Genomic DNA, 144,179 nt, shown 5'->3' on the forward strand with positions numbered 1-144,179 from the left:
GGGCGTCCTTGACCCACTCCTTGACCTTAGCTATAGCCTCGAGCTATCGTTTGGGATGGGGATATTCCCCTACCTTAGCACTCCCTAGCTCGGCTGTCTTAGGAGCTGAGGTCTTTGCCTCTACGTCTGTGACCCTCTTTCCCGTTACTAACGTAGTCGCTTCCTCAATTTTGAGAGTTATCTTTGCATCGGTTCTCTTTTTCTGCCTCCTCCGGCTTTTCTTTCCTATTGAGGTTGCGTCAAGGTTACTTGGCCCTAGCAAAGAGATGCCTACCTGTTTTTTTTGAGCTCGCATCATAACATGTAGTGGGATGGGTGTATCCTCACTGTCAAAGGTTTCCACTCCAAAAAGCCCCAAAGGCACCGATGGCATGTTGGCAGAGTTGGTTGATGGCTTCCACCTAGGACAGTCAGGAAACAAATGTGTGATTCCACACTTTGTGCATTGGAGATCCGCTTTGTCCTTGTTAGCTTGTTCTCGTTCTGGGTAGCGTGATGAAATGTGGCCTGGGTGGCCGCAAGTCTTGCATGTGATTGGAACTTGGCTTGGCCCTCCAAAGCCTCTGCCTCTTCCTCTTCCTAAAGCCATCACCGGCACTGGCCGATAGTCCATCAGGACTGGGTTGCCCTCCTCGTCATAGGATATGTATGGGTTGACATATGTTTCTTCCTCATTAGGCTCCTCCACAAAGTGAACAAGAGCATCACTAGATGGGTGGGTTACAAAAGGCCCTGGTAGTCTGGGTATACCAGTTGGGTTCATCTCCAGCCTAGGTACGGTAGGTCTTGAGTCATTCGGTGCTGGGAGAGCTAACTGGGCTTCCCTCCCAAAGAAATTGGGTGGCCTATTACCTAAGTATGGAGGGTTGTACTACTGCGCATATGGGAATCTCTTCGGCATTCTGCAATGCACTGCATCATGCCCGAATCTATCGCAATTTGAGCATGGCCGAGATCTAGGATCTTGGCACTCAACTCGGAGGTGATTGCCGCCGCAGTATATACATTGTACATGCGATCTCATAGGCTTCCTTACCAGCTCTTGCAACCGTGCAATCTCCATTCTCATTTCTGCCATCCCCTGGTCGTGGTCTACACTCTTTCCCTTATCCTGCACACTAGCAGTTGCTTTTCCCCCCAAAGTAGTTGATCTCTCAGGGTCCCTCTGGCTTGCACTCTCTTGGTTGGTAGTCCTCATGCTGCGTTCCCTGAGTTGATCATCTACGCGTATTGCCTCCTCGAAAACTCTAGCTAGGACGTCTCGTTGCAAGGTAGAGTTACTGGCCAAAGCCTTGTAGAGCTCCTCACTCCGAATCCCGTTCATGAATGTTAGATTTCATGGATGCAGGAAGGAGAGCAACCCAGAGTGAAGCAACATGCTTCCTCTCTCTTTCTTCTCATTATTCATTTAGCACACACATAGTGCATATACAACCTAAGGTCATAAAGACCATTCACACTAGAAGTAGAACCGACTTATTTAATATACCTAACTGATCTAGCCAGACTAGCTGTGTCCAGCTCATGTCGATCAAACACACATGTACAAGCTTGATATTCTAACACTCCCCCTCAAGCTCAAGACAGCATATGTACTCCAAGTAGCTGTCTAAAACCACAGAACTTATCTTTATCCAAGGACTTGGTAAAGATATCCGCTACCTGTTCATCAGTCCACATGCATAAGATCAACTCGTCCTGCAAGAGCCATCTCTCTAATGAAATGGTAGTGTACCTCTATGTGTTTCGTCCTGGCATGATAGACTGGATTCATAGCCAGGAGTACACTACTCAGATTATCACATAGTAACCTCACTGGAGCATCTACCTGTATGTCCAAATCAGCCATAAGCTTGAACAGCCATGAAATCTCGCATGCTGCCAATGCAGCATCCCTGTACTCTGCCTCAATACTCAATAAAGCAACCATAGGCTGCTTCTTGCTGTTCCAGCTAATCATGCCGCTACCAAATCCAAATGCATATCCACTCGTAGATCTACGATCATATGAGCAACCTACCCAATCTGCATCCGTGTATCCAGTCAATATCAAGGGCTTATCTCTGACATAGAACAACCTATACTCTACAGTGGACTTAACATATCTCATAATGCGTCTAACTGCATCCAAGTGTGGCTTTCTAGGCTTTTGCATAAACTGGCTTATGAGCCCTACAGCATAGCTCAAGTCAGGCCTAGTGATGGTCAAGTAAATCAAGCTGCCAACCATCTGCCTGTACATAGTCACATCCTCTACTTCAGCCCCAGTGTTCATGTCTAGCTTGACATTCTGATCAAGAGGTGTATCCAGCGGTTTGCATTCATCCATGCCATACTTCTTCAGCATCTCTATGGCATAGTGCTTCTGCATCAGCCATAACCCATTGTCAGCTGGAATTACCTCAATGCCTAAGAAATACTTCAGTTCTCCCAAATGTTTCATGTCAAATTCAGATTTCAGCATCTTCATTACATGTTGTATGCCCAAGTCATCATCACCAGTGATTATCAAATCATCAACATATATGACCAGCACTACTAAACCACTGTCAGTCTTCTTTGTAAATAGTCTATGATCAGCCTTGCCAACAGCAAAACCCAATCTCTGCAAGTAGTTACTGATCCTAGCATGCCAAGCTCTTGGAGCCTGTTTCAGCTCGTACAATGCCTTTTTCAGGCTGCATACATAATGCTGAAAATCAAGGTGAACATACCCTTCCGGTTGAACCATATAAACATCCTCTGCTAGGTCACCGTTAAGAAATGCATTCTTAACGTCCATCTGCTTTCCAGCCTTTAGCAGCAGCCAAGGCAATCACAGTGCGTATAGTTGCCATCTTGGCAATAGGGCTGAATGTTTCCTCATAATCAAGTCCATACTATTGGGCATACCCCTTTGCGACCAGCCTGGCTTTGTATCTCTCCACACTGCCATCGGACTTGCATTTGATTTTGTAGACCCATTTGCAGCCAATGGTCTTTTTCCCTTCAGGCAGTGGTACTAAATCCCATGTTTTATTTTCAGCCAAGGCATTCATTTCTTCATCCATGGCTGCACACCAATTCTCATCTTTCACTGCTTCAGCATATGTACTTGGTTCTTTGACCTCCATCACTTTTGTCATGTACGCATAATGCTTTGTAGAGTAGCCACTGTATGTCAACCTGTCAATAGGGTATTTGACCCTCTGCGAGAGTCTAAGCTGTGGTGCACTACTCGATTCCCCTCTCTCATGAGGCGGAATATACCTGCTGTGCCTTGTGCCAGGCGTATAGACAGTCGGAATACCAAGTTCGCTGTCTAAAGTATCACTAGACTCATAGCCAGAAGTCATTCTGCCAGGTGTCATCATACCAGATGCATCCTCAATAACTTTCTCTTTTCCTTTGTTGTCCAAGACATCATGTCTCCCCCTCACTGACATACTGGTGTCAGTGGACGGCGAGCTCCTCAATCTCCCTGTCCATGGGGATATTGTCTGACTACGAGGTCCTGTCACAACAGTGCTCTGCTGTAAATCAATTGTAGAGGCATGAGTGGAAGGCATATCCGCTGGCAGTGCAACTAGTGATACATACCAAGAACCCATCTCATCAAAGATAACATCCCTGCTTACCAAAGTCTCCCTGGTAGAGGGATCATAGCATTTGTATGCCTTCTTCTCCTGTGAATATCCAATGAAAACACACTTATGTGCTTTGGGATCCAACTTCTTCCTTTTCTCATCTGGAATATGCACATAAGCAAGACAGCCAAAGACTTTCATGTGACTTACATCCGGCTTATAGCCATACAACTTCTCAAACGGTGTCATCTCATGAATACCTGCAGTGGGAGTCCTGTTCAAAATGTATACGACTGTCATAACAGCCTCTGCCCAATAGTAAAGTGGCATATGCTTTTCATTCATCATAGCCCTAGCAGCTTCCATCAGAACCCTATTCTTCCTTTCAGTTACTCCGTTTTGCTGCGGAGTGTAGCTGCAGGTTAGCTACCTACGAATGCCATTTTCAGCCAAGAAATCATCAAATTCACTTGATACATACTCTCCACCACTATCAGATCTCAAGCAAGAGATGTAGCATTCACACTCCTTCTCAACCTGTGCTTTAAATTGCTGAAAAACAGCAAAGACCTCATCTTTTGTTTTCAATATGTAAAGCTAGGTATAGCGACTGTAGTCGTCAATGAAGGATACATAATATCTGGAACCTCCCATAGATACATTATGAGCTGGCCCCCAAACATCAGAGTGCACTAACTTCAATGGACGTGTATACACCTCTGTCGTACATGCCTGACAAATGGCAATCGTGACTGCTTACCGAACTGGCAAGCCTCGCATACATGACCAATATCTGAATATTGGAACTTCGGTAAACCTGTAACCAGCTGTTTCTTTTGCATAATTTGCAGCCTTTGCAAATTGACATGCCCCACTCTCTTGTGCCATATTTCCAAATCCCTAACAGTGCCAGAACCATGGGCAAACATAGCTGAATTCAGCTCTGGCAAAGAAGCATCAAGAGTAAACATTTTGCCATTCCTGTGACCACGAGCTATCAACTTGTAGCCACTACCAAACTCTTCAATAAAGCAGCCATGCTTATTGAATCTAACCTGTAAGTTCTGCTCCATCATCTGACCACAGATAATAAGTTCTTCGTAATTAAAGGGACATGCAATACATCATGCAAATTTTTCTTCCTGCCATTATGGACTACAAGAGGCACTTTGCCTTTATGCTGAATGCTATGCTGCGTGTCATCACCTGTGCATACATAGCCATGCTTGTCAGCCACCATATTCGTGAACCAATCACCGTGAGGGGTCATGTGATTCGACGCCCCCGAGTCAATGTACCACACTGCATCATTAGATGATTTTTCAGTAGCCTTATCTTTGACATACTGCATGGCAAACAATCTATCACCAGAGTCATCTGCCTGACTGGACGTAGCATAATGTCCATGCTGCTTGCCCTTTTGGTTTCCCTGCTTCTTCCAGCAGTCCTTTGCAATATGCCCATACTTTCCGCATTAGTGACAATCCTTATCTTTATTTGGATTGTCTGACTGACGTTGCTGCTGCCATGAGCCTCTACCACGGGAGTTAGATCTCCCCCTGCCTCGAAAGTTTCCACCACCTCTTGCATTTGATGACTGCTGATTGCTATTACTATAGGATGCATTCTACTGGCCTCCTCTGCCAGATCCATAGGCTCTACCACATCTACTACGACCACGCTGATTCGAGTAAAAAACTGCATCCTTATTCTTTGAGCTGCTTGACCCTGTAGTTAAGCCAAGCTTCACCTCTTCATGAATCAATAATGCAACCAGCTCATTAAAGTCAGGCATCTCAGCCCGCACAGATACTGAAGTGTCAAAAGACTTGTACTCCGGACCCAAGCCATTTAAGGTCACTACAACCATATCCTCATCTTCAACTTGTGAGCCAACAGATGCCAGCTGATCTGCTATGGTCTTAACCTCTGTGACATAATCTTATATGGATTTGTTCTTCCTCTCCATGTTATTGAATTTCTGCTTCAGTTGTATCTTCCTTGCACTTGTAGTTGTGCCATAGTATTTGACCAATATATTCCATGCATCTGCTGGGGATTTACAGTTCATGATCTGCATCACCATAGCATTCGAGATACATAATGACAACCAATGTAAAACCCTACGAGCTCTTTCCGTCCAAGCTCGATGCGCTCGTCTTTGATCAGCTGTAGGATTCCTATCTGGAACTTCAGATTCAGTCTCAACACCTATCACTAAGTCCCAATATCCTTTGCCTATCAGAAAGTTCTCCATGCGGAACTTCCATATTGCATAATTGTTGCTATCAAGCTTTTCTCCCACAATCTGGGTTACATTATCAGTTCTATCAGCATTTGCCATGTTGTAGACCTTGCCTGACTACCTGCAAACCAAGATCTTCTTAACAGTTCAGCTTCACCCTGGAACTGTTTATGACAGTTTTTTGCAATTAATTGCAGTAAAAAACTAGGGTATTTCAGCCCACTGACAGTCCAAAAAAGCTCACACCAAGTGGCTTAACCTGTGAGTAAAGTAGTCAGTGCAAATACTATGTATTCACTTCGGTTTGAACTCCTACAGCCTCATTGCCAGGGCACATATATGCAGTCTGAAAACTGTAATTCTGTGAGTGACCAGCAGTGATTTCAAGCCCAAAACTGAGTGATATACATGTCATACATGTCCCAAACCTTCATAGACATCTGCTAATACATGTAGCAATCCGAGCATAACCAATGGGGCACAAATCAGTGCATAGATAGGAGGTATAAGTATCGAGCCTTCTGCTTACAAATTGCAATTAGCAACTTCTCAGTAAACCACAGTCAATCTAGCTCCAAAACAGCCTCAAATCATGTCAGACATTCACTTTGAAGTGTTAGGTTCAATACATGAGCATTCAGGTAACTATAGGCATCCTGTCTTCATGAATCCAATTCATATATTGCATTTACTGCTTGCAACCACTGAGACAATGTCACTGCAGTAATCACCAGCCTTAGACTTCAACTTCCATGATCCCTTGATGCTCAACCCAATCCATAAATCTCTAGTATACATATCCCATGTCATACATATGATAAATCCCAGCCAAATGTCAAGTAATGCTTCAATGAAAGCTAATGCTTGCTGCCCATTGTTTTGAGACAAGTTTCCAGCCTGTTTATACTTCCAAATCTGAGTACTTCCTTCAAGAAACTTCAGCTCAAAGGCATGAGAACTGACACATATGTCTTCCAGAGTGCTCCTAGGCTCCAATGAGGTCCATAAAGCATGTCAGAGAGCTTCAAGGCCCTTCCAAAGTGTTGCATATGCTGTATATACTCTGTATACAGCAGTTCAGCCTTCTGTCCCAGGTCTGTGTACTCTGATTTTAGCTCATAACAGAGCTCCAACACAAGCAATGGCTTCTTGTAACCTTGAACTACCTTCCAATGTATGCTCACAAGCATTTGATGACTTCTTATATAGTGCTCATGTCAATTTTGCTTTAGCAGGAGTCATGCCTTCATCAGGTGCAAACACGCAGGTCTGTCAGGAGTGTACAACGGCACCATTTGATGATAATGATCATGATAGGGCCCACACTAATGCTCAATCAAGCCTTGGAAGACTCCTCAGCAAGCTTCAACTCCTCCTTCAAGCAATAGGAATCCAATGCTCAACAATGCATACCTCTGTGTGACCATTGATGGAAATGACAGTCAGTCCTCTTCTTTTTCCAGCCCTTCAAGTCAATCTTCAGGTCTTCTTCTTGAGTGCATTCCACCAGTGAGCCCATTCATGGCTCTGATACCATGTTAGATTTCATGGATGCAGGAAGGAGAGCAACCCAGAGTGAAGCAACATGCTTCCTCTCTCTTTCTTCTCATTATTCATTTAGCACACACATAGTGCATATACAACCTAAGGTCATAAAGACCATTCACACTAGAAGTAGAACCGACTTATTTAATATACCTAACTGATCTAGCCAGACTAGCTGTGTCCAGCTCATGTCGGTCAAACACACATGTACGAGCTTGATATTCTAACAATGAACATTGTAGACACTGACCTCTCGGTAGGTCGCTCATTGGCAAGGATTCTCTTATAGTGTCTATGCACCTGAGTGACGTAATCCCTAATGTCTTCCTTCTCCCTTTGACTGATATTCATCAACCTAACGATGAGGTTATTCGAATACCTTGCCTTCGAAAACCTCTTGATGAAGAGGCCTTTAAGGCAAACAAAGTTCGTACGTTCTGTGTCATCTAGACTAAAATACCAAGTCCTCCCCTTATCGCCTAAGCATAGGCCGAAAGCTTGAGCTTGCTGCACAGGGTCAGAAGACCGTTTGCCTCACATATTTGCTCGAACTGCTCCATGAAGCTGTACGGGTCACTGCTAGGTTTGTATCTAGCTAGTTGTTTTGCTACGATGGGGATTCTAGCCTGCCCTTTAGCCCCTTGTGTGACTCCCAATCCTGATAGTAGCGCGGTGGCTAGGGCAGTAGTGCTCTGTTCAATGGACGTATTGTCCAAGAGTCACTTTGCTACCAGTTCGCTCAATGTCATGTCAGCCTCTGCTGCCTGTTCCCTCTTTACATTCGGTCCAGATTTGGCCGCTCCAGCTAGGTCTAGCACTCGTCTAGCCTCGTACATATCTACGTCTTGCTGTAGCCTTCTAGCCCTTTGCTCATGGTTGTAGGCAATTATGCCTTCTAGCGCTCTCTTGATTGCTCTTCTCTCTTCTTCCAGGTTTTCTACCACTTCCTCTACAGGTCTGCCCTGGATCATGGTCCTAGTGAGTAGATCGTAGTTGTGGACTAGTTCCTGGACTGAGGTTGGAAATTCTCCTAAGTCTAATTGGTCCTCTCCTCGTTCGCCTCTTGATCCCGACATTGTTTCTGCTTCCAGCTCCACGAGGTTGTCAATAAATCCAAGCAGCTTCGATAGCCTCCAATCCTCTATATTGTTGCTTTCCGTGTCTTCGTGTCTTTTCTAGGTCCTACTAGTAGGGCACTCAGGCACCTGTCTAAGTCTTGGGGTCTTCTCCTACTAGTGGGTTTCTTAATGTTATTAGATATCCTGATGTGTTCCTTGTTATTTGAAAGCAGCTGCAATCCTTATTCACACGTTATGCTTAGTGCTTTCATGGTGCTTGGTGCGAAAACATGCTTTTCTCTTTTCTTGCAGTGCAAATTTAGTGGAACACAAGAGTGAAGTGCTGATGCAGAAAGCGTTTAATGCAAACTCCACTATGTTTCTCTCCACATTCTTAGCCTGATTTGAGTTCTAAGCTCTATTCTCGGCTATTCTATGGTCTTTCTGAAGGTCTGTGCTGCGTTTTCTATTCTGCTCTAAGTTCGATTGGTCTCTGAGGTTCTAATGGTCAAACTGGGTCTTGGGGGTGTTCGGGGTTGTGTCCTGCGGGTTAGGTTTGTGGCAGGGTCAACTAAAGATCCTTATTTTTCCTTCTGGCAGGACTGTCCGATTGTGGGAATCGGACTGTCCGATTCTGGAAATCGGGCAGGGCTGGTCCGACTCTAGTAGTCGGACGGTCCGATTCTTGCAGTCGGACAGGGCTGGTCCGACTCTAGCAGTAGGATAGGGCTAGTCTGACTCCCTTAGTCGGATGGTTCGACTATTGGAATTGGATGGTCCGACTCTAGGACTTGGGTGGTCCGACTAGCACGCAGTCCGACTCCCTCAGTCGGACGGTCCGATTCTTGGAATCGGACGGTTCGACTCCAGGACTCGGGTGGTCCGATTTTGGGAATCGAACCACTCAGACCTACTCCGACTGCGTTTGGCGGCAGGCGCGATTTCGACGCGTTTCGATCCCACTTGACGCCTGCTACACACAATCACAAGAGACTTTCCAGATATGATTAGGGCACTACTAAGAAGCACCAGACTCACCTGGAGTAGCACAAATCACTGGCACCCAGAATCGTGATAGCGCTCCCTCTTCCTGGCAACCAGAAGCTCTCTCTCTCTCTCTCTCTCTCACAAAGCTAACCAGTGAAATGAGGTTTGCCCTGGCCTCCCAAGCCTCTTAAGGTCCTTTCCTAGCACTGCAAAACCTTAAAGCCAATTCCCTTTTCCCTGTTTTACCCAGAAATTTAAATCTGGTTCCCTGTTTCCCTATTTCTAGCACCAACCAAAACCTTCTGTTTTTTCTTTTCTTAACCTAATCTAACCTTAATATAGTGCAGCCAAAATGCAAAACAGAGATGCAGAATGGTAGTCCTATACTAATGCTTCCAACAAACCAAAGCACTTACTTGTTTCACGGATTAAAACCTCCTAAATCTCCTAGCTATCTTGAGCACTGGTTCGGGCTGCAAACCCTACTTCTATGCTCGATTTGATGCACGCGGTGCTCAAGGCTCGATTCCGTCTGTCTTGACAACGGAACCAAAATGAAGGGGAGCTACAAGCTCTACCTCGAGACCTACGGACCACTTATTGCTCAAGTGTTTCGAACTGAGCCGCCATGGCTACCTCTCACATAGCCGATGCGTAATGCCTACCTTACGGGTGTAGTGAGCTTACCTTGATGCTCGATTGAGTACCCTCCTCTTTCTTGCACACCGGTAGCTCCACGATCCTTGAGGCAAGCTCAAGCAACCTCAATCCCTCTCCCATGAGCTTCATCCTCCATAGCCACGCGCGAGACAAGAGAAGAGAAGAGAGAAGGGGAAGATGAAGAGAGAAGATGGAGAGCTTCTTCTCCAAGATGCCTCACTCTTACTCAATCACTCCCTCACTCCCTCACACTCTCTCAAGCACAAGCAAGAAGGCAAGAAACAAGAGAAGAAGAAGAAGAAGCTTTGGCCACACACAAGAATGATCTTCTCATTCACTTTTTGAACTTTATATACATGCCCTACTTTTCATGGGCGGTCATCCCCTTTTTTACATGGCCGGCCATTAGCCTAGGCCCATTTCTCATTTCCCACCGTTCTAATCTATCCTATTCCCAACTAATGTATACAATTTGCACAGGAGTGAGCTTGGCGCTCTTTTACAAGGATTCGGGAGTGCTTTCACACTTAATGGTGCGCTTTTTACTCTTTTACTTTCCTTGGGTGACTCTAAGACTTCCTCAGGGTCGTGCCCGTGCGTTTAATTTTTTCAGGGTTTGGTTACCGGTTAAGGAGCCTTTTTCTTCCTTTTGTCCTGCACCTTTTGCTATTTCCTTTTTTCCATTTCCTGCTCCTCTGTGCTGCGGTAAACAATAGGTAAACACCTAGCAGCCCAAAATCAAAAGCCATAGCCTGATAGGCCAAAAAGCAAAAGCAAAAGCCTTATGTTATGGCTTATTGACTGTTTAATGATTGAAAAAAATTTGTTTAAATTTTAAGGAAAAATAAAAATTGAGCACTATTGCACATTTAATTTGCCCATTCAGTAGTCCGTGAGGATCATGGGTCAAGTAGACCCATACACAACAGATTTGGCCATTTGATAGGCCTTTAAAATAAATAAATAGATTTAAAAAATGGTTAGAAAGGCGTATGTAAGCCTTGCCGATAGCCTTCGACTACGAAGGCCTAAAAACATTGCAAAAATTTACTTTGGTGTCGTTTGCCATCAAATGCCCTCCTCCCAAGTGCCTTAATAGGCTTAATAAAGACCTATTGGTTATGTAAGGAATGAAGCATGAGTGGAAGCCTTATTAGGGTTATTGTGGCCTATTTAGCCTAAAAGACCCCTAAGGAAAAAAAAAAAGAGAAAATCTATATATGAGGCTTGAGGCTTTTCTTAAATCACCAAGTCCTATTCAACCCAAGATGGAAAAGAATTCAATGGCCTTTGGCCTTTTAACTTGACGGGATAGGTGTTTCTCAATGTGTTTTGGCCTTCACAGCATTGTTCCACAAACCAATTGCAAGCAAGAGATCTTAGGCAAAAACCAAAGGTGGCCAATTCTCCCCAAGAAAGAAAAGATTTTGATTAAGCGAGGAATTCAATTGTTCCACATCTTTAGAGAGCATACCTAATGGTTCATTGTTGAGGATGATGTAGTCAAGTCTCTTGTTGGGAGTGCTTTGCCCTTGTTGACTACTTTACTCTCCTTCATGATGCAAGACTTCAATTGTGATCTCTTCTTTTTCTTCCCCCTTGTGATGTGAGACTTCTCTTCGTCATGATGTGAGACTTCAACTATAATCTCTTCTTCTTCTTCTCCCTTGCGATTGTGTTTCTTCTACTATAATCCATTCAAATACCCCTTGCCCCCAAAACACAAAAGCAAGAGCCACCTACAAAAGTGAAGACCAAAAGCAAAAGTGCAAAGCAAGAATTAAAATACAAAAATATGAATCTACCTACAACTCCATAAAATTCAAACATACAATTAATGAGTTAATTGCCTCTTGACTCGCTTGCCCTATGCTAATCCGTGCAATGTTTCATTGTACAAGCTCCTATTCTATCACTTGATGTAGAGCATACCTGCCTTATTGCTCAATTCCATGTCCTAGAAAAAAAACCAAAATGTTGTTGCTTTCACAAGAGCTCCTCCACAATGGTCACACACACACACACACACACACACACACACACACACACACACACACACACACACACTCTCTCTCTCTCTCTCTCTCTCTCTCTCTCTCTCTCTCTCTCTCTCTCTCTCTCTCTCTCTCTCTCTCTCTCTCTCCCCCCCCACACACAAAAGCAAGAAGCAAGAAGAGAGCTCTCAAGATTGCACATCACAAGAATGGTGGCTTATCCATTCACTTTTTAGTTTTCATACATGGCCTCAATCTTTTGGGCACCCTCCCATTTCATTAGCTTAGACAAGCCTTCTCTCACCTTCCACACACTATTTTTTTACTTGCTCAGCTAAATACCTTTGGCCTCACATCTCACTTGGACTTATAACTTGCACAAGAGCGAGTCTCACTCTCTTTTGCAAAAATAATTTCAAATTATTTTCTTGTAAAAAAACTACATGCATTGAATAATTGCTCTATTTCTACTTCTTCATTTTTCTTTAAAGAATCCCTTCTTTTGTATGCTTCCTTTGTTGCACCTTCTAGGAAGAAGTTTAATGGTTGACACCATTATTGTCATCCGATTGTATCCTTGCTTTTGAAATATTAACTTGAGTTTGGCCTACAATATTTATGAATCTTCACATTTTACATTATCCAAAATTTCTTATTATTCTTCAAACCACCATTAGGGAGGCCTCCTAGATGTGCACGTGATTTAATTTTCTTTTGCAATGAGGCTTCAATGAAATACCTTTGTTATCTTCTTCCTTATTTTGATTTCCTTTTGTAATTGGTCTTGCATTCTTGTTGTTATTTCCTTGATCTTATCTTCAATATTCTTATTAGTTATACCCCTAGCTCTTTTCTCAACATTCCCCACATTTACTTTTGGCATATTAAGTTTAGGACATACCTAGAGAGTCTTAGCTTACCTTGGTTATACGTACATGTCTCCACGAGTCACTTACACTTTTTCTCCTCCCACTTCCTTCATCCCAGGGCTAATAACTCAACTTCGAAGCACAAAGAAAAAGGCACTTCAAGTAAAAAGGGACTAATTGCATCAACTACTATATATGTTTGATGTAGCAAAGAACCATATGCTTCAAGAGCTTATTGTGTTTATCTACATTTTTTATCCATCTCACCAAGAATGTCTCTCCAACATCTTCATCAACAACTTCCTTTCCCCTCAACAATGTTACTTCTTCCCATCTTCAGCAGTGTAAGGTTTCTTGCTTTACTAACTAGTATCAATATAAAAATCCTTGGGGTAGTCTTTTAGCCAAGTATTAACCTATTACGCACAAACTCACAATATATTTGTACCATACCCAATACATAGTTTTGGGTACTCAAGTGTGGGACAACACTTCAGGTTTTCCTAAAGTTTTGACCCAAACCTATGCACAAGTAGAAGACTAGCACTCTCCCCTAGGAAGTGAATGAATGTGAGGTTTTACTTTATAAATACAAAAGTTCATGGAGAATCTTGAGTCGTTGCTTCTACTCCAATTCCTAATCTCGCGTATTATGCAACCTCCCATTCATTTCTTTGTGCCCATTCAAGTTTGATCCATCGAAAGGATCTTTTACATGTTTTATTACCAACAATGCCCTCAGCTACCATCTACCACAATACCAACAACATCATTCATCCCATCAATACGCTAATCAACCTAAGTTCTTCATCAACAAGACTCTTTACTCCATCAAAACCATTACTTCTTCAAGACTAATACATCAACTATCCTAGTATGCAAAGCCTACTATTGACGTGAGTGCCATGGGACTGGCATTTGTCCTAGAGGGGGATAATATTAACCATATTTTGTGAAGGCTAAATTATAGAAGGGTCAAAGAAAAGTGAAAGCATAAGTGCCAAACTTATTTTATGGTGGACTATTATTTTTGGAGCACTTCAATATATTATTTTTGAGCATTTATATTACTTCATGGACATATTATCATGGGTATATTATTTTGTGAGATCAAGGCTCACTCGTGTACACATTGTGTTTATTATTCATATTGGTTATATTTGTTCTATTTGCAATTGTTGTGTGGATTTCACACATGAAAATTCAATTATATTAGTAGAGGCTAGGTTTATTTAGGTTAAGGTATAAGTTTGCTTTATGAAAGCACTAGCCTAGAGCCTACTAAGTCAGCATAGGATCCCTAAAAGAGGGTGCAAATCCTAATTCATAGTTGTGGAAATCCTAAAATACAAAAGGGGCACAAACCCTAAATTGCAAATGGGGTGCCGCCCTAGAGAAGTGACCTAACCCTAACCCTAATCTTGGTCTATATAAGGGTTGGAGATCTCAATTGCATTTATATTTTTGGTATATCCATGATGGGAATCTCTACCAGTGCAACTATTGAAACTTTCTATTCCCTTCTTCCATTCTATCATCCTATTTCCATTAGAGAGAGAGAGAGAGAGAGAGAGAGAGAGAGAGAGAGAGAGAGAGAGAGAGAGAGAGAGAGAGAGAGAGAGAGAGAGAGAGAGAGAGAGAGAGAGAGAGAGAGAGAGAGAGAGAGAGAGAGAGTGTGTGTGTGTGTGTTGAGTGAGGGACTGAGCATGGGTGAAAATCTACGTTATTTTCTTGCTTTTCTTCATCTTCTCTATTAGTTTATCAATTCATTGGCATGCTTGGTTGTGGATGCAAATAAGTAATAGCATCTGATCGTGTTTTTTGATCATGGAACATCTTCGAGTATCTGAGATGTTAGACTACAACTCAAATGTGAGAAGGTAGGATAGGTGAGTTCACTACAACTCAAAGCTAGTATTGTATTCTTGCTTTTTGAGGATAGAGTGAGGAATGTATGGTTAGTTAGAGTGGAGTATTGAGAAGATAAGGTGAGAGATTGTCACCAAAGTGAGTTGCACATTCTAAAATAATAGAAGTCCATCTAGTGTCCCGACTATTGCGTGTTTAGCCCAACATCTACAGAAGGCAAAATTTTTGTCAATGCTTGACCTTCATTATTGTCTCATCCCCTCCAAGTGAGTACTTCTTCTAGAAGATGTCCACATTAGTAGTAGTAAGGTTTTTGATATGCTCCTTCAGGGCTAAATCCTTGCACCAATCCTCATTCCTTGATCTTGTTTGATGTGATGCAACCCATCAATGTAGAGTAAGTCCTAGAGTACATTATCAAAACAAAAACATGATTACTAACTAAGCTAGAATTATCGGAATGTGATGAAACTTGATGGGGATATATTGAGTCTCAATGAAGTTACCAATCAAATCTTTGTAAAAATTGAATCCTACAAGGCTCTTATTTGAAGCCTAATGTCTAGGGCCTTGCTAGGAAAATGTTTCTAGATGTCAAACTTCAAACCAAGGCCTTTAAACATTCAACTTTTACTTAGATTTGGTTCAAAACGTCATTAGGACTCAAGGTATCCCTTATCAAGTTTTACCACATGAAACATATGGAACTTAAGAAGCTTAGTTTTTCTAGCTCATCATGCAACTTCAACTCCTTATTTGCTAATGAAATACCTTGTTGAGCAGAGGGATCGATGAATTCTCTCGTGGTTGAAACATTAGGTCTTGAATCAAATAGATCATGCTGCAAAGCTTAAAACTTAGCCTAAAGAATATTGTAATTTGCCTCAACTATGGTAATGTCCTCTTAGGTAATTGTTATTCTACACATTGTGCCCAAGCTTGTGCCATCATATCTTTTGGCCTCTACCACTATCAGATGCACATCCACATTATCATAATCAATAAAAATAACATCAAATCTCTAATGAGATTCAAGAAGAGCTCTTTCTCCTTCATCTCCAAGTAATCCAATACATTAGCTAATACCAGGTATTGTACACCCTCTATCTTTGTAGCATCAAGGAAAGAATACTAGGTTTGTCAAAGATTGGCTCTTCTAAAGATAATGGCATTATGAAAGCCAAATTTTGATTTATCACCATCCGCTACTCCTCTTCAAGGCCGATAGGCTCTTTGACAAGCTCTTCACCCCTATAAGTGACAACCAAAGTCATTAAAATTGCATCTTTATTGCTTTCCTCCTCAATGCAAGAAGTTAGATGGCAAGGAAGAGTCGCACTCCAAAGCTCAAAGGGTGGCATACTTGGTGCACTGCCCATAGCTATAGTTCATGCTTTGTGCCATGGAGCCACATGGGCCAAGCATGTATTGACCACTTTTTGATAGTTTTTCGCATCTTGAATACCCATTAGTTTGGTCCAAAGGCACCTAAGATATATCAAATTCATCAATGGACTACAACTGAGTAGCAAAGCTTCTCATAGAGTCCTCCATAACTTGGATATCAAGATCTAGTACTGAGAGACCATGTTCCACATCAAAGACCTTAAAGAACGCCTCAAAGATCTCATCACATTGACTAGCAAATTGCATGTCACAGATGCATTTATTGAAGTGTATGTGAATATCCATTGCAATAGGTAGGAGGGGTGTATTGGATGTGAAGAGATGAAGAGAGACTTTGTGAAATGAAAAAATGAAATAAAAAGTAAATGAGTTCTACTTCTAAAACCCTAACTTTTAAACCATTAAGAGATTGCTCACACAAAATATTAACTCATGTTTTAAACTAATGTCTTTATAAATTTCACATATGTGTATAATTGTATCAATGTCATGCACGCGCCCCGCGCGTGCACACACACATGCACACGCACGCGCGCGCGCACACACACACACACACACACACACACACACACACACACACACACACACACACACACACACACACACACACACACACACACACACACACACACACACACACACACACACACACACACACACACACACACACACACACACACACACACACACACACACACACACACACACACACACACACACACACACACACACACACACACACACACACACACACACACACACACACACACACATTCTCTCTCTCTCTCTCTAAATTTGGTTGAATTCGCATAAATTGGCTCACATTGGCACAAATTCGACAAAGCATGGAAGTAAGCAAAGAAAATTAACTTTCTTGCATCCATAGACTAGATTTGGGCAAGTTGCATATATAGATATCATGTTAATAGTGTAGGTACTCAACACTAAACATGGCATGAAGGTTTGTTGTACTAGTCTAATCTACGAGCTCATAGTTTATCCTTATCAAAGTAATTATTCTCACTAGTCCTAGCCCTATTATCATCATTGTCCCTATCTATGCCATGGCCACCAGCTCAATCATCATGATTACCACCCTAATTGTGCTTTCCTTGCTCAATAGTTCATGTATTATCCTTGGCATGCCCTCGAGTGATTGTCTCCAAATTTTGTGTGATGTGGTCCTCTTGTATGTACAAGAACATCAAATATTGCAACTAGGAAAACTTTATATTCATAGATTAATTAGTAAACCTAGAATATGTGCATGATAAGACAAGAGACTTACACAAAAGAGAGCACTAGAGGAAGCATCACTTGTAGGGCTTGATAACATTGAATGTAGTAATCTTGAACTTAGCTTGAGTGGGTGGATGACCATAAACTTTGGTCTCCTAGGTGAAGAAAAATTGTTAATCAATAATCACTCATATGCTATGGCAAGCAACACAATGATGTTCAAATATTGCACTAAAAAACGTGGTCATCAATTTGTTCCTACCCATTCGTTCATCTAAAATGCAACATGTGACCAGAGTGGGATTTTGTGCTTGAGTTGTCTCCTATGACATTTTATAATCTCCTATGAATTTTATAGAAATATATAAACATAACTCCAAATTTGATAAAAAGAAAAGCTCAAGACAAGAAAAAAACTCTAACAAAATTTGCACAAAGATAATAGATAAAGACCATACCTTTTGCCATGGGAATGTCATCTATAAATGTATCCCCGATTGGAAGTAACTCCAAGACTCCTTATTGAAGTCAATTGGTCTCTTATTTTCTTATATCATTGCACATTTTTTGTGCATTTATAAAATTTAACCAAATTATTAGAAATTTTAAGGAAATGTCAATTTGTACTTTGAATACTTAGTCCCTTTGCAAGCTAAATATGCTTTAATTTTATGGTTGGTACAATTGATTCGGATTCATCCTTTAGTACACGATCACCTCAATCTTGTCTAAGGACTTCTATGATAAGTTGTGTAGAAGATTCATTCTCAAGACTGGAGGCCTCCAATGTCTATGATGATATATACGATTGTGAGTGAGTTCCATGTTTGTGTGACAAATGTCAAGGCATATATCACAGACCACCATGTCAATATTACACCACGTGACAACATGGGGCTCATATATATCATACACCAACACCACAACAACAAGATCAACCCATGGTGAGTTGTGTATTTCTTCACTTTTTTATTCTCAGTAGTTTCACCTATATTTTTGCTTGCATTGAACAATATTGGTTACTATTAGCTACATGCATCCTACTTGCTAGATGATGATGATGATTATGCTTACAAAGTAAGAGAGGTTGCTCAATATCCTTACCTCCTTGTCTCATCTCCTTGACCATTATGCAACGAGATCAAACATGACATATCAATATTAGTTATGAGTTGCAAGAGTTTTCTATTAAGGGGATGATGAAGGTCAAATTGGGTGGATATTGGAGGTAACTTGCTAAATTTGCCATTATTGGCTCACCAAAGTCTAATAACGAATAAGCCACATTCTTCTTGAGTAAGTTACCACCTAAATACTTCCACCTCATACAACACATCATTTTGTCACCCCAATTGTCAAACTTCTAGGAGTTTGAATATCGGTTTTTATGTTACATAAGGTTTCACAATCAAATCCATAGAAAGATCTCTTATCCATTCTTAATTTTAGAACAGGCTCTAGTATTATTTTCTTTGAAAGGGAAATTTAAAATCTCAAAGAGGGGAAGTGTTCCCAAAACAAAATCAATCCCCCTTCTATCAATTGAATGAAAAGACACCAAAGAAACTAAACCTAGCAATCCTTAAAGAGAATCAATTTTGCACACATTGCAAACGTTCAAGCCATGTAGACAAGGAGTGTTGTATAAGGCCCAAGTTCAATCAAAAGATGCCAAGACAATTTCCATGGGTAGTACTCCCCTTGGGCAATTGAGTGGGGCTATGTGTCCAATTGTTGCACTGATTGCTCTTGCTACTTCTAATACATAGCCACCTCATTGGTAGACTGCTAGATATGTGACATATGGTATAAGACTTCTAAAAGTTTGGGTGACTGGTTTGCTAAACATAGTATGTTAGATTTTTCACCACAAGCACTTCTAGCCACCATTTTGGGGCTTCTTGATGCATCTCCACCTATAGGACCACTTTCATAGCTTGCCATGAGTTTCATTGTCTGAGACCTAGTGATAGATGTGCATGATGGTGGTCATATCCTTAGGTTAGCATCCTTGAGGTCACTTAGGGTAATTTATGCTAGTAGAGCATGACTTAGCACTCTTAGTTCCTTACACTAATGAGTTGACCCCATAGACTAATTTGACTTTAGGCTACTTTATTTTTAGGATTTTCCTTAATTTCTTTCACTACATTCACACATTCATAAATTTCTTTATTTATGTCATTCATTCATTTTAGCTTTACTTTTTATTTTTTGGTCAATGGAGCATCTCACTACTATGAAACTCATACCATTTGTTACAAAAGAGTTTCATTGCTACCACAAATTTTTGAGGACACAATGAGGTTGAGGTAGTGTGTTACCAAAAAAATGGGCTTAAGAGGATGAAGGTTCAATAGAGAAGACTATGCAGATTCTTCTCTTTTTCGCAAGTTTTGTATTTCAATGTATTGCTAACTTGGTCCTTCTTGGGTTGGATACATGGGTTGCTCGCCTTTCCTTTGTGGTTCCATCTTACTTTAAGTATTTCTCTTCTATTGCCATGGATTCTTACCCTCCCAAGGTGTATCTTCAAGCATATTTTAATGCTACCATAGCAATTGCTTCTTCTTGGCTCTTCTAGCTTGCGTGCTTCATCTTCATCTTTCTTCATGATTCTTAGAACCACTTGAAGACCAACATTAGGTTCCTCTTCCTCCTTCAACATTGACATCCATGATTGAGAAGGGTTTGCTACCCTTCACTTGGTACCTATGAGTTTCGACATTGTCTTCAACATCACCCACCATTCCTTGTGTACTTACCGCTTATGTTGCATGATCATTTTGTAAAAGGGTGCTTGGGCAAGCGAACAATTTTCTCTGTGATGGACATTGTCCAAATAGCACTTTGTTGCATGCACATTCTCATGATGTATCATTCTTTTATGCATCTCATTGTGCAACCCACTACACATACAATATACGTGGGCTTCACCCTAATAGCCCCTTTCGCCGAAGATGGCGATATCACTTTATGAGGACTACAACAAATGGTTTCATTGAGAGACTTGGATACCTTGATGTATACATGCCATAAGAGATGCAAGTAGCCATTGGCTAGCTTAGGATATCCTCTTATCAACTTGAGATTAAGATCAGGTGGGCAGTCCGCATTCCCAATTCTAAGTACATTTGCAGACTATGCTAAGAGGAGGTGGAGAGCAATGGGTACTACATCTACAAATGCAGAGCCTATAACATAGTTTGAGCTAGATATCCCATGCTACTTGGAGGAGAAGCCTCCCTCAGACTGGTCATGGAGTCCTCAAACCGACCTTGCTTGACCAATTGCTTGTCAAGATTCAAAGGCTCTACAAATCATTACTAATGATTTGGAGAGCCTTTGAATCTTGACAAGGGGTGTGCTTGCTTATAGTATAAGCAAGCACTATACAGAGTTGGGGGCATCAGTCATAACTTTATTGATTTCTTTCAAACAATGACCACATAGATAGCACACCTATACAAAGAGAGGTGACAGTCAAGAGATTTGAGGAGATTAGAGTAGCATGTTGACTGCAAATACAATAGTACCCATTAGGGAAATTATGGACTCAAAAAGGGTATTGTAAGAAATTGATTAGGAATCCTTAATCTTGGATTAGTCTTTCTTCCATGACCATCATTTCATACTTTTTTGTCCCTTGGTTCCCCAACATTTCTAAACTCTGCCTTTCTTTTTGTTGTAGGGCCCACCTAGAAAAGAGGGGGTCTCCTTTTCTTTTCACCTAGTAACTAGTCTTTTTCATCCTCCAACCACTCTTCCAAAAGTGCCACATCAGTAACTTGGATTTATTTTTGGCACAAAAAAGGACTTTTAAAAGATTTAAAAAAAAGAAAAAAAATTCTCTCAAAAGGTTTCCAATCATATTGCAAGTTGAAATATTCATTTTTAATACACCTTTTTGCATTAAATAGCTTCCAAATAAGTTTATACTTTTTTATACCATCATAAGTGGTTCCTGATACCTTGCAGAGGTAGTTACATACCGTGTTTATGTCTCACTATAGCTCTTAACTACCACATCAACAAGGTGGATTAATTATGACCCCAACAAAGTGGTATTTTTCACCTTTAATGGTGCTTGACCATATAATATGCACATCTAAGCATTTTTCATGCATTGTTTTGCTCTCTAATCATTTTAAATCATTATTATTGTGTGACAAACTTACTCTACTGCATTTTCTCACTTACCTTGCATTTCCTAATGGAATTGTTAACAGGGACATAAGTAATCGTAAGAGGAAAGTGGATTTGCATGTTCTTGTGGATGAAGAGTATGCTATTACAAAGACCCCTTATAGCAAGCATAGACTAAATGTAATAATCACTTCCCAATATTGTTCAGAGAGAAAGAAAAATATTCATATTTGGGTAAAAGGTTCCTTCTATTCTAATGACCCTAGCATTAGGCTAAATCCACCTTTTAATCTCACTTCTTCATTGCTCACTTTTGTTGGGGATGGTAAACATGGTCTATTAGGTTATTGCAAAGGCTTGGGTAACAATGTTTAGTTGCATCAATACTATCAATCAATGTTATATAACACTCACCAATCTTTGTTACAATCCCAAGGTTCTCTAAATGTGTTGCAAAAAGCCCTTCAAGATCAAGAAAATAAAGTGTAGAAACTTGAAGAGAAGTTGAAGCAATTCAAAGACAAGGGATAAGAGATGATAGAGGATACACAACAAACTTTGACCTTGGAGCAAGAGAATGCTTCATTGAAATCATGTTCGGAGCAAATGGTGAAGGATATAAACATTGAAAAAGTGAAGTTGCAAAGGTACAAGTAAATTCCCATGGGTTACAAGGAAAGAAAACATCAAATACTATCAATGTTGTCACTGTACATTAATGGTGGGGCGTGAAAAAGACATATACAAGCATTAACGTTCATGATCTCTCATTGAATTAAATTCAATTTAGAAATAACTACATTCCTTAATAATGTGTGCTTTTTTAAAAGGAAAAATTTTAATGATTCCAAAGGCGAAGGTGAGGGCTAGCAATTCGAGCTTCTAAAGGCATTCTTAAAACGTAAGTATTTGATTGCAATCTTGAGAGACCCTCGACATCGATCCCTCTACCTTGGTGTTTTGAATGAGGTTCTTAATGATGTTCTTAACAGCTTATCAATGGAAGAAGTTTAAATCACATGTGATATAGTTGGGGTTAGCTAACAAGGTTATGAGGCCATATACAACATGATAGCAAATGCACTAGCTCACAACAAGATAAAACATATGGTATTGCCTTGTTCATTTCAACTTAGATCCATGAGATGAAACACAAAATGCATCAATTAGAGAGTCAATCAGATGATACTTTGTTTAATGTGGAGTTGATGGAAGTAGAAGGCAGCAAGCTCAAAAAAATTATTTCCTTTGAGTATGATGAGCTCAATAATATTTTTGTTGATCTAATTAAGTTGGAGTGGACAATGGCTCATTTTTACAAGGTAAAATGCATTGAAGGTATTAACTTGTGATATAACATTAATTTTACAATCCAATGCACTTATATTGTAATATCATTATGATTTAGTATGTATATTATGCAATAGTTTGATTTCGAAGTTCATTGTTTTGTGAAGTTAGATAAATGCAAAATTGTAAAGGAATGTAAGGTGGAAAGAGTAAGCCTTATGCTATGAGTTAAGCAATGGCCTACACTAAAGATGAAACACTTGTTTCTCCATTTACTATGTAGTTGAAAAGTGAAATTTGGTAGCTGCTGAGGTGCCTTAGGAGTCATACAACATCCTATCATTGATTTTTCAACAAACCCCTTATCTTGACATAATTGCTAGGCAAACGAATGGTGAGAAGCTTTGTATGGAGGGCATTGGAGAATTTAATATCAACTGGCACTTAGGTGGTGATCTCAAAATACCCAAGTGTATGTTGAGTTGTGACAGTAAGGCAATGGCATCACTACCATGTCCATACCATAAAAACAAACAATTTTTCTAAGTCCTTGGAACATGTCATATGGAATGATGGAGCACTAGCATGTAATAGAAGGGCATCGCCCAATAGGTCATGCTTGGACAAGAATTGGGAACCCATATTCCCTATTAACATCAATAACATTCATTTATGCACTTTACATTGCCTCGTGTGCATATTTAACAAGGTCTTAAAGTTGCACATCAATTATGTGTACACAATGAAATCTCCACCCACGTGCTAAGTAGCTATGGAGAAAATTGAGGAGTTACTAAGCTCCATAGGTGTGTATGGAGGTAAGGTTAAGATCCAAAAGGATGAAAAGGCATCAAGGCTAACTCATGAGGTAGCCCAAAAGATATCGATGAGTAGGACAAAGGCTAAAAGATTCCTAAGTAAGATGATCGATAAGTCATCAACATTGAAGTGGGAGCTTTGGAAAGATCCATATTAATGTAGTATAGACTTAGAAAGAAATCCCAATATTAGGAATGCTTGTGGCATTTCTTTGATAAGCTTGTAGCCATCATGTTGAAACCCTCAACAAATCCTTCAACAACAATCAGACATTCCATCAAGTAGTTGATGATTTCACAAAATTTGTTGTCAATGTATGGGGAAAAACGAACATCACCCATTACATGGCACCAAATTGACTTGGCTCGTTGTACTTTATTTTGTGAGTATAATTTAGTGTTGTAAATCTAATGTTAATAGCCCATATTTTTGTAGCATATATTGTACACCCACGGATCATACTATTTAGACAAGTATGGGTCCTTGGAAATGTGGAGTACACAAGGAATGGAGAAGTCACATTATCGTGCTCCTGGAACCTATTTTGAGAATACTTGCCATGGAGGAGGTCACTAGAAAACTAGCTACCATGCTAAAATATTCGACTGGTTCTATAGATGCACATTTGGTCATTCAATCACATTAGAAAATGCAAGGGCCACTACTCTAGCAAAATCTATTTGAAATGAAATATGACCTCACAATAGTAAAAGATGGTGGACTAGTAATGCAATAAATACACATGGTGCACGACATAGTAGAAGATGATGCAATGGCTCTAGATGGGCTCCCCATGTCTCTCCCCTTCCCAACTGACTTCCCTTTAAATGATGTTCATTCTTATACTTCACTCTGGTTCACCTATAGGCCTTTGAACTTCCTTTCTTCATCGGAATTGCTTGTATAAAGCAAATTGTGCAATGCCGTTCACTTCCTAGGAAAAACTAAATGTGCCCACCATGGTATGTACAAGAATTTCCAAGCTTCTTGCACCATGGAGGCTTGTTCTTAGCCTTTAGGCCAAGTCACACATTAACCGCAAGGAGGATCATGCTTGATAAATACAAGGGGAAAAGGCCACTGGAGAACAACGACAATGTCATCTCTATTGAGGATGAAACGTACAAGTCATTCGATGAGAGTGGACATGAGAAATAGGGAGATCAACAAGAATAAGATGAGGAGCATGAAGATGGGCAGCAACAAATTAAGAGGAGGGTGCTGTGAGTGAGGAGACACATAGGAGGAAGGAGATGAATAGTCCCACAATGGTTGTGGTAAAGGTCTTATGGGAGGAATCCTTAGGGGTGAAGGCCTCAGTCCTGTGCAAGAATCAGTAGGACTTCTTGTACCATAACAACAACCCCCTTAGCAACAATTAGCCCTAGTGGTTGCACCAAGGCCACGATGTCCCAAAGGACAGTAAGGAAGACCTCTGAAAGCACGAGTGCTAGGGCAATGGAGGAGGAGGAGGAGGAACTACAACCTGAAGGTGGTTAAAGAGATAATGCAATATCAAAAGACCACAAACCTTCTAATATGCAAAGCACCATCATTTGCTCAAATTGTAAAGATGTCGTGCTTAGCTTGGAAAACAATCATGAAATTTTGTAGAGCTATGGAGATGACAAATAGATGCAAGGCATAGTGTTAGAGAACCTATAAGAGGCAACATAGAATTACTTAGTAAGCTTGTTTGAGGATGCATACCTATGCACGATACATGCAAAGCGTGTGACCCTTATACACATAAATATGCAATTAGCTAGGAGGATTAGAGGGAAACAGGACTAGAGTCCTTGTAATTGAAATTTTTTTGTGATGAACCCAGCTTGTAATCCATTTGCAAAGCCTTTTGTTTTAATTCAATGAAATGCAATTCTTTTTTATTGTACATATTCTTTTGCATCTAATGGTGAGTTTTTAGTAATGTATATTTTCACTTACACCAATTGAATGTACCTAATGCTTGTCATATTGCTATTGTGATAATCACTGTGAAGGTGTGTACGGATAAATATTTTTAATTTCCTAATTGAAGCAGTGCATTCACATCGAAAAGCTCGAATAGCACTATTAGGGGTTTCCCAAGTGTGCTGCACAAAAAACCCCCCCATGGTGCATGATTGGCCAAATGGCTAAATAGTAAGTTTGTCAATAAATTTGACTATATACCTTGGCCTAAATTCAATCATCGATTCAATGTTAGACATCCATTACTATGATCTAGCTGACAACATTACATAATTTTAGATATACACGATTGAATTACAACAAGAACATGACACCGCGTTTTCGATACAATTCATATGAAAAGGTAGTCCTTGAGGGGGCAACCACAGTGGCAAGCTCTTTGGCCATGGCATGTGCTATGGCAAGTGGCTGGGGTTTAGGGTCGAAATCTTTCAACAACCCACTGATTTTACCCACCTTGATTGGCATAGCAAGGGGATCATCTTGCTCATTTAACATAGGGAGAAAAGTGGCCATTTGGGAGAGAAATTTTTGACAAAATGGCACAATCCCAAGTGCCTTGGCCTCTTGGATAGAATCTTTCTGTAAAAGGTAGGGGTTAGGTTCATCACAAACCTAGCAAGGTGCTTTTTGAAGGCATCATTTGCATTGATGTACTCGAAAACATGAACGGGAACCCAATCCTCTTGAGATCCCTTCAATGATAACACAAACTCATAAAAGTGGGCATTCATGTATTTGGGGGGCCCTTTGAGACTAGACCCATGACAAAGTAGTATGTCACAAAGTAAGAGGTGGGAGGGTTGACAATTTGAAAAGAGATGTTTATGACTTTTATATTCTGACTTCTCCAAAAAGGCCATGAAGTTGCTTAGTTGGGATACGCAAAATGGATGGCAAGGGATTTAGGGCAGGAGTGCTTGGGTGAGAGGGATGCAAAAAGTAAGCTATGAAAAGTGAAGATGAGAGCCCAACAAACTCATATATATAGACTTGGAGATAAGACCATCAAAAAAATAAAATATTAAAACATGAGCTTTTAAATAAATTCTAGAGAAGAGCAAGATTGACAACCAAAGCAAAACCAATGTAACGAACAAGCATAATATATCAATTTTCATTTTTGTTTCCATAATCAAATTGTAAATGGATCTCAACTCCATTCAAAGCTTTAGATAACATGAAAGATTGTTCTATTGTCTTTCCTACCTGCAAAAAACTTAAAACTCTTATGCATGCATCAAAACATAGAAGATCATAGATAAATTTAAGCAAACATGCCTTCTTACGTCCAACTTGAAATCTAAAATGATCAGCATCCACACTTCCCATTAGATTTAAATGTTCATAGACATTAAATAAACTCCAATACTTGTTCATTGAGGCTTTCTCCATCAACTCGTTTGGCATACAAATTTCAATGTCAAAGGTTAGTCCATCATCTTCATTGAACTCTAACAGGATCCAATTGCCTACTTTTTTGATCCACTATCGATAATGGAAGCCCATATACAAGAAAGAAGAACATGCAATCAAATACTGAAATGCAATGCTATTGCCAAGCACATGACATGAGTATACATTACGTCTATGCACACCATCCACTTGATCACAACCTTCTCCAAAAATAGATACAAGTAATGTTTCACTTGTACCTTTGCAAATATACATAGAAAAACAACAATGCAAATTGGTAGCCTTGAAAATATCCACGAAAATATGAATTAGCATAGACTAAGAGAGTCCATGAATCTTGAAGATTTAGAGAACTTCATGGAGCTATGAATATCATTTAAATAATAACTTTAGCATCCCTACCTCATTCAACTTTTCCTTTGCCTTATCTTACCCTTTCAAAGATTAACAATCCAAACACTCTTCTTCACATACATAACTCAAGGCCATGTTTGGGTGTCCTACGTGAAGACTCCCTTACTTTTATAATAACTTTAGCATCCCTACCTCATTCAACTTTTCCTTTGCCAAAGTTGATAGAAATCAAAATTGTAGCTAGATCTTAGCAAAAAAATTTCAAGCGAGAGTTTTAGCTAATGTCATTTGGAAAAATGTGAATGATGGAATAAAACAAGCCTTTGAGACAACTCAAAAGGAGGTTGTAAGCCATGCGTATACATGACTCTTATCTCTTAATGTTGGAAAGACCATGATAAACATCTTAGGTGCAAAAATCCAAAAAGGACAAGGCCATGGGCATGATACATACAATGCAAGAAACCAAAGTGGAGAGAAATTTTGCTTTTTAAATGTCATAAAAGTCTTTTACAAGAAGTCATTCATCACTAATTCTCACGATTCAATTGTATCATTAAATTTTTTCACAATATGTAGTCTCTGAATTGCAATTGTTTACTCTTAATGACCATTAGCTCCCATTCAAGACACTATTTTCCTGACACGTGGCTAGCATCTCTCCTACATGCATGTAGAGAGCTAAACATGCTCTAGATGGACACACTAAGTAGGATTGATCTTTGAAGCAATAGAAGGCAAATGATTCCATGGAGATAGGCTACACTACTCCTATTACTTCTCTTGGTGAGTACACAATGCAGCTTGAACGAAGACTTGGAGAAGATCAGAAGGCATTCAACACCAAGAAAAAGGCTTGCATTGATGGGTCAAAGCGCTTATGGCCTTTTATTTGCCTTGTATTAGATAGCGATATGTTGAATATGCCCTCTGTGGCATCTACATGTTTTTCATGGGTAAAGCCCCCATGGAAAACGAGTAAGCTAGATGGTTATATGCCATCTATGGCACCAAAGCATGTCTAGTGCAGTACAGGTTTGTTGGGAAGGGGTTTTTCCTTGCCTTGATTGCTTCAAAGGCTGAACAAGATCTTATACTCAGCTCTTCAATTGGGTATAAGCGCAATCTCATCTACACTATATCCTAGCAAGCCAATTGCAACCTTAAGAAGTGTTGTAGATCGAATGCCCTGTGTGGGTTAGCTTCCCTAGGCTCCATGCATGGCTCAACGGAGAGGTGGTAGTCTTGGTTGAGGCTCTTGGAAAGACCCTATATATTTCATTAGTGGCAAGGATTAGGAGAACCACATACCAGAGGTTCTAAAGCTCATTGACCCAAATAGCATGGACCTACTGGTCAATCTACGATTTGGTTCCTTTCTAGATACTTGTTTTATTTGAAAGAAAGATGCGCATTATGTTCATTCAAGAGTGTCTTTGGAAGGAGAGTACGAACGCAAGTGAGCAACCCAAGCATCTGCAGTAGCAACAAAATCAAAGCCTTATTAAGGTACTAGTGGTGAGGTGGGGGAGAAGTAGCCTAGCCCAACTCAAGTGATTCAAACAAAGGGAACGATTTAGGCAAACGGAAGGAGAAGAAAGGAGAGCCAAGAAGCAACTTGCATGATGTGTTGAAATATCAAAGTGGCAACATGGAAGTCTGTGCATAAGAGGGAGAAGAAAGCTCAAGTAAAAGAAAAAGATCTTGCTTAGTAAGTTGCTCGAGTACCAACTAGAGTACACTCTCTCATCTACTTGAGAGTGACCTTTGGGCTGTTTATATAGCCATTGGAAGCTAGGATTAGCTTTCCCTTGTCCTCTAGTCCAATCACATCTCACCTTCCCTCATATACCCTTGCTTACACAGGGTTTCCATTCTATACTTCTAATATGATGCATCTCGCAAGAAGCCAAGCAAGGCACCTATGGACAGGAAGGAACCCTCCATCTCAAAAGTAAAAAGGTGCAAAGGCTAAGAAGAAAAGGTCATCTCTCAAGCAGCTTGTGCGCAAATAACTAGTGGACAAAAACATCTTCACCATCTTGGATGAAGAAGAAGAGAATGAGGACATGAAAATAATCGTCTATGAATAACCCAATGCAAAGATTCATAGCGATTACTTGGAACATTAGAGGCATGGGGAGTGATGCCAAAAAGGACGTTGTCCAACATATGCTCAAGGAAAGGACACTTGATGCACTTGCTTTTTCAAGAGGTCAACAAGTTGAGGGAGGATGAGGCAAAAAAACTTATTTTCAATGGATACTATGTTTTGGGGGATTATTACAAGCTAGGTTGAAGAGGCACCTTAGTGATGTTCGAAGAGACTCTAATGCCCAAGATCGTCCTTGCAGGAGGTGATGAAAGCAAGCTTGATGTTATGGTCAAATGAGGGGGGGGGGGGGGGGGGGGTAAAATTATGTCGTTATCCATTTATGGCCCCAATGCCTCTCTTGAGAGGGCTATCTTATGGAAGCTCTTGGCTAGTGTTGGGGGAGATGAGAATGTGATGTTTGTAGGTGCCTACAGTATGGCCTTGCGTGAAGCTGACTGGTCTCATGGCAAAGGCATGATGATGGCACAAGAAAGAGAGATCTAGAATGACTTAGAGATAGAGCAAGAATTAGTTAACATGGACACAATTTTCAATAGGGACATCCATGATGGAGATGCACCTAACATAGCATGCTTTAGAACACTTAAAATCAAGAAGCAAAGGGAGATTATCACCATGATTGCTAAAGGCAATGGAAACATCTTGAAGGATAACATAGAGTTGCCCAAGCTTTCACTAAACACCTTTTCTCTATGGTAGGCATGGAGTCTAATGTGCCCCATGACTACAATGCCAAGTTGGCAACGTTCCCATAGTTGAATAGGGACTTGGTCTCCCAAGGAAAGGTTGCTATGCTTGGTTAGTCCTTTTTAAAAGAAGAGTTGAAGTTTGTGGTTGACAAAATGGCCAAGAAGAAGTCACCATGAATCAATGGCATTGCAATGGAAGTGGTTTCGTCATTGTGGAGTGTATGTGCTTTATATCTTTGTAGTTTGATGAACAAAATTATGAAAGAAGGGAAGTTCCTAGTATCCATGAATTGAGGCTTAATTAAGCTCATCCCAAAGTCAATTTACATGGTCAAACTTGGTAGAGTTGGAGGCCACTCACGATGCTAGGAGTGGGGTTCAAGTTCTATGCCAAAGCCTTGGCATACAAGATAAAGTTTATGATGGGTAGAATCCTTCACCCACATTAACATGGATTTCTAAGTGTTGACAAATCCATGATGTGATTTTAAACTTGATTCTATCAATCAATCATGCACTAAGCTTGGGGTTTGACTTTGTACTCATTAATATGGATTATGACAAAGCATATGATTAGATAGGATGGCGATATCAGAGGTTCTCAAAGCTATGAGCTTCGAGAAGATGTTTCAACAAATGGTGTGTGCCTTATTAGCTAGTATCATTGTTATTGTATAGGTCATGGGAATTTTGCCTCTTTTCAACATCAAGAGGCTTGACAGATAGGGATGCCCAATTGCCCCATTGCTCTTCACTTTCATTACAAATCCATTGCTAAGAAACCTAGAGCTAAAGGTCCAACAAGGCGAAATCAATCCTCTTCCAATCCTTGAGGATAAGCACTTTATGGCACAATTTTTTGCAAACGATAATTTAAATAAGGTTAAGGAAAAGCAACAATCAATTAGTAGATTGTTACAGGTATATGACAAAATTTTAGAACTATCAAGCTGTCTTATCATTTAAACAAATTGTTGCCTATTGGCTACAACTCCTTCCCCCCTTGGCTACTAGACTAGTGATTGTCCACAACCAATTTTCTAGCTATGGTCCTTCACTTGAGCAAAGTTACAAAAGAGCCTCTGTGGGATAAGGAGACTAGTCAATGTCATTGGAGGGCTATTGCTTGGCCATTGATCATAGTGAGAGATGCTAAAGGTGGACTACGCATTCCAAACTTCGCCCTTAAAGTGCAATCCCTTCTATTTGATCTCATCGAGAGGATGGAAGGAAGCCAACCATGGACATCGGCTAGTGCTCACTAGAAGCAAAAACCTTGGGCTTCACAAGCTATGCATGACAAACACCCAATTAGCAAGAAAGAGGGTCACTATCCCTCAATCATAGGCTATGCAAGGTTTAGCACTAGCTTGATAAGAGGTGCTTAATACATCCAACTGGATAGGGGCATAACATCAAAGGCGAGATTCATCTCTTAAGCAAATAATTTGGACATTCAAGAAGGCATTCGATCCTCCACATAGGCCTATCAAAGAGGCCCCAATTAGCCCAACAACTTGCCCACAGATATATGATCATATGAGAGGATCTCTAGGATCCAAGTAGAATGGAATTCATGAGCATTGATGTTGTGGCAATAAAGTTCAAAGAGGGGTTGGATCAAGCATGATGGGCAAGCTAAGATTGGCTTGGCCTATCTCTAAGGCAACATTAGAGGGTAACAATACCAAGAATATGGCCACTCCAATGAGAAAATACTATAGAATTGAAGAGCAACAAGGACTTCATCAAGAAGCATCTTGCTTCTATACTCCATGCTACAAAGTATTGGAAGAAATAGCATCCGCATGCCAAGAAAAAGACATCCGCCACATCCAAAGAACAAGGAGGGCCACGCCTTTGAATAGGCTAAATTTTCTTATGTGTAAGGTTGTAATGAACAAGCTCCCCATGAGGGAGATGTTGCGCAAGACTATGGCTGTTTCACCCCTTTGTGGGCTATGCAAACATGAGAAAGTAACAATAAGACATGCTTTTTGAGAATGGAGGGATGTGCAAAGAGTTAGGAGACAAGTGTAGAAGTGGGTTAGAACTGCAAGGTCTGCTGAACAAATTGATGCCAAGACAATGCTTTTCAAGGACCAAGGAAATGAACAAATGTGAAATATAGTCAAAGCAGTGACTCTCCAAGAGCTGGAGAATCAGGAATGATAAAGTTTTTGGTAGTAGGAATAGGAATACTCCAATGCCCAATCACTTCTAGGCTAGAAGACTCAAGGAAGAAGTTTTGATAGCTTAAAGGTTGCAATACTGCAGCTAAGGCCTTTGGGGTTATTCCATATAGCCTTGTCAAAGACATAAACCATTGACTTGAAACTGGTATGATCACTCAATTCTAAATGACTTGAAAGTGCTTTCCTTGAAAGATCCTGTAGTTAATTCTTTTCATGATGCAAACTATGAAATTGCAGAAAATAATTATTTCTCACTCATGTTCTTTAGGAGAGAGGGGTTTTTCAAGTGTTTATAAGATTTTATGATCTTCCTCCAGCTCACCACCTTCATAAAAGTCTGTTGCCAGGTTCTAAAATTGGTAATGGTGACGTCAACATGGGACTGAACCCTTGTTTATGACAGACCTCGTTGCTTTTGATTGTTTACGTCAATCATTAAAAGAAGAGTGCGGGCAGTTCAACTGCTTAAATCTCACAATCAAAGTACAGCTATTTCAAGTAAACATATGTCGTATGACTGGCTTATATATTAAGAACACAAAATTATCTGCAGTATTCTTAGTAGTCTTGTGACTGCGCCCAAAGTACATTAACATCTACAGAACTTCTCCAGACTGCTGACACATCTTATTTATGTACACTGATATGAAGGAGACCCCCTTCACCATGATAGCCATTGCACCCCTTTCACCTCATCAGCACTTTTCAGAAACTGAAAATGAAGTTGCAGGAAAGAACATTCCTCTTCACATCTTGATAAACTGCAGCCAAAATACCTGCTCAAAGGATATGCTGCTCATGCTGACTTCATGTATGAAGCATCCTCAGGGTTGCTGCTAGAGAACATAAGAGGGTCATACACAGCATGGATATTAACACCACTGCAGTTATCAGGGCTTCACTCAATATCAATATCAATAATTGAAGGATCAGATTTATCTTTCGAAAAGTCCTGCCGTGGCTGCCAAACAACAGCTCTGCAGTAGTTGCACAAAACCATCTGGTTGCGATTGCCGATAAACCGCCTTTTGCAAGATGGGCAGGCACCCTGCCACCAGAATGAAATAGACCTCAGTCAGTTAATGAAGCAAAGCATTCTTAGAAACAATCTATACAACACAATTAAGAACCCACCTACTTGTTTGGAGGTAAGGGGGTTATATCAAAAAAAGCTTTCTTTCTGACAATAACTTAAATCCTTCATATGCTTAGGTTGTTCCAAGGCCATTCACAGCAGTGTTATGTGCTCAGCATACCATAATAGGTTAACAACTAAGGTCTAATCTTGGCTGTGAGATACAAATGTAATTTTGATATGGCTGGAAGTCTTAAAACACAGCCCCATATGTTAGCAGTGCGAGCACACACCACCGCCCCTCCCCCCCACAAAAAAGAACAAAAAACAGACAACCAGGGAGAATGCTTTGTAAGAAGCTTCAATGTTTCCCTTGTAAGCAAATTTTAGACACAAATAAGAACAAATTTACTAGACACATAAACAAGGCCGTGGCCTGTGTGACATAATGGCGCTTGCCTCAATGTGCTTACTATGCAAATTTCCCATGCTGCATATCTTTGAAAAATGAAACGTGAAAATGTCCAACAGTAAAAGTTCAATTATTGATAGACACCTAGGGCTGACAACTAGAGCTTGAATGTTATTCTATATGTTAGAAAGAGTGAGTTCTCCTATATGGCATCTCCAATTGTGAACTGACCCAGAGTCTCCACAGACAGTGTGTCATAGCCTCTCTTTGATTCAGCTTGAGGACCATCTCAATTACTATCTTTGAATTTTGGCAAAGACAGCTGCTTCTTTTAGAGACAACTGGCTAAGATCCAGACACCTTTTAGTATTTGGTTGAGCATTATGCCTGTACATTGAGAGGTGCCCTCTTCTACTTTAATCTTATCTATTGGGAACACCAGCATGGGTCAATCTGTGAGTGCACCTGCAGAAGCAACAGTGCACTGTGAGAGAAAGAGGGCACAAACAGAAAATCAATGCGTAAGAATACAAAACCTGAATACTGATGCTGAAATCAAGACTGTATGCAAAGCTGGAGATGATGGACCAGGCCCCTAAACAAGTGCCGATCTGAGGGTAGGATAAGTAAGGGTGCTGAACAGAGAAGAGAAGCTCCGATTGAGGCGAGAGGATTGAAGACTGCAGAAAATGCAGATATAGGCTGGTGAGAGGAGATGCTGCAAACAGCAGGATGTGACCATGCCCAATGCTAAAGAAGAGAAGATATGTGATAGTTAGCACAAAAGAAGGAAAATCCTGTAGATAGGAACAGGAATAAAATTGGCCGATCTGTCTAAAAAGCAGGTTAGACCTGCTCCTAACCAGCCAACAGCCTCAAAAAAGTGTGCCTTTCTGAAAATAGGCCCAGCTGCCAACAATAAGTGACCTACTGTCATAAATGCTACTGATCAGCTGATGAATGTCCACCCTGCCTGGAAAAGGCATGCATACCTCCCATCCCTTTCAAGGGGGGCAATATTGGTGATGCGGTTGTGGATTTCCTGGCCCTTTGTATTTTAGACGGGGATTCCCAAGATCATGAGGAGTTACTTCAAGGTTTCTAGTCTACTTTGGGCCTTTCTTTTATGCAGCTACCCCTTTTCTTTGTCATCAAGCCACCATTCCCAGCTGCTTGGCCCTTGGTCCCTGTTGTTTCTATGCAATTTATGGCACCTTTTATAGTTTCTCACTATCGTCTCATAGTTGGGTTAAAACCTTGGCTCACCCATTCTCGACCAGAGTTTTCTAGAGTGATCCATTCGAGGCCTCTCCATTTCCATTGCCCTTTGGTGACTTTTCATTTGATTCGCTTTTTATATGAAGAGGGGATCTTGCTCCTTGGCTAGCTTTCTTCATCGACGGACTACATTGGCATTGGCACTCTTCCTGCCACCCTTGGATCCACATCTCCTTTGGCCTTCCACCACATCCAAGATCTAAGAGGAGGTGTGTCTTGTGTGGGCATCTCCTATCTGTGAGCCTCTTCAATCTGAGTCAGACGATGACATGAGCTCTAACATTGCCTTTGTCTGTCATTTTATGTGTTGTAGACACTTTAGATGAAGGGCACGTTAGTGCATTTCTTTTTGTGCACTTTTGACCATTTCTTAGGGGTTTAACCACATATAGGGTTTTCTCTCTTTTTCACCTATATATAGGCGGCATGCCCTCCCACTTTCATTATCCATTATCTATCATTGATCCTTCGTGATCAACCAACCCTCCTCATTCTCTCATCCCCCTACTACCGAGCGACACCCACACTGACGTGTAGAGCTACATGTTGGGGCTGACTATTGCCGCCTTGTACCTTCAATCATTGCAATTACATTGTTCCTTCTCTCTCTTGCGTTCTCTCTCTGTCTCCTCTCCGTATTCACTTTCCTCTTTTAGTTGTGCACTCTCATAGATTTGTAGGCACTTTCTTTGATGACATGATTGTCTATTCAAAGAATGAGATAGCGCATAGAAGACACTTGGACATTGTGTTCAATGATTTGCGTAAGTATAGGCTAGTTATTAATGACAAGAAAAGTGAAAATTTTAAAATATGAAATCCACTTTTTGGGACATATTGTATCAATTGATGGTATTCACATGGACCTTGCAAAGGTTAAGCAATACGATCATGGCCATCTTTAAAAAATGTACATGGGATTTGCAGCTTCTTGGGTTTATGTTCATACTACAAGAAGTATGTATGCAGACTGTTCTTATGTAGGATGGCCATGTTGTGCAGAGAAGAATTTGCAAGTCTATAAGATAGAGCTCTTGGCTGTATTTCATGTTTTATCTATGTGGAAACATTATTTACTGGGGACTAATTTTACAATGCAAACAAATCACTAGACTTTTGAGGTACTTTTTGACACAAAAGAAAGTTGTCAGTGATACACATAAGATGGCCGAATTTTCTCTCTATATTTCATTTTCATATTGTACATATTGATGGTAAAAAGAATGTGGTGGCTGATGGATTGTCATGTAAGCCAAAAATTTCAACCATCAACACAGTTTATTACACTAAGTTGGGTGTCATGAAATATTAATATGCTACTAATTCGGACTCTAGATGATTGTTGTTACATTTATGGTGTAATACTTTGGGGAACAAGTGCGAGAGAAGACCGTCCGGGGGTCTTAACGAGACGGCTGGTGGGAGACGCACAAGGAGTGAGAAGTCAAGCCAGCACTTCCTAGACGTGGCTAGGAGGAGAAACAGAGAACAGTCTCTCGTGCTTTTATGACGGATAACAGTGGGGGCACTAAGCAAAAATCTCCCACATCAAACATTGACGGGCACCTAATACTGGTATCAAAGCCGTTGAGCTACGTTTTCTTGGAAAGTGTCGAAAGGGCTTTCGTCCTCGTCTGCAGCCGAAGCGTGAACGGGTCACGTCAGTGGTCGTCTTTTCAAAAAGAGCCGTCGAGTCCAGTCTTAGACGTTTCCGTGTTGGCGGACGCTTTCGTATTGGTGACGACTGCAAAGTTGGCATGGCGACAGCTGTAGGATTGGCGTGGACGGCAAGATTCGAACTTGCGTGGGCGTCGCCTGACAGATTACGCCCGTGTTGGCGTCGCGGGCAGAGTTCGTGTACTTGGCGTGGACGGAAGGATGGTGCAAGTCAAACGAAGTCTCGTTTTAAATTACAATTGTGGTCATAGCTTGTTCACACGTGACCTTTGGGGGGGGGGGGGAGGATGGGATGTGTCTAATCCCCTCCTTATCCTGTGTTCCTACCTGACAGGCCTTATTTCCACGTGACCTGCAAGATTGGAGAAAAGTCGAACTGTTCCTCACGCTTTTTGCTATCACTAAGCTGTAAAGGCCATCGACATTTGCCCTATTACTGTAATCAGGGAAGTACCTCATCTTGTACACAAATTTCTTATATTTGCTTTCTAATTCCAGTGTATTAATGGAGGGGAAAGAGAAAGAGGGGATAACCGAAGGCTCTAGTTCCGAGGACCATCCTATGGTGGATCCCCATGAAACGGAAGTTCAAGAAGAACAATGGGAAGAAATTTTTGCTACGCGAGAACAATTTGATAATCTAATTGCTCGTGTGCAAGCATAGGGGGTTCAAATGGAGTTGCTAACTCAAGCACTCACCAAAATAAAATCCCAATTAGCCTTATTACTAGAAAGGGATAAAGGTAAGGTAGAAACCTCAGATATTCCATCTTCATCAAAAGATCTAGATGTGACTATGCAAGACCTTAGAAAACCCCACCAAGTGTTAAAAGATATGAAACCCCCTCAGTTTCACGGGGAGAAAAAAGACAGAAATAAAGACACTATCTTTAATTTTCTTTAAAAATGGGAGGATTTGCATAAACTTAAGAATACTCCACCACATCTCCAAGCGCTGGAGACCAGTTTAACCTTGGGACCAAAGGCATATAAATGGTGGAGAAATTTAAAGGAGGCAAATAAAATACCTCAAACTTAGGATCAATTTGAATCGGTCTTTTTGAAAGAATTCCTTTCTGAAAATGAAATGGAAAGAAATTGGGAAAATTGGGATTTTGTCAGACAAAAGGGAAGACCTTTACTAACATATCTCAAGGAATATCGCGAGATAATCCCCAAATTGCAAGGAATAGATGAATTCCAAAAGACAAGAGGATCCATAAGGAGATTAGATAAGGCCTGTAAAAAGAAAGTGAAAAGGAGTTCATCCAAGATGCTTAAAGAGGCAATTAAATTTGCATTAATCAATGAAGATAATACGCGTCTAGGTGCACTCACTAGTCTCACTGATACGGAGCCCAAGGCTAAGGAATTTGAGACCTCAAAATTTGTAGGCAAATCCAAAAGGAAAATGTCATTCCTTAAGGGTAAGAAACAACCCTTTGAAAAGAAACAATACGTACGGCCGAAGCTAAGTCAAGATGACTTTAATAAGGCCAAAAAAAAAAAAGGATGTGTTTCAATTGTCTATCCCCTAACCATGCTGCTTGGAATTGCCCTCAAAGAAAGAGGGGGGAAGATAAAGGAAAGGATTAGGATAAGGGCAAGGGAAAAGAAAAACAAATCCATATAGTGCAGACCCTAGAATTAAAGGGGCATGAAAAGTATAAATCTTTAGAGGTCTTGCACAAGGATGTACAACATAGGTGTTGTATGTCAACTTCTATGTGGCAGCCTACTTTTGGGCCACATGATTTAGTTAGAGTGCATGGATTGATAGCGGGAAAGAGGGTTAGAGTCATGATTGATGACTCCACCACCCATAACTTCATAAATTATGCACTTGTCAAAAAATTGAAACTTCCCCAACAAAAGAGTGGGCATCAATATGTTGTCCGTATGATGCAACATCAGAATGATAAAATATGGGATACAATGGTATCCAATTTAGAAGTCGAGATCCAAGGATATAAAGATAAATTTGATTTCCAAATTATGAATATGGAAAGAGCCGATATTGCTTTAGGAAGGGAGTGGCTATGGGGATTGGAACCATCCTCAAAGCGTAGTTATCATCATAATACACTAGAATTTGAAAGGGATGGTAAGACTTTTGTGATTCAAGGTGAACATGAAGTATCTGATAACCCTTTGATGTGTTCCCTTGAAGTTCAGAAGCTGATAAAGAAGGAAGCTTGTGAGGTATATATGTCATGGTTCTTTTACTTTTTGTAATATAAAGCAACAATTTTCTTATGTTTGTGAGTTGAATGTAAACAATGAATTAAGTGGTTTGTTAGATGAATTTAAAGATGTGTTTCCTTCTGATTTACCAAGTGCCCTTGCACCAGATAGGGGTGATGTAAATCACCCAATTGACATAGATAGGGATACACACCCTATTTTCCTAAGACAGCATTTCGTACTAGATATGGGCATTATGATTTTTTGGTGATGCCTTTTGGCCTCACTAATGCACCAACTACTTTTATGAAGTTGATGAATAGTGTGTTACGGGCCCTATCTAGGATACTTTGTAGTAGTCTTCTTGGATGATATCTCGATCTTTAGTAAATCAAGAGAAGAACATTTGGAACACTTACGATTAGTATTCCAATTGTTAAGAGCACATTTCCTTTATGCGAATAAAACTAAATGTGAATTCTTCGCACAAGAGGTCAAATATTTGGGACATATTATCTGGAAAGAGGAAATCAAGATGGATCCAGACAAAGTAAGGGCAATTATTGAATGGCCATCTCCAAGGAGCCTAGAAGAGCTGCATATATTCCTAGGTTTATCTGGATTTTAACGTAGATTCATTCGAGATTATGCCAAGGTAGTTGTTTCAATGACAGACCAACTTAAAGGAAAAGAAAAGAGCTTTAATTGGAAAACAAACCAAAACGAAAGTTTTCAAAAACTTAAGGTAGCTATTGCTACAACCCCAGTACTATTAATAGTGGATCCCAATAAACCATTCGTGATTGAAGCTAATGCCAGTGATAGAGTAGTAGGTGCGGTCTTATTACAAGAAGGTCGACCAGTTGCTTTTGAAAGCAAGAAATTAGACCGTGCAAAACGGAATTATTCTGTTTATGAGAGAGAGCTGTATGCAATAGTACATGCAATGAAGAAATGGAGACACTATCTATACGGTGCCAAACTTTTGATCTTGTCGGATCATGAGAGCATTAAGTGGCTTAATGACCAACCGGATCTACAAGGGCATAAAGCTAGATGGGCTGAACTCCTCCAAGAGTTCGACTATGAGATAAGGTATAGAAAAGGAAAGCATAATATAGTGGCTGATGCACTCAGCAAAATGCCCATCATAAATGAATTGAGTTTTACTCAGTTTACTTCCGATTTGCTTGAATCCTTAAAAGGGAAATGCCAAGTTGATCCGGCATAATCCAACATATGGAAAGCAATAGAAAATGGGGATCCAAATGGAAGGACCTTCACAGAGAAAGGAACATCTGAGGATGTTCAACAAGGAAATGGAGCATCAAGGGTTACTCAAATGGAATTCAAGTGGAAGAATTTTACCATTGATAATGGTTATTTACTCTACAAGGGTGGGGTATGTGTCCCGAAAGATGAAGAAATAAGGTGCCAGATACTCTGTGAGTGTCATAATACCCCTAGTGCGGGACATCCAGGAGTTAATAAGACTTATAGTCTTATTAAAAGGCAGTTCTATTGGCCTGGAATGAATAAGGACGTCCCTAACTATGTGGTCAAATGTAATAAATGCCAAGTTAATAAAGCCGAATGATTAAAAATGGGAGGACTTCTCCACCCATTAGAGATTCCTTCGGGAAAATGGAAAAGTATCTCCATGGACTTTATTGTCGCGTTACCCAGAACACAGAGGGGGCACGACTCTGTGTGGGTGATTGTGGATAGGTTAACCAAAATGGCTAGGTTTATTTCAACTTCAATTGATGTTAAAACACCAAAATTGGCTAGACTGTTCATAGAGAACATATACTGATTGTATGGCCTTCCGGCAAATATAGTTTCTAATCGAGATAGAAAATTTGATAGTCAATTCTGACGTGCTATATTTAGGAAGTTGGATACTAAACTTAGCATGAGTACGGCGGAGCACCTGCAAACTAATAGGCAAACTGAAGGGTTAACCTAATCCTTGGAGATATGTTGAGAGCATATGTAAGTACAAGGCAAACTAATTGGGAAGAGTATTTACCGATAGCAAAGTTTGCATATAATAGTGCCAAGCACTCTTCCACTGGATATAGTCCATTTATGCTAATGTATGGGTTTCAATCCAGAGCTCCTTATGTAGTAGGACTGCATAAGGAAAAGGTTCATACAGCCAAGGATTTTTTGGAGGATATGAATAATATGTTAAAATTTGCTCAAGAAAAAATTAAGAAAGCTCAAAATCGAGCTAGAACTTATGCAGATTCTCACCGAAGAGACATCTCCTTTGAGGAAGGGAAATTTGTCTATCTTAAGGTGCATGAACAAACTAAAACCATGAAAACGGGACGATGTCCAAAGCTGTCACCCAGGTATTGTGGTCCTTTCACAATACTTAAAAGGGTGGGAGAACAGGCTTACAAGCTCCAACTACCTGCTGGTAGTAAAACACAACCAGTTTTTCATGTAAGAAAGCTAAGAAAGAAGCTGGATGATATGGACAATCTAATCTTAAATGATAATATTGAGCAGCTACTAGATGACCAACCTAATCCACATTAACCAGAAAGAATTTTAAATGTTCGTAACAAACGAACAAGGAATACTATTTATCAAGAATATCTGGTCAAATGGAAAGATTGTTCGAAAGAAAGCTCAACATGGGAGCGAGTAAATACTTTAAGAAAAAGGTTTCCCAATTTATAGTTGGACCTTCCATGTATCATTTTCGAGGACGAAACCGATTCTTAAGGGAAAGGAAATGTTACATTTATGGTGTAATACTTTGGGGAACAAGTGCAAGAGAAGACCATCCGGGGGCCTTGGACACCCAAATGGGATCAAGGGGAGCCTAGGAAGTGAGTGAGTGCAAAAATAGTATAACTCACCTTAAGGAGACGGCTGGTAAGAGACACGGGAGGAGTGAGGAGTCGAGCCAGCACTTCCTAGATGTGGCTGGGAGGAGAAATAGAGAATAGTCTCTCGTGCTTTTATGACGGATAACAGAGGGGGCACTAAGCAGAAATCTCCCGCATCAAACATTGACGGGCACCTAATAATTGTGTATCACAAAGTAGTTGAGACCTAGAGTTATCATTGAAAGTCATACTTCTCTGTATGCAAGACATAGAGGTATTAATGCCACAATCAAGGTAGTGGAGCATTTCTTTTATTGGCAACCTTTGAGACATGATGTAGAGCAGCTTGTCAGGACATACATCATATGTCAAAAGATAAAGAATACTAGGCAAAAGATGTTGGACTTGTTGCAGCCCTTGCCTATTCCAAATAGGCCATGGCAGAGCATTGCAATAGATTTTATTTTTGAGCTTCCTAGGACACCTACAGCGAAGGATGGGATATAGACTATCATTTGCAAATTCAATAAACAAGCCCATTTCATTATGATGAGAAAGAAAATAAACACTAATCATATGGCATGATTATTTTTGCAGCATATCTTTAATTATCATGGTATACCAAAGTCGACAATCAATGATCAAAACCCTCAGATAACCAATTTATTTTGGAAGGGATTGTTTGAGAATATGGGTACCATGCTGAAATTCTCATACTCTCCTCATGTGCAGACAGACAGTTAGTTTGTGAAAGCCAATTCCATAGTGTTGGATATTTTGAGGTGCTATGTTTCAAACCACAAGACACAGTGGGAGCACTATTTGCCATTAATTGAGTTTGCATATAACAATACAATGCATAGTTCCACTAGCAAAGCTCCATTTGAGGTGGTTGAGGATGGCAAGAATGTACCACCTATCTTGCAAACTAGGGATAAGATCTTTGAGGCTGATCGTTATATGGAAAACTTAAATACAACATATGAAAATATAAAGTATGCACTTTAAAAATCATAAGAAAAGCAAAATAAGATAGCTAATTACCATAGACGTGCTTTGCAATTTGAAGAGGGCAATTATGTATTGTTGCATTTTGGAAAGGCAAGGTTGAAAAAGATGAAAGCAAGAGAGAGATTGAAACCAGTCTTCCTTCTCGAATAGGGTGGTTTGACCTGATTAAGCACTTAATTACAGCAATTAGCAAATGAACATAAACTGAAATGCTCACTTTACCTTCATAAACTTGGACAGTGTACACCCTGTTGGCCCCAAAACTAGCGCCCCTTTCGGTATTTCTTTAATTTCAATTGCTGATGGAAAAATTACAAGCCGAGATTTCACGATCTCCTTGGCTGATTCAAAAGCCCCTTGCTGTTCAAAGCATTCGGGCAAATTGCCCCTTGATTTTCACCCCATGTTGATGATAAGGCTTGTAGAGCTTGATTCTTGAGGTTATTTGCCTCTGCTAGACAAGCACCATATCTTGTGCCTTTGGTGCCGCGTGCACAATAGTACAACCAGTGTAGATTGCATCATTTTTTCCATCTTGCTTTGCTACTATTCTCTGCCTATTTCTTCTGCAATATATGATTCACCACAAGGCTCCAAATGAAGACTTCCATACGGTGGTGGAAGTTGAATTGCAGCCATTCTGAGCTTGGTGGAGGGAGAGGAGGTGATCAGATTTGACTCTGAGAGGCGATGACGACTGATCGCGCGCCGCGATAGGACCAGGGGCAACAGGTTTTCTCTTCTATCTCAAGAGAGGCAGCGGTAAAAGAGCAGGGCTCGCAAGCGAAGCTGGTGTTTTACCCCCCTTTTGAAGCTGTTGGTGCCATCAGATTTGTCATCAGAGCTACGAATCAAAAGATACATTTTAGCTGATTTTCTCTCTTTCTACAGCATTCTCTCATCTCCTCCAGTCTATGATCAAGCATTCTCAGCAATTCTCAGCCATTGGTAGCAGAGTACAGCCAAATTTGGTGGACAACAAAGAGTTTACTGCTGTAAACCCTAAATTACAGCAGTAATCAGGGTTTAGCAGCCACCTTGGGACCCGTGCCATCAGTCAAAGGCAACGAATCAAAAAGATACATTTTAGCTGATTTTCTCTCTTTCTACAGCATTCTCTCATCTCCTCTAGTCTATGATCAAGCATTCTCAGCAATTCTCAACCATTGGTAGTAGAGTACAGCCAAATTTGGTGGACAACAGAGAGTTTACCGCTGTAAACCCTAAATTACAGCAGTAATTTCCCTAGTTGCATGGGAAATGTTTGCCAAGTGACAGCCTTCCTAATGCATTTTCAGCCATTAAATTAATTTTTCAGAATTAATTAATTCTAAAAATTAATTCAGCCCTTTCAACCCTGCCCAAAATTAAACATGCCCATCTCTAATGAAATTGGCTAGGCCATTTGCAACTTGGAGTGGTTCACAACCTCTATTGACCCTTAGACTAGCATTAATCAATTTAATTAATGCTAGTCCCTAGTGTCACCACTGACACTTAATGGCCAAACAATTGTCCTAGGGTCCAACATGGCACCAACTGACCACCAAAACCCAGTTGGCATAACTTAACACAACTTTTGCCTTTACCGCCCACTACATCCTCAGGATCCTTGGCCCGTTCCCATAAAATAACTGCCATGTGCATCACATGTGCTAAACAACTTTGCACATTTGATTAGTAACTTAATCAAATGTTACTAGCAAGATTAAAGCATCTAGAAATTTCACGTCCCCGTGACAGAGATTGTATCCAAAGTTAAGCATGAGATACTATGGGCCCTTCCAAGTGTTAGAGAAAATCAGTGATGTGGCATGTTAACTAAAATTTCCTCCACATTCGCGGATACACAATGCCTTTCATGTTAATTTGTTGAGGTCTTTTCGTGGTGATGTGCTAGAGGATATACCTACTAAAATTCAACTTGAGATTGAGGAGTTGGATGAGATTTTGGTACCTAAGCAAATCTTGGCACATAAGAAAAAAAAGCTAACAAGTAAAGTTTCCAAGGGATATTTGGTAAAGTTTCAGAATTATTCACCAATGGATGAAAAATGGATGGAAAAGGATGACTTGGCAAACCATCCTCAATTATTGTAGCTTTACCTAGATGCCTTTCAATTAGAGACAATTTTAGTTCGAATGCACTTAGGTTCAATAAAGCAAGGGTCCGAAGTATTGCTTGATGTTCAAGGGAGAGGTAGCATTTACACACCTCCAGTTGTAGACAAATCTCATATGTAGTGGATCTCGGATATATTCAGTATGCATCCAAGGTATTGTGCTTACAATATGTCTGCTATGGAATAACTACTCAGTGTACTAATCATTGTGAGATGTATGCAAATGAGCATGGTTGTTACTATGGCTTTGAGACTCTAATTTTGCATCAATTTGGGATCAGTTCATGATTAGTTGGGCATGAGCTCTTGCCTCAGTTTTGAGATCAAATTCTAATCAATTTCAGCTCTGTTTTTTATGAGTTTGAGAACCATTTATGGTCACTTTTAAGATCGATTTTGCATCAGTTTTTGCGTAGATTGCTTATTAGTTTTTGCGACCAATTTGGGGTCACATTTGCAACAGTTTGTGATCAGTTCTCAAATCAGCAAAATGATTAGTTTATGATCAGATTATCCTTAGTTTTCGATGGTTTACAACTGGTTTCATGAAAGCAAAAATGTTACTGAATGCCATTGACAATTTCAGCCATGGTTTATGTTGAGATATGCTTTACTATGGTTGTGAAGTCAAAACACTTGAGAAACATGAGTTATGGATGCATCCAATGAGTTTCTTGCAATAGTTCTAGGCTAGTTCTCAGTATTATCTCATGTTTGTGCTAGCTAGAAATTTTCAACAAGGTTTGGGAAACATGGCATGGTTGGACAATAGTGGCCAATGTTGTGACTGTGATGGCTTATGGAAATTCCAATAGAGTATGCTTTTCCTTTGGCACAATGCAATGCAATCGAGGACAATTGCACGGATTTCAAGGGGGAGATCTATCACAAGGACATGAAATTTTGAGAGCTATAATCTTGCCGATAACATTTGATTAAGGTATTCATCAAATGTGCAAGGTTGTTTAGCACATTTAATGCACATGGCAGTTATTTCATGGTAGCAAGCCAATGACCATGAGGATGCAGCCAATAATTGTCAATGGCAATACTAGGTACTAGCATTAGTCTAAGGGTCAACAGAGATTGGAAACAATTCCAAGTTGCAAATGGCCTAGCCAATTTGATTATGGATGGGCACATTCAATTTTGGGCAAGGTCAAAAGGGCTGAAATTAATTTTCAGAATTATTTAATTCTAAGAATTATTAAATTAGCTAGATAATGCTGAAAAATGGGTTTAGAAAGCTGCCAATTGGCAAAAATACCCATGCAAACTTAGAAAACGTTTTTGGGAACACGGTCTCACCCATTTGATTAGTTTACTGTCTAGGGGGGGGAGAGAGAGAGAGAGAGAGAGGGAGCTGTTGATCCATTTTCTGATCAACAAATAGCAATTTGCTGCAGAAGGCAACCATCTAGAGACCTCACGAAGCAAGGAACAACAGAGAAAGACACCTTCCAAGGGCTAGCAACAGCATTGCTGATCAGCTAACAGCATTTTGGAGGTATCTGGCAGTGGGTGACTACATTAAATGCAGGTTGGAGCAAACAACAAGTAGATTTTAGAATTTTCTTGTGAAGAAAATTGGCTCTCTCTCTCATATTGGCTTTCTCTCACATTCTCTAATCAATTCTCAAAAGATCTCAACATTTCTCAGCCATTCTCAGCAGATCTCAGCCAAATTTGGTCAACAACAAGAGGACTTCTATTGTGAACCCTAAATTTTTGTAAAAATTAGGGTTTAGCAACAACCTTAGGACCCGTGCCAACAGGATAAGGCATCATACACTAAAATCAACACTTGCAATTTGTTGTACTGATAGGAATTTCAAATGCTAGGCCATTCATTGTGAATTAGGGCAGCATTTGGCCAATTGATGGTTCCATTGTACAAGTCTTGGATAAAGTCAAGGGGCAATTGGCCTAGTTTGTTTGCTGATTGTTTGTACACCAAGGGACTTTTGGATTAGCTAAGGAGATCAAAGAATCTCGGCTTGAAATTAATCCATTGGCAATTGAAGTTAAAGACGTACCGAAAGGGGCACCAATTTTAGGGTCAACAGGATGTCTATTGTCCAAGATTGTTAAGATAATGTGTGCATTTCAATTTAAGCTCAATTATTAATTATTGTAATTAAGTGTTTGATCAAGTTTTACCACTCCATCCAAGGAAGGTTGGTTTAAATTTTGTCCTTAGATTTTCATTCTTAAGGCTTCTGATGCTTTTCCTCACTCGCACATACACATTTGTATCATTGCATTGTTCATTCAATTAGCTTTTTATTTATGTTTTGTTTTATTTTTTGGAGCATCTCACTACTAACCTCTGTACTTACAAAACTTCATCTCTTTTACAAGTTTTTTTAAAAAAGTATAGGGCTAGCATGCAAGTTTGCACTCGTCTTGCCTAAGCTATAGATTTGAGATGTGCGCCGTTCCATTCATGGTTTCATCATCCTAGGCTTCTCCTCCCGAGATGAATCATGCAATATCTATCTTGATGCTATCATGGTGGTGACTTCTATCTTGTTCTTCCAGTTGGGATGCTTTCTCACATCATGGTTCTCGACACCACACCAAGATTGACATTCAGCTCTTCTACCTCCTTTGGAATCGACATCCATAGTTGAGCGGGGGTTGCTACTCTTCTTGGTATTCTCTAGGTTTCGGCATGTGTCTTCGACATCGGCCTTTTTCCTCCCTATTGTATCTTCTCCTTTGCATTGCATGATTTTATCGTCTTTGTAAAGAGTGCTTGGGCAAGTGAACAATTTTCCCACAAGGGGCACTATCTGAGTGACACTTATTGCATGAGCATTCTCAACATGTAGCATATTATGCATCTCATTGTGCATACACCCCTAGATTGATCTTGAGCTGTCTCCATTGGAGGTTCTTACACTACACCACTGCTCCTTCATCACCCCTTCCCTTGTCATCAATACTCTCGAGTGAATAGGTAGCTTGTCTATTTTGTGATGGGTTGGACCTTAACATCCCTTCCCATTCTCCTGTATCGTACAGTTACTTAATCGCTTGTCAACCCTCTCTCCAAACACCTTTGCAAGACTTGGCAGGCCACTGGTGTTGGGCAGCCAATGAGTATCCTTTGTTTGATGCCCTAATCTCGCAGGGGTGACTACCCGGACTCCCTTAGTAAGATATCCATCGCCTCTGTTGTCTTGGAAGGCCACTAGGTAGCCATTGTGCACCCTTTGTTCAATGGCTTGGCTACTTTGGGGTAGGACACCTTGGGTAAAACTAGGTTGGCCTTCTTTTCTAGCCCTATTTTGGAGCTAAGAGGGGGTATTTAACTAAGAAATGTGTTCGATACTGATTACTCTTTTAAACACCCCCAAAACATACTTATTTAATGAAAAATGCAAAACCACTGCACAGTTCGAGAGAGTTTCTGTGAAACCCTATTTTGGGAGGGTCCATCTGTCACGGGGACGTGAAATTTTGAGATGCTTTAACCTTGCTAGTAACATTTGATTAAGTTATTAATCAAATGTGCAAGGTTGTTTAGCACATGTGATGCACATGCAGTTATTTCATGGGAACGGGCCAAGGACCCCGAGGATGCAGTGGTGTTAAAGGCAAAAGTTGTGTTAAGTTATGCTAACTAGGTTTTGGTGGTCAGTTGTTGCAAGGATGGACCCTAGGACAATTGTTTGGCCATTAAGTGTCAGTGGTGACACTAGGGACTAGCATTAATTAATTAATTAATTAATGCTAGTCTAAGGGTCAACAGAGGTTGGGAACCACTCCAAGTTGCAAATGGCCTAGCCAATTTCATTACAGTTTGACATGTTTAATTTTGGGCAAGGTCAAAAGGGCTGAAATTAATTTTTAGAATTAATTAATTCTGAAAATTTAATTTAATGGCTGAAAATGCATTAGGAAGGCTGCCACTTGGCAAAACATTCCCATGCAACTAGGGAGAAGGCTGTCGGAGGGTGGTGAAAGCTGAATTGCAGCCATTCTGAGCTTGGTGGAGGGAGAGGAGGTGATCAGATTTGGCTCTGAGAGGCGACGACAACTGATCGCGCGCCGCGATAGGACTAGGGGCAACAGGTTTTCTCTTCTGCCTCAAGAGAGGCAGCGGTAAAAGAGCAGGGCTCGCCAGCCAAGCTCCTATTTTACCCCCCTTTTGAAGCTGTTGGTGCCATTAGATTTGCCATCAGAGCTACGAATCAAAAGATACATTTTAGCTGATTTTCTCTCTTTCTATAGCATTCTCTCATCTCCTCCAGTCTATGATCAAGCATTCTCAGCAATTCTCAGCCATTGGTAGCAGAGTACAACCAAATTTGGTAGACAACAGAGAGTTTACTGCTGTAAACCCTAGATTACAGCAGTAATTAGGGTTTAGCAACCACCTTGGGACCCGTGCCATCAATCAAAGGCATTGTACACTGAAATCAGCACCGAAAATTTGTGGAATTGTGAGGATTTCAGATGCCAGCCCATCTATTGTGAATTTGGGGCAGCATTTGACCAGTTGGGGTTCCATTAAAGCAAGTCCTGGGTGAAAATCAAGGGCCAATTTGCCCGAATGCTTTGAACAACAAGGGGCTTTTGAATCAGCCAAGGAGATCGTGAAATCTCGGCTTGTAATTTATCCATCAACAATTGACATTAAAGAAATACCAAAAGAGGCGCTAGTTTTAGGGCCAACAAGGTGTCCACTGTCCAAGTTTATGAAGGTAAAGTAAGCATTTCAATTTATGTTCATTTGCTGATTGCTGTAATTAAGTGCTTAATCAGGTTAAACCACCCTATCCGAGAAGGAAGGCTGGTTTCACCATCCATATCTACAAATAGACAAGCTGCCCCCATTCAGTCTCCATCCCTTCTATGCAAGTTTTTCACATTCACGTGAAAATCTTCACCATCAGCCTTCCTCCATGTGCTTGGCCAACCTTTGTGATTACTGCCACAGCTCTGTCTAGAGCTCCAAGTCCTAGCGATACCCTTCCAATTGTCCATTCTTGCTTGGCGCTTCTTTCATTGTGGCATTTGGCCCTAGATAGCCATCACTAGTCCCAATTGACACCTCTTTTGTTGTGTTTGGCAGTTTCGGTCATCGTTGGCATCCTCATGCACCCCACTACTATCGCCAAGCATCTACTGCTTCTGATGATCTAAATTTTTGGTCTTCTACATCCTCTGACACACTCCAACTAGTGGTTACAACACTCCGGATCCATCTTCGATGGATGTCACAGTCCAACACTCACTACTCTTATTCATTCGCTTCATAGTTCTCATTCTCTCTATTCGTGTTTATGTTTTTACTTTTTTGAGTTTTGCGTTTTGTGTTTTGTGTTAAGGATTTGAGTTTTGCACGTTATTGTCTGTGTCTTTGTGTTTATGTCGTGGTTGTACACTTTTTATTTTCTCAATGCAAAGCCTACCAGTTCCTTCACAATCATAAACAATCATTAGCTTGGAACTAGCATTAACTAATTAATTAATCCTAATTCTCTAGTATCACCATTGACATTCAAGGCTAATTAAATGGATTAGGCCAAATTCTGACACCAAGTACCATCTAGTACTTGTCCAATATAGCTTGTTACAACTTCTAGCTTTGACACTCGTTGATATTTCGAGGATCCAAGTCCCACATTCTGAAATAACTAACCTACACCTCCCATGTGAAAGTCACATTTACACGTTTAATTAACTTTTAATCAAATGTGAAGCAAAGCATTAAAATTTCACGCCCTTGTGACAGAGCACCCAACAAAACACAAGCCAAGCCACCTAGGCTAGACATTGTTTGGTTCTCCATTTCTTCCACATGGGTGTAAAATATTACACAGCGTAGCGAACAGAATCTGAGAAAGAGATAGAGAGTACACAACAGATAAGAGGAGAATCAGTAAATTCTTTAACTCCAAACAACTGATACAAAGATGGCTCTGTCCACCCGTGCACTTCCACTGTGTGAAGCTTAGATGGCGATCTAGACAGAAGATAGGTGAAGAGCTTAAGGCTAGCTGGAACAACAACTCTGACTGGGTGAAAGATGAGTGAGTGATAGCTGCGAAGGGGTTTAGCTTTTATAGCCCGCGAAGGTCGTTAGGTCGGCCTGCTAACCGACCTACCATATGAGCCTCTACTAGTCGGCCAGGGAATATTCCCTTTACCATCGGGCCGGGGGCGCTGCCCCCGGACCCCCGCCAGGGGGGCCACGCAACTCAATGCAATGTGCCTCGAGTTGCTACTAGCTTAACCACTCCGTCTAACCCAAAGATTAGACCCACAACAGTCACCTTTTTGCCATCCGGTCACATAGACCTCATCTGATATACAAGTCAGGACTCAACCAATGTCCGGGCTCACATTTGGCTTCTCCTCATAATGGGGGCCTTACAACTTTGAGCACCATGGATCATTGGTAGCACCTAATGAGGGTGGGGCATTGATCATATCTAACACCCCCCCTCAATGTCCACCTATAGGTGAAGTATCTCCTCGGCCCAATGCCGAATCTCTGAAGATGAACTTGAAGCAGATCCTTCGTAAGTGCTTTGGTGAAGATATCTGCTCCATTCTCCTCTGTTGACAATAGACCAATTCCACTATCCCATCCTCCATCAAATCACGCACATAGTGATACTGGATCTCTATATGTTTGGTGCGTGCAGGAAACACTGGATTTTTGACAATGGCGATGCAACTCTGATTGTCACATCTCTGCACAGTTGGTTCTTCATCCTGCACTCCCATATGCCATAGAATCCTTCTCAACCATATGGCCTCACATGCGGCAAAACAAGCTGCCTTGTACTCTGCTTCGGTAGAAGACAATGCCACTGTTGGTTGCTTCTTACTAATCCAAGAGAAAATTCCTGAACCCAAAGAGAAACAATAACCAGAAACTGACTTCCTGGAATCAATGTCTCCTGCCCAATCTAAGTCACAGTTCCCCACAAGAGAAGTTCCGAAACTGTATGTGATACCATAGTCAAGAGTTTTCTTCAAGTATCTGAGTACCCGCATCCCAGCCTTCCAATGACTCTCATGAGGTTTGTTTGAGAACCTGCTCAAAACACCAACAGCAAAACTGATATCTGGTCTGGTGTTACACAAGTAGATCAGACTGCCGACCAACCTCCTATACCTCCCAATGTCTGCTAGTGCTGATGTATCCTCGACGGATAACTTTACATTCACCTCCATAGGTGTAGCTATCTCCTTGCACTCGATCATGCCAAATGCCTTGAAGATCTCCCATGCATACTTCTTCTGAGAGATGAAAATCTTTCTTAGCTCTTGCCAGACTTCAATCCCCAAACAATAGTGTAGCAAGCCCAAGTCTGTCATTTCAAACTCTGAACTCAAAGCCTTTCGAGTTTGGTTGATCATATCTTCATAGTCACCTGTAATAAGAAGGTCGTCCACATATAGAACAATCACTACAGACTTTTTACCATCCCTGTAAACATACAAGTTAGCATCTGAGGCACATCTTTTGAAGTTTAGGTTTAAAAAGAACCTATCTATCCGCTGGTACCATGCTCTGGGGGCTTGTTTCAGCCCAAACAATGCCTTCTTCAGTTTACACACTTTGTTCTCAGAATGGGGGGCCTCAAACCCTGGTGGCTGAGCCACGTACACCTCCTCCTTGAGGTCACCATTTAAGAACGCTGACTTAACATCCATTTGGTACACTGGCCACTTCTCATGGGCAGCCACTGCAAGTACCGTGCGAATAGTGGTCATTCTGGCAGTTGAGGCAAATGACTCTTGAAAATCAAACCCTTCAACGTGTGAAAATCCTTGGGCAACCAGTCTAGCTTTGTACTTTTCTAAGGTACCATCAGCTTTGTACTTTACCTTCCAGATCCACTTGGTGCCAATAACCTTCCGCTTTGCTGGTCGATCCACTAGCTCCCAAGTGTCATTCTTCATTATGCTGTCATACTCCGTCTGCATAGCAGCCTTCCATGATGGATCTGCAAGTGCTTCTTCTAAGTCAGTTGGCTCCTTTACTTCTCTCATAATCTCAACCATCAAGGCCATATTGACTATGTGAGCAGAAGCCCTCCTTTGCTCCTCTATTCTCTGAGACCTCCTTGGTCCGTCTGCCTTCTCCTCAACAGATGCAGGCATAGGATTATTGTGGTCATAGAGCTGCTTCACCCAGCGCGGCAATGGCTTTTCTGGTGGGATGATATCAGGTTGGTGAACTTTTTCCTCATCATCTGAAGATGATGCTTCCTTCTCCTTAAGGATAGGAATAGCTCTCGGGACAGGTTCATAGTGGACTACTTCTTCGCTTGATGATAAAGTGGAAGAACTTACCTTCTCCTCCTCCACTGTATGCGGCTCCTCCTTGAACACCACATCACGGCTCGCGATGATCTTCTTTGCCTCTTGGTCATATAATTTATAAGCCTTCTGCTCATCACTATAACCCAAGAAGATACATTTTCTGCTTTTTGGTTGTAACTTGTTTCTCTTCTCATCTGGAACATGTGCATAACATTCACATCCAAAAATTTTGAAATGTGAGACAAATGGTTTCTTACCAGTGTAAGCCTCATGAGGTGTTTTTCCCTTGAGAGCCTTTGTATAGCTCCGATTTAGAATGTAGACTGCAGTATTAACAGCTTCAGCCCAAAATGGTTAGGCAATCCCTTGCCCTTTAGCATGCATCTTGCCATCTCCACAATGGTGTGATTCTTGCGTTCCACAACACCGTTCTGCTGAGGTGTGTGAGGCGTCGTCAATTGACGCTTGATCCCTTTGCTCTTGCAAAAGCCTTCAAACTCCTTTGAGTTGAACTCACTAAAAGGAGTTTGAACTCACCACCACCATCTGTTCTAAATTTCTTCACACTTTTCCCTGTTTCATTCTCAACAAGTATTAGCCATTCTTTAAACTTACCAAAAGCTTGAGCCTTATCACGAAGGAAGTACACCCACATCTTCCTACTATAATCGTCGACAATCAACATAAAATAAGAAGATCCCCCCAAGGCCTGTGTAGGCATCTTACCACACAAGTCAGCATGCACCAACTCTAGAGGAGCCTGTGCTCTATTCTTGCTTTCTTGTGGAAATGCCTTTCTTTGTTGGTTGCCCATCATACAAGCTTCACATGGTTCCTTCAATTCAGTTATTGTAGGTAGGTGAGCAATCATACCTTGCTTTTACATCTCCTTCAATACTGCAAATCCGATGTGTCCAAACCTTTCATGCCAGGAGGAGAAAGTGAATCGTTTTTGTATGTTGCACCATTCCTCCATAGAGACGTGGCTCACTAGGTACGAGCAAGCCACGAAAGATCGGGAAGAAGCGCGATCCAAATTTCAACGTAGTACACGCCATCAACTGATTCGATATCCTGAGGGCATGGAGGAGATGCTGAGGTTTATGTCTATGCAATGGTTACATGGATCTTTGATCGCAGCCTCTCACGAAGGGATGGAAGTCTCTACTGAGGAGTGGGAATTCTTGAGGGGATGTAGTCCAAAGGTGACCACATGTTTTATAAGTTGTCGTATCTAGATTTTATATGTGACAACTAATTAATCGTTTCAATGTACATTAAAAAATATACAATGCACGGACGACATTTTTTGCATGGAGCATATCAACAAAATGCACTCCACAACGGATTGTGGTATCATGGCAAAGTTCAAGCAAGAGAGCTGATAGCGAGCCACGGATCCAAACACTGTTATAGAAGAGATGGAGTATTTTGGAAACTTGCAAAGTATTATCATGGTGGATTACCATAGATCCTATTCGATGTGCAGTGGTTCAAACTGGTACTGGAAGGAGCCAGGGCAACTATTCGACGAGGTCCATTTGGATTTCTCGAAATAGATTGTGAAAAAAGATGGATAGATTTTTGCGACACGTTTGTATTGCCAGCCCATTGTGAATAGGTATATGAACTCATGTTTTTTAAAATTTTATTACGACATGGTATATATCACAAATGTTAATCTCTCTTGTATGTGATTTTGAATAGGTAACTCCCTTACCACGCAACTCAATGCAATGTGCCTCGAGTTGCTACCAGCTTAACCACCCCGTCTAACCCAAAGATTAGACCCACAACAGTCACCTTTTTGCCATCCGGTTACATAGACCTCATCTGATATACAAGTCAGGACTCAACCAATGTCCGGACTTACATTTGGCTTCTCCTCATAATGGGGGCCTTACAACTTTGAGCACCATGGATCATTGGTAGCACCTAATGAGGGTGGGGCATTGATCATATCTAACAATGGGGACTTAATAGACGTCATCAACACCCATCCCATGTGTCATGAGAACATGTATTTTTGAAACCTCACTTAACATGTAGATTAATTTTTAATCACATGGTTAAGTGAATAATGCACATATGAGATATAACCGGGATTAGAGTAAATTTATGAGCCCGAGATCCGAGGAAATCACAAGATGTCAAGTTGCTATAAGTTATGTCGCACATGTTCTTGGTGGTATCTAGTGCCAATTGTTGGCCTAGGTCATTCATTTGGCCATAAGTGTCGATTAGTGACACTAGGAAAGTGGCGTTTAATGGTACCTAACGCCAATCTAATGGTCAAAGATGACGTAGAGACACTCGGCAATGGAAGTTGATTAGTCAATTTAATTATTGGCTAACCTATTAGATTATTTTTCAAGGCACCAAAATAATTATTGGATTAATTTTCAGTATTAAAGATTGAAAATTAATTAATATTTAACTATGGATAATGCTGGAAAAATTATTTGGGAAGGCTACCACTTGTCAAAAATGTCCATGCGAGACTGGAGAATGTCTTTAGAGACTGGGGAGAGGCATTTTTAGTGTATTTAGCCTGCAAGAGAGAGAGAGAGGAGATGTTGCTGGTGTCATTTGCAACCATTGGAGGACCTTTTGAAGCAGCCAGGGATAGGAGAAGACCAATCAATAGCAAGTGACAGCACAGGCTGTTGAGACATGGCAACAACAGTGTATGACTGATTTTATTCATTCCTTTGCATCTACATGCTGTTGAGACAAGGCAACAACAATAAATGATAGATTTTCTTCAATTCTTCGCAAATAAGGTCTGAATTTTCTTTCTCCTTAGCATTCTCTCTCATCTCCTAACTTTTCTACAGTCTTGCTCCCAAGATTACAGCATTGGGATCACTAGCGGCTGAGAAATTTCAGATTTCTCTACCATAAACCCTAATCTGCAACAAAAATTAGTATTTAGCAACAGCCTTGAGAAACGTACCAAAAATTGGAAGCTCCAAGACTTGGATTCAACAAGGTTGAAGCTGTTTTTAGCCCATTCAAGTGAAGGAACCAGCAAATCAATGAATTTGGGGCATTTTCCATCTCCATCAAAGCGGGTGAAGACCAATTGATTGCCCGAATCAAGGGGCAAATCAGATTGAAGACTTGTTGGTCATTTTGGACAGCAAGGGGAGTGGTAATACCCAAAGGGCTTGGAAGAATCCCATTGTACATTAACTTGTTCTGCAATTAAGTTAAATAAATACCAAAAGGGGCGCTAGTTTTGGGGCCAACAAGGTGTCCAATGTCCAAGATTATAAGGTGAAGTGTGCATTTCAATTTTGCGAATTTGTTAATTGATATAAATAGTGCTTAATCGGATTATTAACCACCCTATCTGAGGAGGAAGACTGGATACATGGTTCCGTTACCAGGACACCACTCAACACCTTGATTTGGTGGGCCTGAGGCACCTGATTGCAAGCCAAAGCTTTGTGCTAGTGCTGATTTTTAATCTCAGCTGAGAAATTACAGCAATATGTCTTCATAGAGTGAGATGCACTCAACCAAAGATGATACCTCTCAGTATGAACATTCACATGAGAATGAAGGAAATGCAATGCCTAACCTTAAACAAGGCTCGGCAACAAGCTGAAAATGTTGTTGTTGGGCAAGATGCACAGCCTTCGGGGCATAAGGAGCCTAATGACCAACAAAGTGAAGAGGAATTTGATAACTAGTTCAAGAATCGAATGAGGACAACTAAAAACCTCTGTGCTGAATTGTCAAAGGATCTTCAATTTACCCAATTTTTGAATGCTCCAAAGAAGGACAGCAAAGGCAAGAAGAAGAAGACGCCTTTTACACCTTCGGGACAATAAGATGCACCAAAGATAATACCAAACCCTTCATTTGAAGCTCCCAAAGATGCTAATGAAATAAAACGATTGGTATCTACAAGCCCAGAAATGCAAATGCAAGGCCATCACAAAAGTACCAATCCAATGGATTTTGGACAACCGAACATGCATGCTATGATGGGACGGCCAGGATATTTTGATGGAAGCACGATTTTTCATGCTATGGTTGGACAAGGACCACATACGGTAATCTATGGCACAAATCCCTATGGTATGTAGCAACCAATGCATGGTGTGCAAGGCCCAATGTATTCGGGTATGGGTGGAAATATGCAAAACCCTATGCATGGCAGCATTCACTTGATGCCTGAGGCACAAAGTAGCATGTTTGGTATTGCATTGGCAACCCTGAATGCTTATGGGGCTCAAGGAATGAATGTTGGTCATACAAATGCTCCGTTTGGCATTGGTTTTGATGTAAATTCAGCGAATGCACCCTTTTTGTAGCAACTAATGTATGACAACTTGACACCCAAAGGGATAAAAAAAGACTATGATGAGGGTGGAAAAGAAGTGAAGTTTGAGTCCTTCATTGGTGTACAAGATAGGCTGAAAGCTTTGACTTTATGCAGCCTATTTAGGGGGGGAACTTTACAAAGTCCTCGAAGATTCAAAAGTCAGTCACTTTTCTTGAAAGGGAATGCATTATAATGATGGTCCACTCTTTTGATACAAGGTAGAGCACCGTCAACATAGGTACAATTCAAGCAAATGTTTGGATCAAATTGGTTGACAAGTACCTTTGAGGTGGACATCATGACAACTTCAAATAGGCTGGATGCTAAGGAATGTAAGAATGTTGTGGTTGTGGCTGATGCACTGTCACGTAAGCCACAAATTTCAGCCGTCAGCATGGTTTATTACACTGAGTTGAATGCTATGAAAGAGCAATATGTTGTTGATTCGGACTTTGTGCTAAGAGATGGATTTCTAATGATGCTTGGACGATTGTATGTCACAAAGCAATTAAGGCCTAGATTTCTCACTGAAAGTCATGCTCCTCTGTATACAAGACACAGAGGTATTGATGCCACGGTCAAGAAAATGGAGCATTTCTTTTATTGGCTAGCTTTGAGGCATGATGTAGAACACTTTGATAAGACGTGCATCATATGCCAGAAAATAAAGCATGATAGGCAAAAGATGCCGGATTTGTTGCAACCCTTGCCTATTCTAGATAGGCCTTGGCAAAGCATTGCAATGGACTTTATTTTTGAGCTTTCTAAGGCACCTACAAGAAATGATGGATATATGGACTATCATTTGCAAGTTTAGCAAAAAAGCCCATTACATTCTGGTGAGGAAGAAAATAAAGACTAATCATATAGCACGATCATTTTTACAACACATCTTTAAGTATCATGGTATGCCAAAGTCGATCATTAGTGATCGAGATCCCCGAATAACCTGTTTATTTTGGTAGAGCATTGCAATAGACTTTATTTTTAAGCTTTCTAAGACATCTACAAGGAATGATGGAATCTGGACTATCATTTGATGCAAAATATCTATTATTATTGAGTAAGCTGCCCCAAGTACTGGATACGTGTGCCACACTCCAGTACAATCCTGAGTTCTACAATTGGTTTTCAACCTCACAAAGTGACATGGATTCGTAAATATGTAGATAAATAAACAATGAGTTTTGTGACCCTGTATAGATAATATCAACACACACAAGCAATGATAGTCAAGCGCAAGGAGAAGAGTTGGGTTTGTCAGATTGAGCTCCTCAAGTCCTCCTCTCACCACACGTCTAGAAGTCGTGTGATCATTCCCGCCTCCATGAAAGAGAGAGAGAGAGAAGCATGATAGAGAGAGATTATAAGAGATAGATAAGAAGTAGAGAGAGAGAAGATAAGAGAATATAGAGATAGAGAGAAAAGAGAGAGAAAGACAGAGAAGAATAAGACATTTTTCCCATCTAAGCCAAATCTCATTGAGTCCGTCGAAGCCCATCAAAGGTGCATATCCGTCATGGCACTGAAGAGGAAAAGCTTGAGAGTCACAGGACCCAAGATAGCAAACACAAGCGAAGACAAATGTTTAGCAAACAAGTCCATTTCATTCTAGTGAGGAAGAAAATAAAGGCTAATCATATGGCACGATCATTTTTACAACACATCTTTAAGTATCATGGTATGCTAGAGTTGATCATTAGTGATCGAGATTCCCAGATAACTAGTTTATTTTAGAAGGGGCTATTTGAGAATATGGATACCATGTTGAAATTCTCATCATCCTTCCATCCGCAAATAGATGGTCAGTCTAAGGAAGCAAATTCCATAGTGTTAGATCTATTGAGATGCTATGTTTTAAGCCACAAGACACTGTGGGAGTAGTATTTGCCCTTGGTTGAGTTTGCTTACAACAACACAGTGCATAGTTCTACAGGCAAAGCTCCATTTCAAGTGGTTGAGGGTGGCAAGAAGGTGCCACCTATTCTACAAACTAAGGATAAGATCTTTGAGATTCATCGTTATGTGGAAAACTTGAACATAACCTATGCAAAGATAAAATATGCAGTTCATAGATCGCAAGAAAAGCAAAAGAGGGCAGATGATCACCACAGACATGCTGTGCAGTTTGCAGAGAGTGATTATGTATTGTTGCATTTTGAAAAGGCAAGGCTGAAAAAGATAAAAGAGAGAGATTCTATCCAAAGTTGAGTATGAGATACTATGTGTAACATTAATGTGACATTTAATGTCACTTTAATGTCACACTACAATGTTTGTGACCTTAATGTCACTTTAATGTCACACTATGGGACCTTCTAGGTCTTGGAGAAGATCAACAATGTTGCATATCAACTGAAATTACCTCCACATTGGCAGATACACAATGCCTTTCATGTCAATTTGTTGAGGCTTTTTCATGGTGATATACTAGAGGATAGGTCTGCTGAAATTCAGCCTGAGATTGAGGAGCTAGATGAGATTTTGGTACCCGAGCAAAACTTGGCACATAAGAAAAGAAAGGTCAAAGGTAAAGTTTCTAGGAGATACTTGCTGAAATTTCAAAATTATTCACCAATGGATGCCAAATGGATGGAAGAGGATGACTTGGCAGACCATCCTTAAGTGTTGCAACTTTACCTAGACCCCTTTCAATTAGAGTCAACTTTAGTTCAGGCTCCATTAGGTTCAACAGAGCAAGGGTCCAGACTATTGCCTGATGCTCAAGGGGGAGGTAGCACTTCCACTCCTTCTGTTCTGGACAGCTGTCGTATGTAGTGGATCTTGGATGTATTCAGCTTGCATCCAAGGTACTGCCCTGACAGTATGTTTGTCACGATGTCACTATTTAGTGTACTAGTCACTTTGAGATGTATAGAGATGAGTATGAGTTTCACCGGTACACTAAAACTATACTTTTGCATCAGCTTATGATCAATTTAGCATGAATTTTGCCTCAATTTTGGAACAAATTCAAATCAGTTTCAGCTTAGTTTTTTATCAGCTTGAGAACTGTTTAAGGTCACTTTTGGGATCAGTTTCACATCAGTTTTTGAATTGATTGCTGGCCAATTTTTGCAATGAGTTTGTGATCACTTTGGGGTCACATTTGCAACAGTTTGTGATCAGTTCTCAGATCAGCAAGTGATCAATTTATGATCAAATTATGCTCAGTTTTCAATGGTTTACATCTCGTTCCATGGACAACAGCATATGTTATGATACCATTGATGTTTTAGCCATGGTTTATGTTGGGTTATGCTATGCTATGGTTTGGCTTTGCTAAATGAGTTGAGCTAATGAGAAATAGACATGTCACATGATAATCTAGCAATGTTTTTTATATTCTTTGTGAGTCTTATGTTCTGTTATGATTGGTTGGTAATTTTCAGCGCGTGCTTGGCATATGGAATGGTTGAGCAATAGTGCGCAATGTTGTATTAACTATGATACCTTCTGAAAATTCCAATCCACTATTTTGCTTTTGATCCAATTGGCAATGCAATCGAGGACGATTGCAAGGATTTTAAGAGGGAGGGCTATCATGAGGACATGTACTTTTGAAACCTCCCTTAACATGTGGGTTAATCACATATGAGATGTAACTGAGGTTAGAGTAAATTTACGAGCCCGAGACCCGAGAAAATCACGGGATGTCAAAGGCAAAAGTTGTTATAAGTAGTGCACAGGTACTTGGTGGCATTTGGTGCCAGTTGTTGGCCTCGGTCATTCATTTAGCCATAAGTGTTAGTCGGTGACACTAAAGAAGTGGCTTTTAATGATACCTAACGCCAATCTGATGGTCAAAGATGGTGCAGAGAAACTCACGAAATGGAAGTTGCTTAGCTAGTTTAATTATTGGCCTATCAAATTATTTTTCAGGGCATCGAAATAATTATTAAAGTAACTTTTTAGCATTTAAAGACTGAAAATTAATTAATATTTAATTATGAATAATGCTAGAAAAACCATTTGGGAAGGCTGCCACTTGTGAAAAATGCCCATGCAAGACTAAAAAACGTCTTTAGAGGCTAGAGAGATGCATTTTTATTGTATTCAACCTGCAAGAGAAAGGGAGAAGATGTTGCTTGTCTGATTTGCAATAATTAGAGAACCTTCTGAGGCATCCAAGGGCAAGAGAAGATCAATCAACAGCAAGTGACAGCATCTACAAGCTGTTGAGACTGTGTAGCAACAGTAAATGATTGATTTTCTTCAGTTCTTCGCAAAGAAAGTTTGAATTTTCTCTCTCCTCAGCATTCTCTCTCATCTCCCAACCTTTCTACAGCCTTGCTTCCAAGATTACAGCATTGAGATCACCAAAGGCAAGAAATTTTAGATTTCTCTGCTATAAACCCTAATCTATAACAGAAATTAGCGTTTAGCAACAACCTCAAGAAGCATGCCAAAAATTGGAAGCTCCAAGATTTGAATTCAACAAGGGTGAAGCTATTTTTAGCCTATTCAAGTGGAGGGACTACAAAATCATTGAATTTCAGGCATTTTCCATCTCTATCAAAGCAGGTGAAAGCCAATTGATTGTCCGAATCAAGGGGCAAATCAAATTGAAGACTTGTTGGTCTTTTTAGACAACAAGGAAAGTTGGAATGCCGAAAGGGATTGGGAGAATCCCATTGTATATCAATTTATTCTTCAATTAAGTTAAATAAATACCGAAAGGGATACGAGTTTTGGGGCCAACAGGATATTCAATGTCCAAGATTATATGATAAAGTGTGCATTTCAGTTTTGTGAATTTGTTAATTGCTGTAAATAGCGCTTAATCAGGTTATTTACCACCCTATCCGAGGAGGAAGATTGGTTATACCATGTCTATCCACACTGTCTCACCCACAACCGTCTAGTCCAGGATGGCCACAAGCACAGGCTGTGTGTGTGTGTGTGTGTGTCTGCGCGCGCGCGTGCGCGCGCCCCCCCTCGACATCACACTTCAATATTCGTTGTTTCTCTCACCGACATCGCAATTTTACTAATGCTTCAAGACTCACCAAAAAAAATTTGAGTATTAACATTCATGTTAAGATAAAATAATATTAACATAAACACTAAATGGTAAGAAGTTTAGTAATATGCTAAATACATTACAAGGAGCCTAAAACCTCTATGTCTCAAAGATCAAGTGTTTCATCCTTGGACATATGGATGGGTGCTAGTAGCATTGGTCGCACTTGTCCAAGTTCTATTTATAGAACTCAAAAGGCTCTATTGCACATATTATTGTGTGATCACCACTCATGGATTTCTAGCCCGTTGGCTGACACATTCATACACTGAGTTGGTACACACTGGTGGTATGGGACAGCAACCCTTGGGATGTGATTGTGACCTAGAGAGTTGCTAATTCCCACCCTCAAGGTGAGCCCATTTGGCTCTATGGCTAGAAGGTGAGTATAATTTCCAATCCCTTTTATTTTTGGATATGGCTTGTGTTGTGTCTTGTGTATAGGTTGGATGTTTGGGGGATGTTTCATTGGGGTGTCAGATATCAACCTCCAATAATCAATTGGATGTGAGATTTGTTAACGTGCACAAAACTACTTTTGCTCACAGAATTGTGATGGTTCATGTTTGACTACTCGATGAGATTTTGGTAAGCAAATTTTGACAAATGAGGAAAGAAATATCAAAGGTAAAGTTTCTAGAAGATACTTGCTGAAAATTCGGAATTATTTACCAATGAATGCAAGAGGATGACTTGGCAAACCATCCTCAGGTGTTGCAACTTTACCTAGATCCCTTTCAATTACAGCCAACTTTAGTTTGGGCTCCGTCAGGTTCAACAGCGCAAGGGTTCAAAGTATTGCCTGATGCTCAAGGGGGAGGTACCACTTCCACCCCTCCACTTATGGACAGCTCTCGTATGTAGTGAATCTCGAATGTATTGAACATGCATGCAAGGTATTGCACTAACAGTATGTTTGCCATGACATTACTACTTAGTGTACTAGTCACTCTGAGATGCATGCAAATGACTATGAGTTTCACCTAGGCACTAGAACTATACTTTTACGTCAGCTTATGATCAATTTAGCATGAATTTTGCCTCAATTCTGAGACAAATTCTGATCAATTTCAGCTTAGTTTTTTATAAGCTTGAGGACCGTTTATCGACACTTTTGGAATCAGTTTTTTCATTAATTGCTGGTCAATTTTTGCAATGAGTTTGTGATCACTTTGGAGTCACATTTGCAGCAGTCTGTGATCAGTTCTCGAATCAATAAGTGATCAATTTATGATCAAATTATGCTCAGTTTTCAATGGTTTACATCCGGTTCCATGGACAACAGCATATGTTATCATGCCATTGATGTTTTAGCCATGGTTTATGCTTGGTTATGCTATACTATGTTTTGGTTTTGCCAGAAGAGTTGAGCTCATGAAAAATAGACATGTCACATGATAATCTGGCAATGTTTTTGAGATTCTTTGTGAGTCTTATGTTATGTTATGATTGGTTGGTAGTTTTTAGCATGTGTTGGGTATATGGAATGGTTGAGCAACACTGCACAATGTTGTGTTAACTATGATGCCTTGTGGAAATTCAAATCCACTATTCTGCTTTTGATGCATTTGGTTGTGCAATCAACGACGATTACAAGGATTTTAAGAGCTACGATGAGGCCAGGTATTTTTGAAATCTCACTTAACATATGGATTAATTTTTAACCACATAGTTAAGTAAATGTTGCACATGTGAGGTATAACTAGGGTTGAGTAAATTTACGAGCCCAGGACACGAGCAAATCATGGAATATCAAAGATCAAAGTTGCTATAAGTTATGCCACACAAATACTTGGTGGTATCTGGTGTCAATTTTTGACCTAGGTCATTCATTTGGCCATAAGTGCCGGTTGGTGACACTAGAGAAGTGGCATTTAATAGTATCTAACGCTAATCCGATCATCAAAGATGGTGCAGAGACACTTGAGAATGAAAGTTACCTAGCCAATTTAATTATTGGCGAGTCAAATTATTTTTCAAGATATTGAAAATGATTATTGGATTAATTGTTAATATTTAAAGACTGAAATTAATTAATATTTAATTATGGATAATGCTTGAAAAACCATTTGGGAAAGCTGCTACTTGTCAAAAATGCCCATGCAAGACTGAAAAACGTCTTTAGAGGCTAGAGAGGTATTTTTAGGATATTCAACCTACCAGAGAGAGGGAGGAGATGCTGCTGGTCTGATTTACAGCCATTAGAGAACCTTCTGAGATAGCCAAGGGCAAGAAAAGACCAACCAGCAACACGTGATAGCATCTACAAGCTATTGAGACAGGGCAACAATAGTAAATGACTAATTTTCTTCAGTTCTTTACATCTATAAACTATTAAGACAGGGCAACAGCCATAAATGATAGATTTTATTTAGTTCTTTACGAAGAAAGTCTGAATTTTCTCTCTCCTCAGCATTCTCTCTCATCTCCCAACCTTTCTACAACCTTGCTCTGAAGATGACAACGTTGAGATCACCAGCGACTGAGAAATTTCAAATTTCTTTGCTGTAAACCCTAATCTGCAACAAAAATTAGGGTTCAACAACAGCCTTGAGAAGCATGCCAGAAATTGAAAGCTCCAAGCCTTGGATTCAACAAGATTGATGTTGTTTTTAGCCTATTCAAGTGAAAGGACCAACAAATCATTGAATTTGGAGCATTTTCCATCTCTATCAAAGCGAGCGAAGGCCAATTGATTGCTCAAATCAAAGGGCAAATCAAATTGAAGACCTGCTGGTCATTTTGAAGAACAAGGGGAGTTAGAATACCCAAAGGGATTGAGAGAATCCCATTGCACATCAAATTCTTCTTCAATTAAGTTAAATAAATACCGAAAGGGCACTAGTTTTGGGACCAACAAGGTATCCAATGTCCAAGATTATCTAGTAAAGTGTGCATTTCAGTTTTGTGAGTTTGTTAATTGCTGTAAATAGTGCTTAATCACGCCATTTACCACCCTATCCGAGGAGGAAAGCTAGTTTCATTGGGAATCTTAGGGATGCAAGGTTGTGCCTAAAGGAATGCATTTGATTGGGATGGGATTCAAGCATTTGCCCCTTCATTTAGGGCTGACATTTGCTGCTGGTTTATGACTATAATTTTAAGGTTTGCTAGCTGATCATCAAATTTGATCATTTGCACTTAGTCAAGTCCAATGTCTTCAATTATTTAAGGATATACCACAAGGAGTGCCATGTTTGGGCCAAGAGGTGTAATTGTGAGTTATGTTGATTGCTGATTTGTTGTCTTAGTAATTATGTTCAAAGTTTAGATTTCTACATACATTTGAAATCTAAAGGCTGGTTTTGATCTCCAGAAGGAGACAAGAACAGAAATGACATATTATTAGAGAGCTTTTGTCCCATATATTCAAAATTAGCATGATTCAACCAAAGCGTGCACTGCACTTTTGCACATCCTTGATATGCATGTAGCAATTAACCAACTTGCGTGCAGATAGGGTATCATAATTTTGAGATTTAGCATCAGACCTTGCAATCATATACCACAAGATGATTGTGGACAAGGAAACACATCATTATTGCCACTTTTTGGGATAAAGAATGCAAGTTTACTGATGCATCCATTCCTAACAGGAAACATTGTTCCCATTCTCATTCTGGCTGTTACTAGACAGTTCCACTTGTAATTTGCCACAAGTATAGTCCCTCATTTCCCCAACTCATAGAGAGGGCAATTAGCCATTCTCTGGTGCCTAGATCTAATACTCTGTAACTATATTTCTGCCATACACACCAATTATAAAGAGCAAGCCAAGATGAGCACCTACTATATAGCATCATAACACAATTGCACATCAAAACGAACTTGAACAAGAGAGAACAGTCAAAAGAAGACAAAGCATCTGAACAGCCAAAAATGAGCTGCAAACAACATCACATGTAAACTTCTGCAAATATAAGAGCCATGCAAATGCTTACCTCCACAACCATATTCCTAGCAGCAGTGCTCATAAGTAAGGGGGCTGCCAAAGGCAGCATCCACATTGAGAAAAATACGATTCTGAACAGCCAACCAGAGAGAAGAAACCATAGGAACACCAATGTCTGCAACCAAGAAGGTTCAAAGGGCATGTCAATGCCTTAGAAAGTACTGAATCTTTGAAATGATGTGAACATTGATTAGCTTAAGAAAGATTTAAATGCCACTCTCTATGATAAGAAAATCATCCCTCTTTTTCATTCAATAGATGTTTAGACGACAATCAGATTTTCATTGACCAGGAATCACATGCTAGAAGAAGGGGAACTGTCTTTGACCTTCAAATACATCAATAATAAAGCATGGATGGAAAGCAGTGTGCAACTCTCTGTGTGTGTTTTTGTTTTCTCTTCTTTTTTTTTCCTTTTTTTGGTGGAAAGCAGTGTGCAATTGTCTGTGTATGTTATTTTTGTTTTTTCTTTTTTCTTCTTTTTTGGGGCGGTGGGTGGGTGTGTGTAAGGGCTGTGTAGCTATACCATGGCGTTGCTGCCAAAAACGCCTATATAAGAAGTAGTAGTGACTCTAAGCCCTACTTGGTTTCCACTCTACGTGTGATTCCCTATACCCAATGGTAAACCCTCACATGTGCAACATCACAAGGTGTAATCTTGGGATGTGCCTAAGTTGTATTGTTTATTTCATTGCATAATACAAGAGTATACCTTGCTCTTACATATCATATTACCTTTCTATGCCATGTCAAGTGAGTGATTGAGTGCAAGTGCATCACAGTTGGTATCAAAGCAACTCTTGCTCGGAGTGGAGGAGTGCTCACGGAAGCAAAAGAGATCCAGAGCCCCGAGATTGTGTCATGATGCCCCACGTCGAGTCGACCCCCGTTGCAACACCTCTTAGTGCGACAACCCCTACACAAGTCAACATCCGAACATGTGACACGGCTTCCCCATGGCACAACCACCATCCAAAGGTGAAACACGGCTCCCCCACATTGACAACACCAGAGCCAAGGCATGGCTTCTCGCAACAACATGGAGAATGACACAGAGAATGCATCCATCCCGGTGGTTGAAGAGAGAGAGAAGAGCCGAGGTCAAGAATGGAGAGAAGCTCAAGAGAAACTAACCGGTCTAGAGAGGCAATTGGAGGGCATATCTTGTTTGTTGGACTCAATCTGGAGGAATATGCAAATGAAGAAAGAGGAAGAGAAAAAGAGAAGGAAGCTAGAAGTGGAGCAGGGTTATAGAGAGTGGGTAATGCAACAGGAAGAAGAGAAGAGACATAAACTGCAAGAAGAGGTGGATAGATTGGTAAATAGGTTAGCTAGAGAGGAAACATCTAGGAGAGCTCAGGACACGAAGAAAGACAAGGAGAAGGTGGCTGAAGTAGGAAGCCAAAAGAAGGAAGAGGAGAGTGAGAATTCAGAAGACGATTATGGCAAGTTCAAGATGCCCCAACCCACTAAGTACAAAGAAGAGAGAGACAAGTTGATTTTGAATAAATGGATTGCAGACATAGATAGATACTTGAAGTATGCTAGGATCACAGAAGACAAGGGAGAAGGGGCATCCATCTACTTAGAGGAGGACGCTACTAGCTAGTATCTATTGGAACAGGAGCAAGGACACACTGTCTTTTCATGGGAAAAAAAAAACACAAGGAAAGATAATAGAGTATATTTAGCATAGGCACTTGATGTTGCAGATACCCAACATGGATACCAACACAAAGTCACATGGTTTTGTATGTGGCATGCAAGAGTGCGCTAGGAGAGAGATTGAAAGACAAAAGCCAACCAATTTAGCTCAGGCCATGAGGATGGCTGAAAGACTAGTCGACCTAGAAGAGAGGAGGACAGCCCAAGGGAGTCAAGATAGATTCAAGACCAGCCTTTCCACTAACTCTTGGACTCCGAGACCCAATCCCCCCAAAGGCCCCATCTCAGATATTCGGCGCCAAATCTCAGGAATAACCCCAACCGCATCGTAATCAGTCTTGGTGTCAAGAGGAGTAGTTAGACGATGGGGAAACAACCACTACATACCAACCTTGAGAGCATCTTATGGGTCTACAAGATCAAGTACATCATGGTGGAGACCCCAAGCCTTAACCATAGAGGTTCGATGCTTTAAGTGCGGGGGACCCTACTATCAAAATAGATGCCCCATGGAAGATATACCTTCAACAAGAGGGTCTAGGATAGCAGTCACCAGTGCTTATGGACGAGAGGAGCCACAACCCCTGTGCACCCAGGAAATCCCCAATGGAATTGAAGAGGACCTAGACCACCCAAGGGTGGGGACAATGAGTGCTTGTCCCCAATGCATGGCAGCTCGAGTAGCAGCAGTACAACACTTATACCTCAAGGGAAGAGTGAGTGAAGGCGATCAATCATTAAGCAATCATGGTAGACATAGGAGCCACCCACAACTTTATTACACCAGATTGTGTAGCTAAACATGGTCTCGAGCCATCTAAGGCTCCAGAAGGATTAACAGTAACCTTTGCGAAAGGAGAAGCCAAGGAGGTCAAACAAGTCTTTACAATGCAAGTGGAAGTAGATAAATGGAAGGCTAGACTCAACTTTCTAGTCATAGCCAAGGACGATTTTAAAGACATTTTAGGCCTAGAGTTCTATGAAAAATATATCATTGCAATGTTTAGAAAAGGAGTTAATGAAATGTCGCTAGACATGCAAGGAGAGGGTGTTAGAGTACCTTGTGAAAGAATGCAACTCCCACGCATGACCTCAATCAAAGTGCAGATGAAGGAGAGCAAACCTGGAGTCTCATGCCAAATTGCCAAGCCAACATCTAATAAACCAGGATCACCAACCTAAGTACCGCCACAAGTTACCCATGTATGGCCTCGCATTATGACCTACAGTGCCAAACAAGTGGAGAAATCAATGAAGTAGGGAGACATAACATATTTATGCATGATTCAACCTATCGAACAGGGGATCGCTAAGAAGCCCACACCACAAGTTGGCAACAAAGAAGTGGAATCAATACTTGAGGAATATGAGGATGTGATGCCAGCTGAAGTAGATCACAAGATCGAGTTAATCCCAAGGGCAATTCCTCCAACTAGAGCCCCATATTATACGAATCACACCGAACTCATGGAGTTGAAGAAGCAAAAACATGAATTGAAAGAGCAAGGATTCATCCAACCCATCAAGTCCCTGTTTGGTGCCCTAGTGTTGTTTATCAAGAAGAAGGATGGGGGACTCCGATTCTATGTGGACTATAGGGCTCTTAATAATATTACCATCAAGAACAAGTATCCCATGCCCTTGGTTGACGACCTATTAGATAGGCTGCATGGAGCCAAGTATTTCAGCTATATAGATCTTTGGTCAGGTGGCAAGAAGGTGCCATCTATTTTGCAAACTAAGGATAAGATCTTTGAGGCTGATCGTTACGTGGAAAACTTGGATGTAGCCTATGCAAAGATAAAATATGTACTTCAGAGATCACAAGAAAAGCAAAAGAGGGCAATTGATTGCCACAGACGTGCTTTGCAGTTTGCAAAGGATGATTATGTATTGTTGCGTTTGGTAAAGGCAAGGCTGAAAAAAATGAAAGAAAGAAAAAGATTGTATCCGAAGTTGAGTATGAGATACTATGGGCCCTTCTAGGGGTTGGAGAAGATCAGCGATGTGGCATATCAGCTAAAATTACCTCCACATTGGTGAATACACAATGCATTTCATCTCAGTTTGTTGAGGCCTTTTCATAGTGACATGCTAGAGGATATATGTGCTGAAATTCAGTCTGAGGTTGAGGAGCTGGATGAGATTTTGATACCCGAGCAGATTTTGGCACATAAGGAAAAAAAAGTCAGGTAAAGTTTCCAAGAGAAACATGCTGAAATTTCGGAATTGTTCACCAATGGATGCCAAATGGATGAAAGAGGGTGAATTGGCAAACCATCCTCAGTTATTACAGCTTTACCTAGATGCCTTTCAGTTAGAGCCGACTTTAGTTCGGGCTCCGTCAGGTTCAATAGAGCAAGGGTTCGAAATATTGCCTGATGCTCAAGGGAAGGTAGCACTTCCACTCCTTCAATTATGGACAGCTCTCATATGTAGTGAATCTCGGATGTATTCGGCATGCATCCACGGTACTGTGCTGACAGTATGTTTACCATGAGGTCACTACTTAGTGTACTACTTAGTGTACTACTCACTCTCGGATATTTTTTATAAGCTTAAGAACCGTTTATGGTCACTTTTGGGATCAGTTTCGCATCAATTTTTGCATTGATGAGTGTCTGTATCCCATAAGCACAAACCCACTTGGGAGGGCCCAAACTTTCTATGAATAGATAGGTATGCTGCCCTCCATTCAAAACATAGATCTCGTTTTTGCAAGTTTCAAGTGTTTTTAGCTTACTACCCACACCCCTTTCGCAGAGGATATCGCAGTCTCAGCTGTCCCTTGCTGTCATCTATAGTTTGGCACCTATTTTCAACCTTCCGCCCGCACTTTGCAACTGTTTACAGCAAAGTGACTGTTGCTAATCACTCTCCAGTTGCCGCCTGCTCAGTTTTCTCTCTCCTCCCTGTTATCACTGCTGTTTTTCTCTCTCCTCAACCTGCTGCAGTAGATTTTCTCTCCATTGCCTCCATTTGCTGTTTTCTCTCTCTTGCACCCTGCGTTTTTAGTCTTTCTCCCTCCTCACGTGTGTGTTTAATATTTCTCTCTCCTGCAGCCTGCGTTTTCAATCTTTCTCTCTTGCAATGTCATCTACATCAAATTCAACCTTCCTTGGCTGCGTTTGCTGGTGTTCGACATCCAAAGACTGCCTTGCTACGATTCAAGATCCGTTCGGTGTACAACACACTCTCCAACTCATTACCCTTGCTTTGATCCTTGAGATACAAGAGTTCGAGGTTTAGTATTCATTCATTGCATAGTGTGTTTGCTATATGAGCATTGTATATTCAATAGTCGTATCACTTCATTTATTTTCTGTGTTCATTGTCTTTGAGTTACCCTAACCCTAACTATGTTCTTTTATCAATCTGTGCTTTGTCATATGGTTTCTGTTTGTGTTTCTATGTTAGGGTATTTCTTTACAACTATGGTTTGGTTTTGCCAAATGAGTTGAGCTCATGAGAAATAGATATGTCGTATGATAGTCCGGCAATGTTTTTGAGATTCTTTGTGAGTCTTATGTTCTATTATGATTGGTTGGTAATTTTCAGTATGTGCTAGGCAAATGAAATGGTTGAGCAACAGTGCGCAATGCTGTGTTAACTATGATGCCTTCTGAAAATTCCAATCCACTATTTTTCTTTTAATGCAATTGGCAATGCAATCGAGGATGATTGCAAGGATTTTAAGGGAGAGGGTTGTCATAAGGACATATATTTTTGAAACCTCTCTTAACATGTGGATTAATTTTTAATCACATGGTTAAGTAAATGTTGCACATATGAGATGTAATTAGAGTTAGAGTAAATTTACAAGCCCGAGACTCCGGGCAATCATGGGATTTCAAAGGCAAAAGTTGCTATAAGTTATGCCGCACATGTACTTGGTGGCATCTAGTGTCAATTGTTGGCCTAGGTCATTCATTCATTTGGCCATAAGTGTCAATCGATGACATTAGAAGAGTAGCATTTAATGGTACCTTATGCCAATCTGATAGTCAAAGATGACGCAGTGATACTCGGAAATAGAAGTTACCTGGTCAATTTCATTATTGGCCTGACAGCTTGTTTTTCAGGGCTCCGAAATAATTATTAGATTAATTTTCAGTGATTGAAAATTAATTAATATTTAACTATGGATAATGCTGAAAAAACCATTTGGGAAGGTTGCCACTTGTCGAAAATGACCATGCAAGACTAAAAAGCATCTTTAGAGACTGAAGAGAGGCATTTCACTGGATTTGGCCTGCAAGAGAGAGGAAGGAGATGCTACTGGCCTGATTTACAGCCATTGGAGGACCTTCGAAGGCAGCCAGGGGCAAGAGAAGACCAATCAACAGCAAGTAACAGCATCTACAGGCTGTTGAGACAAGGCAACAATAGCAAATGACTGATTTTCTTCAGTTCTTTGCATCTACAAGCTACTAAGACAAGGCAGTAGCAATAAAGGACAGATTTTCTTCAGTTCTTCGCGAAGAAACTCTGAATTTTCTCTCTCCTCAACATACTCTCTTATGTTCCAACCGTTCTGCAGCCTTGCCCCAAAGATTACAGCATTGAGATCACTAGCGGCTGAGAAATTTCAAACTTATCTGCAACAGAAATTAGAGTTTAGCAAACAGCCTCGGGAAGCATGCCATAAATTGAAAGCTCCAAGACTTGGATTCCACAGGGCTGAAGCCGTTTTTAACCCATTCAAGTGGAGGGACCAGCAAATCATTGAATTTGGGGCGTTTTCCATCTCCATCAAAGCGGGTGAAGACCAATCGATTGCCCGAATCAAGGGACAAATCAAATTGAAGACTTGCTGGTCATTTTGGACAGCTCCTCGGTGTCCTCTCGAGCTCCGAATTCCATCTACTCCGCCTCTGTGACTACTCGATGCCAACTGAACAGGACCATCTTAACAGTCAACAAAGGGACAATACTGACAAGTCATAAGGTGCTCTGAAATTTTCAAAACCTTCTTTTAATCTACCAAAGTTAACACTGGAGTTTGATGGCATTGACTGCATTAGTACTCTGATTGGATGGTGAAGAGATTTAGCCTCATCAAATTTCGTTCCCTCTTTTACTACTTGGACCAGGCTAGAGCTTTACTGGACTGCCAAAGAGGCCATGAACAACTACTCTGAAATATCTATGTGATATAATTACTACTTTCTTAAGGGCTATGGTGACTATAGCCAAATGTCTTTGCAAAGATTTTTGAGTTCAGTAGTCACAATGCGGTTTGAACTTGCTTGATTCTCTTTGAGACCATGATTTCACTTTGTCAATGAGTATGAAGCTGAAGCTGTTAATGCCATTATCCGAAATTGAGGTGACCTTCTTTCAAATTGAATCGTGATCTCGCTTGATTGATCTTCTATCCTGAAATTAATCAAGGTCCTCTGTGGTCACAAATTTGCTTTCGAAAACCCTTCGACATCTTTGGTGAACCCGATGTGAAAGCGTCGCATAAATTTCAGGATGGGAGATACTTCAACATCAGTTTCAGCCTCTTCTACAATTCCTGCTTTGTCCTCTACTTCAACTCCATCATTCACCGCTGCTTCAAGTACTTCAACGGATGATTTAAAGCAGATTTTGCAGAATATGTCTATGTATATGCAGCTTCAAAATCAGCAGACGCAATTGTATATGCAGCAGCAGTAGCAGTTGCATTAACAACAGTTGTCTCAGTAAAGGCAACTGTATTCGAAGCAAGAGAATGCAATCAGCGCGACTAAGGCGATTGAAGCAGTTGAGAATGAGAAGAAGCTATTTGATGGCCATAATGTTTCGGCTTATTTGAAGACGTATGCGATCAAGATGGGATTTTTTGGAGTACCAGCAGGACTTATGAATAAGTATTTCCTTCGTCTTGTCACACCCGCCTTGAGGGCAAAAGTGACTGATCTTTTTCTTCAAAATTCGCATTGCCAAGATTTTAAGAAGGCCCTGAAAGAAGAGTATTTCCTTGAGGACTTTGGGATGGCTACACGACGGTCATTCCGAGAGTTGGGGGGAAAAAAATCAGAGAGCACAAACTCTCTGGTTTTTTATTCACACCTCTGTTTTGCACGTCTATCAGCGCATCTAAATTGCAGTATAAATGCGCATCTATTCTCGTCAAAAAGTTGCAGAGTAAACACTTTTTTAGACACGCAGATAATGCCTGTATAGACGCACAATATGAATATATCTGCTTTTTTATAAATATGATTATATATTTGCGTAGCGCGTCAATACGCGCATCTATATAGGCATGTAACTCTCACTATAAGCGCGCTTTTAGACGTAAAATTTTAGACGCAGCAGTAGACAGGAGTTGGAATACCTAAAGGGATTGGGAGAATCCCATTGTACATCAACTTTTTCTTCAATTAAGTTAAATAAATACCAAAAGGGGTGCCAATTTTAGGGCCAATAGGGTATCCAATGTCCAAGATTATATGGTAAAATGTGCATTTTAATTTTGTGAATTTGTTAATTGTTGTAAATAGTGCTTAATCAAGTTATTTGCCATGCTATCCGAGGAAAAAGACTGGTTACATGAGGATACCATCAAATCCGTATAGCGGAAGAAGGCATTCCCAAAACAGCCTTCTATACCTGGTATGAAAGCTTTGAGTGACTTGTCCTAGGGTTTGAACTGAGCAATGGGCCGAGTACCTTTTGTGGCCTAATGGATGGAGTATTCTAATATGAAATAGATGTCTTTATCATTATCTGCATAGATGATCTCCTAGTATACAGCAAGACCCTAGAGAAACACAAAAAACACTTAAGATTAGTCTTTGAGAAATTGAGACAGCACAAACTGTATGTCAAACCCGAGAAATGTGAGTTTGCACTGAATTGAGTTAGAATTCCTAGGGTCCCTTGTCAGTGAGAAAGGCATCAAGGTAGACCCCAATAAGGTAGAAGCAATGTAGAATTGGCATGTGCTAAAGTCTGTGATAGAAGTTCGGCAATTCCTAGGGTTCACAGTGTTCTGTAGAAGATTCGTCAAGAATTACAACCTAGTCACCGCTCCACTATCCCACCTCACCAAAGAAGATGAAAATTTCACATGGGAAAGTGAGCAACAAGCCGCCTTTGAGCTGATGAAAAAATATATGAGTCAAATCCCCATACTCAAAGTACCAAACTTTACCAAACCCTTCAAAATCTCCACAGATGCATCAGAGGAGTGTTGGTGCAAGATGGCCACACCATAGCTTATGAATCCAAGAAGTTTTACAAATATTAAAACAAGATGGAGCGCATATGAGAAGGAGATCCTAGCAATGATTCACTCTATCATGAGAACATGTATTTTTGAAAACTCACTTAACATGTGGATTAATTTTTAATCACATGATTAAGTAAATGTTGCACATGTGAGGTGCAATTGGGGTTAGAGTAAACTTACGAGCCCGAGACCCGAGGAAATCACGAGATATCAAAGGCAAAAGTTTTTATAAGTTATGCCGCACAAGTACTTGGTGGTATCTAGTATCAGTTGTTAGCCTAGGTCATTCATCATTTGGCCATAAGTGTCACTTTGGTGACACTAGAGAAGTGGCGTTTAATGGTACCTAACACCCATCTGAGGATCAAATATGGCATAGAGACACTCGAGAATGGAAGTTGCCTAGCCAATTTGATTATTGGTCAGTTAGATTATTTTTCAGGGCACCGAAATAATTATTAGATAAATTTTCAGTATATAAATACTAAAAATTAATTAATATTTAATTATGGATAATGCTAGAAAAACCATTTGGAAAGGCTGCCACTTGTCAAAAATGCCCATGCAAAACTAAAAAACATCTTCAGTGGCTGGAGAGAGGCATTTTTAGGGCATTCAGTTGCAAGAGGGAGGAAGGAGATGTTGTTGGTCTAATTTACAGCGATTGGAGGACCTTCTGAGGTAGCCAAGGGCAGGAGAAGACCAATTAACAACAGGTGACAGCATCTACAGGCTGTTGAGACAGGGCAACAACAATAAATGACTGATTTTCTTCAATTCTTGGCATCTACAAGCTGTTGAGACAAGGCAGCAACAATAAATGATAGATTTTCTTCAATTCTTCGCAAAGAAACTCTGAATTTTCTCTCTCTACAGCTTTCTCTCTCATCTCCCAACCATTTCATAGCCTTGCTCCGAAGATCTCAGCATCTGGACCCTTGGAGGTTAAGAAATTGCAAATTTCTCTGCTGTAATCCCTAATTTACAACAAAAATTTGGGTTTAGCAGCAGCCTCAAGAAGCATGCCAAAAATTGGAAGCTCCAATACTTAGATTCAACAAGGCTGAAGGTGAATTTCAGCTAAATTCAGGTGGAGGACTAGCCAGCAATTGAATTTGGGGCATTTCCAGTGTCTATGAAGCGGATGAAGGCCAAGTAAGTGCCCGAATCAAGGGGCAAATCAGATTGAAGACTTGGTGGTCACTTTGGGCAGCAAGGGGAGTTTGGATTGCGAAGGGAATCGAGAGAATCCCATTGTAAATCAACTTTTTCTTCAATAAAGCTAAAGAAATATTGAAAGGGACACCAATTTTGGGGCCAATCGGGTGTGCATTGTCCAAGATCAGTAGGTAAATTTGCATTTTCAGATTTACATTAATTGTTTGCTGCTGTAATTAAGTTGTAATCAGGGATTTACCACCCATCCACGGAAGGAAGGTTGGTTACATGGTTCCATTGCCAGGATACCACTCAATCCCTTGATTTGGTGGGCCCAAGGCACTTGATTGCAACCAAAGCTTTGTGCTAGTGCTGATTTTTACTCTCAGCTGAGAAATTACAGCAATATGTCTTCATACAGTGAGATGGACTCAAGCAATAATGATGCCTCTCAGTATGAACATTCACATGGGAATGAAGGGGGAAACGCAATGACTGATGTTGGGCATGGTTCTCAGCATGGATAGCTTGCTGAAAATGTGGGAAATGGCCCAAATGTTGGCACTTCAATGCATAAAGAGGCTGATGACCAGCAAGGGGCTGAAGAATTTGATGATAGCTTCAAGGATCGAATGCGTACAACAGCAAATCTTTTTGCTGAATTGGTAAAGGATCCCCATTTTGCTCAATTCTCGAATGCCCCAAAGAAGGACAACAAAGGTAAAGAGAAGAAGACACCTTCTACAGCTTTGGGACAGCCACAAGAACCGAAGGAAATGCCTAAGCCTTCTTTAAAAGAGCCCAAAATGCGTGAGGAGCACAAACAGTTGGTATCCGTGGGGCAGCAAGTGCAAATGCATGGCCAACTTGGTAGTCCCAATCCATGGGAACATGGGCAACAAGGCAATTATACACATGCAAGCATGGGACATCAAGGATACTATGGTGGTGGTACCATTTTTCATGCTATGATTGGACAGGCACCACATACGAGAACGTATGGCACAAATCCCTATGGTATGCAGTAACCAATGCATGCTCACAATACCCAATGTATCCGGGTAATGCAAGTGGAATGCTTAACCCCATGTATGGCAACATAGGCATGATGCTTGGGGCACAAAGCAAGCCATATGGATATGTATCGACGCCCCCACGGACTATTGGAGCACAAGGATTTGGTGCTGGTCATGTAGGTGCTTCAAATAGTGCTGGTTTTTATGCAAATACAGCCAATGCACCCTTTTTGCAGCAGCCCATTTATGATAACTTGACTCCCATAGGTCCACCGAAGGACTATGCTGAAGGTGGCAAAAGCGTCAAGTTTGAGCCATTTAATGGCCCACAAGATAGGCTGAAAGCACTTGTTTTTATTCGGCAATTTGAGGCATCCAAGATACGCAAGGTAGCCACATTTTTTAAGGGAAATGCATTGTAGTGGTGGACTACACCTTTTATTCAAGGGAAGTCACCTACCACTTGAGTCCAGTTCAAGTAAATGTTTGCTTCAAATTGGTTGACAAATACCTTTGAAGTAGACATTATGACAGCTTGGAATCAGTTAGATTCCAAAGATTGCAAGAACTTGGATCGGTACAATAAGAAGTTTTGGGATACATTGTTGCCAGTTACTTCTTATCGCACAGTACCCCTCCATGAGTAGGTGGAGAAGTATATTTGTGGTTTGCCAAAGGGTATTTGGGATTTTTGCATTAAGTCCAATGTTTCCAGCATGTCTCAGCTTATAGAAACTGCTACTACAACCGACACATTGTTGTGTCGAAAGGATGCAGGATTCCATGATGATGATGCCAAGTCACATGTCAAAGAGGCAAAGGCTTAGAAAAAGGGTAAATCTATAAATAAAGCTGAAAATCAGGGCAGATCTGAAAATAGGGCTGAAAAGAGAAACAGATCGCAGAGAAAAGGTGGGAAAAGTGATACATAATGATCGTCATAGGCGTGCTTTGCACTTTGTAGAGGGCGATTATGTATTGCTATGATTTGAAAAGGAACAGCTAAAAAAGATGAAGGACAAAGAGCGATTGTATCCAAAGCTGTCTATGAGATACTATGGGCCATTTCAAGTGTTGGAAAGGATCAAAAATACATGCTATAGGCTGAAATTACGTCCAAATTGGCAGATACACAATGCCTTTCATGTCAGTTTGTGGAGGCCTTTTCATGGTGATGTGCTAGAGGATATGTCTACTGAAATTCAGCCTGAGGTTGAGGAGCTAGATGAGATTTAGGTAACTGAGCAGATTTTGACACATAAGGAAAGAAAGGTCAAAGGTACAGTTTCCAAGACATACTTAGTGAAATTTCAAAATTATTCACCAATGGATGCCAAATGGATGGAAGAGGATAACTTGGCATACCATCCTCACTTGTTGCAGCTTTACCTAGATGCCTCTCAGTTAAAGCCGACTTTAGTTCGAGCTCCATCAGGTTCAACAAAGCAAGGGTCTGGAGTATTACTTGATGCTCAAGGGGAACGTAGCACTTCCCCTCCTCCAGTTATGAACAGCTCTTGTATGTACTGGATCTCAGATGTATTCAGCATCCATCCAAGGCACTACGTTGACAGTATGTCTGCCATGAGGTACTACTTAGTATACTAGTCATTGTGAGATGTATGCAAATGAGTATGAGTTTCACCCACGCACTAGAACTATACTTTTGCATTAGCTTATGACCAATTTGGCATGAATTTTGCCTCAATTTTGAGACAAAAATCCTAATCAGTTTCAGCTCGATTTTTTATCAACTTGAGAATGGTTTATGGTCACTTTTGGGATCAATTTTGCATCAGTTTTTGCATTGATTGCTGGTCAGTTTTTGCAATGAGTTTGTGATCACTTTGGGGTCACATTTGCAGCAGTTTGTGATCACTTCTCAAATCAGCAAGTGATCAATTTATGATCAGATTATGCTTAATTTTCAATGGTTTACATCTGGTTCCATGGACAATGGCATATATTATGATGCCATTGATGTTTTAGCCATGGTTTATGCTTGATTATGCTTTGCTATGGTTTGGTTTTGCCAGATGAGTTAAGCTCATGAGAAATAGACATGTCACATGATAATCTCACACTGTTTTTGAGATTCTTTGTGTGTCTTATGTTATGCTATGTTGGCTGGTAATGTTCAACATATGTTGGGCATATGGAATGGTTGAACAGCAATACGCAATGTTGGGTTGACTATGATGCCCTACGGAAATTCGAGCATAGTACTTTGCTTTTGATGCATTTGGCAATGCAATCGAGGACAATTGCAAGGATTTTAAGGTGGAGGGTTGTCATGAGGACACATATTTTTGAAACCTCACTTAACATGTAGATTAATTTTTAATCACATGGTTAAGTAAATGTTGCACATGTGACGTGCAACTAGGGTTAGAATAAATTAACAAGCCGGGACCCGAGAAAATCACTGGATGTCAAATTCAAAAGTTGCTATAAGTTATGCCACACAGGTACTTGGTGACATTTGGTGCTAGTTGTTGGCCTAGGTCATTCATTTGGCCATAAGTGTCACTTGGTGATACTAGAGAAGTGGCGTTTAATGATACCTAACGCCTACCTGATGGTCAAAGATGGCGTAGAGACACTCGAGAATGAAAGTTACCTAGTCAATTTAATTATTGGCCAATCAAATTATTTTTCACGGCACCGAAATTTTTATTAGATTAATTTTCAATATTTTAAGACTAAAATCAATTAATATTTAATTATGGATAATGCTAGAAAAACCATTTGGAAAGACTGCCACTTGTCAAAAATGCCCATGCAAGACTAAAAAACGTCTTTAGAAGCTAGAGAGAGGCACTTTTAGCATATTCAGCTTGCCAAAGAGAGAGAGGAGATATTGCTAGTCTGATTTGCGGCCATTGGAGGACCTTCTGAGGTAGCCAAGGGCAGGAGAAGACCAATCAACAGCAGCAGGTGACAGTATCTACAAGCTGTTGAGACAGGGCAACAGCAGTAAATGACTAATTTTCTTCAATTCCTTGCATCTACAAGCTGTTAAGACAAGGCAGCAACAGTATATGACAGATTTTCTTCAATTCTTCACGAAGAAACTCTGAATTTTCTCTCTCTACAGCTTTCTCTCTCATTTCCCAACCATTTCACAGCCTTGCTCCGAAGATCTCAGCATTTGGACCCTTGCAGGCTAAGAAATTGCAAATTTCTCTGTTGTAAACCCTAATTTACAGCAGAAATTTGGGTTTAGCAGAAGCCTCAAGAAGCGTGTCAAAAATTGGACGCTCCAAGACTTGGATTCAACAGGACTGAAGGTGAATTTCAGCTAAATTCAGGTGCAGGACTAGCCAGCCATTAAATTTGGGACATTTCCATCATCTATGAAGTGGGTGAAGGCCAATTAAGTGCCCGAATCAAGGGGCAAATTAGATTGAAGACTTAGTGGTCACTTTGGGCAGCAAGGGGAGTTTGGGTTGCGAAGGGGATTGGGAGAATCCCATTGTAAATCAACTTTTTCTTCAATAAAGCTAAAGAAATACCGAAAGGGGCACCAATTTTGGGGCCAATCGGGTGTGTATTGTCCAAGATCAATAAGTAAATTTGTATTTTCATATTTACATTAATTGTTTGCTGCTGTAATTAAGTTGTAATCAAGGATTTCGGGTGTGCATTGTCCAAGATCAGTAAGTAAATTTGTATTTTCAGATTTACATTAATTGTTTGCTGCTGTAATTAAGTTGTGATCAGGGATTTACCAACCATCCACAGAAGGAAGGCTGGTTACACAATCTTAGAAAATGAAAGCATTATGTACAAGACAAACACACAATTGTATTCACAAACAACATATCAAACAAATACTTCCAGTGTTAACCCAAGTTGTCTGCCAAGCAAGCTAGATGGCTCGGCTTCCTAGCGGAGTTCAACTTGGAGATTAAACACAAGCCAGGCTCCACAAACAAAATAGCAAATGCCTAAGTAGCAAGGCTGATTTGAAGGCCGTAAGTGTGATCAATAGCAACTTTGTTGAGTTAGTAAAAAAGACCTTGGAACATGACCAAGAAATGCATAAGATTATAGAAGAAGTGAGAGTTGAAAGAACACCTCATGGCATGTATACCTTGGAGGAAGGAATGATGTTTGTAGGCCAGAGATTGTACATTCCCAACAGTGTGAAGTTGAAGAAAGTCATTCTATATGAAGTACATGATGGAAAATTAGGGGAACGTAAGGGACAAAGCAAGACACTTGAAGCCTCCAAAGACAGTTTTTTTGGCCGAACATGAAGAAAGAAATCATTGACTATGTCAAGACTTGTCCTACTTGCCAACAAATGAAGGCACCACGCTCCAAGCCGGTAGGATTACTTCAGCCAATGCTGGTACCTAGCCAGCCATGGGACGCCATTAGCATGGACTTTATTGTGGAACTCCCAAAATCCCATGGTTATACCATCATCTTTGTAGTAGTGGACTATTTTCTCCAAGCAAGCCCACTTTATACCTGCCAAGGGGAGGTAGCTTGCCTTTTCTTCACATGTGTTCAAGCTGCATGGCTTACCCTTGGCCATTGTCTCAGGTAGAGATGGTAGATTCATGAGTGACATGTGGAAGGAACTCTTTAAGACTCTGGAAACACAATTGAGATTCTCATCATCCTTCCACCCCGAGACCGATGGGTAGACAGAAAGAGTGAGCCAAGGCATCAAAGACTATCTCAGGAGCTATGCTCGAATGGACCAAAAAGATTGGGCCTTGTATCTTGATGTACTTGAGTTTCACTATAACAACTCAATTCACCTAGTAATAGGTTACACACCCTTTGAGTTAGCCACAAGGAAAAAAGTCATCACACCCCTTGTTTTAGCCTCAAGAGCTGCAAAGCTGAAGATCAAGATGCAGAAGAATTCTAGAAGAAATGGAGAGACCGCAATGAAGCCGCCACGCAAAGTTTGGAAAAGAGCAAAATTACCAAGACCAAACAGGCCAAAAAGAAACGGAAGGCGATCCTCTTCATCAAAGGAGACATGGTCCTAGTCAACTCCAAACATATGTCCCTCCCAAAGAATATGAGTCCCAAGTTCAATCACCATCAGTATGGACCCTACTGCATCACTCAAGTTCTGAATGAGGTGACATACAAGCTTGACCTGCCACAAAGCATTTGCGTCCACAATGCATTTCATGCGTGCCTTTTGCACAACTTCTACCCCGAAACCTGATGGGAGCGGCATATTCCACTGCTTCATTCCAACGGCCCCTTCGAAGTGAACGCAATCCTTCGGCGCCAGGAACACAAAGGATACCTCGAGTACCTCACCAAGTGGAACAAAGAAACCACTTGGATTTCAAAAGCAAAGGCCCGCAAACATGGCAATGAGGCAATGGATCGGCATGGTAGTAAGAATAAAACACCAAACAAAGGAGTCTACATGGGCAGACGCTGACCAACTTGATAGAAAAAGCTATGTTAAGACCCCCGAGTCATAGTGCAATAAACACTGACCAGCCTGATAGTAAAGGCTGCATTAAGACCAGACCCCGCTAATGCGTCACAAGCCCTAGACCGGCAAACACTAACCAGCTTATTAGAAGAAGTTGTATTAAGACCCCGGAATGAGTCAAATAAGCTCTACCCTTAGATTGTTGAGGACAGCAATCCATTATATGGGGGTGAGTGTAAGGGCTTTGTAGCTATACCATGGCATTGCTGCCAAAAACACCAATAGGAGTAGTAGTGACTCTGAGCCCTACTTAATTTCCACTCTACGTGTGATTCCCTATACCCGGTGGTAAACCCTCACATGTGTGGCATCACAGGGGTGTAGTCCTTGAATATGCCTATGTTGTACCGCTTTTTTCATTGAATAATACAAAAGTATACCTTGCTCTCACATATCGTGTTACCTTTTTGTGCCGTGTCAAGTGAATGGTTGAGTGCAAGTGCATCACGAAGGGGGGGATTTAGGGAAGAGATAACTACACTAATACACAACGTATATAGTACACTAGAAATGAGTGTGGCAGAGTATTATTGCAGGTAGCTAGAGTGGGTGAAAGAAAGTTCTAACTATCTTTTAGAAGTTTGTGTGTGCATGTATGCATGCATGTGTTACTTGTATGCCTATGTTTGTGAAACCAAGCAAGAACACACTCTTTTTTGTGGAAAACTAGTACATTACAAAGTGGACAAGATTGAGTGTCGCCCTAGATAACTAAAGGAGTTGATGAAAAGAGGTCATGGAAAGATATTAGACAGAACATTATGACCTCAAATGACTAGTAAAAGAGGAGGTTAGATGTAAACACCACCCTAAAGAAGGCATAACCATTGGAACGGCTGCTTCAGAAGTTGCCAAATCACTAAGGCTCCAAATATTCCAAAGGCCAGAAAGCACATCCAAGGCAAAAACTAAGCATAAATGTGACAATGTCAAAGTTGAAAAAAGGGGTCTGTGCAAACTATTGGCCATCTCACGGGCTATCCATTTATGCCTTTTGTCCCCTTGTTTGGTGCTCCTAGCTAGTCTCGACCATCACTTAGGACAATTAGAACTGTAAGTACATCTAGTATAGTTAGGGCTAGGGTTTGCTAAGACACTTAGTCCTAGGGTTTTCTATTTCAACTCATTTTGTGCATTTTAGCACAATGGTATGGTCATTATTCAATGTGGACATTTGATCATTTGTCATTGAGTAGTATTGTGCCTCTCTCTCTCTCTCTCTCTCTCTCTCTCTCCAACCTCAAAAACATCTTTTCCACTTGCATGGGCAAGTTTTGCCAAGTGGGAGCCTTCCAAACTCAATTTTTTAGCATTATCTACATTACTAAATTAATTCTCAGCTTTAAAATTCTAAAAATGTATTTAATAATTATTTTAGAGACAAGAATATTAGTTTGACCAACCAACAAATAAATTGGTTAGGCCAATTCATCTCCCAAGTGTTCCTAAGTCTTTTTTAGTCCCCAGATTGGCATTAAGTACCATTAAATACCAAATCTCTAGTGTTACCAACTAACACTTATGACTAATAAAATTGTCTTAGGCCAATTTCTAGCACCAGATACCACCTAGTATCCGTGCAACATTACTTAAGACAACTTTCGCACTTCATGTTCATTGATTTCCTCGAGTCCTTGGCTCATAAATATGAAATAATCTCAGTTGTACTTCACATGTGCAATATATACTTAAACATTTGATTAAAAAGTAATCCAAAGGTTAACCAAAGCATGCAAAAATTCACATCCTCATGACTCTCTCTATCTCTCTCGTAATCAAGTGGTTACCCTAGCAGTAAACCACTTGTTTTATCAACCTACTCACCCATGTTCAAATCTCCCTTCTTTATTCCTATACTAAATGAATATGTGGATGTAGGAGTTGAACTACGAATGTCGAAATTAAGTTTCGCAAGGACCGCACATGAATTTCTACAAGGACCACACATAAACAAATTCCCGTAGGGAGCCATGTGACCAAGGAGTCCACAACATAAGGTTTTAAAATAAAACCTTAGGGAGAAAAAGAATAAAGAGGAAACCGCACATAAACCTTCCGTATAGAACTCCCCTCCCAACCTGCATGAAAAGCACTCACAAGAAGAATATATACATATATATGATAACCTTAATATATAAGTTAAAGAGGGAATGAGAAGCTGCAAGCACAAGATGATACACAACCACCTACCAAGCAAGGTAACCACAAAACATTTCACCCTTGAAGAGCATCATCCCTACGATGTCGAGTTTCATCTTTGGGCAAGTCCCACCATACAATCCTTTCGTGCCAACAAATAATGTCTTTTTTCGAGTACACAATATCAAAAAGAATAAGATCTTATATACAAAGTGCGCAAAAATTCTCAAAAAAGCAAGAATAATTGTCTCTCTTCCTTCAAAAATTGTGTTTGAGTCAACAATTTCACACAACGCATTTCATGTTTCAATGAAACAATTCAAAAATTTTGCATTTTGTATTTCAATACCAACGAAACATATTTCATGGTTACCATGCTACTAAGCAACTTTGCCCTTGAGCTTCATACTCAACATATAACGGACGCTTAAGCAAGGACAACCCTTCGTTCATATGCAAATTAGAACGACCCCTTGGTTCCATGAAGTTTCTAGAAGATTTTAGAAGATTCTAGTTCTAGAAGATATATGTATCATCCCTTGTGTCATCACTAATGTTAGCACACTATGTGTCAGTATGCATGTCATACCATGTGTCAATGTGCATATCATGCCATGTACATATGGCATCCTCTTGTAACGACATGTCTTACCCTTAACCTCCCTAGGCTATAGTATGAATAGGGGTCATGGGCTACAAGCCTTAGGTCTTGCCAAACTGTTATGGACATAGCAAGTGCTCTTCAAGAGTGAGGAGATTGCTCTCACAACTAACAACAGAAGAACTTGATAGAGAAATTGTACTAAAACTTGATTGCGAGATAACTCGATTACAAGAGAATGCTCATAAGAGCATGGCTTCATTACAAGATAAGACTCGATACAAGACAAGATTGGAACAAAACAAGAACTAGAAGAGGACTTACCTCACAAGAACCTCACAACTAGTGTTGGCAAGACTCAAGGGCTTGTAGCCCACGACCCCTATTTATACTATATCAAAGGTCAAGAAGGAAATTACAAAAGACTCATTTACCAAGGACATAAGGAGGCAATTATATCAAGGCCAAGAACAAACTCAAAGGGAGTTGCTCTGTTATAAAGGACTCCTCTGCATTCCCCTCGGTCCTTTGCAAGTGGATATACGTAAGAAGAGACATAATTTCCCCTCAAGAGACATCCATCCATTATGCTATTTATTTTATTAACTATTGAATTGATTTGCCATAAAGTGCATTTTATCATCCAATTCTCTCAACAAGGTTAATATTGCACTAAAGATCAGCCCAATAACCAAGAGTATCAATGGAAAAGGGAAAGCAAGGCTCTTCCAAGAACAAGTATATTGGCACCACAGTTTACCTGATGATATTGTATGTGATCGCAGCCCCTAGTTTATATTTGGGTTTTGGAGAAGCATCTTTAAACTTTTGGGAGACCAAGTAAATCTCTCTTCAGCCAATCACCCACAGAGTGGTGGACAAATAGAAAGAGCCACTCAAGTCTTGGGGCAATACCTTAGACACACAATCAACTATCAAAACAATTGGGTGGATCTATTACCCCTTAAAGTTTGCACACAATAATTCCTACTATGCTTCCACTCAATTCACACCATTCTTTGCTAATTATGGTCAACACCCAAGGAAAGACAAGCATGTAAGATCACAGGGTAAGAATCCAATTGCTATAGATTCAGCTCAACACCTCTTTGATATTCATAAAGAGTCGCAAGCACATACCAAACAAGCTCAAGAGAAATATAAGAGAAATGTAGATAAGCTTCTCATGTAGCATCCATAATACAAAATTGGAGATCGAGTTTGGCTTCTTTAGTGTAATCCACATTTTTCTCGACCCTCCTAGAAATTGGATTATCAACGACTTGGGACCTTCAAGATTCTTGGCCAAGTAAATCCAATCACCTATCGTCTCCAACATCCCCAATCCATGAAAATCCATCCTATATTCCATATTTCATTCCTAACGCCATATCATACATAGTGTATCCCTAGAAGAATACCAAAGCCATCACCTCCAATCATAATTGAGGATCACCAAGAATATGAAGTAGACAAAATCCTCGATTCAAGAATTTCAAGAGGCAAATTATAGTACCTTGTCCATTGAAAGGGCTATGATACAAGTGAACAAACATTAGAATCAGCTTCACATCTTCAAAGAGCCCCTATTAAGGTTCGCGAATTTCATCTTCAACACCCAACCAAGCCAAGGCCTATTCAAAAGCACACCTCCCCCCCTCATGAAACTTGGTACTAGAAGGGGGGTAATGTAACGAACACTCAAGCAAGGACAACCCTTGGTTCATATGCAAGTTGGAATAAGCCTAGTTCCATAAAGTTTCTAGAATATTCTAAAACATTCCAAAAGATGTCTGCATCATTGATTATGTCATCACTCACTTTAGCGTACCATGTATCGATATGCATGTCATACCATGTCTTGACGTGCATGCTCTGCCATGTCGCAACATCTTGTAACGATAGATATTCCCCTTAACCTCCCTAGGCTATAGTATAAATAGGAGTCACAAGCTACAAGCCCTTCAACCTTGCCAACACCAACTGTAAGGCTCCTATAAGGTAAGTCCTCTCCCAATTTTTGTATTCTTCCAGTCTTGTCTTGTAATCAAGCCACGCTCTTGTGAGCATTCTCTTGTAAACGAGTTATCTTGCAATCAAGTTCTGGTTCAATCTCTCTTTCACGTTCTTCTCTTGTAAGTTATGAGAGCAATCTCCTTTCTCTCAAAGAGCACTTGCCATTCCCATAACAGAGCCAACTACCACTACCACCAAGAACCAGTCCCCCCATTGCCGCTCTCATTTTCTTTTGGCATTTGATATACAATGCTCAATAGTTGTACCACATTCAGCTCAATTCCTCCAACCATCTAACAAGGCACAGTTGAGCTAAAAATACATTAGCTTCTTTAAAATGGTCCCAAAACATGCTTAATTAATAGATTAAACCTCTTTATTAAAAAGAAAAGTGTTCCTAAGAGTGTTTGTGTCTCATTCGCACAAACCCTATTTGGGAGAACCCAAACTTTCTACAAAAGATATGCTTCCCTCCATCCAGCCTCAATCTCGTTTTTGCAGCTTGTAGGTGCCTTCTCATTGATGTTTGCAACCCATTCGCAAAGGATATAGTTCTCAGCCTGGCAACTGCTGTACCAGCCTGCGTTTGCTGCCATCTCACTTCCTGGAGCTGCCATATAATTTTCCTTGATGTCACCCTACGCTGACATCAGCATTTATGCTCTGTTTCCACCTTTATACTGCCATACTGCAGAAAGCGCAGCCCCAAACTGCTGCATTTTGACTTGGATGCTGCTGCCCAAAACAGTTGGATTTGCAGATTCCACACTGTCCACTGCTTATGTAACACTACTCCAGTTTCAAAAAGCTGTGTTTGCTGCTGCCAAAGACATCTAGAGGCTGCCTGCTGCATTTCAGGATCTGTCAGAGTATAACACTCTCTTCTACTCAGACTCTCTGCCCCGGTCCTTGAGGCATGGGAGTTCGAGATGCATGTGGTAACAGCATTGGGGCTGTTCTTATGCAAGACGGGCCGAGTTGTGACTTATGAGAGTCAAATTCTCCACGGTGTAGAAAAGAATTTGCAGGCCTATGAGAAAGAGCTCTTGGCTGTAATTCATACACTGTCTACGTGGAAACATTATTTGTTGGGGGCTGATTTTACAATGCAGACAGACCATCAAACTTTGAGGTACATTCTGACGCAAACAAAGTTGTCAGAGAAGCATATGAAATGGGCAAATTTTCTCTCTATGTTTCATTTTCAAATTGTACATATTGATGGTAAAAAGAATGTTGTGGCTGATGCACTGTCATGTAAGCCACAAATTTCAGTTGTCAACATGGTTTATCACACTGAGTTGGATACCATGAAAGAGCAAAATGTTGTTGATTCCGACTTTGCTAATGTTTATGATCAGCTTGGCAATGGCCAAAGGCATGAACACTTTGTGCTAAGAGATAGATTTCTGATGATGCATGGACAACTATGTGTCACAAAGCAGTTAAGGCCTAGAGTTATCACTGAAATTCATGTTCCTCCGTATGCAAGACATAGAGGTATTGATGCCACGGTCAAGGCAGTGGAGCATTTCTTTTATTGGCTAGCTTTGAGGTATGATGTAGAACAGTTTGTTAAGACATGCATCGTATGCCAGAAGGTAAAGCACCGTAGGCAAAAGTTGCAGCATTTCTTGCAGTCCTTGCCTATTCCAGATCGGCCTTGGCAAAGCATTGCAATGGACTTTATTTTTTAGCTTCCTAAGACACCTACAAGGAATGATGGCATATGGACTATCATTTGCAAGTTTAGCAAAAAAGCCCATTTCATTCTGGTGAGGAAGAAAATAAAGGCTAATCATATGGCACGATTGTTTTTGCAACACATCTTTAAATATCATGGTATGCCAGAGTCGATCATTAGTGATCGAGACCCCTGGATGACCAGTTTATTTTGGAAGGGCTTGTTTCAGAATATGAGTACCACGCTTAAATTCTCATCATCCTTCCATCCGCATATAGATGGTCAGTCTGAGGAAGCAAATTCCACAATGTTAGATCTTTTAAGATACTATGTTTCAAACCACAAGACACAGTGGGAGTAGTATTTACCCTTGGTTGACTTTGCTTACAACAACACAGTGCATAGTTCTGCGGGCAAAGCTCCATTTGAGGTGGTTGAGGGTGGCAAGAAGGTACCACCTATTCTGCAAACTAAGGATAAGATCTTTGAGGCTGATCATTATGTGGAAAACTTGGATGTAGCCTATGCAAAGATAAAATATGCACTTCAGAGATCGCAAGAAAAGCAAAAGAGAGCAGCTGATCGACACAGACGTGCTTTGCAGCTTGCAGAGGGTGATTATATATTGCTGCGTTTTGAAAAGGCAAGGCTAAAAAAGATGAAAGGAAGAGAAAGATTGTATCTGAAGTTGAGTATGAGATACTATGGGCCCTTCCAAGAATTGGAGAAGATTAGCGATGTGGCATATCAGCTAAAATTACCTCCACATTGGCGGATACATAATGCCTCTCATATCAGTTTATTGAGGCCTTTTCATGGTGATGTGCCAGAGGATAAGTCTACTGAAATTCAGCCTGAGGTTGAGGAGCTAGATGAGATTTTGGTACCTGAGCAAATTTTGGCACATAAGGAAAGAAAGGTCAAAGGTAAGGTTTCCAAGAGATACTTGGTGAAATTTCAAAATTATTCACCAATGGATGTCAAATGGATGGAAGAGGGTGACTTGGCAAACCATCCTTAGTTGTTGCAGCTTTACCTAGATGCCTTTCAGTTAGAGTCAACTTTAGTTTAGGCTCCGTCAGGTTCAACAAAGCAAGGGTCTGGAGTATTGCCTGATGCTCAAGGGGGAGGTAGCACTTCCCCTCCTGCAGTTATAGACAGCTCTCGTAGGTAGTGGATCTCGAGTGTATTCAGCATGCATCCAAGGTACTGCGCTGACAGTATGTTTACCATGAGATCACTACTTAGTGTACTAGTCACTGTGAGATGTATGCAGATGAGTATGAGTTTCACTCGGACATTCGAACTATACTTTTGCATCAGCTTATGATCAATTTAGCATGAAATTTGCCTCAATTTTGAGACAAAAATTCTGATCAGTTTCAGCTCACTTTTTGATCAGCTTGAGAACTGTTTGGATCAATTTTGCATCAATTTTTGCATTGATTTGTTGGTCAGTTTTTGCAATGAGTTTGTGTTCAGTTTGGGGTCACATTTGCAATAGTTTGTGATCAATTCTCAGATCAGCAAGTGATCAGTTTATAATCAGATTATGCTAAATTTTCAATGGTTTACATCTAGTTCCATGGACAATAGCATATGTTATGATGCCATTGATGTTTTAGCCATCGTTTATGCTTGGTTATGCTATGCTATGGTTTGGTTTTGCCAGATGAGTTAAGCTCGTGAGAAATAGACATGTCACATGATAATTTAGCAATGTTTTTAAGATTATTTGTGAGTCTTATGTTATGTTATGTTGGCTGGTAATTTTCAGCATATGTTGGGTATATGGAATGGTTGAACAACAGTGCGCAATGTTGTCTTGACTATGATGCCCTATGAAAATTCCAATGTAGTACTTTGCTTTTGATGCATTTGGCAGTGCAATAGAGGATGATTGCAAGGATTTCAAGGGGGAGGGCTATCATGAAGATATGTATTTTTGAAACCTCACTTAATTTTTAATCACATGATTAAGTAAATGATGCACATGTGAGGTGCAACTGGGGTTAAGGAAATTTACGAGCCCGGGACCCGAAGAAATCACGAGATGTCAAAGACAAAAGTTGTTATAAGTTATGCCGCACAGGTACTTGGTGGTATCTGGTGCCAGTTGTTGGCCTAGGTTATCCATTTGGCCATAAGTGTCAGTTGGTGACACTAGAGAAGTGGCGTTTCATGGTACCTAATGCCAATCTGATAGTCAAAGATGGTGTAGAGACACTCGAAAATGGAAGTTGCCTAGCCAATTTAATTATTGGCCAATCAAATTTATTTTCAGGGCACCGAAATAATTATTATATTGATTTGCAGTATTTTAAGGCTGAAAATTAATATTTAATTATGGAAAATGTTGGAAAAAACAATTGGGAAGACTGCCACTTGTGAAAAATGCCCATGCAAGACTGAAAAACGTTTTTAGCAGCTAGAGAGATGTATTTCTATAAATTCAGCCTAGAAGAGAGAGGGAGGGGAGGCTGCTGGTCTGATTTGCAACCATCAGAGGACCTTCTGAGGCAGCTAGGGGCAAAAGAATACCAATCAACAGCAAGAAACAGCATCTACAAGCTGTTGAGACAAGACAGCAGTAGTAAATGACTGATTTTCTTTAGTTCTTTGCATCTACATGCTGTTGTGGCAGGGCAGCAGCTGCACTTGACTGATTTTCAGTTGTTCTTCATGACAAAACTCTGAATTTTCTCTCTCTACAGCTTTCCCTCTCATCTCCCAACCATTTCACAGCCTTGCTCTGAAGATCTCAGCATTTGGACCCTTGAAGACTGAGAAATTTCAAATTTCTCTGCTATAAACCCTAATATGAAGTAGAAATTAGGGTTTAGCAGCAGCCTCGAGAATCATGCCAAAAATTGGAAGCTCCAAGACTTGGATTGAACAGGGCTAAAGCTGTTTTTAGCCTATTCAAGTGGAGGGACCAGCAAACAATTGAATTTGAGGCATTTTTCATCTCCATCAAAGTGAGTGAAGGCCAATTGAGTGCCCGAATCAAGGGACAAAATAGATTGAAGACTTGTTGGTCACTTTGGACAGCAAGGGGAGTTGAAATACTGAAAGGGATTGGGAGAATCCCATTATAAGTCAACTTTTTCTTCAATAAAGCTAAAGAAATACTGAAAGGGGTACCAATTTTGGGGCCAATCAGGTGTACATTGTCCAAGATCAATAAGTAAATTTGTATTTTCAGATTTGCATTTATTGTTCATTGCTGTAATTAAGTTGTAATCAGGGATTTACCACCCTATCCGAGAAAGAAGGCTGGTTCAATCCAAGTCTTGGAGCTTCTAATTTCTAGCACAATTCTCGAGGCTACTGCATATTAAGGTTTATAGTAGAGAAATCTGAAATTTCTTAGCCTCCAAGGGCCCAAATGCTGAGATCTTCAGAGCAAGGCTGTGAAATGGCTGGGAGATGAGAGGGAAAGCTGTAGAGAGAGAAAATTCAGAGTTTTGTTGCGAAGAATGACTGAAAATCATTTAAGTGCAGCTAGTGCCCTACCACAACAGCATGTAGATGCAAAGAACTAAAGAAAATCAATCATTTGCTACTGCTGCCCTGCCCCAACAGCCTGTAGATGTTGTCTCCTACTATTGATTGGTCTTCTTTTGCCCTTAGCTGCCTCAAAAGGTCCTCCAATGGCTGCAAATCAGACCAGCAACCTCCCCTCCCTCTCTCTTCCAAGCTGAATTTATAGAAATGCCTCTGTCCAACCGCTAAAGACGTTTTTCAAACTTGCATGGGCATTTTTCACAAGTGGCAACCATCCCAAATGGTTTTTCCAATATTTTCCATAATTAAATATTAATTTTCAGCCTTAAAATACTGAAAATTAATATAATAATTATTTCGATGCCCTGAAAAATAATTTGATTGGCCAATAATTAAATTGGCTAGGCAACTTCCATTCCGGAGTGTCTCTGCGTCATCTTTGACCATCAGATTGGCGTTAGGTATCATGAAACACCACTTCTCTAGTGTCACCACCAAGTACCTGTGCGGCATAACTTATAACAACTTTTGCCTTTGACATCCCGTGATTTCTTCGGATCCTGAACTCGTAAATTTACTTTAACCCCAGTTGCACCTCACATGTGCATCATTTACTTAATCATGTGATTAAAAATTAGGTGAGGTTTCAAAAATACATGTCCTCATGACAGTTCGAGGGTTAGTTTTCACCTTGCCTAGTGTGTTTGCTGCATTGGACATTGTATCTATTCACTTTTATTATCTTCTATGTTCATTGCCTCTGTGTTAACCCTGGTCAAAGTAAAGCAATGCGGAAGCGTATGACCAAGACAAAGTGAATAGAGAGAGAGAGAGAGAGAGAGAGAGAGAAACAATGAAACGCAGAAAATCAGCAAGGAGCAATGTTATATAAGAATGCAGATATGTACAAGGGTGCAGAGAGTATTTTTGCATATGTCTTAACCTCGAAGATCTCACACTCTGTGAGCCCCAAGGACAATCCCCATAGTCTATAACCTATATAACTGAGAGCGGGGCCCATAAATAGCCCAAGAAAAATACATCAAATAAGCCAAGCCGGGTGCATTAAATGCAGCCAATTGGACAGAACTGTCCGACTGCTGACCAGCTACAGTCCCAACCTACTCCAACTGTCCAACCGGCCTTGCCACGTGTCATGCTGACGTCAACTCTTGCCTGCATGTCCAAGACATGCGAAGCTCTAACACCCCCTCTCAGATCTTGGACACAACAAAAGGCTAAGGGATCTAGTGTGATGTCAAAGTAAAGCCTGAGGAAGCACCTTCGTAAACAGGTCTACAAGATTGTCCTCTATCTTGCAATAGACCAAAGCAATAGTCTCATCCGGAATCTTCTCCCAAGTGAAATGGTACCGGATCTCTATATGCTTCATTCGAGCATGAAGCACAAGGTTCCTGGCCAACACAATGCAACTCTCATTGTCACATTGAAGAACAATAGGACCTCTCTGCAAGCAACCAACCTCCTTCATAAGCCTACGAAGCCACACAGTCTCACATGTAGTAGAAGATGCCGCCCAATACCTTAGTCAAAGATAGGGCAACCGTGGGTTGCTTCTTGCTACTCCAAAAAACAACACCAGCACCCAAGGTAAAGCAAAAACATATCGTGGATCTCCGATGTCGTGGATCTCCGATGATCCTCATTGCCAGCTCAATCTGAATCACTCCATCCTGTAAGTACCAAGTTTGTAGCACCTATATCTACTGGATAACAAATCCCAATATCAAGGGTCCCCTTTAGGAACCGCAAAATCCTCTGAGCAACCTGCCAATGCACCATCTTGGGTTCACTCATGAACCCGGCCAGCACACCTAAATCATAACATAAGTCAACACAAGTATTGAGAAGCCAGATCAAGGAGCCAACCAACTGCCTATAACAAGTAGCATCCACCAAAGGAGAGTAGGAACGAGTTGTAGCCTTCCAATTCGGGTCCATAAAAGTCGTAAGAGACTTGCATCCCTCCATCTCGCACGTAGTCAAGAGTTCCTATACATACCATTGTTGGGAAATAAAGATTCCCCTCAGAGTTTGATAGATCTCATGACCTAGGAAGAAATAAAGAAGGCCCATACTCATCATCTCAAACTTCCCATGAAGTGCTGCCTTTATCTGCTCAATCATTTGAGTATGTTTGCCTATCACAATCAAGTCGTCCACATAAAGAACAAATAACACACAACCTCCACTTGAGGTGTGAACATAAAGTTGGGGGTTAGCCTTGGAATGTCGACACCCCAATTTCTCTTAAAGGAACGAGCCAATCTTCTCATTCCAAGCACGGGGACCTACTTAAGGCCATAGAGAGCCCTTCTCAACCCATACACCTTACCATCAAAAGAACCGAAGCCTGGAGGCTACTCAACATAGATCTCCTCCTTTAACTCCCCATTTAAGAAGGCAGACTTCAAATTCAACAGATAGACCAGCCATCTCCTATGGCTGGCCAAGGTAAGAACTATGCCATTAGTAGCCATCCGAGCTGTATACGCAAAAGTATCATGGAAATCAATGCTTGGGCACTGTGCAAAAACTTTAGCAACAAGGCAGGCCTTGTGCTTGTTCAACATGCCATCATTGCGGTACTTGGTCTTGAAGACCCATTTGACTCCAACGATCTTCTTATGAGGAGACGTTGGCACAACATATCAAGTGTCATTCCTTTAAATCAACTCCAACTCCTACTCCATCGCTCTCCGCCAATGATCATGCTATAAAGCCTTCTTCACATAGGTGGGCTCCCAATCCTCCATTATACGAGTCATCAAACAGTAATTTGTATACACAAGCTTGGTGTGGTGTGCTTGGTTACTCCAAGAACGCCACAAGCCAGCCTGCGGCGGCCGCCACTCCTGAAGGATCCCTACATCACAAAGAGTGTCACAAGCCCAACGAGGAGGAGGTCAGAGCTTGCCTCGTCGCTCTCCATCTACTGAAGTTTCTGAAAGATCCACTGACGGCTGGGGTACAATCAGTGAGTCCAGTGGTTGAGAACTAAGCTCCTCATCCAAAGAAGAGTCCTCAAGAGGCACAAGCTCCAAAGGAATAGTCATGGACACCCAACTATCACCGGGATCTCCAAGAACGGGATGTTTCTCAACCCCCTTTTGACGCTAAAACTTCCACAAACCGAACATCACAACTCATGTAGACATCCTACTTAATAGGATCATACAATCAGTAGCCTTGAGACTACGAGCTATAGCCCACAAACACCTATCTTTTGGAAGCCACTTTAAATTTGTCACGTTGTGTTTTCGAGATGTGAACATAGGCATCACACCCAAAAACCTAGAAATAAGAAACATCTGGCTTAGACCCAAAGTACGCCTCATAAGGAGTCATACCAACAACAATAAAAGTAGGGAATCGAGTAAGAATGTGAACTATGGTAGCCACAGCCTCAGCCCATAGACACTGAGGTGTCTGACGATGCTCCATCATGGTACGGGCCATCTTGATCACACTACGATTCTTCCGCTCCAATATGCCATTCTCCTGAGGGGTGTTTGCGTTGGTAAACTCCTGGTGAATACTACAATCTGCACAAAAACGAGCAAAGCTTATTAGAAACAAATTCTCCGCACCTATAAGAGGTCAACAGCACAAATCTTGTACACCAAAAGTAGATGTTATCCCAAGGCCGGCACATAAAGCACCTTAGATATATGGGCACCACCTCGCCCATCTAGAATAAGATGCATGTCACCCCGTCCCTAAATAGGAATAGAAGAACTATCACCAATGAGAATCTGACCATGGGAAGGCTACAAATGAGCAACACCTACTAAAAAAGGAGTCGTGCTGTGAGACACCACTATTAACAATCCACTCCGAGTGTACGAGGCCGTCAACAATACATCAGAGGCCTTCAAGGTCAATTCCTCAGCCACCTCCAAGTGGAGCAAAGTAACTGATGAGGGAGAAACCACCAATCCGATATTCTTTGAAGATTTCTCCTCCTCCTCCTTTTTCTTCTTCTCCTTGTCAGGGAAATTCTTCTTCCAGTGACCTATCTTGCCAAAGATGTGACGAGTGGACTCCTTTTCCTTCTCCTTCTTTAATTTGTCCTCCTTTTTGTTTTGGTCCTTCCCCTTCTCTGGAGAAGATTGACCAACCAAGGCCTCAATTTTAGAAGCACTAGTCCCTTCCAACTACCCTCCTAGTCCAAGACCATAAGAACTAACTCCTCCCACCAAAGAGTCTCAAACCACCCTAAAGCAATCAAGGCAGAATAAAAACCACTAAAACGGGGAGATAACTATGAAAGAAGAGTTATCACCATGTCTTCAGAAGTGATCACCTTTCCTGCTTTTTGTACCTGCATCTGAAGCTTCTACAGCTTGTTAATATGCAAGTCATCTTCTATGCGGGAGCATATTAACAAGTCACATTTGCACTTCTATGCGGGAGCATATTAACACTCAAGGTTCACATTTGCACTTCCAAAGAAACTCGTTTCATGACGATCATACGATTATACATCTGATCAAGCTCCAACCATATCTCTTGGGCCACCGTCAAATGCTGAATATGAGAGATAACAGCTATAGTGCGCGAGAGAAATAAAAACAAGTGAATGCGAGCATTGAGTTTATCCCAATCTGCCCAAGTCTTTGCCAACTCCAACTTATCACTGGAAGAGAGTCTCAACTCGTCTTGCGAAGACGGACGTTAAATAGCCTCTGTAACAATATCCGCCAAATCATAGGACTCCAAAAGAGCAAGCATCATAACCCGCTAGATGCAGTAGTTCTCACCATCGAGCTTTCGATCTGATGGAAGAGCCGCTAATATTGGCACCGGATAGTCCATGATCGCCTGAAACTCTATCTTTGCCTCAAAAGACATCTTCACCTACAATGTCTACACAAAACACAAAAAGCAACCCTCTCTAACTGTGTGAATGCAGCCTGCTAGGGCTCTTCCGCGCTCGTCCCACTCTTTCAACCCTGCCAGCGGTGATGTAAAGGTAGAATATGCACTTGAAGGCCTAAAACGCAGCCTTCTTCCTTCTCTAATAGCAAAAATCAAAGCAACTTCAGCAAATTTGCTCCTTTCTCGCACGCCCACGCTCGCCTCAACCTTGGTTTGAAGCGCAGCCCTCTTGCTCGCCTTTGAACACTTAAAACGCAGCCTTGTGTCATGTTGAAATCTCCTCTTAAAGTAGGTCTACCCTTGGTCAGACCTTCAATGCTCTGATACCATGTCAAAGTGAAGCGGTGTAGCAGTATATGATCAAGACAGAGAGTGAACTGAGAAAGAAAGAAATAGTGAAATGCAAAAAATCCGTAGTGAAGAATATTGTGTAAGGATGCAGATGCGTACATGGGTTCTACCTCAAATATCTCACACTTCGTGAACCCCGAGGGTAGTCTCCACGGTCTGTAGCCTAGAAAACTAAGAGCACAACTATACAAAAGTGTGGAAACTAGGGCCTATAAATAGCGCAAGAAAAATACATCAAATAAGACAAGTCAACTGCAGTTGACTAGACAAAACTGTCCAACCAGCTGCAATCCAACCTGTTGCAAACTGTCCGACCTGCCCTACCACATGTCTTGCTGATGTCAGCTCCTGCCTGCCTGTCCAGGGAATACCAAGCTCTAACAACCCTAACCCTGACTATGTTTCTTAATCAATCTGTGCATTTGTCGTGCGATTGTGTTTGCATTCTATAGATGAGCATTTCTTTACAAGCAAGACCATATGACAAATCTAAGCTACTAACCACCAACTCTCAAAACCAATGTTGCCCTTGTCTCCAAGCTCGACCAACACAACTACAATTCCAATCACTTGCTACGCCACCTCATTTGGTTCATGCCCAATCTAATTAACTCTACACTAGGGTTGTGCCACCCAATTGCTAACAATCAACACCCACAATTGCCCACTTCCATAGCAACCACTTCATCAAGGCACTACCCTCATCTAACTACTTGTGCTACATTTGTCACTGCACAAAATTTTGCAAAATCTATAGCCTATGATTCAAAATTCTACCACTACCAAACTTGCAAAAGAATGCCACTCTCCACAACGACATTTACACATAACAACCTTGCTCATTCACCCCTTCAAGCAAAAGTTGTGTGGGTCAAGGGAGCATGCAAGAAGGATCACAAGAATGTGTGAGACATGGATTGCATAAGAGGTGGCGCGCAAGCAAGAGACCAAACACATGCACAATCTCTTACAAATTGTAACACATCGTACCAAGAAGATTGTGGGCAGCAAGTTGTTGCCTTGCAAAGGCTACGTTTTCCTAAATGGAATGTCTAATTGTTGGTGATGTGGCACATACATTAAGCCTTTAAAATTAATGATGACGTGGCACTTTTTTGGGTCGGCTGAAATTAATGAAAAAAGCTACAACAAAAATTCGAGGGCTGATTGTTGTGGGCTGCATGAACTTGCATGTTGCATAAAGTAGGTTGATGGCAACACAAGGAGATCATCGTGGCATTCATCCTAGCCGCAATCAGCGAGAGTATCTTCTTATTCTTCTCTTCGTGCTAAGTTGCAAGGAACAACAAAGGGCGATTTTACGCACCAGCTAGAGTGCACACAAGATCAAGGAGAGCTAGAGTATTTGTGGCTTGATCAAGATGAAGATTGTTCGACACAAATCAGGACAACGTGAGGGTTGTCCCATTATGGCAAGTAGGGGACTTTGTGGACTAGCAATGCTAGTTAGAGCTTGGGCTCTCAAAACCATTTCTTGTAGAAACCTCTATTTAACTATTGTATTAAAGAGTTGAGGATCTCTTTCACCTTTCTTGGGTTCTCTCATCTTCTATTGACTTGTGCATTAGGACTATCAGCCTTATAGGGGGTATGAAAGCCAACTCTTGACATGGGCAAGGAGCAATTTGAATCAAAGAATTCAAAAGTTTTTGTTCATTCTCTACAACAAGTTACAGGGATTTTCTTTTTCCAACCATGGATGTGTTGTACGAAGACGCTTTGTACAAGGGTTTCACGATGCAAAATGCAAGTGTAGGCGAGTAACTTCTTTACTTATAGTTGACATCATTCTAGAAAGAGTCTCCTTAGCAAAATTTGCAATTTCACCTCCAATTAGCTGCCCAACCTTGATAGCAGCCATCATCCTGGAGAGAGATATCAGCATGCTCTTCTTCATTGACAGCTTGTAAGGTCTGTGTTTGGTTCACTCTATTGTTCTCCTTCATTTCCATTGTCTAGTCCAACATCGCACTGCCTAGAGGACTATGTTTCGCTCCCTCCACAAAGCATCTTCACTGCAAGTGCTACAACTCGATGATCCAGGACAGTGCAATCATCTTCAAGCTCCACTCACCTTAGTACGAGTCCTAGAGACACAGCCAACTAAAGGGTGGCTCACTCTCTTTAACTCCATTGTATCAACATGATTCAATGTGCAAAACCTACCATTTCTTTACATGACTCACATTCAACCTGATTTCAAATGTGCACCTGTGCACAACTTAAAGTATCTCAAAAGCATTAATTAAAACTTCGCAATGCTGTGACACTACACAATCCGCATGCAGACTGTTTGGCTCTCGTTCCTGCTGTTGATGCGGAGGATCTTAGTATATGCATTGGCTAGAGCAGACCATGAATGGTCTTGAGCATGCTCTCTCCTGCTCACGAAGGCACAATCACATTCCTTGATGAAGTTGATGGCACCATCCAAAATGCACCCCTACCAAAAAGCCACACGCTAATAATAACCTTTGGCCAACCTGTTTCAGGTATGACCAGTCCTGCAAACTTGGTCCTGCCCTCACAAAACAGCCAACCTGCTGCTCCTGGGACCTGTTCAACTGAACTTAGTATCTCAAAAGCATTAGTTAAAAATTCACAATGCTTTGACACTACGCAATCCACATGCACACTGTAAGGCTCACATTCCTGCTGTTGATGCCGAGGATCTTAGTATATGCGTTGGCTAGAGTAGACCATGAATGGTCTTGATCATGATCTCTCCTGCTCACAAAGGCACAATCACATTCCTTGATAACGTTGATGGCAGCATCCAAAATGCACCCCTACCAAAAAGCCACATGCTATAAATAACCTTTGGCCAGTCTGTTTCAGGTATGACCAGCCCTGCCCTCGCAAAACAGCCAACCTGCTGCTCATGATCCAAAACAGTCATCCCACTGTCCAGCCAACTGCCTTTATCCAACTGCTCCTGGGACCTGTTCAACTGACCTGCCTTGTCGTTAATCCTGCTGACCTGCCACCTCATCCTCCTGTCCACCAACAGTCAGATCTACCTGCCTACCCATGGCAGTTGCCAACGAAAAGAATCGCTGGACCTATCTGCTTGTTTTCATTTGTGAGAATCTACAGCTATGCAAGCTCAAGAGCTTCTTTCACCAAGATTCCGTTTCTTGTAGAAAAGAAGTTGATCAGGCCCTTTTCAACTTGGTCATTCATGTCTCAGCTATATTTTCTTTTCAAATCCTCTTATTAATTACACTGTACTAAGTCCTACAACCTTTTGGGGGTTATCTCATGTTCCATCCTAATTATTAGTGTCGCAACTTTGTGGCAGGCCCACACTGACTGTTGAATTGATGGGGATTCATGCATACGACTGCACCCAACAGTATCAAAGATGCAAAGACTGATGAAGGTGGTTCTTGACAAGCCAAAGGTCTGGCCCTTGTGGAAAACTGTGAAGGAAGCTATTGGAGCTACCCAGAAAGCTTCCACTGAAAGCTACCAGATGAGTTTGAGCAAAAGATACAATGAAGCTTGTAGCAAAAGTCGCCATCAAAAACGCTTGGAAAAAACATTGTGAACAATAATAATTATTTATGCATCTGAGAATCGAGCAGATAACTCAAATTAAATGATAACCTAGATCACAGTCTTAACTCATCTCCACTCATGCACACCAGCTATGTATGTAACATTAAAAACTAGCCCGTTAAACCTTAAAGCAGGATAACCATAGTCTCCTTAACCATCAAGACATCATGACGCCTTCATCAAGTTCCCATCCTTTTATAAATCTGTGTCTACTTTCACCACATACATAGCAATAAAGACACCAAAATTAGACTTTGATCTCTTCGTGTTTGCACATGTGTGCACATGCATGAGAGAGACAGAGACAAAGAGTCTGTATTAAGATACATATATATTGAATGAATTAAGATCATAAAATTGTATAACTCAAGAGAGATATTCAATGTACACATGAAGCACACTTGCATCTGTGCACTCAAATGAATTAATTCTCACCGTAAAAGACTTTCCAAGAGGTGTGCGCAGAAATTGATCAATCTGCCTCCGATACTGCAATATAGCCACAAAAAGCTCAGGACTGAAACAATAACATGTATCCATAGGTTGCATTCAGCTTTGTAATTTGGAGCTCATGAAACATGTTACATAAGGCCCCTAAATCAACCTTCTATTCAGTTTATCAAGCTGCCTGGCTATGAATAATTTGAAGTTTATTGTACATCTAAGGGACAAGGACTTGAAGCATAATCGAACATTTCCCATAAAAGTAACATCAGATGCACAAGTAATTCCAATGAATACGTATTATAAAAGTTTGACAATCTGGTGAAAGTTTTGGTAAAGGCTTGTAGAAATTACAGCGATGCAGCAAAACATCACTCCACCCCATCCCATTTAAGAAAGCTAAATGCAAGCTTACGTGCTTCAGATGCATATGTGATTCCAACGAATAGCAAAGCATTGCAAAAATTACTGTGATGCAGCAAAACATCACCCGCCATCCCATTTAAGAATGTTAAATGCAAGCTTAAGAGCTTCATTTTGCAAAAAACAATGGCTACCAGAATGCTAGAAATTGGCAAACATTGTGTTCAACAGGGCAGAATAAACTGTAGGCAATAACATCCAACATGCAGAAAGATGGCAGTGGATGTACCATAGGCCAATTCCGGGAAAAATCAGATGACGCAGTGCGGAACTTCTGCGCCAATCCAAGCTGCTGATCAACATTCTTCACTTGCTGACCAGCAAAATCCACCATCTCCTGTGCTCGTTGCGATAGCCTAAACTGGCGATCGAGCTTGTCTGCATTCTTCCTCATGTCGTACCCAAACTCTTCCAGCTTCTGGTTTGCAGCCCTGAACGATTGCTGCAACCTACCCTGTACATCTTGGGATTGAGCAAATCCCATAGCACGAAGCCAGGCATCCTCCAGCGCACGGCCGGCCTGATCACGCAGGTTGCGGGCTCCATCGGCGAGCTGAGTGGCGAGGTCATCCAGGCCGCCATTGGGGCTAGTGCTGGCTTCTGCAGAGATGCGGATGCGATGATGATGGTGATGGTGGAGGCGAGGGAGACCTCTGATGGAAGGAAGGGGTCTGAAAGTGTAGGTGGCGCACGATGGCCTGATAGGAAGAAGAGAGCTGCGATGACGAGAAGAATGGCGGCAAGGATCAGGGGCGGTACTGGTGTTGGACACGAGAGAGGCCATTGCTGTAGATCAACGAAAGGAAAACAAAACGGCTTATTTAATTAAACATCATACGTCTGCCAATGTTATAACCTAGGGAGTTGCATAAGATTGAACCATCCCTCCCCACTCACCGCCACAAGAAGTTTCAGACAAATTTGACATCACGATCGCTTAGATCTCCCTCTCTCTTATTTTTGCATTTCACAAGGCACAAACCAAACCTCACATGTCCGCTCCAAGCCTGTATGACGACCACAAAATATGTCCAAACTTAATAAAAACACCAAATTAGCAATATTGAATACAACTACAAACTGTTGGCATCAATTGGATGACGATTTTAAAAACTCTTTAAAAAGGTCAAAAAGTAGATGAAAAGCTTCAGCGGAGTGGTTTGCCAATAATGCTTTGCCCAATATAGTATGTCAATTACATGTAAATGGATGAGAAGATAACCCACAACCAAAAAAGGTCATCTTTTCTATGCCAAAATGCCAAGAGGGAGAATGCAAACTCCTAGGCTACATGGCCCACTCAAACTTGATGCCTTCATTAGAGTCACATGGAAGATGATTTTGAAGCTAAGGCCATAGTTGCCAAGTTTACCAAAATAAAGGGTCATATTTATTACAACCTAACGGAATATGATTTTGGAGCTAAGGCCATATTTGCCAAGTTTACCAAAATAAAGGGTCATCTTTATTACATCTGAATGGGAGACAATTTTCAACCTGATTTTAGACTTGCCATAGGGGGGAGAGAATGGGGAGAATGTGGACTTCCTTTATTGGAAGCCCATGTTGTTTAAAGTAGAGACTATGCTATATAATTATGACATTATGTAAAGTGACGTTGCTTTTGCAAGCTGCTTCATAAGTGAGCTTTGCATGTAGTTACCGTTTGCTTTCTATTAGTAATGTGCATGCACTTTCCCTCTATTGTTTTTTGATGATTCATATGCTACCATGATAGGTCAAATATTGTGTGAGTGAGAGCTTACAGTCAAGCCACTCTCTTTACAGGTTGGCATTTTTTCTTCTTCTTCAGTTGAAAGGTGATTTGCACTATCCATATGCTATTTTAATATAGTTAGGTCAGGTAGCAAGAAAAAATGATAGATGCAAAAATTATTGAATATGAGGCACACCATTGAATAAGATGCAATATGATGCCCCTTTCATCCTAATGCACACTTGCATTAGAGTTGGATCATGTAAGAATGACATAGTTAAATAATGAGAAAGGAACAGAGTTAAAAAATGATGTTGTATGATATTAGCTCTCTCTCTAAAACACAACAACCAATTGTACACTTTACACATCACCTCACTCTCATCAATCTTTGATCATCTCTTTTGTTGATTGAATTACTTCTTGATATATTAGTCCATCCACAACATCTAAGACAGACGTGCAAGATATTATGGAGAATATTCCTCCCTTTGATGAAGTCATATTGCATAGGGTGAATAAGATATGGAAGTATCCATGAAATCTATCAACCAAGACTTTGAGAAAAATCTTATACATAATGCCCATCAAGGAAATTGGTCTTCATTTCTTCAAAGTCAAAGGGATGGCACTTTGGGGATCGATTTAATGACACCATTTTTCCAAGAGCATGGCCATGGCATGTTTCTTATCATCCAAAGATGTCAAAGGCACAACAATTGAGTTGCATAGGTCTCAAAGAACTCATTAGTAAAGCATCCCATCTAGAACTCTTATCTTTAGGTAAATGCAACTTGACTCTTTATGAATAAGAAAACCTTTCCTCCTATGATTGAATACGGTATCACTTGTATTGCAAGCATTCGGAACAATCTCTAATGTATGAAATAAAGACTATTCTAAATAATGTATTATCTTTGGGCCCACGAATAGCTAGGCATACACCATATACTATTAGGAAGCGTATGTACTATAAGGCTACACAAAGATGGGGCATAGTCCATCCCATTATTGGGTAGTGGAGAATGAGATTAAAGCACCAACCATGGCAACCTAGGGTGATCTAATACTACTGATTAAGAGGGGTTTAACCTTACTAGTAGTAAAACTAGAGAATGCCATTTTAGCACTACCATGATGCTTGTCACAGCCAAAGGCCAAGGTAAGTGAACTCCTATCTAATTGTTGATTGCTCTAAATAGAGGCAATTGTGAGAAGGTTACTCTCCTTAAGGGAATGAAGCTATTATAATCAAGTGGTTTGATGCCCCCACACGCACATCAACTAACACAAGATTGAGACAATGAAAGAAACATCAACCAACAAAATCGCAAAGAATGCAAGGTCTAAGCAAGATTAGAGATAGCCATAGCTAGAGCATCACCATCACCATCATTCCCTACCTCCATCCATGGACATGTGCACATGTGTGTGCGCACACACACACACAAGTAGGATTGACACGTCTAGGAAAAAGAAGAAGAGTAGATAGACGAGGCCTATGCTATGATGAGGTCCTTTTGTTGCCTCTCCTCCTATCTTTCGCATAGCTAGCAACATAGTTGTGGCAACCTCCTATGGCCATGACAATCTTGGTCTTTCCTCAAAGGCTCTACAAACTATCAATCTCTCCCTCAACAATGAGCAAGTAGGATTCAGATAATGTCACACACACGCATGCGCAATGGTCTCTTCATGAGGAAAAAAAGAAAAGAATAAGTATTTTCTTAGGAAATTAAACCATTGAGAGAGAGAGAGAGAGAGAGAGAGAGAGAGAGAGAGAGAGAGAGAGAGAGAGAGAGAGAGAGAGAGAGAGTGTGTGTGTGTGTGTGTGTGTGGGTGCATGTGTGCATGCGTGTGCATGTGTGTGTGTGTGTGTGTGTGAGCAAATGAGTGAGTGAGTGGAGAACTAATAGTGGCTTTGATTGTGAGGGAGTAGAGGATTGCCAGTTAGAGCATTGCATGGCTAATTACTACCAATTATAATAAGAAAAGTAAAGGAATAATATAAATATGAGTAGTTAAAGAGGTAGATTTTCAATGGATTGATTGGTCTAATATATAATTTATATCGATATATTAACGTGTCGTTAAACATTGATGCTAACATTAATGGTTTGTGTTATTGGTCTAGTAGGACTCTTCAAATATTAATATCATTAAACATAAATGCTAACATTAGTTTTTTATGTGACAAGCAAATAATAAATTTAATAATTCATATTTATTGTCAATAATTTGTTGTTAGCATCAAACCTTTCAGTGTTGTATAATATAAGCCGCACCTTATGAGATAGGTTTTCACTTTCATATAAATTGAATTAAATTACCTTACTTGAGAAATGAAATAGTTTGTCCTTTTTACATTATCATATGTAAAATTTTAAAGTTGTTTGCTCTTGGACATTTATTACACTATAATTCGTTCTCATACTATACAATGATGTTGTTTATTACTATATATATATATATATATATATATATATATATATATATATATATATATATATATATATATATTGGTAATAATGGTTTTGATATTGGTTATTGTGTGAATAAAATATGTTTTAGATTCATGTCATTGTGATTGTATGAATAATTATTGACAATGTAAGATAAGGAATGTTTGAACCTTATTCACCATTTCTGCAACAAAGCGTAGTTTCTTCATTACATTGAAACTACCTTTTTTATATTCAATCTCTATAAGTTTTGATAGAGACTTTAGACTTTGAATGCATTTTCCACTACACTATCGATGAGTCTAAGGTGCTCATGTTATTTTGTATTTGTATTTCACACATGCAATAATATTAGTGGATTTTACAAAAGTTAAATTCAAGTTGAAAATATGTTTTGGGTTTTCATGGTACATTGATGCAGAATAATAATAATGCTCTCCCTCCCTCCCTCCCTCCCTCCCTCCCTCCCTCCCTCCCTCCCTCCCTCCCTCTCTCTCTCTCTCTCTCTCTCTCTCTCTCTCTCTCTCTCTCTCTCTCTCTCTCTCTCTCTCTCTCTCTCTCTCTCTCTCTCTCTCTCTCTCTCTCAGAGCATGGTAAAAGATTTTTGCGTTAATGTTAGATCATGTATTTGCACCAATGTTTGATGTTTATATGTAATCACTAATATTTTGGCATTAATGTTAGATGTCATATTAATTAAGATTAAGATTTCTAACTATATTATGTTGCAAACATTTTCTTACTAATAATTGCTTTTGTCTATTGCATCCTCTCTCTCTCTCTCTCTCTCTCTCTCTCTCTCTCTCTCTCTCTCTCTCTCTCTCTCTCTCTCTCTCTCTCTCTCTCTCTCTCTCTCTCTCTCTCTCTCTCTCTCTCGTGTGTGCATGCATGCTTTGTTTCTTTTTGTTTTTTGTCACATTCGCATACTTACTATTTATGTTGCAATATATGTAGGAATGGAAAATGTGGAATGTTTTGATGTTAAAGATTTTAATGGGTTCACAAAAGAGCTAATGTGCTCCAAGCAAGGGTGAAAAAATGGGCAAAGGATTTTGAAAGTCCACAACACCCAAGGGATTATTAAAAATAAGAAGCATTAGGTCCTATTTGCTTCACATGGAAATGGCAAGTACCTCAATTGTATGAGATAGTTGAATTTGCGAGATTGAAAGATACCTCGATGCCTGCTATGTCTTTGCCTCTAAGGCTTGCTGGCATACTCTCGATTGCCTTCTACAGAACAAAAAACTTGATGTTCAAAGGTTGCATGTCCATCTACCAAGGGAGAACACAATGGTTTTAAAGATGGTGATGATGTGCAAGATGTACTTGCAAATCATAATGCTAAAAAGACCAATCTTACAAAGGTTGTCGTGGTGAATGAAGGCTATGAGGATATTGTGAATGTGTCCCTTTGTTGCTCTACTTTGTGGCTACATGTAAATGTTTTGAAGTTAATGAAGAACATCTGAGCATATCTTGACAATGGCACTATGGGTGGAAAATTCATTGGGTAGGTTCAAGGTATTGGAGATTATGTTGGCTTAACAGATGCTAATAATAAACTTCCATTGCATGCAACCATGGTTATGCAAGGAGAATCAATATGAGATATCATGGCATATGTATATAGTGATTTTTCCAATGTACATGATCATGCAATCTTCTTCACAAAAAGGGCAATTGTTGCTCTAAGGAATGTAGAGGTGGAACATTTGAATTTAGAGGCATTGCATTTGATGCTAGGAGATGTGAGACAATGTTATAGTAACGATGATAGTATAGTTGATATTGATGGCAATACATTCCTCTACTTTGTAGAATATATGAACTACCTTTCTCTCATAGGCCGATTTCCTCCATATTTATTACTATTGAATGTAAATGCACATATTATCTTGCTTCAGATTTTAAATCTTGTGAGAGTGCTATGCAATCATACAAGGTTGATTTGTGAGGCTTTTGATAGAAAGGTTTTGAAGGTAGAGTTAATGACTAGCACCAAGATAGAGGTCAAAGTTTTCATTCCAAGAATCACAAACCCAAATGAGATTGCATGATAATTTTTTTCCTTTCGTGCCTAATTGAGAGCCTCAATAGTCTTCCATTTATTTGGAGATTCGAATGAATTTTTATTGAGATAATCTATGAGGGATATGTGGAGTATGCATCTCCTATCTTTCAGCATGTAGTCTGCTAGCTGCACTCAAGGAGGATTCCTCCTTGATGATGATGATGATGGGAGTGTCATGATGTGTGTTGCTCAACCTCAAGTATGCTACATCAAATGCATATGGATATCCACCTAGGTATTTTTAAAACTTAATTGTAATTAATTTCATTCTTTGATTCTTTGATGTGTCCAATAGATGTTCTTTGGCAAATGTTGTGTTGTGTTCTTGTAGTTCATACCATATTTTGTGAGGAAGTTAAAGCCCAAAAGGGATGATTGTTTTGAGGGTTCATTGCATGTGCATGCAAAAAAAGGATGCTTGCTATCAACAATAGCACTATTCACAAAAGAAAGCTATTTAAGGACTAAATTATACATTTGGTTATTGCTTTTATGTTTTGTTTATGTGACAACAATCTAAAATGAGATCTTGGATTTTCAATAATCTATCTCGCTAATATGTTTCATATTGTTGTAAAAATTTAGTGTGAGAGGGTGGTGCGTTTTGTGTATATTGTAAAATAAGTAAGTTGAGGGTGCAGTATAGCCAAAAGAAATGTGTTTTGAGAGAGAGAGAGAGAGAGAGAGAGAGAGAGAGAGAGAGAGAGAGAGAGAGAGAGAGAGAGAGAGAGAGAGAGAGAGAGAGAGAGAGGTTAGCACCTAGTTCCCACATTATGACACATCACGAGCTTTTGTGAGAGAGGGATCTCATTGTACCTAGCTAGATACAGTTGGGGGCCCCGAGGGGGATGGGGGCATTGGCCACATCTAGCTAGGTATGCAGTGCATCCTAAGTAGAAAAGGAGCTCATGATATTAAATAGTATAAGGAAAAACAAGGGAAAAAAGCCCATTTTCTCAAATGGGAAAATGACAAAAACTTCTTGTGCAGTTGGGTCCCTTTTTCTTTTTCCATTCAATGCAAAAGACTAAGTTGATATTATCATAATAGTCTACCAAGTTAAGGGTAGAGAAAAACACCAATGAGTAGAGCCAATGGCCTAAAGGGTAAGCTAGTATGTTAGCAATGTGTGTGCAGGAACAACTTAGTCCAAATCCAAGGGACTGACCAATCTTGAAGTACCTCATTTGTATGGAGGGCCTTGGCACCTAAAAAAGTATCGCATTTGTAAGAAAAAAGTATCAATGAGTGGCAGCCCTATTGGTTAGGATTGTGTGTGAGTTGTGGGAGGTCAAATATTCAATACCCACAATTGGGCAACTCAAAGGTGGCTAACCCTTAGGGGTGCTCTACCTTCAAATGAAAAAGATAGGTGTTATTCCCATTAATGTATACTACTTAAAGCCACTAATCACATTACAAAGGGAGTAGAACAAAGTTCAAAGTCTACTTAGGGGAGGGTGAGGAAATGATCTAATCATAGGCAAAAGTGAATCATAGAAATAGTAACAATATTCATAGAATTTATCACAAATGTTGTAATATGAACACCTTGGCTAGTTTTGAGCACAATATGTATTTTAAGCAATAAATAAGTGTTCCCTCACCTACATCATCAAGTTGATCTTTTGAGTTTTCTTCACTTTTAACACAATGATTTTTATGGTTTTTTCTTGATGTCTGTCATCAAGATATTGATGCTAGTTAATTTCACCTCCCTTTCATTTCCAAGGCTCACATGCTCACACGTTAAGTTGTTTTCTAAGTGTCTAATTTCTATCATTAAGTTTAGATATCTAGATGTGTGTGTGTGTGTGTGTGTGTGCTTGCATGCGTGCACGTGCACGCGTGTGTGTGCGTGCGTGCATGCGTGTGTGCGTGCGTGCATGTGTGCACTCATGTGCGCATGCGCAACATATGCATGTGACATCTACTATTGTAAACAATGTGTATTGTTGTTCCAAATATGAGAATGGCTTCTTTCTTGTAGGCTTTATCTTATGCATAACCTTTTTCCTGTCTCTATCCTTGAGCCTAATATAAATTATGCAGCTAGACATCACCAATTTGGGGTGGGATTGGCAATTGAAAAGTAGGATTAATGTCCGAGATGTAAGGAGGGTGCACCAATGTAAAGAGAAGAGTTCACCCTTACATTAAAATTCATTCACACCAAGTTTCTTAAAGGTTTAAAACATTGAGTTTGTGAACCCTTTGCTCCATAACAATAATAAACAACATTTCACATGAGATGTGTATCTAATATGATATATTAAACCCATTTCACACGAGGTACACATCCAATACAAATTATCAAACAAATCCAATATAAAAACTTTGTTCAAACGTATGGGGGCAATGGCATGTATTATCAATGAGAGATAACAGTGGTAGCTCGCAAGTTTGCAGCATCCAACCTATGAATATGGTACATGGAGCCCTAATGCTTAGCTAATTGAATAGAAAATCAAGTAGAGGAAACAAATTCATAAAGCAATATTCATGATCATATATCTTTGGATCATCCTCCTCCCTTGCCCTTCCTACCTTCACCGCTTCTGCATCCAACCAAGTCCTACCTCATTCCACAACTCCACCAACTTGAAGAGTTCTTGCATGTCCTCACGATTAATGAAGCTCATTCTTTTTATGGTATGACATGGTAAGGAAAGTGCATGCCATCAATTTGAACTCAAAATGGATCAATGTGACAATTGCCCTCAAGGTTGTGTATGCAATACAAGCTTGGATCACAGTTTCATAAATCACTATGGCTAGCATATTGATAGTGTTGCTCCTAGATGTTGTTAAACCTATCATTAGTTTCCCTTTTTTTTGGGGGGGGGGGGGGGGGCTGGGATTCTCTTCTTCATTGTCATTAGAATATACTATGGTTCCCACTTCCATCTATACATTGGTACTCTCACTCTTTCAATTATAAATCATCATCTTAAGATTGCCCACACATTCAATGGAAAGAGTTAGCCAATTGGCAAATAAAACTTTGGCTTACAAAAATCAAATTAAAAGATGGTGTAATAAGGTGCAATATAGGAGCTCCAACTCTCCCAAGCCTATCATTAATATCACCATTATCAATATCATGAAGCCCTCCCTTCTTTGCAATCTTCAAATGCCCATTGAATACCTTGTGACCAACTTTATAAAGGATTTATACAATGACCAGTACCTTTTGTGTGGAGCTAAGTAGGTAAACACCATGATGCTAGCTAGGTCACCTTATGAAAGGAGGTATCCATGGCTATGTTGAACAATTGGACAAAAATAAGGTGTTGGACAATTGGGGGATGGAGCTCCATATTAGAGCAAGGTGAATTAAGGAGGGTAGAGGGAGGCTTATAACCAAAGTAAAGCTATAGCTCATTGATATTTGATGAGGTAATTGATATGGACTTTAGAGACATCTTTAATAAAAGCCCATGATGGGCAGCCTAAGGGCAAGTTGAGGCTAGTGGAGCACTAGCTAGGGAAGCATATCCATTAATAGGCAGCCTAAAAGTCACAAGGGAAAGAGAAGATTGGCTATAAAACTCCAAGGCACATCCACATCTCCCTCTTGTCCTTTTCTTTTTCCTTCTTTATCTTGGCCTAAGATTGCACTAACAAATGAGAAGGGATAATTTTCCCTTATTCTTAATAGTTTGCCTGCTCTCATGAGAGAGAGAGAGAGAGAGAGAGAGAGAGAGAGAGAGAGAGAGAGAGAGAGAGAGATGCCACCTTGCAAATATCTAGTCTTCAACACATTGACTACAACTAACAACATGTGCATGAATAGCATTGATAGTATGTAGGCCATAATCGAGGTAACTTGATGTTTTATTTAGCTATGGACATAGCACATACACCATCATCCTTGCAATTGTTGCATGTAGTATCCACCTTGTTTGTGAACAATAGATAAATTCAATAGATCTATATTACATAGAAAGAAAATTGGTTGTTAATAAGAGAGAATACCTTAGGCCTATGATTGCCATTTTGTTTTTGATCACATTATGCCGTGACAACTAGGAAGGTTGTTCTATATGATGTGTGTGTGTGTGTGTGTGTGTGTGTGTGTGTGTGTGTGTGTGTGTGTGTGTGTGTGTGTGTGTGTGTGTGTGTGTGTGTGTGTGTGTGTGTGTGTGTGTGTGTGTGTGTGTGTGTGTGTGTGTGTGTGTGTGTGTGTGTGTGTGTGTGTGTGTGTGTGTGTGTGTGTGTGTGTGTGTGTGTGTGTGTGTGTGTGTTGCATGCGCACATGCGCGTGCACGCACATGTGGGCACATGCATGTGCATACATGTGTGCTCGTGTGTGGGCATGTGTGTGTTTGGTTAAATTCATAAGGTTGTAGTAAGTAGTCTATAATTTGGCCGAGCCACTCCATGGTTAGATGTGTATGCATTTACATGTGAAAATGGTGAGTATAGGTTTTGAATGTTGTGTGTTTTTGAAGATAGAAAAGGTGAACAGGTTGACTTAATTCTCATGTGGATGTAATATGGAGACTAATGTACTAGGGGTAACACATGATCAATAAGTGTCACGGGCTTTTACATTCTATATGTATGTATATACTTTGTGTGTATGTTTCGCTAAGTGCTTACATATATATATTTGTGCATTGTGAATATGTATGTATGCATGTATGTGCATAAAATCCTTCTTTACATTACTCATGAAGTTCAAAATATGTGCTTGTATGCTTATACTAAGATAGGATATGCGAGTAGGAGGGTTGCCATCAATCATGTTAAGAGGGCAATGTGACTAGATGGATTTTATGCCTCCCACAAAGGTTGGTGGATTGCTCCTGGGATGAAGCTACAAGCATGATAGAACGTGCTAATTTCAAACCACACAACTCTTCTATTCTCCTTCCATTTGATTGAGGTTTGCATAAGTGAGGTAGGCCCAACACCCTTCAAGCTTAACACAAGCTTCCTTAAGGACAAGTATTACCTTTAGCTAGTGTGGAGAAAGTGAAGCAAAGTGGGATGGAGGGACCCCATGTCACATTGGGTAGAAGTCATTAATGTAGTTGGTCACCAAATCTATGAGGGAACATGGAAGGATATGACAAAATTCCCTTTTGTAGAATTGCAAATTATATGGGTAATCTTATCCTTACTCCTATTGTCTTCCTTAAAAACCTACTTTTTTGCAACTCTCATGAGTGACTAGAGATTACTATAAGGCTCAATAAGGTTTTTGAGTTGATGATATTGAGTGCAATTGCAATTACCTTGGGATCTAAATAGGGTCCTCCTAACTAGTTCTAGTTTGAGGCACTCAAAGGTAAGTAAAAGGAGAGAACTATTGTGTTTTTTAAGGGTGAGATAGGTAGGAGAGTGGATTTGGACAAATACATTGTAGGGCTCTTCAAATCCCACCTAGCTTCAATTTTTTGCATCAAGCATGTTGTTCATGATGCTTATCTTGTACACTTTGAAGGATTCTACATGTGAATGGAGGAGAAGGTTCTAGTGAACATCATGCTATCCCAATGTAGTAGTGTCTAAGATGGAGGAGGGAAATGCATTGAGTTTGGATGGCTTGTTAATTGAGTTATTTTAAACAAATTCAAAGATGTGTGGTAGTGATCTATGCAAGGGCTAATCAATTTGATAGAGAAATGTGTGGATAGAAGGAGAGTTAATCATTCGAGACCATTAGCCATGCCTAATCCAACATATAAGATCCTAGCTAAAGTTATGCTTAAGAGATAGACTTCACCATTGCCAAAATATTGCACGGAAGATAGTATGGATTTGTTACATGCAAAAAGTTATGTAATACCATCCTCAATTTGACACTTATGTTAGACTATGTAATGGACAATGGCACAACTTCCTTAACATAAAAGAGAAACCTAGACAATGCATATGACAAAGGCAACAAGAGATTCATTGAATGAGTTAAACAATGCATAAGATTTGGGCCCTAGTTTTGAGTGCAATGAATGCTCTGTTCAACAATACTTAAGCCATGCTTTGCATTAATTGGAGTATTGCTCAAGTCTTCAAGATTTGTAGATTAGTGTGATAGGGATGTCCCTTATCCCCCTCCTATTTGCCATTTTCATTGAATCTTTATTATGGAATTTGGAGAGGAAGACCATGTATGGCACCCTTAGATGCTTCCTATTACCTAAGTGCCAAGTCTTTATATGGAAGTTGTCTCTATATGATAGCTCGAATATCCTCCAAGTAGATAATGAATCTCCTGAGGAACTAATGGACACATATGACCATTTCTTTTTGGCTCTCCAGTGTGCTAGATAAGTATCCACAAAATGGAGCTACTATCAATCAACTATGACTCTTAAAACCTCTCTTGATGGAGGAGTAAATGTCTAAAGTATCGATGAGGGAAGATTGTTTAGATACCTTGGATGTTCCCTTGGCCTAAAGGTGTTTCCCAATTAGAGATGTGACTAGATGATCAACAAATTAACCTATCCTCACAATAGTTCTAACATTTGTGACTACAACGTTTCCCTTTCTCTAAATTGATGTGTGCCAAAATAGAGAAGACCTTAAAATGATTCCTTTGAGCCTTTGGAGACATTCAACCAAATTGATAGAGTAAATGAAAAGTGATCATTATTCAGAAATTAGATGAAGGGCTAATGTTGGAGCCTTTGTCATGAAAGCTTGCATGCTTAGAATGATGCTAGGAGGCATATTCCACTATGGATTCCGTGAGGTTTTTCGGTGGATTCCGTAAAACTAGAGGCATATTCCACAATGGATTCCGTGAGGTTTTACAGTGGATTACATAAAACTATATGTATTTGCCGGGGCTCGTATACATGGTGGATTCCTTGTGCGAGAAGTTGACAGGGACGGCTGTCCTTTTCGGGTGTTAGGTTAATTTGATGTGCACGTGGGTGATTCCACAGCGAGTGATTCCGCAAAATACATATTAAAATTAATGGACGTTTATGAGTTTAGAGTGCACTCGTATTAAATTAAGGTTAGGACAGAGTTCCAATCTATTTAATTATTTTGTAGCTGAAGACTACAATATATTCACTTTTGTGGGTTTTATCTTATTATTTTCTAACAATTGTGAATGCTTTAGTTGATGTGTAGAGCAGGCAGTGGTGGTGTTGGAAAGCATCGGGTGATGGCATGTATTCAAATTACCTAGAATAATTATTATTTTTGATGGATGCGCACCTTATCACTAAAGGCGTGGCGTCAATATTTATTTAGGTGCGCTTATTTATTAAAGCGTTGACAAATATTTATTATTTTGTATACCCGTAAGCTCTCGATTTAAATACAGCTCGACTTTTTGGACACCTAAATGCTTTACTCTTTATTTGGGCAAATTCAAACACAAAAGCCAAAAGTATGCTAATTGTAAATTGGGCAATTTTTTAGCTTGGAGATTAATAAATTTCTAAATACATGCCTTGTGGAGCACTCACACAAGGCATAGGGGGAGATTGTACCCAACTTGTCTTTTTGTCTCATGTCGTGCAAACCTTTCTTCTTGCTTTATGAGCTTTTGTAGAGTTCTTTGTTCTCGGGGACCTTTCGAAGTTCGCTACGTGTGCATACAACATCTAATTTGCACATTAGTGGTATCAAAGCGAAGCTGAGATGAAGGACTTTCAATTGCTTACCATCTCGCATGAAGGGAAGGTCTTGGAACAAACATGCTCTACAGGTAGTCTCGCAACGAACCATCAATACTAGCGTGTTCCTGGCAGTGAAGAACCCCTTGCTATGCTGTCAGATTGCAAAAGACCACTCCCAAGAGGTAGAGGACCACTCGAGAAGCTCCTTTATAAAGATTTTTCCCTTTCCCCCCCTCTCTCCCTTAGATAGAAATTGCTAAGTTTAATATCAATTACTAAGCTTATTGTTTAAGCTTAAAGCTTAAGCTTAAAAAATCCAATGATTCGTGGCGGCAAGACTTATTGATTTGCCGACGACGTCGTCAAAAAGCTGTTGTCGTCTTGTGCGTTGCCAAACAACTCATTAAAGATTTTTCTTTAAAAGCTTAAAGCTAAGCTTTACTAAAGCTTAAAAGTTTCATTTATAAACTTCTACATAGCATCTGTTCCTATTGTGATATTCTCAAACTGGTCTTCAAGCCTCATCAAGCCTCTATTCACACTTGCACTTTGGTAGAATTCAATTCTAGCGAGCAAATTGTCATACGCTGTCTATACAGAAGAATTATTCATTTGGACGAAGACCGTCATCAATTGCCATATTCGCGAAAGAAGCAAGATCGTAAAAACTATTTTTTTAAAAAAAGCAAGCATTGTAAACCCAAAATTGAGCTACACTCATCCCTTTAATGAGATTTCGAGTGTGTGAGGTTGTCTGAGATTTTTGTAGGATGTCCGATCAAAACATGGAAGATTTTATGGGCAAAGGTGATTTGCCATAACTAATCAGGGAGCAAAAATTGGATCTAATCATGATGTAACTTCAAGAAGAGCAAAGAGAGCATGTCAAAATTTGCAAGCATAACTGGCTACACTTCAACGATCCAATGTTGATCAAGATGGAGTGCAACCAGAAGATGTTATTTGACATATGATTGACTCGACACTCGATGCATAGACTCTTAGGAAAGAAGCCAAGATAAGTAAAATAAATTTCAAATTCTATACTTTTAATGGGTAACGTGACGAAAAAATTGTTATTGCTTTCATAAGTCAGTTTGATGATTATTTCCATGAAGAGCAATATGCTGAAAAAGATAAACTTAAATGTGTCACTAACCGTCTAACAGACAGAGCATCATTATGGTGGACTGTTGTCCATAAGAGTATTGATTGTCCCTCTACTTGGGAGGCCTTTCAAAAGAAATTTTTGCAACATTTTCTTTCACCTCAATTCCATGAAAAAGTAATCAAATAGTGGGATCTTTTGCAACAAAGAGATCGTGAATCCATTCTGTAATACATTGAGTGTTTTTTGGAGTGCATTACTACAACTTTGAATGCTTGAAGATGTTCCTGAGGTGATCCGCAAGCACAAGTATATGTCTGGTTTGCTTGGTCACTTCTATGCAAAAGTGAACATGTTCAAGCCAAAGACTTTGGAGGATGCGATTTCTTTAGCGCATGATGTTGAATATAAAATTCGTGGACAAGAAAAGCGACCCAATAATTTTCGACTAACGATAACTTTGATACAAAGCAATTTAATTCTAACTTCCGAAGATTCAATCAAAATCTCTTTGTTCCTTCTTCTTTTCGTAAACCCTAGACTCAACCCCCTGCTTTACTATCAAACACAAATTCAAACCCTAAGTCTTCTCTCCAGCCAAATCCCAACATACCCAAATTTCTAGCCATTACCAATAATGTTTCTAAAGCAAAGTCTATAGTTTGCTACAAGTATCAATAACCTGGACACTTGGCTGTGAATTGTCAATCTAAGAAGCAAGTTGTTCAAATCAATTACTTGGGAGCGATTGAAGATGAAAACCATGAAGATATGCAAGACTTCACTGAAGATGATGATGACGTCGGTAATGCTTTAGATACTTTACCAAGTATGCCAAATCCTTATTCATTATTAATGATGAAATGTTTTGTGCATGGTCAATAAAAGATTGTTTTATACGATGATAGAAGCATGCATGATTTTATTTCTGCAAAGTTGGTAAAATAATTGAATTTATCTACTGTTCCAACTCATTATCGCATAAAGGCTACATTCTTAGGCACTAGATACAATGGTACACAAGAAGTTCATGATTTAGAAATTAAAATTGAAAATTATGTTGAGTGTAGAAATTTCTTAGTTGTGCCTTTGCAAGTTAGTGATATTATTTTAGGAGTGCCTTGGTGTCACAAATATAATCCCGACATAGATTTTCAACACATTCCATGAAAATTTATTCTAACGGAAAACAAATCACATTACATGGAACACATACCTTTGATAAATTTCCCTTGCTTAGTCATAGACATGCTAAACATGCATTGAGAAAAGGTAGCAAATCATACTTAGTATGGGTGAATGAAATTGAAGCTAAGAAAAATCATATCCATCCTAGGCATGTACAATTTCTTTCACAAATTAAAGATTGGTTTACTACTGATTTACCACTTGGTTTACCACCTACATGTCTTGAAGATCATAAAATAGACTTAATCCCTGGTTCTCAACCACCATGTAAAGCACCTTATAGACATATTCTGATTGATCAGAAAAAAATCCAAGCACAAGTTGAAGAATTGTTGAACCAAGGACTCATTAGACCCAACAGTTCTCCTTCTGGTACACCTGTCCTAGTTAATAAGAAAAATAATACCCATAGGATGTGCATTGACTATCGTGCCCTAAACAAGATCACTGTTAAGAATAGATATTCGATCCCTAAGGTAGATGACCTCATGGATAAACTACAAGGAGCAACTATTTTTAGCAAGATAGATCTCAAATCTGGATATCATCAAGTACGATTGGATACACCTGACATTTTCAAGACTATATTTAGAACTTAGTTCGATCATTATGAATTTCTTGTTATGCCTTTAGGTTTGACTAATGCACTAGCTACATTTAGTCGTATGATGAATTGAATATTTTTTAAGTATCAGAATTGTGTAATTGTTTTCTTTGATGATATATTGGTTTTAAGTAAGAATGAGAACGAACACTGTGAACATCTATATTTGGTTTTTAAATTGTTGAAAGATAATCAATATTATGCTAACCTTGACAAGAGTGAATTTTTCTAAGCTCAGATTGAATACTTAGGTCACATTGTTTCTTCTGATGGTATTCAAGTTGATCCTAAAAAGATAGAGGCAATTTTGAATTAGCCAATCCCTAAAAATGTGCATGAGTTACGTACTTTCTTAGGTCTTTCCAGCTTTTATAGAAAATTTGTGAGAAAATTTTAATTGCTTGCATTGCCTTTGACGAAATTGTTAAAGAAATGTGTTGTATATCATTGGTCTAACAATCAACAAAAGTCTTTTGATTTATTGAAATATGCTTTAACACATGCAGCTATTTTGCAATTACCTAATTTTAATCAATTTCTTTCTAGTAGTCACTGATGCTAGCAGATCAGGAATAGGAACTATCCTCATGCAAGATTCACATCCCATAGCCTATTCTAGTTGCAAACTTAAACCCTTTGAACTAAAGTATTCTACCTATGATAAAGAATTGTTAGCTATAGTTCAAGCCTTACGTCAATGGAAACACTATCTAATGGGATCCGAATTTATGATCAAAACTAACCTAACAAAGTATCAAACATCTTCTTAGTCAGTCGCAAATCTTTGACCGTCATATTGAATGGGCTGCTTTCATTCAAAATTTCCATCCACTTATCTAATATCAACCTAGTAGAGAAAATATTGTTGTTGATGCAATGAGTAGAAGACCAAATATCCATAAAATTTTCATTCTATCCTTTGATTCCCTTATTCCTATGAAGGATACCTATGACAATGACCCCAGTTTTCAAGTTGATTAGAATAAATTAGCTGCTAATAACTAGATTCCAATTGATTCTTTGTCTTATTCTGATGGATTTATATTTTATGAGAAAAGATTGTGTGTCATTGTTCCATTTAGATTATTTGTGTTGCACGAAATTCATTGTCCTCCATATCAAGGCCATAGAGGTATTATTTCCACTTTAAGAACATTGGTTGAAGATTTTTGCTGGCTACAAATGGAATATGATGTTTCTAACTTTGTTTCTGAGTGTTTAATTTGTTAAAGAGTCAAGCAATACCATGGTAAGCAATATGGTTTGTTAATGCCTTTACCAATTCTTGAACGTCCATGGGAACATATTTCAATGGATTTTATAATCGGTTTACCTAACACACAAGCTAATCATGATATGATTTGGACTATAATAGATCAATTTAGTAAATAAGTATATTTCCTACCATGTAATAAAACATCAACTGCATTTCAAGCTGCAAAATTGTTTTTGAAGACTGTTTTCACTAACCATGGTTTGCCAAAAGTTATTATTTTAGATCGTGATTCTAGATTCTATAACAATTTTTGGACTACTTTGTTTGCTAATTTTGATACTAAGATTGATTTATCATTTGCATTTCATCCTGAAACCAATGGGCAAACAGAAGCTTCTAATAGTACAATTCTAGATCTTTTGCGTGCATACACAAATTCAAAACCACAAACATGGGATACACACTTGCATCTACTTCAATTTGCATATAATAATACACCCCACACAACTACTCAAAAAGCACATTTTGAAATCATTTATGGACATAGATTGCCTACACTTGTTACATCATTGTCGAAAAAAGTTAAAGCTGCTGATGATATTGCCAATATGCATGCTACTATTTTTGTTGAAATTAAAGATATGATTGCGAAAGCCTAGCAATCATACACTAAACAAGCTAATAAGAAAAGAAAAGCCATGATTTTCAATGTTGATGATTATGTTTGGTTACGCATTGAAAAGAGAAGATTGTAAAGTGTTGAGAAACACCCTGTTGTTAAGTTAGCCCCTAGATTTTATGGACCTTTCAAAATAATTCATAAGATCAATGACAATGCATTTAAATTAGAGCTACCCCAACATTGGAAAATCCATAATACTTTTCATATTAGTTTACTACGACCTTTTAGAGGCCAATTATCTGTCCACCCTGTCTATGAAAATCCTCCTTTGTTAGAAGAAGAAATTGAAATACTTGAACCTGAAACTATTCTAGACACTGACTTTATGACCGCTAGAACTGGCCGTAGATATCCTAGATATTTGGCTAAGTTTAAAAATCATCATGTTGAAGAAGCCCAATGGATGCACGCCCGTGACCTAAGTGCTTACCCCTCACTGCTCGCTCTGCATTGAGCTAATAGCAATTGAGGACAATTGCTATCTCCCTTGGGGGTATGATACCAGGAGGCATATTCCATGGTGGATTCTGTGAGGTTTTTCGGTGGATTTCGTAAAACTAGAGGCATATTCCACGGTGGATTTTGTGAGGTTTTATGGTGGATTTCATAAAACTATATGTATTTATTGGGGCTCGTATACAAGGTGGATTCCTTGTGCAAGAAGTTGGTAGGGACGCATGTCCTTTGCGGGCATCAGGTTAGTTTAATGTGCACGTGGGTGATTCCACAGCAAGTGATTCTGCGAAATACATATTTAAATTAATGGACGTTTATGAGTTTAGAGTGAACTTGTATTAAATTAAGGTTAGAACATAGTTTCAACATATTTAATTATTTTGTAGCTGAAGACTGCTAGGTATTCACTTTTGTGGATTTTATCTTATTATTTTCTAACAATTGTGAATACTTTAGTTGATGTGTAGAGTAGGCAATGGTGCGGTTGGGAAGCATCGGGTAATGGCATGTATTCAAATTACCTAGAATAATTATTATTTTTTATGGATGCGCACCTTATCACTAAAGGCGTGGTATCAATATTTATTTAGACATGCTTATTTATTAAAGCGCTTAACAAACATTTATTATTTTGCATGTGCATAGGTGCTCGGTTTAAATATTCCATTATTTGACATTGTATTTGGGCACATCCCGACTTTTTGGACGCCCAAATACTTTATTCTTTATTGGAAAAAAGCAAACACAAAAGCCAATAGCATGTTGATTGTAAATTGGGCTATTTTTTATATTTGAGATTAAAAAATTTATAAATACATGCCTTGTGAAGCACTCACACAAGGCATGGGGGGAGATTGTACCCAATTTGTCTTTTTGTCTCATGTCCTACAAATGTCTCTTATTGCTTTATGAGCTTTTGTAGAGTTCTTTGTTCTTGGGGACCTTTCGAGTTCACTACGCGTGCACATAGCATCCGATTTGCACACCATAGAAACACATGGCTTGGAAGGATGGGAGACATCCCTCCTAAATCACTTTCTAATGCATGCTAAGCACTCGGATGACTACATCTACATGACTCCATATTAAAGTTAAAAACTCTAAGGTAATTAATGGTACTGTCAAGGCATGGAGCACCATAGTGGAAGATTGTGAGTGGGCTAGCCATATATATAAGAGAAGTGGCCCATCTCTCCTTTGAACCCCCTCATTCACAACCAAGGCTGCTTAAAATTGATCCATGCTTAGCCAAGTCACTTCATTATAAGGAGATGAAAAGCTAGCATGATGTTTGGGACTAGCAAAACCTCAAGTTTATGGAGCTAGGCCAGATCTCAAGAGAAAATAGAATGACACATATTAAACATGATTGGTTGGGAAAGACCTTAAATAAGAAAGTTAAAGCATAAACACCTCACCTTTTGCTAAAAGTGATAGTCTAATCAAGTAGTTTGTGGGTACCCAAAAAACTAGAATTAGATGCAAGGTTAGGAAAGATTGATATAAACATGACGATGGTAGTTTCATCAAGGTGAAAGAGAAATGGAGAAGTAATTATCCTAATTGCTCTCTAAAAAGCCAAGGAGAACAAAGTTAGGAGAGTTGGAAGGCACCTCTAGCTCACTAGGTAAACATCACGATGTGGCGAATGCTAACTTGAAAGTTCCCCACCAAAAAGGCTATAGCCAAGTTTGGTAGATGCTCTCTTATTCATAGAATGTGTGCAAGGGTGGGAGAGGATGTACACCATCCCTTTTAGGAGTGTAGATAACATATATCATTTTGGAAACAAATGGGCAAGTGGATTCATAGGGCATGTTTTAATGGTTTGACCTCTTTCCCTGCTATTATCATGGATGGCCAAGGAATGTGTGGAGGGGAGCTACAAGCTCTACCCCGAGACCTACGGACCACTTATTGATCAAGCGTTTCAAGCCGAGTGGCCATGGCTACCTCTCACATAGCCGACGTGCCATGCCTACCTTACGAGTGTAGTGAGCTTACCTTGATGCTCGATCGAGTACCCTCCTCTCTCTTGCACTCCGATAGCTCCACGATTCTTGTGGCAAGCTCAAGCAACTTCAATCCCTCTCCCATGAGCTCCATCCTCCATAGCCGTGCGCGCAAGAGAAGAGAAGAGAAGAGAATAGGAGATGGTGAAGAGCTTCACCCTCTTGATCCTTCACTCCCACACACTCACTCCCTCACACTCTCACACTCCCTCTCTCAAGAGCATACACAAGCAAGAAGAAGAGAAGAATAGAAGAAGAAGAGAGCCACTTTTTGCCAAACACAAGAATGAGCTTCTCATTCACTTTTGAACTTTATATACATGCCCTCTCTTCTTTGGGCGGCCATCTCCTTTTTTACAAGGCCAGCCATTGGCCTAAGCCCATTTCTCATTTCCCACCATTCTAATTTATCCTATTCCCAACTAATGTATACAATTTTCATAGGAGCGAGCCTGGCACTCTTTTACAAGGATTCGGGAGCGCTTCCATATTTAATGGTGCGCCTTTTACTCTTTTGCTGTCTCGAGGCGACACTGAGACTTTTTGGGGGTCGTGCCCGAACATTTAAATTTTTCGGGATCGGGTTACCGGTCAAGGCGCCTTTCCCTTTTTATCCTGCGCCTTTTTTGCTATTTCCTTTTTTTCCATTTTTCGCTCCTCTGCTCCATCTTCCCGCTCCTCTGTGCTGCGGTAAATATGGTAAACATTACCCCCCCTCCTAGCCAAGTGCCAGTCCCATGGCACTGCGATGGGAAGTAGTGGGATAGTTGGGTTTGCTGCTAAGCGGAACTGGTGGGTAGATGATATAGATTCAAAGGTGAGGGTGTGAATGAGAGGTGATGGAGTTTAATGACGATGACCAAGAGAGATTCCGGCGTGCTTTAGGCTTCATGAAGATGCTTGGCATTTCTCACACAGTTTTGGCTTCCATTCTGCGACGGTTGATAGGTTTTCTAGTTGGCTGGTGAAAAATATGTAGCCAGTCATCTTTCGAGCATGAGAAATGCTTGATCAATAAGCAATCCCTTAAGAGGATGGTATTGGAGGGATTTATCTGGAGGAACCCTCCCCCCCTCCCCCCCCGAAGTCTGCTTTGACAAAGATATTTTCATCTTCGCATTGAAGATGTGTGTCTTTGATTTCAAGATATTCAATGCTGCGTTGAAGATCTTCAACCTTGCATTGAAGATCTTCAGGCTTGTGGAATCAATAAGCGATTCGTAGATATTGAGGCGTTAGGCATGCATCTTTGGAAGATGAGGTTCCAAGAACTATGCCAATGGCAGATCTATTACTGAGTACTCCTTTTGCTTGATTTGGTTCAATCATGGTAGCCATCAGCAGGTAGATGGTTGGCGACATGAAGCATGTTGGTCCGTCCAATCCAATGCAGGAAAGCTCCTGAAACAGTAGCAATGGTGTCATGTCTGGCACATGGAAAAAGTTTTGGTCATTAAAGGATGCCGTGGGTGATCTTCTTCAGTTGAGTAGCCAGTTCTTAAAACTCGAACATAACCTACAAGAAAAGTTGTGCACTCTCTCTGTCCTTGATGTGCCCTAAGTGTGAAGTGGGGAAGGGGCTAGGGAGAACCCTAGGTGTAGTGACTGTGGTGCAACAAGGCAAAGGGAAGTTGCAAGCGCAACATGTGAAGTCCTCTCTCTCTTATCTTTGCTTAGTAGTAGATTCTTCCCTTGGCTTTGCTATTCTTTGCTGTTGTCTCTTCTTTTCAGTTCACCTTTTCTTTTGTTGCCTTGTGGCTTTTTTTTTTTTTTTTTTTTTGAAGAGGCTATACATAGATGCATGTGATACAAGGGATGACAGGAGTTAATCCTCGTCATCCGAATGGCGGGTAGGGGATTATGGAGGGCGAGGGGCTTTGTTAAGGAATCTGCGACTCAGTAAGTAGCCCTTAAGATTGAGGCAGGTTTTGAGAGTGGTGGTGGAAAGGAAAGGGTGGTTGCACTGTGTGAATTTACTATCACTCATATCCTCAAGCAGTGCAATACAGAAGGATGGCAAAAGAGTAGCGCGCATCATGAGGCGAGTCATGGTGCTGCTATCTATGGCATTGGGGTCGAAGTAAAGGGGTGGGAGGTGGCATTCTTGAGGTGCAAGCTCTTGGTGGATTAGGACTCTAATTAGTTTAAGATAATTACAGGTTGTTATGAAGGCGGGGTCAGGACAGGATGTGAACTCACTAAGGAATCTATCTATGGAACTGTACAAATTAGGGAGGGTAAATACAAGGGCATCCTTATAGGAGGTGCTATTGGCGTTATAGATGATAAGGAAGTCGAACCTGCTGTGGATGGAGAGGTTAAAATCCATGATGGACCAAAAAACGGGCCGGCACTGGCTCATGCACTAGCCGGACCTCGTCACTATGCGCAAGACAACCCCTCGGCCTCGCGGCCAGGAGCGTCTATCAAAATCTCTGCCTTCCTAAACATTGCGTTTGTAATACGTTGTAGTCCAACTGATCCTAACCCAATATTGCTCCTCAGAGGGAGTCCCTTTCACATAGCCAAAAGGCTCGAATCACATACACATGGGGTTCCTCCTACGGCTGAATGCCGTCAACCCTTTGCGACTCTCCTACACCTTGGGGATTGGCCCCTCGATGCGCCGCTCAACATTTAAACATTCCGCACAAACGTCACTCAAGGTACCAAATAAACGTATCCAGGAATGTACCATTGTCCTTACTTAATTTCCCCTTTATGATCCCACGACTAGCCTACAGCATAGGAACCTCACGCTCTCAACGGTGGGTCACAGGCCTACTGAAAACAATTGCTATGCATATCCAGGAGCTGACTCTGATACTTTTAATTTCCTCTAAATGATCATGCAAAGAGGTGGATGCCTAGTGCTCAAACATTTGAAAAAAACCAGCAGCGTGCAAGTGCAAAACATCTCTTTCATGCTTTTCTTTCTAACCGCTTTGTGCTTCGCTGCAACACCTAGCACCGAAGTGATCTTCGTGCTACTAGGTTTTAATTTTTATCATTATTATTCCGTCCTAGATGCAATGCATATAAAATCAGCAAATTATTCCTCATGCTCAACGGCATTTAACCATTTTTCCACAACTCTACCCTTCCCCGTTGATAGTGCATCATTGCATTCATTTCTTTCAGGGTTTCCTTGCCATTTTATGTGGAGAAAGGAAGGAAACACGCACTAAAACATATAAACAAGGCTGAACTGAAGCATAACTTCATGCCCCAGCCTTGCTATACATCAACAAACATAAATCCTATTTTTCTGTATTTTTCGTAGCCCCAAATGTATTTTTCCCCTATTTTTCATGGTGTTTTTATCATTTTCCCGCCATTTTTCCATTTTCTTGTAATTTTTAAATTGCTGAAAATTGAAACCAGTTTGTGGGCTGTGGCCCTTAGTTCATTTGCACCAAAATTGAAAGATTAGTTGATGTGTATCGACGGTTTTCCCCATTTATATGCCCAAAACCCTTGTTTTTCCCCATTTTTCATGGTTTTCGGGTTTCTTGACATTATTTCGAGCCATGAAATGCATGTTTTTCATAATTTCTAGTTATAAACAGTAAGAACTCAGAAGAATCAGCAGCATAATCAAATCTTAGTCCATATGAACGGCATTCCATCAATCAAAAGCATAAAACACTAAATTTTCTTTGTAATTTTTTGGTTTACCGCTTAAACGCGTGTTTCGGGTTTTGTGTCCATGGCTGTAGATTTGGAAAACAGCAACCCTTCATGTCCAGCAACATCCCAAATCACCATTCTCAGCCCGTGTAGCAATCCGGTCCATGCCGGACAAGTCTCCATCATTCTTTCTTCATTGCTCCTTCCCACACATGAACTGCCTCTTAGAAGAGAGAGAGGGAGGAGAGAGAAAGACTAGAATCAGAAATTTCAAACCAGGCCATCATTCCACGGGCGAAGGGCGGCGATAGAGTCCACAGACAGAGGGGAATGAAGCCCCATAATCCATTGGGGGGGTTGTTTGCAGCAGCCATGATGCCTCTCATCCATTCATGGCGCATTTTTCGGGCGCCATCTTCTTCCACGTTTTTTCATGCCTCTTCATTCTCTCTCCACGTTTTTTGCTTCATAAGGTGCATAAATTTTTTGGGGGGGGTCCAAACTCAAAAGGCATGCTCAAATTTAGCCTCCCAAGTGTCCACCTTTTCATATCTTGACCGTTTCCTTGGCCATTTTCCTGTCCGGACTCCGAATTGAGCTCTGAAAAATCCTGGGCGTCCGGCTTAGCATCCCGCATTGGCCAGTAGCTCGTGTCAACCCGCACGACTATCTGAAAAATTATGAAAAATCAACAAGTGTCGCTCGGGCGCCTTTAAAGCACTTTGGCGCTTAAAATCGTCCTAGATCGAGCCGCCGCCTTTGACAGTGAATATTTTTCCCTTGATCTTCATAAATTTTAGCTATTTTTAAGCACTTCCCGTCACCTAAATTCCGCTCTCATTGGCGACCACGGGATAGGGCGACTCAGCCCGTCGAATCCACGAACATATCTGCGCATAAACAACCAAAGAAGCATCAAACTGATACAAAACAATTATCATCATAAAACTCAGCACAATGCTCCCCCTACCCCTGGACAGAACCAAGGCATGACATCCACAAGGAGTAGGCCTAGCATCATCTAATAGAAGATCCGAAGTGAGTCACTAACCAGCTGCTCCAACACAGCCAAACTAAAAAAAACTGCCAAAGAAGTTGCCCTAAGTGGTAGTCTGAACTACTGACCAACTAAAGACAACACAACTAGGAGCTCCTACAAGGCGAGGACTCCTATAGCCTGAGTAAAGGATAGTTTCTTTCAGTCCATTTCTTCTTTTAGGGTTTTTATGAGATGAACATACTTGGGCATGTAAAAAGGAGGGAGCTGAGCGTAGTGACCCAAGGAGAACAGGGCATCGGTCTCAGGACCTGTCTCGGCACCCAAGAACCTACCAAGCCCTCGCAAGGCGACACTTAATCCTTTTCTAACGCTCACTTTTATTTTCGCTCCAACCTTCCTGGTTTTGATATTATTTTTCCAGCAAGAAGCCACCCCTAGGAAGACAAGGTATCGGCCCCGGGTCTGACTCGTCCCCAGGAACCTACCAGGCCTTCGCAAGGCAATGATCAACTGCTTATATATTTTCATTTCTTTTCTCCTCTTCTTTGATAGGGGTTAGAACCCCTTTTTACACACCTTCGTATTTATATTCATCTTTTAGGATATTCAGGATTTCTTGACATCATTATTATTATCTTCTAGCAGGCTTCTCTAACTGCCTCACTACTAACAAGAACTCCTAGAACGGCTGCCTAGCAGGTTAGCAGAACAGAGCCACTAGGACTTCCTTCTAAAACAGATCTTTCAATGTCTAACAATGTCTTTACAGGAGGCAATGACTACTCCGACCTCCCTCAAACATACTGAGCCTAAACCTGGGACTTCATGCCTTGGTTACCGGTCCCCAACAAAAAGTATCCCCTCAACAAGTACAAATACACATATAACAGGAAAGAAAGGTACTCGTAAAGGAGAAATATCACCTGGAGTGGCCACAAGAAGCTTCCATCGCAGCAAAGGCTCCTCCAGGCTCCACAAAATTCCACAACCCGCGAAACCTGTCCAGCACAACACTAAACAAAAACCCAATTAAACGCACCCGCACTAGACAGGGAAATGGCCCTCTTGGCCTAATGAAATCAGACATGACTTTGCTACAAAACTAAATCGGCCCTCTTGGCCTAATGAAATCAAACAATACTAGGCAGAACATCCACCTGGAAACAACCATGATAGACATCAAAGCATACTATTCCCAGGGGAACAGGGCTTGTAGCCCTAAACTAGGTGCATTAAATTATGACCTATCCCTCCTGCGTATATCGCAAGAGGTGTTCGCATCACATGTCGTCAAATCAGTCTATGGGTCCAAGATAATAAAGGCAGATGAGTCTCGCTTACCCTCTGCATCACCCAAATCAACCATCGTCTGCCAAAGAGGGCATGTTCAGAAAGCATACCCCACAAACGACCAGGTCCTGTCTCACCATCAATAGATATATCGGGACAAGGGCCACAATTAAAGAAGAGGTCCTCTTCATACGCAAGATTAGCCAATGAATCGGCAAACTGATTCCAATTCCGTGGAATCAGCTGAAAAGACACTCTATCGAATTCGTCTAGCAGGGCTATAGCAGTGTGATGGTACATACAAAGGATCGGGTTCCGCACCATGTACGTCCCATTGAGTTGATTTAAAACCAACTGAGAGTCCCCTTTCACCAACAACTGGCGGATACCACCCTTTTTCGCAATATTCAAACCCATGATCAGGGCTTTGTATTCTGCCATATTATTGGTAAAATTCACCCCGAGATAAGCAGCTAACTTCATGACAATGCGTCGTCGGGGGTCGCGGATGACAACTCCTACACTTCCTTTTTTGCATGCACCCCTGGACGCCCCATCAAAGTACAAGGTGTACGTCCATAAAGGGTTTACATATCCTGCCATCCTGAACTCTACTCGTAATTATGGTAATCGAAATTCAGCATATTCAACGGGTGGACTGTAGGCTCCATCCCTCCATCATCATTGAATTCAACAGGGATGCTCGTCAAAATTTGTAGGCAGTGATGGCAGAAGACCTTGATTTCCCAAATAAATGTCCCGCCTTCTTGCTCAATCACCTTGTATGCTTTGCTCCACCAAATGAGCTTTCCCTGATGATACCTCTGTTCCAAATATGGGTGTTCTAAATAAGGGATCAGACGACCCATCAACCTCTATCACAATTTCCTTGCAGATGTTTGATCAATCTTGCCTAGACCTGCAAGGCAATTATAGCATTAGTACAATCAGAAGTAATAAGGTTTAATCTTATTAAGATTAACCTTATTTTTAAATTCTATCCCCTCAAGGTCAGCTAACAACACTGTAGATTTATTCTTTCCTATCCTAACAATCCTATAGGGCCCATCCCATTTGGGTTCTAGCTTGCCTGGGAATAATTCACGTCGTGCGTCATAATACAGAACAAGCTGTCCTTTCTTGAAGGTGTATTTCTTGGCTTTGAGGTCGTGTAGCTTCTTCATTCGGCGCTTCGCCACTTCTTGGTGCAATAAGCTCTGCAACTTAAGCTCATCTAAATGTGCCAGTGTCGTCAAGCGCTCAAAAAGAGCGTCTTCATCGCTCAAAGAATGATTGATGGCAAACCGAATGGTTGGCAGCTCAATTTCTAAAGGCAAGACACACTCCTCCCCATATACTAACTTAAACGGGGTATGGCCAGTGGCTCGTTTGAAAGTCGTATTATAGGCCCACACTGCCACGTATAACTTTTTATCCCAATCCCGTTTCTTTTCCGACACAATTTTGGACAGGATGCCCACAAGCTGCTTGTTGGTACTTTCGACTTGCCCATTGGCTTGCGGATTATATGGGGTTGTCTTGTTATGCTTGATGTTCCACAACTCTGTCAAACCTTTGATCACCTTATTCAGGAAATGAGTTCCGCGGTCCGACACTAATTCTTTCGGTGGACCAAACCGGCATATTATCTGCTCCAAAAGGAAACTAGCAGTTTCTTTAGCATCATCTTTCCTTGTTGCACGTGCTTCTGACCACTTTGTGAAGTAGTCAGTTGCTACAATGATGTACCGCTTTTGCGTAGTCGATGACGGAGTAATAGGACCCACAAAGTCTATTCCCCACTTCTCAAATGGAAGTATCGCCATAATAGGGGTGAGTGGTCGTTTCCTATTCTCTCGACTATCATGTCGTTGGCAAATATCGCATCTCTTAACATACGCAAACGCATCCTGGAAGATGGCAGGCCACCAATAACCTGCTCTCAAAGCCTTCTGTGCTGTAAGCCGTCCAGCAAAATGGCCACCGCAAGCAGAATCATGGCACTCCTCCAAAATGAATGGCACCTCGTCAGGCATCACACATCGGCGATAGATATCATCAACCCCTTGCCGATATAATGTACCTGCGATCAAGGCAAACTTTAACGCTTGCTGCTTAATTTTCCTTTTCTCAGCCTTACATAATTCGGATCCCGCCTCTCCTGTTGATAAATAATGCGTTATTGCAGCATACCAGGAGGGAATAGATGCTGTATCTATTTTAAATAACATCTCCATGTCACTACCTTCAGCCACAGATTCTTTCGGCTCCCTAAAGTCCACTAGACATTCCACGATGCCTTGCAACCTTGGTGGCTTACTCTTGATTTCATAATCAAATTCTTGCAAAGTGATCAACCACTTTGCTAGACGATCAGGCGGCTGTAGCTTATTCATCAATAGTCGAAGTCCCTCCGCCTTCGTATAAAGCACGACTTTCTCATAGAGAATGTAATGCCTGAATTTCTTGGTCCCAAAAACCATCGCTAGACACAATTTCTCCATGTAAGTGTAATTGATTTCGGATACCCCCAGCTTCCGACTAGCAAAAGCAATCGGGTGGTACCACTTCTCCTCCCAAATTTGGGCTAAACAGCAGCTGATACTATACATCGTGGCTGCTGAAAATATGTAGAATACCTCACCTCTTTTAGGTGCTTTTAAAACGGGCGCTCTTGCTAGCTCTTGTTTCACGTCCTCGAATGCTACCTTGCAAGGGTCACCCCATACAAACGAACAGCTAAAGGACAATAAATTTGTAAGTGGCAACGTTCTTTCTGCTAAGGCGTTAATGAATCTACGGTAGTAACCAACCGAAGACAGAAAGCTATGAACTTCTTTCGGAGTGCGTGGTGGACCCATGGCAACTATAACTTTGACCTTCTCGGGGTCTGTCGCAATTCCTACCGAACTGACCACATGGCCCAGCAATAGCCCATAAGGTACTCCAAAAGCGCACTTCCGTGGGTTTAAGGCGATGCAGAATTGTCTACAGCGCTCAAAGCATTTTCTCAAAATGATCAACTGCCTTTCTCTCACGGTGGCAGCCCCTAAGTCATCAATAAACACCCTCAACTCTTCAGGGGATATGTCACCGAATGTCTTATCGGCTGTTCGTTGCCACGAACCAGGCGCATTGCATAAGCCAAAAGCCATCACGTGGTAAGCAAAAGTGCCAAATACAGTGATAAAAGTTGTTTTCAACTTGTCCTCTTCTGCAATTGCCATTTGGTTGTATCCTGCAAAGCAATCCATAAACGAATATATCTCCCTACCCGCTAATTGATCCAAAATCTGGTCAATAAATGGCAACGGGTAGTAGTCCTTAACTGTCTGCTTATTCAGCTCCCTAAAATCTACACATAAACGGATTTGATTATTCTTCTTCTTTCTAATCACAACTGGCGAACACCATTCCGTGTGTTGCACAGGAAAAATCAAACCCGCTTCTCGAAGCTTCTGTAACCCTTCAAATAGGCCGTCCCTCAATTCGAAAGGCATACGCCTTACTTTCTGCCGTACAGGACGACTGCCCTCCTTCAACGGAATTGTATGAACAGCAAGACTAGGAGGGATGCCTCTCAACTCATCATAACTCCAGGCAAAGATATCACGGAATTCCTGGATCAAGGCCACATAGTCCTCCCTCTCTGCTGAGTTGAGCATAGAACCTAATTTGATTGGCCGCGAATCATCAGGCGTACCAAGGTCTAGCTCGATAACATCTGCATCTCTTATACGATCTTGGCCCTCTATCGGCTCGTTCAAAGTGATCTGATAGATGTCCTCTGTGGTGGATCCCTCTTTGGACTCATCACTCGAGGATGTCTCACTGGCAGATAAATCTTCTAATGTCTCCAATTCTGTAGAAGATAGAGGAGCTCTCTCACTCTGCGGGGACTCAGGATAAGCATCACTCACCACACGTTGGGCACCTCTGCCGAATATTAATCGACTGGCGGGTATATCCACTTGGCAATCCGCTTGCAAGATCCAAGGTCGTCCAAGTAATACTTGGTAACTTGGCCGCCCTGCAAAACGAATCACCCTAAAGTCCAACAGGCATTCTACATTTGCAACAGTGACATGGACCTTAGTAATGCAGCCTTTCGGCTGTCTCAAACTGTCATCTGCCATTCTGAGAATTGTGGAAGTATCTTTCTGAATTGCAAGACCCAACCTTTCCATCAGTTCAGAACTCATAATGTTAACAGATGATCCCGTGTCGACAATAGCATAATCTACTAATATCCCATCGACATAGGCTGCAACCCTTGGGCAATGCTTCTCAGCATGCTCGAACCAGTCATCACCAACTCGCGCAATACCCAAAGGTTCTACGATATACCTGGTACGTAGGATCTTTCTAAATTCCTTGCGTACTCCTGGGGAAAGCTTAATAAGCTGCAAAAGGTTCACATCCGGTTTGACTTCGCAAAGAGAGCCCGCCAAATCGAATTCATGATAGTTCGATAGAGCTCGCTTTTCACGCCAAACCATCCGCTCTTTAGGTCGCTGAACCGGCTTTATTGCCTCTTTCTTAACTTTCACCTTCTTCTTTGGTGCTTCCTTATCGGCTTTACTCTCTACGAGCTTCAAAGGTCCCCCTTCTAGGCAGGATCCAAAACTTGCGTTCCTTTGTCACCTTGTTTAGGGTTTCCGTCGACAGGCTTATCCTTGTTGGCTTCTCTTCCCTTTTGACCTCTTGTAAGGACAGCTCGCAGATTAGAGGTTTCAGCATCATTAACGCGTACAGCCTCAATCAAACTAACCCCACTACCACTTGGTAGCTCCTCCACTATAGTCTTTGGTCGTTGAAGTATTTGTTTAGGCCCATCTTCTCGCTGGGAATCATTTCCTTGGGCACGATGATTAACAGGCCCTGGTTGCCGACTACCTCGCTGGAGGGAACTGATCTTACTCCAGCAAGTAGCTGCTAAATGGCCGGATTTTCCACAAATGTCGCACTTAACATTTGGGCAATTTCTTGGATAGTGCTGCCCACCACACCATTTGCAACTAAACCTCGAAGGTACACCCTCCTCTGGGTATCTACTTCCTATCAAATTTTGTTGTTTTTTAAGGAAGTTGACATCAACGGCTATTTGCCGATACTGCTCCGTAATCATGTCGGTATAATGCTTCATCATGTCCTTAACCTCACCAAGAACATTGGAAGAACTGGACTCATAGCCTTGGTCATTACCATGTCGTTCCATTGGCCTAACAATTCGATTAGGCACTGGTTGTTGAGCCACAGGCATGGTATTAGAATTAACCGCCTGGCCTCCACCACTTGGAGCCATTTGACTGCCCGTAGGCATCGACATGCTAGGGGGAGCTGGTAATAAAGGCACATTCTGCATCATGTTCCCTCTCCCATTAGGGTTAGCCATCGCTATCCCTTGACCACTACTGCCATTGGCCATTGCCATATTGTTTCCCAATACTAAACCCATATTCGAATTGCCTTGAGAAGCATAGGCTGCTTGTAGTCGGGATTCCACCTCTTGTGCTCGTGTAATGGCAGTGTCTATATCCCCCAAGGGGACACTACTCAACTGCAATTGGATATTGAAGTCCAACCCATGTAGAAAATATTGCAATTGGGCAGCTGCGGGGATAGGAATAGAGGTGTCCAACTTACGGAAGACCTCTTTTATCTTCTTCGCATAAGCACGAATATCCTCATGTGGATCTTGGCGGGTCACGTTGAGTACACGCAACCAATATTGCCCACCCCTTTCAGGGGCAAACTCCCTTCGAAAAGCTCCATAAAATGCATCAATGTTCAATATGGTTCCGGCTTCTAAACCATGATACCATATAGCGGCTCTTCCTTTGAGAGTCATGTTGAAGAACATCATTAAATGTCCTTCTTCTTGAATGCGACAGTTAAACATCAACTTTTGAAACTCCCTAATGTGGAGTTCCGCATCTTCCTCAACTAGCCCATTAAAAATGGGTAGTGGGTAACCTAGAGCCGGCAAATCCGTCGTTCCTGCTGGAATTGCAATAGGCTGTGCCATGACGAGGATTGGATTTGCACTAGAAATAGGGAACGGTGGGGTTACACCTCCCGCAATTGACGTGGATTGGCTTATGGCAGGAAGGGGAGCACTAGAGCTTCCACCTTCTCCTAACTTATTGCTTGGGGTCCTAAGACCACTAGATCCACTCCCTCGTAAGGGTTCAGCACCGCTACGCTTAGGGGAATATCTCCTAAAAATTTCAGCACGTCGCCTAGCTCTTTCGTCTCTTTCTTGCTTTTGGATTTCTGCTAGACGATGCTTATCAATAAATAACGGATCAAGCTCAGTATCCTCTGGCATAAACTACTAGTTGGTCCTTAAACAACCAGGATTCGAGGACCGCCACTTTTGAGCAGCTCCCGGCAGACGCACCACTGATGGACCAAAAAACGGGCCGGCACTGGCTCATGCACTAGCCGGACCTCGTCACTATGCGCAAGACAACCCCTCGGCCTCGCGGCCAGGAGCGTCTATCAAAATCTCTGCCTTCCTAAACATTGCGTTTGTAATACGTTGTAGTCCAACTGATCCTAACCCAATATTGCTCCTCAGAGGGAGTCCCTTTCACATAGCCAAAAGGCTCGAATCACATACACATGGGGTTCCTCCTACGGCTGAATGCCGTCAACCCTTTGCGACTCTCCTACACCTTGGGGATTGGCCCCTCGATGCGCCGCTCAACATTTAAACATTCCGCACAAACGTCACTCAAGGTACCAAATAAACGTATCCAGGAATGTACCATTGTCCTTACTTAATTTCCCCTTTATGATCCCACGACTAGCCTACAGCATAGGAACCTCACGCTCTCAACGGTGGGTCACAGGCCTACTGAAAACAATTGCTATGCATATCTAGGAGCTGACTCTGATACTTTTAATTTCCTCTAAATGATCATGCAAAGAGGTGGATGCCTAGTGCTCAAACATTTGAAAAAAACCAGCAGCGTGCAAGTGCAAAACATCTCTTTCATGCTTTTCTTTCTAACCGCTTTGTGCTTCGCTGCAACACCTAGCACCGAAGTGATCTTCGTGCTACTAGGTTTTAATTTTTATCATTATTATTCCGTCCTAGATGCAATGCATATAAAATCAGCAAATTATTCCTCATGCTCAACGGCATTTAACCATTTTTCCACAACTCTACCCTTCCCCGTTGATAGTGCATCATTGCATTCATTTCTTTCAGGGTTTCCTTGCCATTTTATGTGGAGAAAGGAAGGAAACACGCACTAAAACATATAAACAAGGCTGAACTGAAGCATAACTTCATGCCCCAGCCTTGCTATACATCAACAAACATAAATCCTATTTTTCTGTATTTTTCGTAGCCCCAAATGTATTTTTCCCCCATTTTTCATGGTGTTTTTATCATTTTCCCGCCATTTTTCCATTTTCTTGTAATTTTTAAATTGCTGAAAATTGAAACCAGTTTGTGGGCTGTGGCCCTTAGTTCATTTGCACCAAAATTGAAAGATTAGTTGATGTGTATCGACGGTTTTCCCCATTTATATGCCCAAAACCCTTGTTTTTCCCCATTTTTCATGGTTTTCGGGTTTCTTGACATTATTTCGAGCCATGAAATGCATGTTTTTCATAATTTCTAGTTATAAACAGTAAGAACTCAGAAGAATCAGCAGCATAATCAAATCTTAGTCCATATGAACGGCATTCCATCAATCAAAAGCATAAAACACTAAATTTTCTTTGTAATTTTTTGGTTTACCGCTTAAACGCGTGTTTCGGGTTTTGTGTCCATGGCTGTAGATTTGGAAAACAGCAACCCTTCATGTCCAGCAACATCCCAAATCACCATTCTCAGCCCGTGTAGCAATCCGGTCCATGCCGGACAAGTCTCCATCATTCTTTCTTCATTGCTCCTTCCCACACATGAACTGCCTCTTAGAAGAGAGAGAGGGAGGAGAGAGAAAGACTAGAATCAGAAATTTCAAACCAGGCCATCATTCCACGGGCGAAGGGCGGCGATAGAGTCCACAGACAGAGGGGAATGAAGCCCCATAATCCATTGGGGGGGTTGTTTGCAGCAGCCATGATGCCTCTCATCCATTCATGGCGCATTTTTCGGGCGCCATCTTCTTCCACGTTTTTTCATGCCTCTTCATTCTCTCTCCACGTTTTTTGCTTCATAAGGTGCATAAATTTTTTGGGGGGGGTCCAAACTCAAAAGGCATGCTCAAATTTAGCCTCCCAAGTGTCCACCTTTTCATATCTTGACCGTTTCCTTGGCCATTTTCCTGTCCGGACTCCGAATTGAGCTCTGAAAAATCCTGGGCGTCCGGCTTAGCATCCCGCATTGGCCAGTAGCTCGTGTCAACCCGCACGACTATCTGAAAAATTATGAAAAATCAACAAGTGTCGCTCGGGCGCCTTTAAAGCACTTTGGCGCTTAAAATCGTCCTAGATCGAGCCGCCGCCTTTGACAGTGAATATTTTTCCCTTGATCTTCATAAATTTTAGCTATTTTTAAGCACTTCCCGTCACCTAAATTCCGCTCTCAATCCACGTCTACCCTTCAAGGATACGGCATGAAAGTGGAGTCATTTCTCTTAGAAGGGAGGGTGTTACACAATGCCATCCAAGCGTCAAGGTTGACATAAAAAATGTGTCTTCTCCAGGTGGGTTAGCAATTATAGCCCTCCACCGATCTAGGCACCTGGAGGACTTTATCATGCCAAAATTCGCGGTCCTCGGCTCCCCAAGCAGTTGGGTTGGCCTCTCGCTCTGCTAGCCACTTGTCCTTGAGTCTTGCACCCATAGCGATTACATCATTTACAAGTTCAATGGGCATTACTCTATTTAGTGTAGTGGGAAGCTTAAAGCTCAAGTCGAAGGGGTTGCGGGCACATTCTTGCTGTTCCCAGATGATCAACTCTGCATGGAATCCAGGGGGGAGGTCCTCAGGGCGCGGTGGGAGAGGGGCAGGTTGTCTTGGGACAGGTCTAACATTCAGCTTCTTCCTTGCCTTCTCTACCATTTCTCTTTTGCGCTCAGCTAGGGTTGCTTTCCTCTCAGCGGATGTGTCAGTGGGTTACACTTAATCTTGTCGTAGAGGAGGGGGTGATGGGATGTAGTCCTCCTCCTGAGGTCCCAGATTAAACTCTGGTTCACCCCCTTCTACTTGCACGTCTTCTTGCGCCTTCTCTTCTGTGAAGCCAAGTTAGTCGATTTCTTGCACTGTCAGGCTTACCTGTGTAAGGTATTTTCTTTGCTCCTCCAGGCTCTGCGGCGAGCCTCCTAGTTGCAGTGATACGTGCAGGCCTGCTGTTAGGGCTCTGCGTGCAATGGCTAGCTTCTTCTGTAGCTGATCATTGGCCTCGTTTTCTTCTGTTTTGGTGGAGTGAAGTAGCATGTTGAGAAAAGTGTGCTGCTGGGCTATCATAGAGAGCTGGGCAGCCTCTGCCTGATTTTCAACCAACACTCTATCTCCTTTTGCTTTGGCCAATTGACGTGCCAGGTCTCGTACCCTCCTTTCGTTGTGGTCAGTCCATTCCTTTGCTCTCTTCTCCATATCTTCTAGGCTCTCCCCCTGCTGATGGAGGGTCATAGCCATGAGTCGTTGCTCTTGGTCTTTGAGCTCGCGGTGTAGGCGGGACTGCTCCTGGTGTTCATTGGCGATCTACGCATTAAGCTGATCCAGCTTCACCTGCATTCTTCGCACCTGCTCTCCTCTTAGCTGGTCTAGCTCTGCAGTCTCCTGTTTGATCTTCTCAAGTTGGTTTTGTGCCTCCAGGTTGACTGCAGTGAGCTGATCGTTCTTGCGCCACAGGTGAGCAGTGGTCTCTCTCTCTCCGTTGAGGCGATCCATTAGGATTTTTCTTCGTCCCTCCCAGGCAGCATCACGTTCCTTTAGGGCTTTTGCTTCTTCTGCATCTCTATTGCTGGCTTCCTCCTTTAGCACAGCAATCTCCCTTTGCTATTCTGCTATCTGTTTAATTTTCTCCAACTGGAGAGTGGCTCTTGATTCTGGCTCTGTTGCCAACTCTTCCATGGCAGTTCTCTTTTCTTCCTTGGCCTTTTCTAGCTGCAAGAGCAGCTCTTTAACGTACTCATCGTACTGGCTTGCTGGAGGTGGGGGATGGGACATGGTGGCGGTGGTGATAATGGCTTCTGTTTTCTGTCTTTTAAGCTCTGGCCTTGGCTCCATATCAGTCGTGGCTGCCCTCTTCACTCCTGACACTGGGGTGGCCACACCTGCTTCTCTTGCCAACTCCCTTTCCACCAGGAACTGCAGCCATGTGACCATATTGCTCTCATCGACCTTTGGTGAAGTTCTTGAGGCAGGGATGGTTATTACGGAAGCAACAGGGCTAGTTGGCACAAAACTGGTAGGGACATGCATGATGGCCTCCTTGCCCTTGCCCTCTGCGCGACCGACGGCGGGATGGGATCTGGCACGTTCAAGCTCGTGTTTGGGTTCTCATCCTCCTGCGCGGGGTTTGCTTTCTTTGCCGTTGATGTTGTTCCATAGATAGGCGAATTGCAAGTTCCATATCTTCTTGTTTCTTCTTAATCAAGGCTTCTTCCTCCTCCTCAGCCCTTCTTTTCCTCTCCTCTTCGGCCTTTCTAGACTCCTCCTCCATTCTTTGTGCATCCTCTTTTTCTTTCCTTTTCCTCTTTGCTTCCTGGGCTCTTGACACTCTTTGCGCTTTTTGCAGTTCTTTTTTCTCTTTCTTCCTCCTTTCTTCTTCCCTTTGCTGTTGGAAGCGCTTAGTGCGCTGCTCTCTTTGTTGCTGCTGGCACTATTCCTCTTGCTTTTCTTCTTCATCGCTACTCTCATCAGTTTCAGTTTCCTTGTCAGAGACAGAGAATTCTTCATAGTGTGGTGAGGGTGGCGGTCTCTCCTGCTCCTGCCTCCTTTACCGCTTCTTCAACGACGGCGGTTAGTACACCTCCATATCCAACGAATGATGCTTTGGAGGCGGCCTTCTTCCTGTCTTTTGCTGCTGGGGATTCACCTCCAGCAGGTTGGTTTCCCAGATCCAGCGCTACGGCGGCCTTCTCGATTGTGTGTCTTACATACTCATTCTAGTCGACCTCTTTTGGTGCGTTGGCTATGAGGCTTTCGAGCACATGCACATTTATTCTGCCCATATAGGCAGTGTATTAATGGCTGGAGAAGAGGGTGTGCATGACTTTAGCATGCATGCGGATTTCGTCATCAGGGATGTCCTGGATGTTGACTCCGTCATTGGATCGCACCTGGTTCCTGTTCATTTTTAGCATGGCGAAGACATCCCTTTTTGGTCTCTTTACGGCCCTTGATTCCAGGCCCAGTGCCTTTTCTACTAGTTCCTTGCTTAAGGGCACCCTGACTTGCCTGGCAGCATCCCCCCTTCCCACAGTCACCGTGGCACTCTTGGAGGTAGAGTCGAAAGTTCGTAAGAACTCAACACACCTTGCATGATGCACCCTTTGCTCCGCCTTCTCCACATACTTGGTCATTTTGCACTTTTCTATGACCTGCTTAGTTGCTTCCTCAGTTTCCACGACCCTGGATAGGTTGTGGACAGTTCGAAAATTCAGCCATCTGTAAGCTTGAATTTCCAGATTCAGCATGTACTTTTACTTTTCTTCTTCCATGAAGGGAAGCTTATGAGCGCGATCGTGATGAGCCATCTTGGGTTCCTGCTCAGCAAAAATACTTTTCATTAATCACAAGTGGAAAAGGAAAACATGGCTAAATAAAGCTAAGCATGAAAATTACGGAAATAGGAATGCAAGGGACTTGAACAAATTTGCTCACTAATTTTTATTTTGATCACTACTGAGTTCAACCTTTCAACAATTATTTATGCCTTCTTGGCCTTCCTCCCCCTCGGAAAGATGAAAATCCTTCCTAGGATTTGAACGAAGTGGTGCGGATATCAAAGGTGATTGTGATGGGTGTTCCGGTCAACAGCCACTCATAAAATGCAAGGTTGTACTCAAGTTGAGCATGATGATCGAGTTCACAGGGTTGTACAAAAACTTGGGAGATATAGGTCAAGACATCGTGAAAAATATCTCCGGTATTAAGGCGGCTTGCAATGTGCAGTTCTTCTTCCGTAAGGAATTTGTCAATGTAAGGACGGGCTAGGACCTGGTCATCTAAGTGTTGGTTCCGGGTAATGGCCAAAACTCTAAATGAAAGAGGTGCCACATAAGTAGGATCGTACTCTGTGGTCTTGATTGCCCTCCTTTGTTCAGCATTTGTCATGATACGACAACCTTTCTTTTCCCATTGGGTTCGCAGAGTGAACCACTGCTGTAAGAATGAGGAAGTTGAGTTTGCAAGTTGCGTGAGCTCATGTAATTCTTGTTCGGGAGCAAAACGAGGAGGCTTACGGTATGAGGTGATTAGTCGCCTGAGAACAGCTTGCTCCTTTGAGATTTCTTTATTTTCTATTAGTTTAGTAGCAATCTTGGGAAATTTGATGGTCATAAACTCGTATTCCTCCCAAGTGCATGGTAATGCACGAACATCGGAAGCAAGTGGTTCATAAAGAAGACCTAGGTCCAACCACTCATAACTCCTCGCAAATGTGGTGAAGGTGTGGTCTAACACCTTAATGCAGGTCACAAGGTCATCTCCCGAAGTTTCAGCAAGGTCTTTAGCCAGGGAAAGGAAAGAGCGCACCGGATAGGAAGGCCTAAGACCTGCTGGTGGTGATGGTGCAATTGAGCTGGACAACAGTGACTCCATTGTTGGTGTCCTGGGTGTGGCTTTGCACTCCACAGCACTTTGAAGTGCTGTAGGAAGCTTTGGTGGCATGGGAGTCGTGCTGGGTTCTGAGTGCACAATCACAAAGGTATTCAACTCTTTTGAGTGAGGTAAGCTTGAGGCTTTTAGCGATTGCTTTGGTCGATAAATCAGCTGGGACTTATTAGTCACAACCGCTAGGGGTTTGCTAACTACGGTCTGGGCACTATGTTTGCAAGCCTCTCTCACTAGAGTGAGGTTGCTTGGAGATGAGCCTCTAGACTTGCCCTTCTTAGGCACCCAAATCCAGGGGTTGCCTTCATAGTAGCCTTGTGCTCGCAAGAGATCCTTGGGGATCCATCGCGGCATAGTTGTGTGCCTACGTGGATAGCATCCAAATTGCCTCTTAGGCCGTGATGACTGATTGTTTTGGCATTTAGAAGCGTGTTTGGGTGGTCTACCCAGAGGTGGTCTTTGCCGCTTTGGCACCCATATAAGCTTAGACTCCTTGGCCTTGTGAGAACTCTTGCTGGGTTTGGGTCTAGGGTCTAGAGCTTGGCATGAGACTTTAGTGTCCTTCTGTGTAGATTGGAGCATAAGTGCGGTCATAGCAATTCATACCGGTGGCTTCACACTATTGAAAGGGTTAGAACAGCCCTTGCTGAAAGTGGTCACTATGCGCACATTGCCTATAGTAAGATGGATGCGATCTAGATTATAATCCACATTACAATTCGTCTGCTTCTTAAAAGTACGACCCAATAGTGACCTACTATCGGCCCCTTTTGTGTTATGCAACATGTGAAGGAAAGTTGGTATACATTCAGACTCGATAGAAATGACCACTTTGCACTTCCCTAAGAGTGTGTAAGCATTGCCCCCAAATGGGGTGAGTTTGGCATTGGTGGGCTGCAGTTTAGGTTGATCAATGCATGTCCAATGGTCATGCGTCAAGATATTTTAATCAGCACCTTCGTCAATCAAAGCATCAAAAGAATAGTTCTTCTCCGCAGTGACGGTGATTCGTAAGTAGGCGGGTGCCACTGCTTCTTCATCTTGATCTGTTATTTCCGTAATAGTGGCCTCGCAGACGTTGACAGGGGCTTCCAACATAGGTGGCTCATGCAACGGAGGGGAAGGAGGATAGTATTTTTTAATGCGGCTGCCATTAAAAAAGTCGATTCCTTCGCCTTCGAGCGTCTCTAATTCAACGTTGCCCATTTGACTGATTGCATGTACTCGGAAAGATCCCAGTCCATGGAATTTCATTTTCTGTTTGTGACCCTTCACAGAGTATAGCAGAACGAGATCCCCCTGATCAAAGTCACGTTGTTTGACATGCTTGTCAAACCACATTTTCCTTCGTGCTTTCTCACAAATCAGCGCATGGGTGGCCAAGAGCCGGGTTTTCGTGAGACGTTCTAGCTCTACCAAGCGATTTGTCCAAGCGTCTCGTCCCTCCCCGCGCTCCTGCATTGCTATCCTTAAGCTAGGGACAAAAAACTCTAAGGGTAGAATGGCCTCCGTTCCATAAGTCAGCCTAAAGGGCGTCTGGCCTGTAGATGTTTTATAAGCTGTACGA

The 144,179-nt window shown here is 40.9% G+C and overlaps 1 protein-coding gene across 1 annotated transcript; it reads right to left on the reverse strand.

The window, feature by feature from the left end:
* Positions 1 to 32,795: 32,795 nt before the first annotated feature.
* On the reverse strand, positions 32,796 to 103,855 carry LOC148015889 (replicase polyprotein 1ab protein). The gene is made up of 5 exons (XM_087664559.1): positions 103,737 to 103,855; positions 103,069 to 103,625; positions 102,408 to 102,461; positions 66,637 to 66,762; positions 32,796 to 33,486 (listed from the first exon to the last, which is right to left on the reverse strand). The coding sequence occupies exons 1-5, from the start codon at positions 103,765 to 103,767 to the stop codon at positions 33,337 to 33,339; spliced, it is 918 nt and encodes a 305-aa protein (XP_087520685.1). The 5' UTR covers positions 103,768 to 103,855; the 3' UTR covers positions 32,796 to 33,336.
* Positions 103,856 to 144,179: the final 40,324 nt, after the last annotated feature.

Source organism: Lygodium microphyllum, chromosome 23 (genome assembly GCF_053477565.2).
Source record: "Lygodium microphyllum isolate KBCC chromosome 23, Lygodium_microphyllum_v1.1.10, whole genome shotgun sequence".
NCBI lineage: Eukaryota > Viridiplantae > Streptophyta > Polypodiopsida > Schizaeales > Lygodiaceae > Lygodium > Lygodium microphyllum.

Excerpts from the sequence above, each read along its gene's own strand:
- LOC148015889 (XM_087664559.1), bottom strand. The coding sequence starts at position 103,767 with ATGTCAAATTTGTCTGAAACTTCTTGTGGCG. Across the intron at positions 102,462-103,068 it reads TTTCCCGGAATTGGCCTATG|TATCGGAGGCAGATTGATCA; the intron begins GTACATCCACTG and ends GCTATATTGCAG. Across the intron at positions 66,763-102,407 it reads CTCTTGGAAAGTCTTTTACG|ACATTGGTGTTCCTATGGTT; the intron begins GTGAGAATTAAT and ends TCTTGGTTGCAG.